At 43.2% G+C, this 106152-nt stretch overlaps 2 protein-coding genes and 1 non-coding gene across 6 annotated transcripts; 1 reads left to right on the top strand and 2 right to left on the bottom strand.

Moving 5' to 3' along the window:
• The first annotated feature begins 32347 nt into the window (after window positions 1-32347).
• MIXL1 (Mix paired-like homeobox) lies at window positions 32348-34470 on the top strand. The gene is made up of 2 exons (XM_066252725.1): window positions 32348-32755; window positions 34168-34470. Exons 1-2 carry the CDS (start codon window positions 32348-32350, stop codon window positions 34468-34470), a joined length of 711 nt encoding a protein of 236 aa, XP_066108822.1.
• Window positions 34471-41141: 6671 nt separating this feature from the next.
• LIN9 (lin-9 DREAM MuvB core complex component) lies at window positions 41142-97954 on the bottom strand. 4 transcript variants are annotated; one of them, XM_066237301.1, is made up of 16 exons: window positions 97555-97630; window positions 93251-93377; window positions 87240-87272; window positions 84219-84313; window positions 82625-82729; window positions 81624-81757; window positions 80287-80412; window positions 64676-64833; window positions 61073-61206; window positions 57963-58082; window positions 57580-57681; window positions 52019-52099; window positions 47509-47634; window positions 43335-43514; window positions 43084-43181; window positions 41142-42611 (listed from the first exon to the last, which is right to left on the bottom strand). In XM_066237301.1, exons 2-16 carry the CDS (start codon window positions 93282-93284, stop codon window positions 42506-42508), a joined length of 1632 nt encoding a protein of 543 aa, XP_066093398.1. In that variant the 5' UTR covers window positions 93285-93377; window positions 97555-97630; the 3' UTR covers window positions 41142-42505. The 4 variants fall into 4 exon arrangements, with proteins under 4 accessions (XP_066093398.1, XP_066093389.1, XP_066093409.1 ...); XM_066237292.1 differs by lacking the exon at window positions 93251-93377 and having other exon boundaries at window positions 97555-97954; XM_066237312.1 differs by lacking the exons at window positions 87240-87272; window positions 93251-93377; window positions 97555-97630 and adding an exon at window positions 83391-83442 and having other exon boundaries at window positions 84219-84302.
• On the bottom strand, window positions 84610-84716 carry LOC136321587 (U6 spliceosomal RNA). The gene has a single exon (XR_010728735.1). It is a non-coding gene; the product is annotated as a U6 spliceosomal RNA (small nuclear RNA).
• Window positions 97955-106152: the final 8198 nt, after the last annotated feature.

Below are 106152 nucleotides of genomic sequence, written 5' to 3'. Positions count from 1 at the left end.
TGTGCAGGGAGGGTGATTGTAAAGGCAAGCGCCATGCCCTTCCTATCTGTGGAGTTTGGTTAGCAGAACTCTTGCCCAACTCAGTTTCCACATAGTCTTTCCAGCAACTCAGGAAATGCAGGGCAAAGGCTTCATTTGAAAAAGAAGAAACTGATGCAGCAGAGAAATTCAGTGGCTTCTCTGAGATTGTAAACTGGCAGATCCTGAAGTTGCCGGACGCAAGCTCGTAGAATTGGAGCCCGCATGAAGGCAAATAATTACAACCAAAAAGTTAGGAAAGTGAATATTTAGAAAGAGAAAGAAATCACAAATGACTTTTTTTTTTTTTTTTTTTTTTTTTTTTTGAGGGAGAGAGAAAGAGAGAGAAGACAGGAACCTCTGCTCCTGTATGTGCCCTGACCAGGAATGGAACCCGCAACACCCCCACTCCGGAAGTTGCTCCAGAGCTATTGCCAAGAGCTTAACTTTTATTGATTTTTAAAGACACAGAAAGAGGAAAGGAGAGAGAAGGGAGGGGGAAGGGAAGCATTTGTTGTTTCACTCAGTCTTGCAATTTTTGGTTGCCTCTTGTGTGTGCCCTGACTGGGGGTGGAAGCTGCAAACTGGGCCTGTCAGGGGGCGGGGGGGGGGGGGGGGGGGGGGGGGGGGGGGGACCCTAAGCAAATGAGCAACCTGGCCAGGGCCACAATTGACATTTTGAAAACAGAACTCACAAATATCACACAACTAACCATAACATCTTTAACTGCCTGACACAAAAGTCCAGAACCATCATTATTTCATTTTGCCCTTTTAAAGACTAAAATGTCCATTAAATAAAAAGAAAGAAAGAAAGCCTGACCTGTGGTGGTGCAGTGGGTAGGGAGTAGACCTGGAACTCTGAGGTTGCCAGTTCAAAACACCAGGCTTACCTGGTCAAGGCACATGTGAGAGTTGATGCTTCCTGCTCCTCCCCCCTTCTCTCTCTCTTTCTATCCTCTCTCTAAAATAAATAAGTGAAATCTTTTTTTTTTTTTAAAGAAAGAAAAATAAAATGCCCTTGATGACAATCTGCATATTTACCTGTGTTTCTAGATTTTATGGACACCATTTATGATCATTTTCCCCACATTTTTGTTTGCATACTTTTGATCACCTAGACACCTATGACAATTATTTTGTAATATTTTCTATAAAGAAAATAGATTGCTCTTCTTTAAGCACAGTGCTTAAAAAGTAGTTGATTATTAATTGTAAGTTTCAGCTTCACAAGTCGTTACTGCTTCGATGGCAATTTTGTGTATGGTTTTTACTGGATCCTCAGTGTTTATTGGGACAAGATTTGTCTGTTACATTAAGAGGAGATCTGACCTGGTAGAATGAATAAAACATGACTTCACACACAGACAGACTCACTGTGGTTCAACTACAAATTTGTGTCTCATAAACACAGGAATTCCGATATATTCCATTCAGCATGATTTACATAAAAAAATAACTATGGGCCTGACCTATGGTGGCACGCTGGGTATAGCGTTGACCTGTAACGCTGAGGTCCCCGGTTCAAAACCCTGGGTTTGCCCAGTCAAGGCACATATGGGAGTTGATGCTTCCTGCTCCTCTCCCCCTTCTCTCTCTGTCTCTCCTCTCTAAAATGAATAAATAAATAAAAATAATTTTTAAAAATAACTATGGTGCATTTATAATGGTATATATGGCATTACTAGATGATGAGTGAGAACCTCCATTTTAGATTGGGCTTCTTAGATTAGGCATTGAGGAAACTGATCCTTCTGCTTAGAATTTTTTACTTCTGATGGTTGGTAAGATTTTCTATGGGCTAATTTCTCCCTTTCTTTTTTTTTTAATTTTTTAAAAAAGATTTTTATTTATTCATTTTAGAGAGGAAAGAGAGAGAGAGAGAGAAAGAAGGGGGAGGAGCAGGAAGCATCAACTCCCATTTGTGCCTTAACCAGGCAAGCCCAGGGTTTTGAACTGGCAACCTCAGCATTTCCAGGCCAATGCTTTATCCACTGCTCCACCAACAGTCAGACTCTCCCTTTCTTTCAATTATTGTTTCTCCTCTACAACCCACATGTTTCTTGTGCCAGGCATCACAGAGCTCCTTTGCCCTGTGTCTCTGTACCTTTATGACATGGTGCTGGCTGAATTGGTATAATAGACAGTAGGAGTATTCCAGAAAGCCATTCCTACACCTATAGCGAGCAGTAATTTAACAGTATGCAGAAATGACTGCAAACCACATAAATGCATGCCACTAACCCCAAATTAAAGGTATCCCTAATTCAATCCTTGTCCCCTTAGCCAAATCCCAAGAAAGCTCATGGCCGTTCCCATATCACCTAATGTGGGAGATGGGGGGTGGGCGCGACAGGGTAATGGAAGGAAGTCTTAAATATGTTATGGTAGAAACTTTTACAGAAATATTTGACCAAGTGAATATACTGCTAGGATTTCTCCAAGGGCCTTGGAAGGGATCTGTGTAAGAGGGACCTGAAGCTAAAGCTTTATTAATAAATGGTATCCCATTTTTAGTTGTAGGGGACTCAAAATTAATTTTACTACTCCAAGCCAAGTGAGCTTTTCCCACAGAACCTGGGCCTTTAGATTTAGCTTTAATTACTTTAAAAATATGCATAGGCCTGACCTGTGGTGGCGCAGTGGATAAAAGTGTCGACCTGGAAATGCTGAGGTCACCAGTTCGAAACCCTGGGCTTGCCTGGTCAAGGCACATATGGGAGTTGATGCTTCCAGCTCCTCCCCTCCTTCTCTCTCTCTGTCTCTCCTCTCTCTCTCTCTGTCTCTCCCTCTCCTCTCTAAAATGAATAAATAAATAAAAAACAACAACAAAAAATTAAAATATGCATATTACAAGGCCTGACCTCCAAGAAGTCATAAATATATTATCTTGCTGTGTCTAGTTTATTGTTCTACCTTTAGTATTCAATAACTTTTTTGTGTGTGTGTGACAGAGACAGAGAGAGTCAGAGAGAGGGACAGACAGGAAGAGAGAAACATGACAAACATCAGTTCTTCGTTGCAGCTCCTTAGTTGTTCATTGAATGATTTCTCACATGTGCCTTGACTGGGGGTCTACAGCAGACCTAGTGACCCCTTGCTCGAGCCAGCGACCTTGGGCTCAAGCTGGTGAGCCTTGCTCAAAACAGATGAGCCTGTACTCAAGCTGGCAAACTTGGGGTCTCAAATAGGGGTCCTCCACATCCCAGTCTGACGCTCCATTCACTGCGCCACCACCTGGTCAGGTTACAGACCACATTTTAAATAGCAAGGGTCTCAGAAACTTTTTTGACAGCTTTATTGAGATTTAATTGATATCTAACAAACAGCAAATACTCAGTTTACAATTTGATGGGTTTTGACAGACAAATATACCTATAAAACCATTATCACAATCAAGATAGCAAATATATTCATCACCCTTTCTGTAATCCCTTCCTTCTCCAAGACTTTTCTCTTTTTTGTTTCTTAAGTTTTTATTTATTGATTTTACAAAAAGAGGAGAGAGAGATGGGGGAGCAAGAAGTATCAACTTATAGTTGCTTTACTTTATTTATTTATTTATTTGTGGCAGAGACAGAAAGAGGGACAGATAGGAACAGACAGACAGAAAGAAAAGAGATGGGAAGCATCGATTCTTCATGGCAGCACCTTAGTTGTTCATTGATTGCTTTCTCATATGTGCCTTGACCGGGGTAGGGGCGCTACAGCTGACCGAGTAACCCCTTGCTCAAACCAGCGACTTGGGCTCAAGCTGGTAAGCCTTGCTCAAACCAGATGAGCTTGTGCTCAAGCTGGTGACCGCAGAGTTTCGAACCTGGGTCCTCTGCGTTTTAGTCTGGTGCGCTATCCTCCGTGCCACCACCTGCTCAGGCTATTTGATTTGCTTTGCTTTACTTTATTTAGTTGTTCATTGATTGCTTGTCATATGTGCCTTGACTGGGCCAACCCAGGGAACTGATGACCTCAGCATTCCTGGTAGACACTTTATCCACTGCACCACCACAGGCCAGGCTTTTAATAATTTTTTAATTTTTAATTTATTTGTTGTTGTTTTTAGAAAGGAGAGGGGGGGGGAAGGAGTGTGAAGCATCAACTCATAGTAGTTACTTCTCCTATGTTCCTTGAGTGGGCAAGCCTGGGTTTTTAAACCAGTGACCTCAGGCTTCTGGGTTGATGCCTTCCTTATCCACTGCGCCACCACAGGTCAGACCCCAAGACTCTTCAATAGACATTTGTTATAATGTGCTTGTCACAATAGAATCTGATTTCTATAAATAGTTCCGAGAAACTGCCTATATTTCCATACTCCTGTCTTTTCTCTGTGAGTAGGCACACAGAGTTAACAAAAAGGTTTATTTTCTGAAACCTTTCAAATATCTTCCGCAAGCTTCTTTCTATACAAAAGAGAGTACTTTTCAACCAACCATCTTTGTTGTTTGAATTCCAGTTAAGCTCCATTCCATTCACTCATTTGTCGGAAGAAGTATTACCATGTCTGAAATGCTTTCTGAAGTTTCTTCCCTAAAATCAAACTTTCCCTTTGTTCTTTCCATTTTCACCTCTGTGAATTATTGTTAGATCACTAGATGGAGACTGGGGTTTATTGTACATTTCCTGCTTTATCTGGTGAATTAATAACTGGTACTTGGGAAAATTTTGCCATTAGTCTCATTCAGTAATGCAGTACAATTCAATTTATTTTGTGCTCCTTGAGAGTGCATGTGCTTGGAGGACAAAGGCCATGTCCCTGGATTCCCAGCATTCCTAACATGGGACAGGAAACACAGTAGGCACTCCAAATGTTTTACTGAGTGAATGAATGAAGGTATAATTACATTTACAATGTGCAACATCAGTTCAGCTCAGTGTACATTTAAGGAGTGCCTTGTATACCAGACACTGTAGGAAATCCGAAGGTGGAAGCCTGAGGTGTCTACAACGAAGGAATCATGGTCCAGTAGGTGAGACCATGGGAGAAGCCCTATATTAGGGTCAGGCTGCCAGTACTGGAATGCATTTACCAAATCATTGACCTTAAGCAGGTTACTTCACTTCTATGTCCTCCCTTGTAAAATAGGGATAATAATAGTGTCCACCCCTTGGGCTGTTGAGAAGGATGGATGTGTGGACACATGTAAAGCACCTAGAAAAGAACCCGCCTGCCACATAGGGAGCTTTTAATAAACTTTGGCCACTGTTGTGTACAATGTTCGATTAAAGGGTAGTAGAGAGGTCACACACACTGGAGGCTCACAGGATAAAATCTGCCCAGTATTGCCTCTACTTGGCTTACAAGTGTTGGCCCCTAGGTTAAATGTTTTATTTAGAAGATTTAAGAATCACATGGGTTACATTTGCTCAATTACTATAGATGCTGTAGTATACATTTTCATAGAATATAGGCTTTTCTTTTCCTTTTTCTTTTAGAGAGAGAGGAAATAAGCAAGACAGAGACAGAAACATTGATGTGTTTCTGTATGTGCCCTGACCGGGGATCAAACCCACACCAACCTTTGCAGATCAAGATGATGTTCTAACCAGCCAAACTTTCCAGTCAGGGCAAATATAGGCTTTTAAAAGTAATTATTCTGGCTGTATAGCTTATAGGCTCCTCAAATATACTTGGCATGTTTGTTTTTTTCTGTGCCTGTAACAAGAACAAATGTAAATTGAAGAATATATAAAAATGTAAACTTTATAAGCTGCTATGGACTAATACTTGGCTTAACAAAGTTCTTGACATTTTTACTTTCCAAGTACATATAAACAGTGTCTGAAAATCTGTTATAAAGTCATTTGAAAAAAATTATTAAGTAATGTATTTCAGCCCTGGCCAGATAGCTCAGTAGGTTAGAGCATTGTCCTGAAGCGCAGAGGCACGTACAGGAGCAGATGGATTTACCTGTCCCTCTCTCTCCCCCCCCCCCCTCAAATCAATACAATAAACATTTCAACAAAAAGTAATTTATTTCATTAAAAACCTAATACTTTTTTTTGATATAAAATATTGTAAAGCATAGTCAAACTTCTAAGTATACTTTGAATTTCTTCTCTGAACTGTTAAAAGTTAAAGTTCTGTCACCTCCTGTCATTTTATCTTTTATTCATTTAAATGTGTTTTTTCTTATGTGCATTGTAAAAATATATTTTGTCATTTCTTACCTAAATAAATACTTGTAAATGGCAAAACAAACAAAAACAAGGAAGAAAAAAAAGGAAGAAAACAGTTGGCCCCTCCAATGCTTTAAATCTGAATTGGTTTCTGGCACTTTAAAAGCCGGGATTTTAGTGTAAAGCCATCCAGATTTCTGACTTACCCTTAAAAAACCAAGAAATGTGATGACAGCACAGCATTAGACACAGTGAGCTAGAGCTTTGCAGAGGCTGCCTCCTGCAGAAGGAACCTGCACTCTCAAGTTTGCACCAGTGACCCAGCCCCATTGCACAGTCCTTGCTGTTCATCATAGGCCTGTATCTGGTGCTATTGATCTGTTTACATGAGCTCTATTTATATTGTTAATCAGCTGGCCATTGTAGGTATCGATGTTTGTGATTCCCTAATATAGAGCAAGGAGAAGGGCATACTGCCCAGAAGCTTTGAGAATAGCTTTAGAGAGAAGATAATTCTGATTGACCACCGTGCACCTTCACATTTGAAGAATGTGGAAAGCCATTCTAGGCAGAAGGAATACCACTTGCTGTCGCCCTGAGCCTGGGAGGTTGGGTTAGCCTTAACCAAAGTAGGTTCTGCTAGGGGAGGAGTGAGAGGTGATGAGACTGAAGAGGTAGGTAGGGGTCAGGTGTGCAGGGACCAGAAAGTAGGTTAGAGATTGTCCCGAAGGTGGTGGAGGCCGTTAAAGGTGTGCACGGGAGGATCATGAACAACTCAGGCAGTGGAGGCAGGAGAACGTGGAGGGAAGCTGCCAGCAGTAGTGAGCTCACTATGGAGTGTTGTTAGCCCAGGTAAGGACATTGAGATCCTGAAGAGGGGCAGCACAGGAGATGACAAGAAAAAGGTGGATTCCAAAGAGATGTGCACAAAGCAGTCAGAGCAGGTCAGGGAAAGGGGCTGAATCTGTCTCTTCTTAGCTCCTGTGACCCCAGGCCCACTTTCTGGACCTCTGTCTTTTTATCTGTAGAAAGTAGAAATTGTTTCTGCCTGGGTCCCATCACAAGATGTTGATTGGCCTAAATTAACTTATATCTGTGAAAGTGCTTTAGAAACTATAAAATACCTGCCCTGGCTAGACAGCTTGGTTGGTTGGAGCATCATCCTGAAGCACAGAGGTTGCCGGTTTAATCCCTGGTCACGGAAAATACAGGAACAGATTGATGTTCCTGTATCTCTCTCCTCCTTCCTCTCTCAATAAAATCAATAAAAATAAAAATACAAAGAGAAAAGAAAAAGGAACTACAAAATACCTGAACAGATATGATTCGTATAGCTGTTATTATATTCCTCCTCTCTGGACTTCGCATTCAAAACACTCTTAAGATCCACTGTCTATTATAAAATTATGTGTACTTTTTTTCAGATTCAAAAGTAAAAATGAGTCTAATAAAAGAAATCTCAAGACATAGAAATGTGCATTAAAAATAAAACAACTAGTCTCTTGCCTGACCAGGCGGTGGTACAGTAGATAGAGCATCAGATTGGGACGTGGAGGATACAGGTTCAAAACCTCGAGGTTGCCAAAAAAAAAAAAACAACCCCCCAAAACAAAACAAAACAAAAAAACCTCAAGGTTGCCGGCTTGAGTGTGGGCTCATCTGGCTAGAGTGTGGGCTCACCAGCTTGAGCCCAAAGGTCGCTGGCTTGAGCAACAGGTTACTCGGTCTGCTGAAGGCCCACAGTCAAGGCACATATGAGAAAGCAATCAATGAGCAACTAAGGTGTCACAACGAAAAACTGATAATTGATGCTTCTCATCTCTCTCCGTTCCTGTCTGTCCCTGTCTATCCCTCTCTCTGACTCTCTCTGTCTCTGTAAAAAAACAAAAACAAAAACAAACAAACAAACAAACAAAAACAACCTGCCCTCCCCCTCACCATTATTCAATAAGCCTCAGGCCCTACAAATTCTGGTTGTGCCCTGACTTGGGTATACTTGAGGACTGCTCTTGAGAGAGCACCGGACTGCCTGACCTGTGGTGGCACACTGGCTGGGGCGTCGGCCTGGAGTGCTGACGTCACTGGTCCGAGGCCCCTGGCTTGCCAGGTCAAGGCACATATGGGAAGCAACTATGGATTGATGCTTCCCTCTCCTCTCCCCCCACCCCCAGCTTTGCACCCTCTCTCTCCTTTCTGAGATCAATAAATAAAATCTTACCAAAAAAAAAAAAAAAAAAAAGACTGAACTACCTGGCTGGGTTCTCATATGGTTAAAGTGTTGTCCCATTACACTAAGGCTTTTGGTGGGTTCCATCTCTCGTCAGGGCACGTATAAGAATCAACCAATGAATGCATAAGTAAGTGGAACAACAAATTGATGTTTCTCTCTCTCTCTCTCTCAAATCAATTTTAAATAACTTAAAGAGAAAGCACAGAACTAAAGCTGGAGACCCGACTTCTGGGATGGCTCTGTCACTTCCTTCCACATTCTCATATAGTGCAAATTTCCTAAACCTACACGTGCTTGAGCTCCCTGATGGCCAAGCTGAAAACCGACCAAAGTTTCCTGGATGACCTTAGCTGTGGCTTGGGAGTGCTGGCTTCCATTTCTTTACACAATGCCTGGGAGCTGTGAGTTGCTCTCCAGAAAAGTGAGAACACACCAGAAAATTGGCATGTGCAAACAAATATACTGCTCACAAGAATTAAGGGATATTTCAAAATGAAAATGAAGTGATAAAAAAAGAAGCATTTTTGATTTTTTTTCTTTTATTAAACAAGAACATCAGAAAAGCAAACGACAAGTCAAAGAAAGTTGTTCAATTATGCAAATGAAATGCAAAACCAACTTTTATTTCATTGGTGAAAATTAACTATACAAAAGGCTGAAAGTACTGGAGTATCTGCACAATCCCTGATCCCCTAATTTTTGTGAGCAGGAAGCATGGTAACCAGGTCCCCAAATGTTGACGAAATGACTAGAAAGGGGTGGTAAAATTGTTTGGTGCAGTTAGGAAACACTTCCTAACTGCACTAAACAATTGGTGTGGAGGAGGGATATTTTTGAGCCTTAATTAAAATCAAACAGCAACAAGAGCAAGAAGCGCAGCTAAATGGATAGGGAGAAGTAGGTGGACCCTGGGGAAGAGGTCTGTCAAGGAATCAGTGATGGATGGCTCTCCTTACATATCCCAAAGACTCTGATGTGGAGGAGGGGTACTTCTCCCCTACACAAGGACTCAGCTGAAATCTGTTGTGCCCATAGGCCTGCCCAGTGTCTGGCACACAGGAAATGCCCAATCCATGTTGGCAAAGAACTAAATGAGCATGCAGATTGCACAGCGATGCGAGGAGGTTATAGAATGAGAAAACTCTTAACAGGATGTAGTGGCATGTGTATAAAATACACCTTTTGGCCCTGGCCGGTTGGCTCAGCGGTAGAGCGTCGGCTTGGAGTGCGGGGGACCCGGGTTCGATTCCCGGCCAGGGCACATAGGAGAAGAGCCCATTTGCTTCTCCACCCCCCCCCTCCTTCCTCTCTGTCTCTCTCTTCCCCTCCTGCAGCCAAGGCTCCATTGGAGCAAAGATGGCCCGGGCGCTGGGGATGGCTCTGTGGCCTCTGCCTCAGGCGCTAGAGTGGCTCTGGTCGCAACATGGCGACACCCAGGATGGGCAGAGCATCGCCCCCTGGTGGGCAGAGCGTCGCCCATGGTGGGCGTGCCGGGTGGATCCCGGTCGGGCGCATGCGGGAGTCTGTCTGACTGTCTCTCCCTGTTTCCAGCTTCAGAAAAATGAAAAAAAAAAATTAAAAATAAATAAATAAATAAAATACACCTTTTAGGATATTCCCCCCTAGCCTGTCTGAAATGACAAGCCTCACTGAAAATCTATTTGGACAGAATCTCAATGTATCAGTCTATATATTTTGTAATCAGTATGCATGATTTCCTGTTTTTGTTTTAAATATTCTTTGGTTCGTCTGAGTTCCCAAAGTTATATTTTACTGTGCTAAGAGGTATAAAGCAATTTATCTTACCAGATGAGAACAGGTACTATGTCCATCTCAGGAACCTCCTCTGTGTCTGTTTAACATCTAATTATTTCCCCAAAGCTGGAGAAAGTATTTCAGCACAGTGGGGACTCTGTGACTTCTGTGCACTAATAGCTGAATTGATCTGTATTTTGTACCAATTCTTCTTAACTGTAAATACAACTTGGGGGCTGGGTGGTGACAAATGACTGGTGTCAACAGAAATGCAGTAAGAAGGTTGGAGCAAGATAGATAGTGCAGGGATCTGTATACATCTATACAAGTGAATGAAATATATACTACTTGGGTCAGCATTTTTTGCTCTGAAGACAATCTTGTTGTCATTGAAAAGAAAATTCCTGGGAGGGAAATTCTCTAGATTCATGGTTTTCAGCTGCTGGTCCATGGAGGGTGCCAGACTGCCAGAAATTTCATATGGTCTGGAAAAGAGTTAACCCCCTGATGTTGTATGAAGATTTCAGAGGGTTGAAAAATACTGCTCTGGCTGACCAGGGCCCACCACAGAGACAAACTAGAGACCCAGTGCAGTAGACCATATGATCCTTTTGTTTTACTTGTTACAAGTGAAGAGAACCTGGAGTTTTTACTTTCGTATTAGCATCTGTGTGTATGTTCAGTGGTAACACAGGCCTGTCCAGCTCCCAAATATACAGATTCTAGTGAAACAAAATCCTCACCTCCCTTTGAAAAAAAATATCTTAATTGATTGATTTTAGAGAGATAGAGGGAGGAAGGGGGGGGCAGGGGAGAAAGAGAGGACTCATTTGTTGTTCTGCTTAGATGTGCATTCATTGGTCACTTCCTGTATGTACCCTGACCGGGGATTGAACCCGCAACCTGAACCATTCCAGATGGCATTCTAACCAATTGAACTAACCAGCCAGGGCTCCGTTTCAAAATAACATAAAGAGAAATCTTTCTCTGTGAAATGAGAAAAAAAAAATCTCTGGAAATGTCTGCTGTTTTATTATTACTATTTTTATGGTTTTTATGGAAACCTTCCAGAGTCCTGAGTCAGCAAGGGGGTAAGAAAGATCCTTTAACCACGCGCCCAAACATAGTGACAAAGCCAAGCTCCTCTCCCACATCTGAGCTGCTATAGGTCGATACAGAACCTTGTGCAAGAAGGAAAGGATTTACCCCCTCCCTCACTCCAAATGTGCCATAATATTGTTTAAGATAAAATCTAACTTGCTTTTTAAAAAACCTGTAAAAATACATGTCTGTTGTAGCAAATTTTGTCAACACAGGCACTGGCCGGTTGGCTCAGCAGTAGAGTGTTGGTCCAGCATGTGGAAGTCCCAGGTTTGATTTCCGGCCAGGGCACACAGGAGAAGTACCCATCTGCTTCTCCACCCTTCTCCTTCTCCTAATTCTCTTATTTCTCTCTCTCTTCCCCTTCCGCAGCCAGGGCTCCATTGGAGCAAAGTTGGCCCAGGCGCTGAGGATGGCTCTATGGCCTCCACCTCAGGTGCTAGAATGGCTCCGGTTGTAACAGAGCAATGCCTCAGATGGGCAGAGCATTGCCCCCTGGTGGGCTTGCCGTGTGGCTGCTGGTCGGGTACATGCGGAAGTCTGTCTCTCTGCCTCCCTGCTTCTCACTTCAGAAAAATACAAAAAAAAAAATTCTATCAACACAAATTAACATGAAGCAAAAATAATCATGCTGAACTCTGCCACAAAGAGAGATAGTATTAACCCAGGTTCTACGAAGACTCTTAGCATCGTTTCCTAGCGGTGCATCTTTCTGGCCCAGTCCAGCAGAGGTTGCTCTTTGAGAGACAAAGTCAAAGTCATCTCTGCATGCCCCTGGCTTTGCCTGGGCTGGCTAGGCAAGGATGAGATTTGAGATCTGAATCCAGTCTCTTGCTGGGGCCACACAGAGTCCCTCAGAAGGGTACCAAGACATAGACACAGGAAAGTTTATTATTACAACAGTGCTTATCATAGAAAAAACATTAGTGGCAACCAAAGTGCCCAGCAATAAGAGACAAGCAACATACATTATGGTGCATCTATTCTGTGGTGTTCTAGCAGATGTTAATAAAGATATCCCAATATAGGAAGATCTTAAAAATATGTTGTTATGTTACAAAAGCAATATGAAGAGCCACATTTGTAGTATGGATCTTTTGGGGTTAAAATGTTTTATATAAATAAATCAATATACATGAGATAAATGAGGGAGGTTTTCTTTGTGTGTATGTGACAGAGACAAAAGAGTCAGAGAGGGGCAGATAGGGACAGACAAACAGGAACAGAGAGAGACGAGAAGTATCAATTCTTTGTTGCAGCACCTTCATTGTTCATTGATTGCTTTCTCATATGTGCCTTGACTGGGGGGCTACAACAGACTGAGTGACCCCTTGCTCAAGCCAGCGACCTTGTGTTCAAGCTGGTGAGCCTTCCTCAAACCAGAGGAGCCCGCACTCAAGCTGGTAACCTTAGGGTTTCAAACCTGGGTCCTCTGCGTCCCAGTCTGATGCTCTATCCATTGCGACACCACCTGGTCAGGCGGAGGAGGTTTTAACCTTCATATTCTACCTTTCTGTACTGTTTTGAATTTTCTAATCTTATATGGGCATAATTCTTTAAATGTCACCGAAGATTATCTGGAAAGAAAGATTATGACTAGTTTTCAATTTTTTTCTATTGTGTATTCTTGCATTAAAAATACATAAATCTTCTATTCTTTTTTTAAAAGATTTTATTTATTGATTTTAGAGAGAGGGGAGAGAGACAGAGAAAGGCAGTGGGGGAGGAGCCTTGACTGGGCAAGCCCAGGGTTTTGAACTGGGGATGCCAGCATTCCAGGTGGACACTTTATCCACTGTGCCACCATAGGTCAGGCTTGAATCTTCTATTCTTTATTTTATTTTATTTTATTTATTTATTTTTTCTGAAGTTAGAAGCCAGGAGGAGGCAGTCAGACAGACTCCCGAATGCACCCGACTAGGATCCACCCGGCATGCTCACCAGGGGCAGTGCTCTGCCCATCTGGGGTGCTGCTCCATCTCTGCTGGCTGGAGCCATTCTAGCGCCTGAGGCGGAGGCTGTGGAGCCATCCTCAGTGCCCTGGCCAACTTTGCTCCAGTGGAGCCCTGGCTGTGGGAGGGGAAGAGAGAGATACAGAGGAAGGAGAGGGGGAAGGGTGGAGAAGCAGATAGGCACTTCTTCTGTGTGCCCTGACTGGGAATTGAACCCAGGACTTTCACATGCCAGGCCAATGCTCTAATACTGAGCCAACTGGCCAGGGCCTTGAATCTTCTATTCTTATATTAAAAATAGCTTACTATTCTTGTTTTTAAACAATCATTCTTCCAAGCCTATTGTAGGAACTTTTGAGATGGCAGCTGCTATTGCTACTGTGACTGCTGCCCTTCCTAGTGTCTGGTACATGGTACATACTAAATCAACATTTATTCAGTGGATAAGTTTGGTGAATAGGTTGTAAGCATTTTGCTCTGATCTTTATTTTCCTTCAGAGAAATTTCCTGAACTAAAGTCATTGTACCAACAGAACTCAGCCCTTCAAACCTCCCACAATCTCTGAAGAGCAGGTCAAGTGACAACGTAATTGTAAATGTGACCTTTGCAGCCTTCCTCTTCTACCCAAAGCTCCATCATTTTCACACATGCATTTTTAAAAAAATTTTTATGTATTGATTTTAGAGAGGGGAGAGAGGCGGTAGGGAGGAGAAGGAGGCATCAACTCGTAGTAGTTGCTTCTTGTACGTGTGCCTTGACTGGGCAAGCACCTGTTTGAACAGGTGACCTCAGTGTTCCAGGCCAAGGCTTTATCCACTGTGCCACCACAGGTCAGGCCACATATGCATATTTGAAATGTTTCATTACTTACTATTTGCACAGGACAGAGCGAGGGTTAACTCCCCCCAACTCCCCCGGTGTTAAATTCCCCCAATGGTTTTCAAAGTTATTTATTCAACAATATTTGTTGTGTACCTATCATATATCCTGTGTGCAGGGACTAATGGGGTGTGCAAACAGACGTGGTTTCTGCTCTGATGGATCTGGAGGTCCAAGCACCATGAATCTCAGACTCGAAGCCTCTTCAAAAAATGAATCATTTCTAATATCCCTTTCACTGCCTGAAAGAAATCCATAGATAAAACAGCATATCTACACAATCATTTTTTAAATGTCTTCAATGTATGATAATATAAGGTAGAAATGTTGGGAAAGTGATTAATAACAAAACTGGATGTTTGACCATGACTTCTAGGACAATGAGGAAGCAGTTGGACACCTGCATCTTTGCATGGAGCCACCTTGAAAAGATCTGCTACAGGAAGGAGGCTTGCCTTGAGGTGGGGAGTACACAATACAGTATACAGATGAAGTATTATAGAATCGGACACCTGAAACCTAAATCATTTTATTACCCAATCTCACCCCAATAAACTCAATTTCAAAAATATCTACTACAAATGCAGATGGCTCATGGAATTGTTGTTGATAACATGAATTTTGAAATTGTGAACAATTTCAGTATACATGGAAATAGATGATTATAGACTGCCTTTTTGTCTCCATGACCACCCAGCAGGACGCGGGAAGTCAGTTGCTGACTGGGGCATTATAGGACATCCTGTGCCACTGGCTCCACCAGGCTCTTGTCCCCAAGGAAAACTGCCTCAAGGGGAGACACCGCCCATAAGGACAGCAGGTCCAGGGCAGCCAGGTGAGGCCTCAGAGGTGGTGACTCTGCTGAGGAAGAACCGGCCCTGGTCACACTGCATATCGTCACCCAGCGGGAAGTCCTGACATCCAGGAAAAGTGTGGTGTGCAGGCCCCAGAGCAGGGACTAAGGTGCTGGCTTTCCAGGTGTCAGACAGCAGGATTTGGCTGAGGCTGATAGAAAGGTGATAATCAAATAAAACCCTCATGCCAGCTATACCTCCCCATGGCACAGGGCTGTGCCAGGTTGTAGCTATTTCTTTTATTATTTATTTAATTTAAAAAGAACTAATAATTTTTAGTCCTATCATTTGGTTAAAGCGTTGTCCTAATACCCAGATGTTTTGGGTTTGATCCCTGGTCAGGGCACATACAGGAACAGACTGATGTTTTTGTCTGTCTCTCCCTTTCTCTCTCTAAGATCAATCAATAAAAGAGAAAGAAAAAGAAAATGGTATATTTTCCATGTTGTTTTGCTGTGTAGCTTGCTTCCCCCCTCAGCAATATATCATTTCCTCATTTCACAACACAATTTTTTTCTTTTGCTTTATTAGAGTGGAAGTGTAACTAGGAAAGCCTCCCCAGGTGACTCTAAGCGTGGCTGGGAGTCCAGCTGCTGGCCCAGAGGGTGAGCAGAGGGGCAGAAAGCAAAAGGGGAGGAACGGAAGTTGCAGCCGGAACGTGGAGGGCTGGGGGGAGAGGCATACTCAGAGGTTGGAAGTTGACTCTGGGACGTAGGGAATCACTGGGATTTTTTGAGCGCCTGGAATGCATATTTCAGAAAGCTGTGACGTGCAGAGGAATCAAAGATCAGAAGTGCTGGTGGCAGCACTTTGAAGAATTCTACAGTTGGAGAATAAATGTTATCTTCTGCCAGTCGAAGAGCAAATTGGTTCAACTTTTCTAGAAAGCAACTTACAATATGGAACCCGAGCTTTAAAAATTCATATTCTTTGACTAGATAATGTGTCGAGGTACCTTCAGCAAGAAATAAAATTACTGGCATTTTAATGTAAAGATGGTTACTATAAGAATAATAAAAAGGAGGACTTTGAAAAATTGAATGTATCTATTATGGAATACTATGGTGCCCAGAAACTGTTTTTGAAGACTATTTTACATGCACACAAAAACAATTATTCTCTAAAGTAAATAATATAATACAGAAAATTGTTTATAGCATGTAATGCTAATTTTATTTTTTAAAATAGAAGCCAAAGTAGAGACATCTAGCTGAATGTTAAAACTGGTGGTAATATTTTTCCAAAATTTTTAAGCATATTTATTGTTCTGCTCAGAAAAAAACACACATCATAAATCAATGAGGCTGTGCTGTTTATCTGGTAAAAGATAATGCTGTTTGTGAGTTTGAGGTAGTCTAGCTTAAGAGGCAGAACTTGAAACTTGGCAGATCCTGGGCCAGATTGAACAAGGAGAATAAACACACCGGGATGTTTGGGTTTAATGGCTAAGAGTCGAGATAGGAGCACAAAGAGGTGAAAGATGAAGCAGTTATGAAGACACAGTCCAGGAACTCTTGGTGTTGAAATGGCACCAGGTTTTAGACTGATGGAGGCCAACTGGACCTCAGTTCAGCAACCTGGGTTCTTTTTTTTTTTTTTTCTGAAGCTGGAAACGGGGAGAGACAGTCAGACAGACTCCCGCATGGGCCCAACCGGGATCCACCCGGCACGCCCACCAGGGGAGACGCTCTGCCCCTCCCGGGCGTCGCTCTGCAGCGACCAGAGCCACTCTAGCGCCTGGGGCAGAGACCAAGGAGCCATCCCCAGCGCCCAGGCCATCTTTGCTCCAATGGAGCCTTGGCTGCCGGAGGGGAAGAAAGAGACAGAGAGGAAGGAGGGGGGGCGGGTGGAGAAGCAGATGGGCGCTTCTCCTATGTGCCCTGGCCAGGAATCAAACCCGGGTTCCCCGCACGCCAGGCCGACACTCTACCGCTGAGTCAACCGGCCAGGGCCTGGGTTCTTGAGTTCTAAGAAAGAACTCAGAGCCGAAACTCAAACTATAAGAGAAAGTTTAGTTAGAAAGCCACAGAGGTAGAGGAAGTGAGCAATAGAAGAAGCAGGCCCAGGAAACAAGTTACAGAGGCAAAAGAAGGGCCCTAGGAGTTTAGGAGAAAGAGAGGGGCAAGGGAAATGCGCCTGGAGGACGGGGTGGGGAAAGGTATGGGTGTGCTCCATAGAGAGAGCCATGCTCAGAGCACAATTATTTTTAATGACTGCATAATATTCTATCTTATGAATGTACCATAACCTACCCAACCAATTCTCTACTTGTGCTGGCTTACCAGCTGTAGAGGGCTCAGGTTACCACCCTAGGGCCTTTGCATGAGCTTTTTTCTCTCCAGGTGCCCACAGCCATCACCTTCAAATCTTTGCTCCAACATCACCCTCTCACAGAGGCCTCCCTGATCATCCTACTGAAAGGTATAGTGTCATCTCCACCCCTGTCCCCATCTACCATCCCTGCTTTTCTTTCTAACAAGCTGTATAATTATACCACACTGATGTTCCTATATCTTCAATCCCTTATTTTATTTATTGTCTGTCTGTTCTCAATCAGAACGTGAGTCCCGTGGTGGCCAAGACTTTTTGCTGTTTGGGTCAGTACCATGTTCCCAGTGCCTAGGACAGGGTTGGACTCCTGGTAGCTACTCATGGTAGCTACGCCAGGAGTACTACTGAATGAGTCACTCAGGAAGCCTGCACTCTTCCATGAAATTCAGTAATGGAGGGCCCTAGGGCCAGAGAGGGTGTCAGAAGCTCACTGAGGGACATTGGGGACTCAGAAAGTCTACACATTTGGGGCAAGGACACTGAGAAAGGGCAGAAGGGTGGGCACACTTACTAGATGGCATACTACAGCAGAACCAGGGAACATCTGCTTTGTCCTCAAGTTGGTTGTCTGAAGACAGGGTTGTCATTTTAAGATTCTGTCCCCTTGGGGTTAATGTGGAGGGAATAGCTTGATTACTGGGTGCTCCTAAGTGGGTGAAAGGGGACAGGAGAGTGCTGAGGAAGGTGACCCTGGCTTTCCCATTGTCTCCAGTGGAGTGCCAGGAGCCTGCAGGGTGGTGGCAGGAAGTATGTGGGGTCTGAAGGTGTGGGCAGACCCATCGCCATCACACATGAGCTGCAGGATCTTGGGCTGGTCATCTACAGTCTCAGAGCCTCAGTTTCCCCACCTGTAAATGGGAGAAAAGGTACATGAAGAGTAGATTATTGGGAAACTAATCAAGATAATGTATACAGAGCATCTAGAAAAGTGTCTGGCCCAGCATGGACACTCCTTCCTTTTCCAATAGAGCTGAAGAGGGTTTAATTAATTGCATTGTACCAAATCTTCATTCATGTGTATGAGAGCTAAGCCTCATAAGAACGTTTGTAACATGGATATACATAAAGTTCTCTATTGGTCAAGTCCATGGAAAGACTTTGTAATGAAAGCCATATGTCTTGCATCCTAAGGGTTTTCATTGGCAGTCAGATGAAAACATGGCTGCATCTCCCTGCAGAGAAGTACAGATGAGTGTTGCTGGCTAGGCAGTTGAGGGACATCTCCTGTCTGTTTTGTTGTATGATGAGGCATACCATCAGGCCATAACTCAGGGCCTCTGACAGAGCCTCAGGTGTGAGAGTTGGGGGGTATTCTGGATCAGCAAGGGGGACAGACATGAAGGGCTTGTCAAAGAACTTGGTACAAATGAAACACCCACAGGGCATGTGGCAACCACTGCCTGTCCCCTCTGGCCCTACACAGCACTCTATCTTTTCCATTTCCTTTAGCCATCTGGGACAGATGGCCCTGATGCCGCTCTGAGTCAGGAGGCTCCCTGCTCAGTGCATGGGTAGTCGTCAGACCCCTGAGCTCCTCTCTTCTCTGAAGTGGCCTCTGTGTTAAAGAAACAATTATTCATACTTGTTAAAGATGACGAGGCAGATTTTATTCAGGACCACTTTGATAGATATAGGGACCACTACCATAGAATTGTACAGGGGAGGGAGACAGTCTTAAATCCACGTACAGCACAGGCAAGTGAGATTATATATAGCTAAGGAGCAGGGTGGGGGACATGTATGGAGAATTAATAAGAAATAATTAGTAAAATTGCATTAAAATGACTGAAATAACATGGGGATAATGGAGGGGGGGAGTTCTGGCCTATGTGCTCTAATAGGATTCTTGCTGAAGAATGATTAGATATCATTGGGGGTGCGGTGGGGGTGAAGGATGAGGAATCTGATCAGGTAGTGAGTGGGGGGTTCTTACTAGAACTGGATTTTACCAGGAAGTGCACAGATGGGCGTAGGGGAAGGTTCAGGAAACTGACTAAAGTTTGGTTAAGCAGAGAATCTTTGTGACCCTCAGGCACTAGTTTCCCTCTGCACACCCTGGGTCTAGAGCCCCATTACCAGATGTGGTGAGAATCTGAGACCAGTGCCTCTCTATGTCTATGATGGGCTGTACGAGTGTTGACTTGGAGTCTCGGAGTCTGAGGAGAGGAACCAGACAGGAGGCTTAAATCCCTCCTCAGACTGATGGTTGAGGCTCTGCGGCTCTTCCTGCCCCTCCTCACTCCTCATTTCTGCTGGCTGTTCATGGAGATTTCCACCAAAGAGGGTCCCAGTAAAAACAAAGACATTGAAAACTCCAATTAGCCTCATGAGGTTATCTACTGGGAGCTCTGTTTAAAAGAAAAATTTGGCAAAAATAAATAAATAAATAAAGTAACTGGTCAAGCAGGAAATGAAAACTGGACTAAAAAGAGTACTGGAAAGATTTTATATGGGTCTCAGTTCTGCCACATCTGCCTTCTAATGCACAGTTGAGCAGTGGCAGTAAAGATATCAACGGTGCTGCTCACAGAGCATGCTCCGTAAGACGCAGATAAGCAGGTTAAATTTGTGCCCCCCCACACACACACACTCATCCCCCAGGGACTCCTTATGTGGTGGGAAAGTGAGTTTTGGTTAGCAAACCAATCACAGAACTCTAGAGACCCTCTATTCCAGTCCTGAAGACTAAGGCTGCCTTTTGAAATCACCTGGGGAGTTTTAAAAACTTCTGATGCCAGGGTGCTGCCCCCTGATGCTCAGGTTCCTTTCAGCTGAGGTACAGCTTGGAGTCAGTATATTAAAGGTCTCCCTAATCTGATATGCAGCCAAGTTTGGGGACCCCTCTCCGCTACATACAGGAATCTGAGGCCTGGAGAAGGGGGGCTTGCCCAAGGCTTTGCCTTCTGACCTCCATCCCTTGGGCCCTGTTTCCTCACACATTACCCCATGTGCACCCCTGTACAACAAGCCAGGTAGGAGTCCTGGCAGCATGGATAAAGCGTCAACCCAGTGTAACAGAGGTCACAGGTTCGACCCCCAGTCAGAGCACCTATGAGAATCAATCATCAATCACACAATCAATGAATACACAACTAAATGGAACAGCTAAATGAAACTGAGTTAATAATGCCTCTCTCTCTCTCTCTCTCTCTCTCTCTCTCCCTCCCTTCCTCCCTCCCTCCTCAGGGAAATGACAGATTTTTGTCCCCATGAGGGCCCTAGCGCCCTAGGTGTGGCTCATTGGCATGCTAATTATCCAGCGGCATCACCTCGGGGGCAGCTTCACAAGTACCTGTCAGCTGACCACTTCCTCCAGCCGCTTCTCCAAGGCTTCAAAAACTTTGAGGTAACGTAATATGGCCCCAAGACCCTTTTATCCTGTCAGTGCCTTTCATCTAAGCCTTTTCAAATGCCGTGAAAAGTTTCAACTACTGAAGAACTCCAGGAAGAAGGTGGGAGGCAAGTACCACTTTTCCCATTTCCCTGCCAGCAAAACTGAGGCTTCTGGGAGAAGCTCTCAGGTGCCCCAGCTCAGCCCTGTAGTCCCTCTTGAGATAAGAGGGTTGACAGAAATCTGCACTGAGAGTCTTCTAGAAAGAGGTGCTGGACCAGACAGTTGCTCCTGTGTTGACGCCATTCTGTAATCTCCTGCATCTCCTCACCTTTGCAACCTCCAGAGCTCACACTTGGCTTTTTTTTTCCTGCCCATTGATTTGAGAGAAAGAGAGAGAGAGAGAGAGAGAGGGGCATTAACTCATAGTTTCATTTAGCTGTTCCGTTGATAATTGATTCTCATAGGAGCCCTGACTGGGGGTCAAACCCGCAACCTCTGTTACACTGGGTTGACACTTTATCCATGCTGCCAGGACTCACACCTGGCTTCTTTGTACAACCACCGCTTGTGCTGCCACCATTTGAGCTGGTTCCAGAGTTCAGCGCACACTTGGGGCCCTGCCCACGCGGAGCTCACAGGCCAGATGGGAGCCAAGATGAGCACACCTGGAGAAACACTGAAGTTGCAAAGCAGCGCGAGGGATGTGACAGACTGTAGCATGGGTGCCTGCCAGGGGCCAGGCCAGGTGGAGGCCATGGAGGGTGAAGGCGTATGGACAGAGCCAAAGAGAGCACTTAGGTCCCTCCACCTCCCTCAAGCTGCAGCACCACCAAGAATGTGGTGAAGATCAAGGAGATGCTCCCCGGGCAGTGTTCTGCAACATGTTCTTTACAACACATGCATGAACATTGTCCTGGGCTAGCCAGCTTTCAAAGCCTTCTCATAAGTGAGCTCCTCTGCTCCTCAAAGGCACATGCTACAGAGGAGAAAACCCAAGCTCAAAGAGTAATTTCCCTGAGGTTGAGATCCAATAACTGATAAGGAATCAAAGTGAAGACAGACTCAAGAATCTGCACCCTGCCTGTCTGTGTTGGAGACTTGACTCAGAAAGGGTGGGAAAACTGCCTGAGCCCACGCAGCATGCCAGAGCACTACGTGTTTATTTGGAATGAAACATTCACTGAGTGTCTGTGATAGGTACCCGATACCGGTGCTGGGGGAGCGGGGACCAAGTTGGAGCCAGCTGCTGACAGTCTCCCAGGGAAGGAGACAGTGACACAGATCCAGTCCGGTGCGACGGTGTAACAGGCAGGAGGGCAGGGCAGGCAGTGTCCCACGGAAGACTCTGACCTGGTCTTGGGGGGTCAGGGCTCCTTTTGGGTGTTCACACCTACCCTGCTATGTGGGACAGAACCACAAGACATCACACTAATGTCAGAAACTTTGGCAACTGGGTGGGAAGGAGGGAGTCACTCCAATGGGGCTCCAAGGAGGGAGTCACTCCAATGGGGCTGTGTCTGGCTCCAGGATGTGGACTGACACCCAGGCCCAGTTCAATAACAGCTGTAGGGTTAAAACAGGGAGAAGCCTCTTATAGCCTGAGACAGATGCTCCCCAAACAGCCTCAGCCAGCCCCTCTCCATCCCACCCTGGAAGACTCCACCCCTTCAGCCCTTAGACTCAAGGTGCCTCATGTACCCCCAAGTAAGACCACCAACCACGCTCTCCCCTCAACTTCATGTCTTTGGGACGTGCCAAGAAGCAGAGGCATATGCACTCAGATTTCTATTTTATTTTTATTTTATTTTTTATTTTTCCGAAGTTAGAAGTGGGGAGGCAGATGGACAGACTTGCACATGTGCCCGACCGGGATCCACCCGGCATGTCCATCAGGGAGCAATGCTCTGCCCATCTGGGGCGCTGCTCCATTGCAACTGAAGCCATTCTAGCGCCTGAGGCAGAGGCCACGGAGCCATCCTCAGCAACCGGGCCAACTTTGCTCCAATAGAGCCTTGGCTGTGGGAGGGGAAAAGAGAGACAGAGAGGAAGGAGAGGATGAAGGATGGAGAAGCAGATGGATGTTTCTCCTGTGGGCCCTGGCCGGGAATTGAACCCAGGACTTCCACACGCCGGGCTGATGCTCTACCACTGAGCCAGCTGGCCAGGGCTGCAGTCAGATTTCTGATCCTCTCCTGATCTAAAGGCTTTCAAAACAGCTTTGGGTCAAGACAAAGGCTGTTCCCAAGGCCCCAGCTGAGAACACATTCCACTCAGGCCTTTCCTGAAGTGAAATAAGTCACTTTCTTTTCCTACCCCCAAGCCATATTCAGATGCTTTCTAAGCAGGGCCGACTCCAGGAAAGTGGGGTCTTCCAGAACTGGAGCATCCTGGGCACATCCTGAGTCCTTCCAAACCTAGAACACATAGCAAATTTCAAGAGTTTAAGGATGATTGCTCTCCAGTAAATACAGATACAGTGTGAAGTTCCTCCCCCTTTCCCGACAGACACACACACAGACAGGATTGTCAGCTGTGAGAGTTCTACCAACGAATCCATCTAATACCTACTGAGAGCCTATTGCCAATTTTATAGTGTGCTTGGCTCTAGAGGGAGAAAATAATATTCATATTCATTCCCACAAAGAAATTATATTCGCCTGACCTGTGGTGGCGCAGTGGATAAAGCGTCGACCTGGAAATGCTGAGGTCACTGGTTTGAAACCCTGGGCTTGCCTGGTCAAGGCACATATGGGAGTTGATGCTTCCAGCTCCTCCCCCCTTCTCTCTCTCTCTCTCTCTCTGTCTGTCTCTCCCTCTCCTCTCTAAAATGAATTAAAAAAAATAAAATAAAATAAAATAAATTATATTCAGTTAGGGAAACAAGATCAGTTTCATATACATGAAATTTACATTTATATATATACATACATACCACATACACCCTCACATATACATGTATGTATGGATACATGGAAAGATAGCAGCTGCCCTCATATTTATTTATGGGTCTTTTCTTTTTTCCAGTGGTTTATGTTCGATTTCTACAGAAACAAGGATAGACGTGAAGTGACCGGGTGGGGGGACACAGACTGTGAGGGAGGGTAGCTGGGGGCAGGACCTGAGAGAGAAAGCTGTGGTTTACAGGGGAGGAGGACTTGAACCAGGTTGTGCAAGGTGGGTGGGACCAAGAATCAGGAGGAGGGACCAAGTGAGCCTTGAGTAGGAGCAGTAGTGGACTGGTAGGGTTTGAGAGGTGAGGGGATGGCCTAAAGGGGGAGCATAGCCCTGGGTTTGGTCAGAGGGTCATTTGATTCCAATGACCTCGAGCCTCCTGCATCCATTTCCTCTTCCAGTCACCCCTCACCCCATGGAAGGATGGGAGAAAAGGCCCCTTGGAAACACATGTGCAAAGGCCACATGGGCAGAGGGCCACACAGAGACCTCCAGGCTGAGCAGGGCCTGGTAACTCCTCCATTAGGCCTACAGGAGGCAACATGGAGGACTTGCAACAGGTGTTCAGGCTGCTGTGAACCAAAGGTAGTCTTCACTACTCTAGAAATTTTCGGGGGTGGGTTCCTCAGCTCTGTACCATTGGGAGAGGAACTCTGTAACCCCCACCCCCTTCTTCCCAGGGCCCAGGACCAAGAGTCCAGGAGCCAGGGATGGGTTCCCCCAGCCATGTGCACCCCAAAGCACACCCCATCCCCGATAGGGCTGCCCCAAGCACTGTGTCCCTGTGGTTGCAACTTGGAGCCTCTCCTCCCAGACTTACAAGAACTTGTACAGGACAGTGGAGGAGAAGACAGCGACCTCCTGGGTGAAGGATAGTTGGCTGGATTTGATTCTGGTTCTGTATTTTGGCAAGAATAATTCATGGGTGATTTGTATTTGTACAAGACAGTAATGATTCACTTCTTCATTTATCAGCAGAATACCTCTTTTTTTCTTTCCAACTCAGCGAGAGGAGGGGAGGCAGAGAGACAGACTTCTGCATGCGACTCAACCGGGATCCTCTGGGTAAGCTCACTAGGGGGTGATGCTCTGCCCATCTAGGGTGCTGCTGTTGCTCAGCAATCAAGCTCTTCCCAGTGCCTGAGGTTGAGGCCATGGAGCCATCCTCAGCACCTGGGGCCAACTTGCTCTAATTGAGCCATGGTTGCAGGAAGGGCAGAGAGAGTGAAAAGCAAGAGGAGGAGGGGTAGAGAAGCAGATGGGCGCTGCTTCTGTGTGCCCTGACCAGGAATCAAACTTGGTACATCCACACACCAGGCCAATGCTCTACCACTGAGCCAACCGGCCAGGGCCCAGCAGAATATCTCTATAAGGAGAAAGTTTACTTTATCAACAGTTTACCCGGAGTTACAGTCATACAGAAAAGGCAAGATGATTACTTGCTTCCTTCTCTTTGTTTATCACAATAAAGGGTTTGTTCCCTAGAAACCTCCCAGAGGGGATCAATTTTTGTTTTTTAATAATTATTATGACATAATGGGTTTTAACATATTTGATGTGTTTCAGTCTATTGCTTTTATTATTTTTATTGATCCTCAAGTTGCCTTGTTCGGCCAGTGGGAGCCTCTTCAGATTATTTCTTGAGAGTGCCTCCTAAGTAGCATGTAGTAATTCTGTCATTTTCAGATACGACTAGTCCAGACTTTCCAGTACTCACATATGACTAAATATTCCAGACCAGGTACAGTGCCTGGTGTGGAGCTGGCACTCGGTGTTACTTCCTCTTCCGACCACAGGGGTGCTGGACGTCCATGAAAGCTAAACGCACAACTGCCTGAGAGACTGAAGCCATTCAATTAAAACCACCCATTTTACCGTACACTAAAATGTCTTAGAATCCATTTGAAGTACCTTATTATATTCTATGTGCACCAAGAGTCTGTGTTTGCTTGGACCAATCTAGGATGGTATTTTACCTGCACAGATGTCTCTCAGCGAGGCTTAGAATACCCAGCAAAAGACAATATTTTGGAAATACATGCTGGCTGGGACACAGAGTCCAGAAATGATCTTAGGTTACTCTGGGTATCTGTTAACACTTTAATAATAAATCATTCAGACGCAGAAAAGACCGGTATCAGCAGAAGCTGTGTTCTCCTGGCACCTCACTCTTTACTCTTCCTTGTTCACTGAGATATGTGAAATACATATAATTCAATACAATGTCACATCTCACCGAGAAAGTAAAGAGAACTTTAGAAGTGAAGTTTCATTATATAGCCAGAGGAGAACAAGGTGACCAAAGGTGTCAAATTACAATGTTAAAGAAACTCGTAGTATCATAAACCTTCCACCAGCAAGTGCTCACACACTGTCATTTTTGAACAAAAACCACTTATGAATGCTACAGTAACATTTCACATACAACTCTATAAGCCTATCTGGTATGAAAACGAGGTAACCATCTTGATGAACCCGAGTTCTTTTTAAACAATAAAAACAAGAGTCTAGAATTCAAATCTAGTGTTTGATTTGACACCAACTAAATACTTCTTTGTATCTACATATTAAAAATTATCAAGAAAAGAGTTATTTGCCAGGTGATGACATAAAGCTTTGCTGTTGTATGCGGTAGTCGTTGGCCATGGGTGGCTGTTTAAAAGTAAATCAATTACACTGAAATATAACAAAAAAACTCAGCTCCTCAGTAGTACTAGTCCCATTTAAGGTGCTCAATAAACACGTTCCAGAAAGAAGTCAAACAAATGTTGGGTTTGACGACCAAATATTCTGCTATTTATCACCGTTGTTTATTTCAAGTGGGGAGACACAGACTGGGAAAATTTGTGGTTTCCTTTCTTTGAAGTTGGAAAGTTCCTTTAACTTTACTGGTTTGCTATGTGAAAAGGGGTTGCGAAAGGTTTTACACAGAGGGGTCTTTCCTACTCATAGGCTTGGGTGGAAATAATTGAAAGAAGAAAAGGAATTGTGAGAAACAACCTGTTGGGTTCAAAATCTATTTTGTGTTTGTTATTTAAATGTATATGGAGTTCACTAAACAACAACGCTTCTTAACATTTGTCACTTTCCTGGTGCATTAATACCTTTTCGTGGGATGTTGTCTCTCAATCTCTCGAAACCCCTGGTTCTGAAATAAACTTCGGGGATTGAAGAGGACTGGGTTAGAGAAGAGAGGAAATCAAAGCGAGGCCAGGATCAAAGCAGCAAACAGCTCGGGGACCTCAAGGTGAAACAGAAACAGAGCCATCTACTCCCCTGGGCTGCCTTTCCTGGTTCTCTCTTAAATAAACAGCCAGGGCTCCCGAGCCAGGTCTTAGAGCAGCACGGAGGGACTGACTTGAACAACAAAGATCTCTGGGGAAGAGAGTACTTAGCACTTAGAGAGGAAAGGGAGGCCTCCGTGAGATCTGGGGGAGTCAGGACTGTGGTGAGGATACAGAACAGAAGAGTGGCCCTGAGGGGTGAGGAGCTCTATTCTCCCCAGCCTGGGCTGCTCCAGGTAATACTTTATTTATTTATTTATTTATTTATTTATTTATTTATTTATTTATTTATTTATTGCAGAGACAGAGAGAGTCAGAGAGAGGGGCAGATAGGGACAGACAGATAGGAAGGGAGAGATGAGAAACATCGATTCTTTGTTGCGGTTCTTTAGTTGTTCATTGATTGGTTTCTCATATGTGTCTTGACCAGGGGGCTACAGCAGACCAAGTGACCCCTTGCTCGAGCCAAGGGGTCCAAGCTGGTGAGCCTTGCTCAAACTAGATGAGCCTGCTCTCAAGCTGGTGACCTCGGGGTCTCGAACCTGGGTCTCCACGTCCTAGTCCGATGCCACCACCTGGTCAGGCAATACTTTATTTTTTTAAGCTTATTGCTTTTCTCTTGCATCTTTACTTACATTTACTGGTCTTCTCTCATTATACAGAAAGCATCTCTGAGGATTGTCTTCTACTATTTGACCTTGCCCTCCCATCGTGTCTATTTCAATGGGTGTTACTGACAGATCAAATATAAATAAGGGTCAAAAGCGAAACAAGTGGAGAGCCAGATCTCAGAGACTGGGTCTTCAGCCAGCCCCTGAACTTCACTTGGCTATTCTGAAACTGGTACACTGACTTACTTCAGTAGAAGAAAGTACTTATGGAGTCTATTTGAAATGTACTTCAATTTCAAGTATTATCTTTTTGGGGAAAATAACTTGCAACACTTGTTTTTTTAGACATTGCTAAAGATTGGGCTCTATTTTCCAACTTGGAATATGGCTATAGAAGAATTAACAGCCCTGGCTGGATAGCTCAGTTGGTTAGAGCATCATCCCGAAATGCAAAGGTTGTGGGTTCGATCCCCGGTCAGGACACACACAGGCACAGATTGATGTTTCTGTGTGTCTCTCCCTTCCTTCCTCTCTAAAATCAATAAATAAATTTAAAAAATAAAACAAAGAAGAATTAACAAATTATTCAATGTACATTTGTGACAGCGTTCTTGAGTAAGGAATCTAGAAACTGCATTTAATGAAAACCACTTGTGACTTTATAGGTGTCTGTCAAACCAAAGACACGTGGAAAGTAACTTGAATTTGAGTGAGCATTCACATCAGAGCTTCCACAGAGACCCTGCAGAGGTTTACATCCTGCTAGCACTGGTCAATGAAAACCCCAAGAGCATGGGGAAATCCATTCCCTTAGGGAATTAATCTCTCTTTCCAGATTCAGGACATTGCATCCTCTCCTTCAGTTTTCTAAAATTAGTTTTTTAAAAAGAAAATTCAGATTTTACCCATTTTCCCACTTTTTTTTAATGTCCTTTTTTGCTTTCTAAGGACCCAACCCAAAATACTACATTGCTCTAAGTCTTCAAAAAAACTAGGTTTTAAAAGTGTACTTATAGCCCTGCCCGGTTGGCTCAGTGGTAGAGCATCAGCCTGGCTTGCAGGAGTCCTAGGTTTGATTCCCGGCCAGGGCACACAGGAGAGGTGCCCATCTGCTTCTCCATCCCTCCCCCTCTCCTTCCTCTCTGTCTCTCTCTTCCCTTCCCGCAGCCAAGGCTCCATTGGAGCAAAGTTGGCCCGGGCGCTGAGGATGGCTCCATGGCCTCTGCCTCAGGTGCTGGAATGGCCCTGGTTGCAACAGAGCAACACCCTAGATGGGCAGAGAATCGCCCCCTGGTGGGCATGCTGGGTGGATCCCGGTCGGGCACATGCGGGAGTCTGTCTGACTGCCTCCTCGTTTCCAACTTCAGAAAAATACAAAAACAAACAAACAAAAAAAAGTGTACTTATAGCCTGACTAGGCAGTGGTGCAGTGGATAGAGCATTGGAGTGGGAAGCAGAGGACCCAGGTTTGAAACCCTAAGCTTGCCAGCTTGAGCTTAGGCTCATCTGGCTTGAGCGTGAGTTCATAGACATGACCCCCTTGTGCTTAAAACACAAGGTCGCTGGCCTGAGCAAGGGGTCACTCTCACTCTGCTGTAGCGCCGTTCCCTCCCCCCACCCCGTCAAGGCACATATGAGAAAGCAATCATTGAACAACTAAAGTGCCGCAACAAAGAATTGATGCTTATCATCTCTCTCCCTTTCTGTCTGTCCCTATCTGTCCCTCTCTCTGTCTCTGTCACACACACACATACAAAAAGAAAAAAATGTACTTATAGCCTAACATGCAGTGGCACAGTGGATAGAGCATTGACCTGGAATGCTGAGGTTGCTGGTTTGAAATCTTGGGCTTGCCCGGTCAAGGCACATATGATAAGTAATCAGTGAACAACTAAAGGGAAGCAACTACGATCTCGCTTCCTCTCTTCCTCTCTCTCTGTCTTCCTCCCCATCTCTCGCTAAAATCAACAAATAAAATCTTTAAAATGTATACTTATAACCCTAATACAGGCACATGATTAAAAATAATAATAAAGCAGCAACAAAAGGAACAAAATAAAGAGTCCCTCTCCATCCCTTCTCTCCCAGTTCCAACCCTGAGTTTCCACTGAATCCTCACTAGGTTTATTTTTTAGGTACATACAAGCATATCCAATTAAAACTTCATTTTAAGCAAAAGGAGGACAGAATGGGGAAAGGCTGAACTCTTATTTGAAAGACAGAGGAAAGACTGTAGTGCATACATAGTGAGGTTGCTTTGTCAAACCATCCCCAGTGTCTGCCTATGACCAGGCACATCAGTTGTCTCTGCAGGTCCATTTTCCTGGCGTACTGCAAAATAGGCCCCCTTGGGCCCTCACCAGTGCACACATGCAGCCGAGGAAGGAGGCTTGGCCAGAGGACTTGGGAATTTTCACACAGGCTGGAGAATCCCCGTGATGCTCTCAGCCCTTGGCAGAGCTTCTGGGTTGCTGGGCCATCTCTGGTGGTTAAGCCTCAGCTGGCAGCCAGCAGCCTGCAAATCTCCGGTTTCCTCCTGGGGTGGGCTTCCTTGTCCCCCATCACTATAGCAGTAGGACCTGGGTCTGCCTAGGTCTTGCTCCATCATCACTGCCTACAACTGGGAACCTAATGAGCCCGATGTGCCTGAAAGACCCCCCCACCTACCCACCTGAGGACTGAAGAGGATAGGGGCTTCATCTTCTTCCTGAGGTGGCAGGGGGCTCAGCAGTGAGCACGGAGTCGTGTCAGGAGGCCAGCTCAGCACAGTGGCTTTGCAGTCATTGGGCCCATCTAGATGGTGGCTTATTTTCTCATCTATAACATTGGGACAGAAATACTTAATTCATAGGAACACACGTGAAGCACGGCCTAACACAGGGACACTTCAGAAATGGCTTTTGAGTTAATGAAAGAATGAATGAGGGCCCTGGCCGGTTGGCTCAGCGGTAGAGCGTCGGCCTGGCGTGCGGGGGACCCGGGTTCGATTCCCGGCCAGGGCACATAGGAGAAGCGCCCATTTGCTTCTCCACCCCCCCTCCTTCCTCTCTGTCTCTCTCTTCCCCTCCTGCAGCCAAGGCTCCATTGGAGCAAAGATGGCCCGGGCGCTGGGGATGGCTCCTTGGCCTCTGCCCCAGGCGCTAGAGTGGCTCTGGTCCTGGCAGAGCGACACCCCGAGGGGCAGAGCATCGCCTCCTGGTGGGCAGAGCGTTGCCCGGTCGGGCGCATGCGGGAGTCTGTCTGACTGTCTCTCCCGGTTTCCAGCTTCAGAAGAATACAAAAAAAAAAAAGAAAAAAAAAAAAAAAGAATGAATGAGCACAGAAAAATAGAGGGTCTGCCCTCCCATCCCATACACCTGCTGTAAATCCCTAACGATCAGGCATAGGCATAGGAATAAGGGAGGAAGGCAGGAGGGAGAAAGTAAGAGAAACAGGGTTGGAGGGCAGGGGTACCCAGATGGAGGCACAGGCGGGGAATACTGTCAGGCTGCCTCTTAGAGCCTCCACGACTATATGCAGGGGTCTTGGGACACAGTCCCTGGCGCCGCCACCCGACTGGGAGGAAATAAAGTGCAGAACTAACTCCTCCAGCAGCCCCAAGAACCCTTCCTGCTCTGACAGCTGGAATGTCCTCTCAGGGTGAAAACATCCAAGCTCTTCTGAGGTTATCTTATAGCAATCTAGAAAAGATGGCCCAAGGAGGGGGACCCTGAAAGACCCTCCAGACAGAGAGCCAGCCCCCTTTGAGTCATGGACAGTGAATGGTCCTGGTGAAATCAAGGTTCACGTTTCAGGAGTGAGAAGACCTGGTCTTCCAAGCTCCTGAGGACAGGCACTGGACCAAGTGTTTCTCCTTATAGCAAGTGAATTCAGTGATAGCCAATTCAACACCATTCCTGGAGGGTCTAGCATAGTGCCTGATGCATAGTAGTCACTCTATTGACTTTACTGAGAGAAATAGGTCCCTGCTCTCTAAAACTTTATAATCCAGGAGGGGATGTGGATATATAAGCCTAACTTTACTATCCATGAGGATAAAACAGAACACTTAAACGAGGCCCAAAGGACAGAGGCAAGAGGGAGTGGAAGCTTCAGGGAGCCCCCATTTCATCTCCTTCCTCTCAGCTGGAGGTGTCTTGAGCACCACTGGGAGCCTCCTGAAAGGCTAAATCACACGTTGGCTAAATGGGACCACATTTTTGACCCTGTGCGCCTAAGGAATCCTTATTCCTAGATCCACACAGAAGTTCTGGGCGGGCGAAAGGGTCATTCATTCCCCTTCCCCAGGGTGAGTTTACTACCTCTCTTTGAGATCCCTTTATCTGCATCCCCTCCTTCTGATTCAGGATGTGTTAGGGAGGCTTGCGGAGGTCAGGGGCTGGGCTGTTTGACCAACCTGGTACAGGGTCTAGCACATAGCCGGGTGGGGGGAGGGGAGGTAAATAAATACCTTTGATGATGACAGGCAGAACAGCGGGCAAGGCTCACCGACAAGCGACAAGGGGAACAAGAGATACGCCGACCCAGGGCCAGCCAGTGAATGGGTGACCTGACCCCTGGGGATGGGGGACGTTCTTCTGCCCACACTGGCCAAAGCAGTTGGGCCCCACTGGCAGCCCCTCCCAGAGCAAACCTTCCCTGGGGATGTTGATTGCAGTGGAGGGGCTGGCGGGGTGGATGAACGTGGGAGAAGCCAGGAGGGGCTCCCAGGCCCAAGTTCACGCCTCCCTCCTGCATCCCACAGTCAGCGGAAGTGATTATTCCCCACCGGTGTCTGGCGGGCCGGGGGCGGGCTCACACCCCGGAGAGCCACGGGCCTCCCAGCGTCCACCCCTTTGATCGCCCGCCACCCTGAGCTCCCTCCCTTGGCCCTGGGACCCGTATAACTGTAGTCCGTGCCCCACCCGGTGGCACTCAGGGGTTGGGCAGTGATGGCCACAGCAGGGTCCCACCAGTTCCAGTTCGGGGACAGCCCCGCGTTTCCCGCGTACGGGCCCACGCACGCTGGTGGGACCCTTCTGCCGCCTCCGAGCCCCGCCACCGCCCTGCTCCCCGCGAACCCCTCAGGCCTCGGCCCGGATCGCGGTGCCCCGGCCGCCTTCGCCGGCTTCCTGGGAAGGGATCCTGGACCCACGAAGCTGACCCCCGCCGGCTTGGGCCCACCTGCTCTCCCTAAAGGCGCGGCCGCCCCGTCGGCGTCACAGCGCCGCAAGCGCACCTCGTTCAGCCCGGAGCAGCTGCAGCTGCTGGAGCTGGTCTTCCGCCGGACCATGTACCCCGACATCCACCTGCGCGAGCGCCTGGCCACGCTCACTCTGCTCCCCGAGTCCAGGATTCAGGTGAGCGGCGCCATTGCCTGCGCGCCCTGGGTGGAGGACCTGGGGTTGTTAGCTGCCAGGATTCCCAGGGCAGCACCCCGGTGCCCACGTACCTGATTTTTCGGAAAGTGACTTCCCTTGAGCCTCAGTGTCCTACTGTACGATAGGATCAATATCAGTACCTACTGCACAGAGATTTTGTGAGACTTAAATGAAATAACTTGGGCGTGCACTCAATGACCTCTCTATTAAGTATAATGAGGGCCCTCCGAGGAGGCTGGCTGGTCCATTGAAATGGTCAGAAAGTAAATCCTCAGCTGGAAGGTGAAAGGGTATTTTCACACTTTTTTTCCCCCTGGAAAAAGAGACAGATGAGGCACAGCTGGGTTCTCCCTCTGGTAGGAGAATGGTAGCTGAGAGAGAGGGCAGGGCTGACTCACCAAGTTACCCCTGGGCCCAGAGGCCACTTTCTTAGCATATACTGAGTCTGCAAAGTATGTAGCATCTTGGGGTAAAGCTGAAAGCAAATGAGCTTGTCACAATTGGAAAAATCTAGTGTATGGTGCATTTACTGCTTGAGATCAGAATCCAAGGAGTCTGTAGTACCTTGGTGTGAGTCCAAGTGCAGTTTTAAGCAAGAGTGCTTTTTTTTTTCTTTTTTTTTTTTTTTGTATTTTTCTGAAGCTGGAAACGGGGAGAGACAGTCAGACAGACTTCCGCGTGTGCCCGACCGGGATCCACCCGGCACGCCCACCAGGGGGCGACGCTCTGCCCATCCGGGGCGTCGCTCTGCAGCAACCAGAGCCACTCTAGCGCCTGGGGCAGAGGCCAAAGAGCCATCCCCAGCGCCCGGGCCATCCTTGCTCCAATGGAGCCTTGCTGCGGGAGGGGAAGAGAGAGACAGAGAGGAAGGAGAGGGGGAGGGGTGGAGAAGCAGATGGGCGCTTCTCCTGTGTGCCCTGGCCGGAATCGAATCCGGGACTTCTGCACGCCAGGCCGACGCTCCACCACTGAGCCAACCGGCCAGGGCCAGCAGGAGTGCATATTTTAACGCTAGGAGAGAGTGGACTTGTTCTTCTGCATCCCTGGGGAATACATCTGTCAGTTTCAACAGTTGGTACAAAGATTTTCTAAGCCAGACACCTTCAGTGTTTGTTGGGAAATAGCAGAAAAGTGAAGTCCACTGAGCAATATACTTCCTTGGTTAATTTGACAAGGGAGTATATGTTCCTATTAAAAATGATTTTCTAAATTTTAACATCATCTTTAAACATAGTAGCATTTCCTCCCTCACATTCTAAGTGCTTCTATTTCTGGACCCCATTGTGGAGCAGGGAGCTGGTCATATTAAATCTGGAACTTCTTATAAACTGTAAAGGTAATAGTTGCATAAACACTCCAACCAAAAGCAGTTCTTCTGTCCCCTCTTCCAGGTGTGGTTCCAGAACAGGCGTGCCAAGTCCCGGCGTCAGAGTGGGAAGTCTTTTCAACCTTCAGCCAGGCCAGAGCTCTTCCTGCACCACCCTGCTCAAGGAACTGAAGTGAAATGTTTGAAGCCCCAGCTGCCCCTTGAGGTAGATGTGAACTACCTGCCTGATCCCAGCAGTCTTGGAGGGGGCAGCTCTGACCCTAGCTCCCAAGGTCAGAATTGTGAAACCTGTTCTCCCCCTGAAGACATTGGTTCACAACAGGACTCATGGGAGGAACACATCTTTTCTGCCTTTGGTAACTCCTGAGGATTCCATAATTCAGGATAAGCTCAGAGAAGCAGTGACTGACAGCCAGGGAGACACATCGGAATACTGTCCTTTCAGGCTTCCATGTTAAGGACACATCCATGTTCATTCTGATAATGGTTTTGACAGTCATCTGTCACCCGTGGAGGTTCTTCTCCTTTGCCCAGGCCCATTTATTTTTTTTTCTCTGTAGCACACTCCCCCCCCCCCCCTCAAGGAGTTCTGGCTTCATTTTCACTGATATATCTCCAAATCTGCACATTCAATTCAGTCTCCATCTCAGCATCTTCTTGCCAGTCCTGTTCTTTTTTTGGGGGGACTGGTTTTTCGGAGCTCATTATCTTCTTCATAAGAATGTCTCAGCTTGACTTAGTTTCCTCTTATGCTTGACAGCTACTGTCTTCTCATGCTCCCTCCAAGATTTATAACTTTAAACTCTAATCTATCTCCTTCAGTCCTCATCCTATCATCGAGATTCACTACCTTTTTATTTGGTCTATCATCTTTACACTCAGTGTGGCTCCAACAATTCTGGGTCCAGATTACTTCAAGAGCTCTGCGCTTCTAGATTCTCAACTTAAAAAATTTTTTTTACTCTTTACATCAGATGGGTAAATTGCAAAAGAGGAGTAATATTTGGACTACTGAATTAAAAATACAGTTTTTGCATGTGGTTCTTTAACTGTTAAAACAAGAAGTGTCAAATACTTTCGAATTTAACAAATGGATCACTGGTTTTATAAACTCGATGAATAGTTTTTTAAAAAGCTAAAAGTTGGCCTGACCTGTGGTGGTGCAGTGGATAAAGCGTCAACCTGGAAACACTGAGGTTGCCGGTTCAAAACCCTGGCTTGCCTGGTCAAGGCACATATGGGAGTTGATGCTTCCTGCTCCTCCCCCTTCTCTCTCTTTCTCTCTCTCTCTCTCCCCCCTCTCTCCTCTCTAAAATGAATAAATAAATAAATTTAAAAAAAAATTAAAAAGAAAAAAGCTAAAAGTTGGTTAGAAAAAAGCAAATTAATGCAAAAGGAATAATAAAGATTCAAATATTCTCAGGACCAAATCAAAATAACTGTTAAAAAATAAAAAGTTCCTTGACTTCTTTAAGTCACATATTCAAAAGATAAAACTACACATGTAAAAGTAAAAAAAAAAAGTACTCTCTTTAGAAATCTGTAGTAGTCTCCAATTGCTACCAAATTATAAAAACCTTCAGTGTCCCTCCCATGTAACTGATATCTTCACCCACAGAGCAGTTATGCAATTCTTTTTTTTTTTTAAGATTTTATTTATTGATTTTAGAGAGCGAGAAAGGGGGGAGAGGAGTTGGAAGCATTAACGTGTAGTAGTTGCTTCTTGTATGTGCCTTGACCCGGCAAGCCCAGGGTTTTGAACCGGCGACCTCAGCATTCTAGGTCAGCGCTTTCTTTATCCACTGCGCCACCACAGGTCAGGCCAGTTATGCAATTCTTAAGGTCACCCATCCACAAATTATGCCCATCTCAAAGTCACTCTGTTCAGCTTTTGCAACCAAACAAATACCTCTTTCAAAACACTGGAGACCCCCTTCTTTCAGAAGCCTGAAACTTTCTCTAATCCCAATTTTGTATCTATTATCTCAATCACTCTAACATTACCCTTTGCACTTGTCACTGTACTTCTGTGCAACTTTAGTGGATTATTAAATGCTTCCCACAAATGTTTCATCGTAATTCTATTTAAATAAATCCTGTCCTTTAGACGGTATTTTGCTCCATAGTTGTTCAGTATACATTATGTGGCCATGAGAAGCATTTCTAAAAGAAAAATGTCTCTGCAAATGTAGTTTATAGCCAGTTTATATCAGCAGGCCACTGTGCTGAGAAACTTACTTTGGTTAAAAGCCTGTCTTTGGCTTGTTCAGTTTAGTCACATCAATCTTTTGGTTTCAGGAGATTACTCTTTCCCAATTTATGCATTAATAAGGTATACAAAATTACTGTTTCTAAGTTAGCCTGAGATAAATTATTGTTTTGATACTTTGAGGGTTTTCAAACTCCTGAGAGCCAAAGGAAATTGTATATGAAGTAACCAGAGGTGAGGTTTCTTTGTAAACTTAGCTTTGGAGAAACCTAAAAAGAAGCCATAGCTAGGTCAAATGGCTTGCACTTTCCAGAGTAGCAAATCCACTATTAAAATCAACAAGGAAAAATTTGAAAAAGCAACAAGGACACAGTTCAGGCTTTAGTAGCTGACTTGACTTCTGAACCCTGAAAACTATCTGAAACCACAACGAGATGATAAATATTTTAACTGTTGGCTATGTGCCAAACATTGTGCTCAGGGCCAATTGTGGGTAGTAGTAGCCAGGTCTCACAGAGAGCTTCTTTTGCATTTAGACTTGTGACATGGCCAAATGAAATACACTCTCACATAATACTTTAAACTTACAGTCCACTAAGGATCACATTTAAAAGTAAATCTTTGTGTGTGTGTGTGTGTGTATTTTTCCGAAGCTGGAAATGGGGAGAGACAGTCAGACAGACTCCCGCATGCGCTCGACTGTGATCCACCCGGCACGCCCACCAGGGGGCTACACTCTGCCCACCAGGGGGCGATGCTCTGCCCCTCCAGGGCGTCGCTCTGTTGCGACCAGAGCCATTCTAGCGCCTGGGGCAGAGGCCAAGGAGCCATCCCCAGCGCCCGGGCCATCTTTGCTCCAATGGAGCCTTGCTGTGGGAGGGGAAGAGAGAGACAGAGAGGAAGGAGAGGAAGAGGGGTGGAGAAGCAGATGGGCGCTTCTCCTGTGTGCCCTGGCTGGGAATCAAACCCGGGACCCCTTGCACGCCAGGCTGACGCTCTACCACTGAGCCAACCGGCCAGGGCCTAAAAGTAAATCTTGTAATTAGCTTATTAATGGTGTTATTGCATTTATATTATTTTACTTTCCCTAGGGAACACTTTAAAATTTTTTGTTACATTTTTAATTTTTAAAAATTGTGGGATCTTCTAATAACAGTAGTCTGCATGTCTTTCAAACACTTAAGACATTAAAACTGCTAAATGTGTCACTGGCAATATATGTTTAGCCCACACAATTGCCAAATAGGGTAGGGACTATTATATTAAGTAGTGGTTCACAACCGCACAGTTAATGAATGACAGCCATGACTCAAACCTATAGACTAACTCGGCCCTGTTTATGCACCACCAAATAATGCCTCCTATACTGGCCTGGCCTTTTCAGTCCTAACGATAATATCATAGGGACTGCCTTTGAAGGCAGCCCCTAATCAACTGACTACTGTCTCATCTTTCAAAGCAATCATCATGAGAGACCATACTTTTATTCCAGTGGCACTAATGCTGCTTAGAACTTGTTTTAAACTCTTATTTGTTCATTCCACAAATATTTGGTGCCTATGAACAGACGCTTTACCCGGGTCTAAAATTAAAATGAGAAAACCAGAAACAGTCCTCCCCTTCACTAAGCAAAGAAGGCAGTACAGACACAAAAGAAATATAAAGTTGCAAATGGGACATGTGCTGGAAGGAAAGGTACATGAGGACCCGGAGATGATGTGTTGTAGTCAAGAGAAGCTTCCAAGAAAGTGATGCTGATGGTAAGATCTGTTGGATGGTGATGAGGTACCAAGGTGAAGAAGAGAGGTCATGCAGGGGACACTGCCTGTGCAAAGGCCCTGTGGAGTAAAGAGCAGGAGGGAGAAATTGGTAGGGAAGGGGAGGCCAGGCCATGCATGGCTTTGTAGGTCTTATATGGGTTCTGAATTTGTCCTGAGAGCCCTGAGACTTTAGATGGGAATAACATGAGCAGTTCTGCATTGCAAAAACATCACTTACTGATGGCTGCATTTGAGGAGAGCTGAGTGAATACTGGGAGATGACAAATTAGGAGACGGCCTCAGTGTACCAGGCTAGTGATGTTGGCAGCAGGGCTTAGTGTCGTAGTGGTACTGAGGGAACGTGCTTGAATTCAAGGGAAAGTCTGTAAGAGGCAAATCTTTAGGTAGATTTCTCAATGGTAGCAAGTGAATCTGATTTTTGAACTGAAAGTAATCTAGAACCAAATCTACCTAACACGTGATGTGCTTGCTTGTTTGCTCAGTCTGGCTCTGATTGCTTTCTTTAGAGCTGCAAAAAGGTGCTAAGTCAGGCATGGCCAACATCCAGCCCGCATAATGAGTTTATGCAGCCTGCGATTAAATTTTTAATATTCTCTGCTACTTTAAAATCTCAGCTACTCAGAAGCAGAAGCATCTTTGATTATTGGAAATCAAGATATTTAAAAAGATAGTGATACACAGAAAAGAATTCCGCATGTGACTAATCTAGGGTTAACTTCCAATAATTGGTCAAATGGATTCGTGATACTTCATTTTTTTAAAAAATTCCATTATAAAGATTTACAACTTTTGTACTCGTCTCTACTCGATATGAACTGTTTGACATTTATCAACGATGTGAAACCCACATTCTTTTAGGTAGAGTTTGCCAGTGCGAACCCAAGGTCAAACAATTTGTTATTTTTGTGGTCAAGTGTGCTGAATCAAGTGGCATTGTAGCATAGACAATAGTTGCAGCTGATAACTGAAAACGTGTCCAGGCTGTTTGTAAAATGAAATAATTGTTTTATTTGTGATATAACCCCTTCAAGCTCATTCTACTAATTAAATATTGTTTCGATTGATTGCAATAGTTTGGATATTTATACGGTATGTAATTATATTTTTATTAAAATATATTTTTATGCCTGACCAGGCGGTGGTGCAGTGGATAGAGCATCAGACTAGGATGTGGAGGACCCAGGTTCGAGACCCCAAGGTCGCCAGTTTGAGCACGGGCTCATCTGGTTTGAGCAAGGCTCACCATCTTGGACCCAAGGTCGCTGGCTTGAGCAAGGGGTTACTCAGTCTGCTGAAGGCCCACGGTCAAGGCACGTATGAGAGAGCAATCAATGAACAACTAAGGTGTCACAATGAAAAACTAATGATTGATGCTTCTCATCTCTTCCTTTCCTGTCTGTCCCTATCTATCCCTCTCTCTGACTCTCAATCTGTCTCTGTAAAAAAAACAAAAACAAAAAAACATTTTTTTAAATTAAAATAATATTGTATATTAAAATTTCTTTCACTCACATTTATTGATAAACAAATTACATAAAATTTTGTTTACTTAAACAAATCATTTTTGTATTTAACATTTTTAAATTTTATTTATTTTTTTATTTTTATTTTTTTATTCATTTTTAGAGAGGAGGCGGGGGAGGAGAGAGAGGAGAGAGAGAGACAGAGAGAAGGGGGGAGGAGCTGGAAGCATCAACTCCCATATGTACCTTGACTAGGCAAGCCCAGGGTTTCAAACCGGTGACCTCAGCATTTCCAGGTCGAGGCTTTATCCACTGCGCCACCACAGGTCAGGCCCACATTTTTTAATTTTAATATTTCGTCCGGCCTGTGAAAAAAGTTTTCTTTCTAATCTAGCCCAGGGGCAAAAACTGTTGGCCACGCCTGTGCTAAGTGGTAGCAGCATCATTTAAATTAATGTACAGCGCCATTAACTTGGATTACATTGAATCCAAAGTAATCAATGTAATACTTTGGATTACACTGAATCCAAAGTAATCAATATAATATTTTGGATTACATTGATTTCTTCTTCCCTAAACAGAAACAAAATTCAAATATATTCATAGGCACAGTTCCTGCGATCAACACATGTCAGCACTGAAGGACATCGACAGTACTTAAATATATGCAAAATGAGGTATAATTTAAGTGTGACCATCTTTTTTTTTTTTTTTTTTTTTTACAGAGACACAGAGAGAGAGAGAGAGAGAGAGAGGGATACTTAGGGACAGACAGGAACGGAGAGAGATGAGAAGCATCAATCATCAGTTTTTCGTTGCAACACCTTAGTTGTTCATTGATTGCTTTCTCATATGTGCCTTGACCGTGGGCCTTCAGCAGACCGAGTAACCCCTTGCTCAAACCAGTGACCTTGGGTCCAAGCTGGTGAGCTTTGCTCAAACCAGATGAGCCTGCGCTCAAGCTGGAGACCTCAGGGTCTCGAACCTGAGTTCTCCGCATCCCAGTCCAACGCTCTATCCACTGTGCAACTGTCTGGTCAGGTGAGACAAGTAGATCTTAAAAAATGTAAAAAATACTTCCCTAATGCTAGGTAGAATATATTAAAGTTGACCTTTCACTAGGACACAGTAGCCAAGTAACTTATTTGCTTGTTTTTCCACAGTGATTTACTCAAGGATGGAAAAAACTCCTCCTTAAAATAATATTAGATGGGCCTGACCTGTGGTGGTGCAGTGGATAAAGCGTTGACCTGGAATGCTGAGGTCACCGGTTCAAAACCCTGGGCTTGCCTGGTCAAGGCACATATGGGAGTTGATGCTTCCTGCTCCTCCCCCTGTTCTCTCTCTATCTCTCCCTCTCTCTCTCTCTCTCCCCTCTCTAATAAAAATGAATAAATAAAATCTAAAAAAGTAAATAAATAAAAAATTAAAAATAATATTGGATGGTATTGTAATTCAGAATGAGTTGGTAATTAATCTGTACTGTTTCCCCTACAAATAAAATTTAGTATAAATTAAAATTCTTAAAAATTTTTAAATAGAAGGAATACTTATCAACTTACAGTAAATGGAAATGTAGACAGTGTTAATTTTCATAGATCAATTTATTTAGAATTACAAATATTAAGAATAAAAGATTTATGCTTTTCTCAATTAACATAACAGTTGAGCTAAATATAAACTCTGCACTAAAGTTCTGCAGTGGCACAGAATCTGGAAGCATTTTTAAACTATACAAAAATTTCAAATGAAAAATAATCTTGTCTCAGTTTTATTATACATTAACATACAAAAAGTCTCATTTTATGAGACATCTAAAAGAATTAGAGCCACTTCTACAGCTATATCTTAAACTCCAAATCTGAAAAAAATTTATATTTTGACTTTATAATATTCTATATTAAAACAAAGAGAATTCCAAATACACACTTTGTACAAGATTAACATTTTAGGCAGGATTTTCCTTAAAAGAAAACACAAACAAAAAAACAGAACAAAACTAAAACCACAACCAAATACAACCTTTTTTCTGTTTTTCACAGCATTGGTTATTACATGTTTTCCTTATAAAATCTTTTTACTTTACAAATGGTATACTGTTGGATTTTAACCAGTAATCTGGTTCAAAAGTTGTGCAAATAAACAAAAAATATGAAAATAGTGTGTTATCAGTCTTTTCTTTTTCAATAAATCTCATAACAATAGCACTTTTTGCCCTGAATTGATGGGAAAAGACATGACAAATCCACTTGCTGAAATTTAGCATTTTACAACTGTGTTTTTCCTGCTACTTCATTTTCTTTCAACAGACTAACAACAAAGGTTTCTTTTATAAGTTATGATAAATTAAAATATTTATTATTATAAAATGATCTACGGAACCATGTCACATTGCAAGTATATATTATATATACTTGTACGGTCCATACTTCTCACTGATATTCCAGTGCCTTCCTTCACACTAGGACTTTCCACAGTTCATGACATTCTTTTGAGGACGGAGATGGTGATCAACTAAATGAACTGGATTTGTAATTTTCTAGATAGGATTTCCACATTGCCACGCACGTGCACAAAAAGACTGGGCTTCTTCCAACTTCTCCACTGCAGTTGTCTGAGTGTGCAGGATTGCCTTTATGCGCATAAAAAAATGGTCAATGTATTCCTTCACGAAATTATGTTCAGACACTTTCAGTTTAAAAACTACTTCTAATAAACATATGTAACACAAGCAATGCTACTGTAGCTGAATAATACAAGAAAAATAAATATAACAATGTCAGCGATGCTGGTTTAAGAAGCAGTACAGTATATTAAAATGCCTTATTTGGAGATTTACATTTCCGTTGTTTTCCAGCAGTTAGGTTATTTGGTGTTGGAAGCCTATATAAAGGAAAAGAACTTCTCAAAAACAATGTCCTATGCAGCTGGAATAACTAAATCTTCTAATCAGTCTCTGTTGGTGTTATTTGCTGCAAAGGCATGTAAGTTTCCCATCTGGCTCAGGCCACTCTGAATATGTGCAACATGGATTTCTACATTATTCTGAAAGCAACTAAAGAAAAAAGAAACATGGTTAACTGCTTTATTTCACAAAATTAAAAACACTTTTTTTTAAAAAAGGAAGAGCTGAATGTTAGGAAATAGGTAAGATAAGGACCCCAGGGAATAAATAAATCTCCCTTTCATATTAGCCCTAATTCTCCATCAGAAGTAATCTAAGAGTATGCTTAAAGAAGCAAGGAATGCTGGAAAGAGGATGAGCCTATTGGACTGAGGAATTTCACTTCTAAGCTGAACCTCCACACCAAACCAAAACCTAAATGCTCTATGTCTTCTGAGTCCTTTATATAAGAACTCTATGTGAAGCTCCTATTCTATTGTATCAATACATTGGATATAACCAAAAAGCTCTTTTACAATTTATTTAAAGAATATAAATACTTCACAAATATGCATAAGTAAGGCTTGGATTGGAAATCACTATGAATTTAATATACTCGATTAGGTTACATCTAAAGAATTACCTGATATTAGAAGCATCTATTGTACTCTTTATATCATTCAATGAATCTGTAAGTGATTTAAATTCAAAGGAATTCAGGTCTCCTCCTTCCGCTAGACACTAAAGAAAAATATTTTCAAAATTTAAGTGAATTATAGTTCAAATATAGACAAGAAAATATCTGATAAAATCTATACACTATACTTTTTAGCAACATATTAGCATAGTCCGTTTAGGTGTCAAAATTTAGAAAAGATTTTCTCTGAAATTTACCTTAATTTGTAATAAAATAGCTGTTAGCCTGGAGATCAAGTCTGTCAGATTTTTATTTTCCACACAGGGCTGTCCTGTTGAGGAGTTTGCATGCCGAACGATTTCCTGGGCTTCTTCCTCACACCTTCGTCTCATATCTGTCGGCTGGTCTGCAGGCTGGAGTCCCTGGTCTGGAGCAAGCTGAGCATGACAGTTGAAGCATAAGAGTATTTATGTCTTCTTTTCATATTTGGATTTGTGCAAAACCAGTATTTATAACAGAAATGATGTGCATTCTTACCTTAGAAGTTTTTTTTCTCCTATAACAGTATTTTAAAGAAGGCAGAACAAAAAGTTAAGACTTTTTACCCAGATTCACTAACTGTTTATGGCTTACTCCATCTGACTTAACATTTGCTCTGTTTGTATATATAGACTTTTCTCTTATACTTTATTTTTGCTCTCTAGTGCCCACTGCCAGACAATGGTGGTAGGGCCCTCATATACTTTATCCCTGAACACTTGTTTGTATTGCCTAAGGACAAGGATATTCTCTTACATAAGAATAGTGAAATTATCACACTCAGGAAATTAACACTGATATAATACCACTTTCTAACAATTTATATTCAAATTTCCTTAGCAGACTCAATGATGTCCTACATGTAGTTCTTTTTCTCTCTGAATACATTTGGTTGTCACGTCTCTTTAGACTCCTTTACTCTGGAACAGTTCTGTAATCTTTCACGACCTTGATATTTTTGAAGAGTAGCAGCCAATTATTTTGTATAATATCCCTCAGTGCAGGCTTGTCTGTTTCCTCATAATTCTACTGAGGTTACGTAGTTTGGGCAGGGATACCACAACAGGGATGCTGAACTCTCCTCAGTGCACCACAATCAGGAGCACCTGATGTTGCTTTGTCCCATTACTGTGATGTTGTCTTTGATCACTTGATTGAGGTACTTAAATGTCTGCCAGATTCCCCACAGTAAATGTCTCCCCCCTTAGTAATTCATAAGTATTTGTGAAGAGGCATTTTGAGGCTATGTAAAGATTCTGCTCCTCATCAAACTTTTACCCACTAGTTTTTGCATCTATTAATGATTTTTGCCTTTCCCAGTTATTTCTGTGAAGTTTGACAAATCGTGCTTTTCTTATTCTTTCTAAGAACTTTTCCTTATAAGTTAGTTAATTAATTATATTAGTGGACTCATGGATCTTATTTTATTCAATGCATTATAATCTCTTACTATTGATATAATTATTTATGGTGATGCTCAAATTGTCCCAGATTTGACCATGGGAGCCCTGTCAAGCTGGTTCTTTTGGCTATGTCCCCATAATTTTGGGGCACAATAAGATGGTCAGGCTCATCTTCTACTTTCTCTGCCCTAGGTCTGGAATCGGTGTGTTTTTCAAGGAGCCCTGCTTCCTTTTATTGGAGAACAGTGTTTAGAAACTGAGACGTGGGTGCTAGATGTGTTCAGTGTTATCAGGATGACATATGCTCAATCCTAGAATCCACAGAGTTTCAGAATTGCTCATCTTTCACCACTGTGAGAAAAACCCTACTAACTAGAGTTCAATATTTGTTTAAAGTTCAATTTATCTTTACATTAGGGCTATATAGTCAAAATACTATGTTAAGGTCATTTGGATTTGTTTTAACCCCTTTCATTGTGTTTATGCTAGTCCTTTGAAACACAGTTAGGCTCATTTGTTTGTATTGCATTTTAGAGTTTACCTGTATTTGTTGGGGGAAACAAATACTTAGAGAAAAGGCACTCCTCCTCACTTCCCCATCCCTACCCCATTCCCAGATTAGTTTCTGGTTTATCCTTCCTGTGTTTTTGAAAAACCAAGCAGATGCATGTGTATTTTATTTCTGCTTACCCTAAAGGTAACATTCTGTATATACTTTGATGTACTTCACTTTTTTCACTTAATATATTGAGGAACACTCCATATCAGTAAATAGAGAGCTTCCTGGTTCATTCTCATAGCAGCACAGTACTCCATTGTGTGGATGCACCACATGTTATTTAGCCAACCCATGTTTATGGGCCTTTAGATTTTATCTAATATTTTGCAGTTACTAGTAATGCTGCAATGAGTACCTTTGTCCCTAATACTTTCTAAAAAAATTTTAATGACGTATATATCAATACATAAAAGTTCACAAATCATAAAGTGTATGGGTTAATGAATGTTCACAAATCAAACATGCCTGAGAAGTCAGCATCTAGATTAAGAAACAGAACATTACTACACCTCAGAGGCCCTCCTAATGCCACCCTCCAGGGTAATACTCTAAGGGTAACCACCATCCTGTCTGCTAGCATCACAGATTAGTGTTTCCTGGTTTCTGAGGTTTACATAAATGGAACCATGCATTAATTATATTCTGTTGTGCCTGACTTTATCTGTTCAACATTATATTTGTGAGTTCATCCATGGTGTTGGATGTAGTTGAGTTCATTTATTCTCATTGTTGAGGAATATTTCATTGTAAAGTTTTACAACACTTTGATTTATTCTAATATTGAGGGGTATCTGGGTGATTTCTAATTTTGGCTATCATGAACAGTGATGCTATGAATATCCTAGCGTATATCTTTTGGTAAATATCTGTACACATATATGTTAGGTATATATAAGGAGTAGAATTTCTTAGTTGTAATATTCTCTCTGATGTATTCTTCTTCTTATTATTTTTTGTATTTTTCTGAAGTTGGAAACGGGGAGATAGCCAGACACTCCCGCATGTGCCCAACCAGGATCCACCTGGCATGCCCACCAGGGGGCAATGCTCTGCCCATCCGGGGCGTTGCTCTGTTGCAACCAGGGCCATTCTAGCGCCTGAGGCAGAGGCCATGGAGCCATCCTCAGTACCGGGGCCAACTTTGCTCCAATGGAACCTTGGCTGCAGGAGGGGAAGAGAGAGAGAGAGAGAGAGAGAGAGAGAGAGGAAGGAGAGGGGGAGGGGTGGAGAAGCAGATGGGTGCTTCTCCCGTGTGCCCTGGCTGGGAATCAAACCCAGGACTCCTGCATGCCAGGCTGACGTTCTACCACTGAGCCATCCGGCCAGGGCCGATGTATTCTTATTTTAAAAATCAATATTTTACCTCCACAAGAGTTTTGTGAAAATTAAATAATTTTACTTCATTAGGAAATGAGCCTATAGTAAATGGTCTTGTGTACATAATAAAATTATACAAAAGGATTGATGAGCAACCCACTTCTGCATGTATTGTCAGCTCTGTCATGTGTCCTCCTGATGTGCTTGGCTTGCACCTCTCATGGGAGCTGCTAGTCCAGAGGGAGAAATCTATTTGCTAAGACAACACATATCACTATGTAGGTAAAGGATAACTACCAGGAAAATAAAAATAAATGATAATTGATGGCTAGAAGAATGACTAAAATATACTCAGAGTTCAGTTGTAGGTAACCACACTTCATTTCTTTCAGTTCAATTCTAGTGGATTGATAACATCACTTATGACAGATATCTGGGACTTTTCTATGAGGCTAGTATCCTAAAGAGCTAACTGTTTAAGAATCCCATATCACAAATAAAGGTGGCTTATTGGAAACATAAAACCTCTAAGAATGCAAATGCAGAAGCATTCTCAACTCATCTCAACCATTTAATTAAAATTTTAGATGAAACTGTTTAGGTGTTGAATCGCCATTATGTGCATGATAATAATTCACAAATATCCCTATGATCTGTGTTTGAAGTTTAACAATCCACAGTATTAATGTTAAATTTAAAGGAGGAAAAAAAATTTTATACACAGCATAATCATAACCTAGTGAAGAAAAGTATGTGTGTGTGTGTGTGTGTGTGTGTGTGTGTGTGTGTAAAACTAAGAGGAAATAAACCAAAATATAGTCTTTGGGGTAGTGGAATTAAGAGTAATTATTTTTCTAAAATATTTTGGAGAGCTATATCAGCTGTAATTCAAACAAACAGAATCAACAGAACTGATAGTTCACTGGATATAAAGAACTCTTTGACACTGATGCTGTAAGGAATGAAAATGTTTAAAATATGGCTCTGATAAAGGATTTTATGAAGATACTGGCTTAGTTTGGATTTTCTAAAATGTGAAGGTAACAGTATTAAGCTTCAAATAAAAGTGTAGAGAGCAGAGCCCTGCAAAGAAAATTCATGCAAATTACCTACCTCATAGCAGTACTGTTGAACTTTATGTAAAACTTTGTTCAGGTCCTTGTTCAGCTGTTCAAGCTCCAGAACAATTGTTGCGTATCTCCGCTTAAATTCAATGCCAATGGGCATAGAATATGATTTCTGAGAAGAAAACAATCAGATTTTGATAAGGGTTTTCTTTTCTTTTTTAGACAGACAGGAACAGAGAGATGAGAAGCATCAATCATTAGTTTTTCATTGTGTATTGCGACACCTTAGTTGTTCATTGATTGCTTTTTTTTTTTTCCCCTTTCCTTTTTGTTTTTTTGTAATTTTCTGAAGCTGGAAACAGGGAGAGACAGTCAGACAGACTCCCGCATGCGCCGGACTGGGATCCACCCGGCACGCCCACGAGGGGCGACGCTCTGCCCACCAGGGGGCGTCACTCTGTCGCGACCAGAGCCACTCTAGCGCCTGGGGCAGAGGCCAAGGAGCCATCCCCAGTGCCCGGACCAGCTTTGCTCCAATGGAGCCTCAGCTGCGGGAGGGGAAGAGAGAGAGAGAGAGAGAGGAAGGAGAAGGGGAGGGGTGGAGAAGCAGATGGGCGCTTCTCCTGTGTGCCCTGGCCAGGAATCGAACCCGGGACTTCCGCACGCCAGGCCGATGCTCTACCACTGAGCCAACCGGCCAGGGCCTTGATTGCTTTCTTTTATTTTTTTAAATACTTTATTTATTGATTTTACAGAGACAGGAGAGAAAGGGGAGCATGGAATGGGAAGAATCAACTTATTAGTTAGTTGTTCATTGCTTGCTTGTTGTATGTGCCTTGACCAGGGCAGCCCAGGGTTTCAAACCAGCAACCTTGGCATTCCAGGCTGAAGGTTTATCCACTGCGCCACTACAGGCCAGGCTGATTGCTTTCTCATATGTGCCTTGACTGCGGGCCTTCAGCAGACCAAGTAACCCCTTGCTCGAGCCAGCGACCTTGGCTCCAAGCTGGTGAGTTTTTGCTCAAACCAGATGAGCCCGCACTCAAGCTGCAACCTTGGGGTCTCGAACCTGGGTCCTCGGGATCCCAGTCCAATGCTCTATCCACTGCGCCACCGCCTGGTCAGGTGGGTTTTCTTAAGCAGTGCAATTTCAATTATCTAGTAAGAGATCTGGATCTGGATCTGAATTATCCAACACAAACTAAAGGTTACTAAAATTGTCGTGTGAACAGGTGATGGTGAAGTGAGTAGAGCGTCAGCCTGGGACACAGAGGACCCAGGTTTGAAACCCTGAGGTCGCCAGCTTCAGTGCAGGTTCATCGGCTTGAGCACAAGCTCACCAGCTTAAGTGCAGGGTCGCTGGCTTGAGCATGGGGTCACTGGCTTGGCTAGAACCCCTTGTCCCCCCATCAAGACACTTATGAGAAGCAATCAATGAAAAATTAAAGTGCTGCAAATACGAGTTGATGATGCTTCTGTTCTCCCTCTTTCCAAAAAAAAAAAAAGAAAGAAAAAAAAAGGGGGGGAGAGGGGTAAGATAGAACTCTCAGGGATAAATTCCATTTCCTAATCTTAAATTATTAATGTCCATTATGAAAAGACACATTTTCAAAGTGGAAAAGCGATTATTAAAGACTGAGACTATTAGTTCAATATCTACTTTCATATATTACTGAGGCAATTCAAATTTATTTTAATAAGCTCTACATGCAGAGTTAATTTCTATGTGAATGATTTATATGGGTATTTTTAAAATATTTGAATAATGCAAAATAGAAAAGGCATATTGAAATTAAAAATTTTTGACTTTCATTGATTTTAATATGCTACATAATTTGACCAAGAAATGGTAGCTCAAACTTTAACTCTGAATGAACTTGATAAAAAACTTCTCAAGTGGCCTACCAGGCAATGGTGCAATGGATAGAGCGTTGGACTGGGACACAGAGAACCCAGGTTCGAAACCCCAAGGTTGCCACTTGAGCATGGGATCATAGAGATGACCCCATGGTTACTGGCTTGAGCCCAAGGTTGCTGGCTTGAACAAGGGGTCACTTGTTCTTGCTGCAGCCCCCTGGTCAAGGCACATATGAGAAAGCAATCAATGAACACATGAGACTAAGGAGCCGCAACGAAGAATTGATGCTTCTCATCTCTCTCCCTTCCTGTCTGTCTATCCCTATCTGTACCTCTCTCTGTCTCTCTGCCTCTGTCACACACACAAAAAAATCTCAGGTGTATAATTGAGAAATTTTTCCTTGTACCATAAAAGGGACTAAAGTATTTTAATATAATTTTCCCCTTCATTTTACAAACAGAAAGTCTGAACATCTAATTTCATATTTTGACTATGTGCTTTGGCTTTAGTTTGCTTTTGTTGGATGAAGTATGAGATAAACAATTAAACTTTCCAAAATTCAAGGAGACTTGACCAGACCAAAATATATTCTATTTTCTTTGTAAATGCCATATGAACCAACCTTTGACTTTATTGGTCATTTCTACTTAAGATTTGTTTTTTATTTTATTATTTTTCTCTTTGGATTAATTTGTTCTTACTCTAACTTCTTGAAATGGATGCTTAACTTACTGATTTTTCAGTCTTTCTTCAATTCAAACATGTTCTTTTATTCTAAAACAGGCATGGCTACATCCCAATTTTTTTTTATTTTTTTTGTATTTTTCTGAAGCTGGAAACGGGGAGAGACAGACAGACTCTTGCATGCGCCCGAACGGGATCCACCTGGCACGCCCACCAGGGGGCGATGGCTCTGCCCACCAGGGGGCGATGCTCTGCCCCTCCGGGGTGTCCCTCTGTTGCGACCAGAGCCACTCCAGCGCCTGGGGCGGAGGCCAAGGAGCCATCCCCAGCGCCCGGGCCATCTTTGCTCCAATGGAGCCTTGCTGCGGGAGGGGAAGAGAGAGACAGAGAGGAAGGAGAGGGGGACGGGTGGAGAAGCAGATGGGCGCTTCTCCTGTGTGCCCTGGCCGGAATCGAACCCGGACTTCTGCACACCAGGCCGACGCTCTACCACTGAGCCAAGCGGCCAGGGCCTACATCCCAATGTTTTGATGAATATAATTTTCAATATCATTCCATTTAAAATATTTTCTTAGTCTCACTCATAACTTATTCTTTCATTAACAGTTAATTTAGCACTGCATTTAAAAAAATTTCAAGCAAGAGGAGTTTTTTTCCTTTTTTTTTTGCGAGAGAGACAGACAGACAGAGAGACAGGGACAGACAGCCAGGAAGGGAGAGAGATGAGAAGCATCAATTCTTTGTTATGGCACCTTAGTTGTTCATTGATTGCTTTCTCATATGTGCCTTGACTAGGAAGCTCCAGCTCAAGCCAGCGACCTTGGGCTTCAAGCCAGTGACCTTTGGGCTCAAGCCAGCAACCACAGGGTCATGTCCATGATCCCATGCTCTATGCTCAAGCCAGCGACATAAGGGTTTTGAACCTGTGTCCTCTGTGTCCCAGTCCGATGCTCTATCCACTGTGTATAAATGCCTGGTTAGGCTCTGTCTCTAAAATCAATAAATAAAATTTTTTAAAAAATCCATTATCTAGAATCTGTCCATTGTCAATACTTTCTTTTGTTTTTTGTTAGGGTTACCTTGTCTCCTATTATGTCTGGGATTTAAAATTGAGTGTTAGACACTGTATATTAAATATTGTGGAAATAATTTGAGGTCTAATATGATGTTATATTGCTCTAAGAGGACTTACATTTACTTCTGGTAGGTTACTTAAAGCCCTAGAGTTTCAAAATCATCTTAATTCAATTTCAGAATTAGACAATTTGAAGCTGGGTTAGAACCTTTTGGGATTCTAACCCAGAACATCAAAGGTTCACCAGATTCCCCAACCCTTCAATATAGTTCAAAAACTTTATTAATGAATATTTTCTACATTTAAAAAAACTTGATAATTCTCTCTTATGAATAAAATTGACTAATATTTTTGAACTCAGGACAATAAGAAAGATATAAATTCTGTAAAGATAACATGAAGATGCCAACTTAAAGACATTTTTTTTTCTTATTTTGGTTTATTTTATTGATTTGAGAGAGAGAAAGGGAGAGAGCAGGAGAGAGACAGGAACACCTGTTCCTGTATATGTTCCGATCAGGGATCAACCTCCATGTTTTGGGATGCTCTAACCAACTGAGCTATCTGGCCAGGGCGATATATTTCTTGATTTATTTATTCTGAATCACTTTTAATAACCTCTGTTAATATGACTTTCTTAGTTAAAGGCACCAACGCTAGGGATTCTATACTCACACCAACTGTCAAAGAACCTAAAATATCCATTAATCTGATTTAACTGTACAGTCAATGGCAGAATGAAGTCTGGGGTAATGAACTGTATTGTATTGCTAATTCACTAACCATGTGTTTAATGTAACAAGAGGTGGCGATAGCAGATTATTTAAAAAGAACATTTATCTCAAGGTTTTCTTCCATAAAATATTTTAAAATCCTTAGATATAAAAGTCGCCAACATTTTAAAATCAGACGAGCAAAGAAAAAGAAAAACATCCTTACCAATTTTTCTGCATCTGTGTTCATTTCCCTTAATTTCTTGATATGTTCCTTTTTAATCATGAGAATTTTTGATAATCTGGTCTATGGAGAAAGAAGAGATGTTTTGAAGTAAATAGAGGGCATTATTCTATGTCAGTTAGACATCAAATTTCCAATTTTTCTTTTTTTTTTTTGTTTTTTTTTTAAATTTTTTTTATTTATTTATTCATTTTAGAGAGGAGAGGTAGAGACAGAGAGAGAGAGAGAGAGAGAGAGAGAGAGAGAGAGAGAAGGGGGGAGGAGCTAGAAGCATCAACTCCCATATGTGCCTTGACCAGGCAAGCCCAGGGTTTCGAACCGGCGACCTCAGTATTTCCAGGTCGATGCTTTATCCACTGCGCCACCACAGGTCAAGCTAAATTTCCAATTTTTCACTAAGATATTTTAGCAGTAGATTTTAGTGTATAAATGTAGAACAAGATCTTTATTTTAGAAATCAGACTGTGGGAGAGTCTGGACGAATAATCTAGTTTCTTCGAAAAATAGGTTGTATGGGGAAACAGCATCCAATATTTAAGAGACAATTGAAAAATGTAAATGCCAACTAGATACCTGATACTGTTAAGATATTTTTGTTAACTTTGTAGAAGTAACAATGGAATTAGTTATGTTTCTTAAAAAAAAAAGAGCCCGCCTTGGCTGGATAGCTCAGTTGGTTAGAGCATCATCCCAATGTGCAGAGGTTGCCAGTTTGATCCCTGGTCAGGCACTTACAGAAATAGATCAATGTTTCTGTCTCTCTTTCTCCCTTCCTTTCTCTAAAATCAATACATTTTTTTTTAAAGAGCCGTATCTCTTAGAGATACATCTTAAAATAGTTAGATAGATGACATCATGTCTGGTATTTGCTTCCAAATAACACAAAAGGGAGAAAGTAGGTAGGACTAAAGATGAAAAAGAACTGGCTGGGAATGTTTTGTTGTTTTTATATTATTTTTATTGACTTTAACCAGGAGCTGTTGATAACTGTTATAGCCAAATGATGGGTACACAGAGGCACATTAGACAATTCTGTATGCTTTTACATACTTTAAAGTTTTGATGTAAAAAATTCTAAAAAACTGGCCTAAGTTGGTTGGTAAAATATGTTACACGCCTGTTCACACAGACTTTTATTTACTGTTCAGCAGATCCAGAGCTCTGGACTGGTCTCTTCTAAGTTGCTGAGTTTTTATGGAAATTGGTGTGATTATTTTTTGTTGGAAGCAGTAAAAGATGGGATAAAAGCAACAATCTCTCTCCCCTTTTTTGTTTAATTTTGTGTTGCTTATTTGTTTTTGATAAAAAAAGCTTTTGTTTCCTTATAATTCTTTTCAAACCTGAGTTCTCTATAATAAAGTGGATCAATCTTTTCAGATTCCTCTAAATCCCTAACCCCAGGTATAAAAAAGTTCCCTCAAAAAGAAAATTAATTTTAAACTATGAATTATGACACTTGCAAAAAATTTAATGTTTATTTCATCATAAAAGGTATCAGAAATGAAAAAAAAATCCATATACTTCAAAGCTTAATATTAAGAGAACAAACCTGAGTTTCATAAAACCTTACATATAAAAAGACAAACACATAAAAGAACTTTTATTTTTGCCTCTTAGATAGCTTAAAATAATAAATGGCAGTAGTGTTTTAACTAGGCTTTACACACAAATTTTTTTTTTTTTTTTTTTTTTGTATTTTTCTGAAGTTGGAAACGGGTCAGACAGACTCCCGTATGTGCCCGACTGGGATCTACCCAGCACGCCCACCAGGGGGCGTCGCTCTGTTGCAACCAGAACCATTCTAGCGCCTGAGGCAGAGGCCACGGAGCCATCCTCAGCGCCCGGGGCCAACTTTGCTCCAATGGAGCCTTGGCTGTGGGAGGGGAAGAGAGAGACAGAGAGGAAGGAGAGGGGGAGGGGTGGAGAAGCAGATGGGCGCTTCTCCTGTGTGCCCTGGCCGGGAATAGAACCCGGGACTCCTGCACACCAGGCCGATGCTCTACCACTGAGCAAACTGGCCAGGGCCTACACACAAATTTTGAAGTTAAAAAATTAAGCACCCAAATCAAACATCCTAAACATCAATCAAGTATCAACACTTCAGAAGCAGTGCGGTAGTGCTTTGCTCCCTCTGCTGGTGGATCTCTCTCCAAATATGACGCATAGCTTTGTTTTCAGTTTTACTATTTAAAGACAGCATGCCTTTAATAAACAAGTGAGCAAGCGTCCTATTTGGTTTTTTTTTAATTGGGTTTATTGGGGTGACATCGGTTAATAAAATGATATAGGTTTCAGGTGTATAATTTTGTAATATATCATCTGTACATTGATTGCATTGTGTGTTCAATACCCCTAGTCAAGTCGTCTTCTCTCAACAAGTGTCTTATTTGTGAAAAGCATTAAGCTTTGGTTCTCTTCATAATTTAAACCTTCCATATAAAAATATTTATCTGGTCTAACCAGGTGGTGGCGCAGTGGATAGAGTATCGAATTGGGACGTAGAGGACCCAGGTTGGAAAACCCAAGGTCACCAGCTTGAGTGTGGGCTCCTCCAGCTTGAGCATGGGCTCATCCAGCTCGAGCGCAGGCTCACCAGCTCGAGTGCAGGGTTGCTTGCTCTGCTGGAATCCCCAAGTATGAGAAAGAAATCAATGAACGACTAACGTGCCACAACGAAGAATTGAAGCTTCTTATCTCTCTCCTTTCCTATCTGTTCCCTTTCTCAGACTCTGTCTCTATAAAAATAAATAAATAAATAAAACTACATTTGGAAGCCAAAAGGCATAATAAAATTCTATACTGCAAGGAAATTTAACAACATATGATGGAGGAATACAAAATGCTATACACTTGGCTTGACCTGTGGTGGCGCAGTGGATAAAGCGTCAACCCAGGAACACTGAGGTCGGCAGTTCAAAACCCTGGGCTTGCCTGGTCTGAGCACATATGGGAGTTGATGCTTCCTGCTCCTCACTCCCTTCTCTCTCTCTCTCTCTCTCTCTCTCTCTTTCTCTTCTTTAAAATAAATACAAATGCTATTGTACACAAATGACAAGACTTTTCCTTGAAATTACATCAATTGTAAAAGGTAACACTGAATATTTTAATGATTATACTATATAACATAATATACAGTGTGTCCGTAAAGCCATGGTGCACTTTTGACCGGTCAAAGGAAAGCAACAAAAGACGACAGAAATGTGAAATCTGTACCAAATAAAAGGTAAACCCTCCCAGTTTCTGTAGGATTATGTGGCAGCATGTGCGCATGCGCAGATGATGACGTAACACTGTGTATACAGTGGAGCAGCCCACGGCCATGCCAGTCGAGATGTAGACGGTACAGAGAAAAGTTCAGTGTGCTCTGTGGCTCGCTAAATTAGAATCCGTGACCAAAGTGCAACATGAATATCAGCGCGTTTATAATGAAGCGCCACCACATAGGAATAACATTAGTCGGTGGAATAAGCAGTTGAAGAAAACTGGTGGAGAAACCCTGTTCTGGTAGGCCATCAGTCAGTGACGAGTCTGTAGAGGCTATAAGGGATAGCTACCTAAGGAGCCCTAAAATATCTGTGTGTGAGCCCACATCGAACTGCACTGAATAGGTATGAAACTGGGAGAGTTTTCCTTTTATTTGGTGCAGATTTCACACATCTATCGTCTTTTGTTGCTTTCCTGTGACCAAAAGTGCACCATGACTTTACAGACACACTGTACATATGTACAAATTTTATTTATAAAGACTATGCCAAGCCAACGTAGTTTTTCTTTTCAGAAAGAAACATATCAAACATCATTAAACTATGATTCAAACTAAATTATTTAACCTATGAAAACAAATTAACTCATTACATTATTAGGCTATTTAGGAAAACTGTTCTATATAATAATTCTACATTTGTTTCAATTTAGGCTTAGATCTCTTAATGAATAGCTATTTCTAGTCTCAGCAAGAAAGTTCCCCCTACTAGCCAATACATCATAATTGTTGAGTTGACTGATAATGGCAAGATGAATTGAGATTACTAATAAAAGCATTGAACTGTACAACTTATTAAAATCTAACCATTCAGAGTTTCAGAGCATAGACTAGAACAGTGGTAGTCAACCTGGTCCCTACCGCACACAAGTGGGCATTCCAGCTTTCATGGTGGGCGGTAGCAGAGCAACCAAAGTATAAATAAAAGGATTTAACTATAGTAAGTTGTTTTATAAAGATTTATTTTGTGCCCTGGCCGGTTGGCTCAGTGGTAGAGCGTTGGCTTGCCGTGCGGGAGTCCCGGGTTCGATTCCTGGCCAGGGCACACAGGAGAAGTGCCCATCTGCTTATCCACCCCTCCCCCTCTCCTTCCTCTCTCTCTCTCTCTTCCCCTCCCGCAGCCGAGGCTCCATTGGAGCAAAGTTGGCCCGGGTGCTGAGGATGGCTCCATGGCCTCTGCCTCAGGCGCTAGAATGGCTCTGGTTGCAGCAGAGCAACGCCCCAGATGGGCAGAGCATCGCCCCCTGGTGGGCATGCCGGGTGGATCCTGGTCGGGCGCATGCGGGAGTCTGTCTGACTGCCTCCCTGTTTCCAACTTCAGAAAAATACAAAAAAAAAAGATTTATTTTGCCAAACTTAGCAAAAATCCAACATAAAGTACTTCGTAAGTAATTATTATTATATGCTTTAACTTGCTATAAGTCTCCTTTATAAATTTTATAAAGTAAAGTTACTTCCCTACTTTATAAATTACCATTACAGTGGAACCAGTGAACGGTTAGAAAATGTTACTACTAACAGAGATACAAAAGTGGGCGGTAGGTATAAAAAGGTTGACTACCCCTGAACTAGAATGTGAGAGTCCTAACAGCAAAATAATAAGAACCAAACCCAAGAAAAGTTCAACAAAAAAGACCTTGGCCCTGGCCAGTTGGCTTAGCAGTAATTCAGGCGCAAGCAGGAGTCTGTCTGACTGCCTTCCCTCTTCTAACTTCATAAAAATACAAAAATAAAAAGACCTCTAAGCCTTTTTTGGCTGTTATAACTTTTTTAAGCTTTAAAAAATTTTTTTATTTTAGGGAGTGGAGGGGAGGCAGAGAGATAGATTCCCACATGCACCCTGACTGGGATCCACCCTGCACGCCCACTAGGGGGTGATGCTCTGCCCATCTGGGGCCATGCTCCATTGCTCAGCAAGGAACCATTTTTTAGTGCCTGAGGCAGAGGCCACCCAGCCATCCTCAGCACCCCAGGCCAGCTTGCTTGAACCAACTGAGTCATAGCTGCAGGAGGGGGAGAGAGAGAGAGAAAGAGGGAGGGGAGGGGTAGAGAAGAAGATGGTTGCTTCTCCTGTGTGCTGTGACAGAATTGAACCCGGGCATCCACAGGCCGGTCTGACACTCTACCACTGAGCCAACCAACCAGGGCATGTAATTAAGTTCTTAAACCAATACAATGATAAAAAATTTTTTTAATAGTTGGTCCTAGAACTACTTTTAACTTCAATAACACAAAAGACATTGAGTTTTTAAACAGTCAAGATATTTAGGAAAACTCTTACCACTTGAATAAGGAATTCTACTGGAAAACCACCTAATGTTTCAGTGTCAGAGCCTGAAATCTTACTTCTCCAAGGTGATGGTCCTAATAAAGGATCACTATCCTATGGGAATAAAAAGAAGTCATTTAACTACTGACTGTTCAAAAGGAAGTATCTTATATTCAGATAAAGAGTAAATTCCATTATAATTAATACTATACTAAAAATCCTACAAAAAATATTTCCAGAGTTGAAGCAATTATTTACTTATTTTATTTAAAATCTGACAATTCAAAATAATGTGGGCATATCTTGATGTTGCAGTAATACTGTGTATTTCATAAAAACATAGTTCACATTGATAATAATCATTTAAATTACAGATGACATTTTTAAAATGTTACCGTAATCGGTGATGGGAGAAGAGGAGGGTAATGTGACCGTGGAGGAGTCATAAGAAATCGAGAAGGCCGCTGTTTTTGTCCAAAGGCAGCAATTGGCATTGTCTCATGAGGCTCATTACTCTTTGGGAAAAGAGAAAAGTCCATAAGACTTGTAGAACTTTGCCAATCACTTTAGCCTTATAAACATATTTCTGCATGATATACACTAGCTAATATGCTATGATTTATCAGAGAATAAATATATTGCCCTGGCCGGTTTGCTCAGTGGTAGAGCGTCGGCCTGGCGTGCAGAAGTCCCGGATTCGATTCCCGGCCAGGGCACACAGGAGAAGCGCCCATCTGCTTCTCCACCCCTCCCCCTCTTCTTCCTCTGTGTCTCTCTCTTCCCCTCGCGCAGCCGAGGCTCCATTGGAGCAAAGCTGGCCCGGGCGCTGGGGATGGCTCCTTGGCCTCCGCCCCAGGCGCTGGAGTGGCTCTGGTCGCAACAGAGGGACACCCCGGAGGGGCAGAGCATCGCCCCCTGGTGGGCGTGCCGGGTGGATCCCGTTCGGGCGCATGCAGGAGTCTGTCTGACTGTCTCTCCCGTTTCCAGCTTCAGAAAAATACAAAAAAAAAAAAAATATATATATATATATATATAATATATATTATCCTACAAAGATCAAAGAGCTAGAACTTAAGTCAGAGCATAAAAATACTACTTTGCTACCAAAAGGTTGAACCCACAAAACAGAAAAATTAAGAAAAATACCAAAAGATCAAAAGAGAAGATTAAAGATTAATATTTGAGTGTTATATGGCCACCCTTGGTTGTCTCTGTGTTAAAGATTATCTGATAATACTTACTGTAAAGTCAACTTTCTGTCCAGAGAGAAATATTTAGGCAATCTCATAAAGGAAATTACACTGATGAAAGAAATAGTAAGTTTCCTTTTTTGAAAAGGGAGGTTGAAAAATTTTATTCTTTAATGAAAACTAAGATGTACTATGTTCTATATTTAGTCTAATTTCTTTCTCTTATTTGTCCTCTCCAAAAATTGTTTGATAAGGAAACCCTCACAAAAAAGAGTCATAATTTTTAAAAACAATGTATCAGAAAAGGAAGATTCTTCTATTTCTGCACTAAGGAGATAAAGAAATTTTGATTTTCACTATAAGTTTATAAAACTTAAAAATCACATTTATGAGCCCTGGCCAGCTTGCTCAGTGGATAGAGCATCAGCCCAGCATGCAGAAGTCCTGGGTTTGATCCTTGGTCAGGGCACACATGAGAAGCAACCATCTGCTTCTCTTTCCCCTCTCACAGCCAATGGCTCAACTGGTTTGAGTGTGTGCCCTTGGTGCTGAGGATAGCTCAGTTGATTTGAGCATCGGCCCCAGATGGAGGTTGAAAGGTGGATCCTCCCTTCCTCTCACTTAGAAAGTAAAACCACTTTATGCCTGGGCTGTGGTGGCATAGTGGATGAAGCGTCAACCTGGAATGCTGAGGTCACTGGTTTGAAACCTTGGGCTTGACCGGTCAAGGCACTTACAACAAGCAATCAATGAACAACTAAAGTGAAGTGATACTTCTTGCTCTACCCACTCCCCATAACATCAATAAATAAAATCTTTTTAAAAAAGCCAAAAAACATGTTTATAACAAAGAAATGATAAAAGGGAGGCTAAAGGTGAACAATTTTCATAATGCTTAGAGGGAAATGATTGTTATAAAAAGTTTGTTATTCACTTTTTTAAAACTCTTAGATTGCAGAGATTTAGCAGTTCTTAAAATTAATTTATTAGAAAGGTGCATAGCCTGACCAGGCAGTGGCGCAGTGGGAGAGGATTGGCCTGGGACGCAGGAGACCCAGGTTCAAAACCCTGAGGTCTCTGGCTTGAGCGTGGGATCATAGACATGACCCCATGGTTGCTGGCTTGAGCAAGGGGTCACTGGCTTGGCTGCAGCCCCCTGGTCAAGGCACATATGAGAAAGTAATCAATGAAGAACTAAGGTGCTGCAATGAAGAACTGATGCTTCTCATTTCCTCCCTTCTTGTCTGTCTGTCCCTATTTGTCCCTCTCTCGCTAAAAAACCAAAAAACAAGGGCGTATAATTTTTATGACATTGCTACATCAAGCACAATTATGAAATAATAATGGCTCAGTAGTTTAACGGACTGTATCAAAAATTCAAAGGATCTAAATTCTAGTCTCAGCCCATCAGGAAACCAGTTCTAGAGCCTTGACTGAATTACTAATGTCTCAGTTTAATCATGCAAAAAATGGGGATAATTAACCCCTGCCCTAAATAATTGAGGATAAAACAGGAGAACAAATCTGAAAGTGCACAATGTTAGTTCATTTACTTCATACTTTGGAAATCATTTTGCAGGCCCTGGCCGGTTGGCTCAGCGGTAGAGCGACGGCCTGGCGTGCGGGGGACCAGGGTTCGATTCCCGGCCAGGGCACAGAGGAGAAGCGCCCATTTGCTTCTCCACCCCCCCTTCCTCTCTGTCTCTCTCTTCCCTTCCCGCAGCCAAGGCTCCATTGGAGCAAAGATGGCCCCGGCGCTGGGGATGGCTCCTTGGCCTCTGCCCCAGGCGCTAGAGTGGCTCTGGTCACGGCAGAGCCATGCACCGGAGGGGCAGAGCATCGCCCGACCTGGTGGGCAGAGCGTCGCCCCTGGTGGGCGTGCCGGGTGGATCCCGGTCGGGCGCATGCGGGAGTCTGTCTGACTGTCTCTCCCCGTTTCCAGCTTCAGAAAAAACAACAACAAACAAACAAAAAAAAAGAAATCATTTTGCAGGAAGACTGTACTTTAACAAAACAGCTGAAATGAAAGTGTTGTGTAGATAAAGATTATCTAATCAGGAGTGATTATTTATGTCACACTAAAGTGCTAAGTGCTATGTGGTTATGGTACAACAGAGAAATGGTAAATCCTCAAAAATGTGGAAGACTTAAGTACAGTTCTGCCCCAGGAGTCCAGCAGGCAGGACTTGGAACCTCTTAGGATCTTCTCCTCTGTGACCTGAAACCTTGATTCTATCACACAGCACAATCTCTAAGAAAATCCTACATAACATATTTAATAGGCATAATATACAAATATATTTTGAAATACTTACAAGAACTTCATAGTCAGGGATAGTATGGGTTCCAAGCCCCGCCCTGTCAAAAGTTACTCTGTAAGTAGCATTAAGAGTATCCACAGCATCTATTTGTCCAGTGAACAGACCATCATGAACACCACGTAATCGTGCTGAGAAAAAAACCAAAAAAGGCATTATGATGTTTGAAAGATACAAAAACATCAAATATAAAACTACTCCAAGCATGTAATTAAAAATGGAAAGTACAGTATTGTCTATTATAGTTTCAAAAAAAATTACATGCTTTATTTTCAGTTTGGAGAAACAAAAAAAAATTGAAACAATAAAACTATAAACGACAATCCCTATTTTGATATATAAATGAAATATATATCTACCAAACTAAAAAGAAAATATTTTTAAACCATTGCTTTAAACTCTGAACTGAAAAAATAAATTAACAAAAGAACTTTGGTTATTATGTGAATGAGTGAAACAGGTGCAGTTCAACTTAATAAAGAAGACAAGCATTCTGTGAAGAAAAGAATGTATATACTAGGCCTGAGACCACTATTCTTAGAAGGCCTGCCTGCAAGGTTGGCATTTGGGAACTTGAATTTCAAGTGTTCCTGTACTAATAAAGGTGGTTTCCTGTGCCTATGCTGTTTGTGAAAACAATGTGATTTATGCTGTACACCTGCTTATCCTTGGGAGTCTGGAATTTCAGTATGTGCTACACAAGGGTGCCCACATGACCAGCCCCCAGGAAGACTTGGGTACTATATCTCTAACAAGTTATTTTGGTAGACAACACCTCATGTTATTACAACTTGCTGCTGGAAGTATGTCCCGTGTGCACTATAGAACGGGGACTGTTGGAAGCTTGCATAGTTTTCTCTAGACTTCCGCCCTGCGCATCTTTCCTTTCTGCTAGTATAGCTTTGTATCCTTCTCTTTAATAAGCCAAACCATGAGTGCTGAGCATGCTCAATCTTTCCAGTGCATCACAAAACTCAGGGGTAGGCCCTGGCCGGTTGGCTCAGTGGTAGAGCGTCGGCCTGGCGTGCAGGAGTCCCAGGTTCGATTCCTGGCCAGGGCACACAGGAGAAGCGCCCATTTGATTCTCCATCCCTGCCCCTCTCCTTCCTCTCTGTCTCTCTCTTCCCCTCCCGCAGCCAAGGCTCCACTGGAGCAAAGATGGCCCGGGCGCTGGGGATGGCTCTGTGGCCTCTGCCTCAGGCGCTAGGATGGCTCTGGATGCAACAGAGCGACACCCCAGAGGGGCGGAGCATTGCCCCCTGGTGGGCATGCCGGGTGGATCCCCGTCAGGCACATGCGGGAGTCTGTCTGACTGCCTCCCTGTTTCCAGCTTCGGAAAAATGTAAAAACAAAACAAAAACAAAAACAAAACCTCAGGGGTAGCCTTAAGAACCCCTCACAAAGATGTATTTTTGTGTCACTATTAGTTAAATCCAATCTGAAATAACATCAGGAAAATCCAGGCAAGTACCCAGCACAAGTGAAAAATATAACAATAGCACTTAAGACATCAAACTAGGCAAAGTGACACATTTTATATGGACAAAAAAGTACAATACACAATTTTATTTTATTTTATTTTTTCTTCTTTTTCCAAGTGAGAAGAGGGGAGATAGAAAGACAAACTCCCATATGTGCCCCAACTGGGATCTACCTGGCAACCCCCATCTGGGGCCAATGCTAAGCCCATCTGGGGCCATGCTTATAATCGAGCTATTTCTAGTGCCTGAGGTGGAGGCTCCATGGAGCCATCCTTAGCGCCTAGGGCAGATGCACTGGAACCAATTGAGCCATGGCTGCAGGAGAGGAGAGAGAGAGAGAAGGGGGAGGAGGAGAGATGGAGAAGCAGATGGTTACCTCTCTCCTGTGTGCTCTGACCAGGAATCAAACCAAGGACTTCCACACACCAGGCTGATGTTCCACTGCTGAGCCAATTGGCCAGGGCCACAATTTCATTTTAATAGAACACAAATATTCAATATAAAACTGTTTAAAAGAATTAATTGATTTAAAAAAACACAGTTGGCCCTGGCCAAATAGCTGGGTTGGTTAGAGCATTGTCTCCATATGCCAGGGTTGTGAGTTTGATCCCTAGTCAGGCTACACGCAGGAGCAGGTTGATGTTTGTCTCTCTCTCTCTCTCCCTCTCTCTAAAATCAATAAATAAATTTTTTTTTAAATTGTATTACTTTTTTTTTTTATTCATTTTTTTAGAGGGGGGAGAGAGAGAGAGAGAGAGAATGGGAGGAGGAGCAGGAAGCTTCAACTCCAATATGTGCCTTGACCAGGCAAGCCCAGGGTTTTGAACCAGCAACCTAATAAATAAATTAAAAAAAATAAAAATTAAAGAACACAATTGTAGGAGCCTAAAATATTCTCAGTCTTTTAAAGATCAATTAAGGGAAAAGTTAACAGGTTTAGAGACTACATAAGTAATAAAGTTGAATAAACAGACATAAATATAGAAAAGGACTTCCAGTTATGGCAACATAAAGAGGTTCGTGATTCTTTTCTGAAAGAGACAAGTATAAACCTGTGTGAGATTGTCAAAGACATCCATCTTGGGGTACTGGAAATAAATCAAATGCAGAAAACAAGAAATGTTCAGTGTTGAAAAACTGCAAGAGCTTTAGGTAAGTCAGTAGTCTTTTTGCATGAGGCTATTCACAACTCCACCATCACCACCAACTTGGTTAGCGAAAATAGTTTTACTAGTCTAATGGCTGGTCATGAAAACCAGCAGTGTTGTTCCATGGTGACCAGTAGGTTAAAAACCTGTGACTGCCAATTAAAAGTGGTATACTCAATCAAGAAAGAATAAGAAATACTAACAGCTTTTGTAAGTTCACAGAGTAATCCTGGCTGAGGTGAGTGGCAAAATAGCCAGAAATTTAACAGGGAGATCATGGCAAGCAGAGAGCCATAAAAGGGCTGAAGTAAGCTCTCCATAAATCCCTGGATAACTGGAAAACTATGTGGATGGGTGGGGAATACCTATGAGAGTCTGGTAAAAAGTAAAAGTTAAGGCTCCCTTTCCTCCAGAAAATATCCCCTGACTAATCTAACCATTTTTCAAACCCTTTCAGTATAATCACTAACCCATCCACTCTCTTAACACCTTGCTATTTCTTGTACTACTTAAGTTGTGATTAGTATGCCAAATTCTTGAAGATTAACTTACACTTGGTTTTGGTGGTAATTTCCCTCCACGTTATAACTAAAGTGAATATACAGAACCACATCTATAAATTGATAAAATTTATACCCTTATGAAATTTTGAGCAAACTACCTAGTGAAAAATATAGTTTTATTGAGTCATTAGAAATGGACTATTTCTATACCCAGGGATCTTGAGAACAATGGTGTTTGTAGATTACCCACAAAAGATTGCTCAGAAAAGGAAAGTAATTAATGTGGAAGCAAAATTAGAATGTAAAAATTTTGAAATTTAATTCACAGATGAAGAAACAGTAAGCTCTACAGTATACTCCTGTAGAATTACAGTTTAAGTCTTCTAAACTTAAAGGCCATTTCTCTAATAGAGGTTATTTTGGAGAATTATTACAAGTCAAAATATTAATAAGCTAATCTTCACTAACCTGTAACTTTGGTTCCAATAACAAGGGGCAAAGGAATCTCATCTGGGAGATCTTTGAATTGTGAAAGATCCGCAACTTTCCTTTGTTGTAAGAGCCGAATTTTTTGCCGTTTCTGTTTTAATGCTGATCTCTCTTCCTCAAAAAAGGCAGAAGAACATCTGGAATAAATTACAAAAATCATATAAAACTTTAACTATCCTATACAAAATCTTCAAATCAGATGATCCATTTCATTGTTCCCTTTCTTCCTCTCTTTCAAGTATTGCATTTCAAAATGGGTTCTTGCCCTGGCCGGTTGGCTCAGTGGTAGAGCATCGGTCTGGCGTGCAGGAGTTCCGGGTTCGATTCCCAGCCAGGACACACAGGAGAAGCGCCCATCTGCTTATCCACCCCTCCCCCTCACCTTCCTCTCTGTCTCTTTCCCTCCCGCAGCCAAGGCTCCATTGGAGCAAAGTTGGCCTGGGCCCTGAGGATGGCTCCATGGCCTCTGCCTCAGGCACTAGAATGGCTCTGGTCGTAACACAGCAAGATGGGCAGAGCATCGCCCCCTGGTGGGCATGCCTGGTGGATCCCGGTCGGGCGCATGCGGGAGTCTGTCTTACTGCCTCCCTGTATCCAACTTCAGAAAAATACAAAAAAAAAAAATGGGTTTTTGCCTGACCAGGTGGTGGCACAGTGGATAGAGTGTCAGACTGGGATGTCGAGGACCCAGCTTTGAGACCCCGAGGTCCCCAGTTTGAGCGCGGGCTCATCTGGCTTGAGCAAAGCTCGCCAGCTTGGACCCAAGGTTGCTGGCTCAAGCAAGGGGTTACTCGGTCTGCTGTAGCCCCACGGTCAAGGCACATATGAGAAAGCAATCAATGAACAACTAAGGTGTCGCAATGAAAAACTAATAATTGATGCTTCTTATCTCTCACCGTTCCTGTCAGTCTGTCTCCCTATCTATCCCTCTCTCTGACTCTCTGTTTCTGTAATACATACATACATACATACATACATAATGGTTCTTAGAAATAATTGATTCTGCCCTGGTTGGAGCATTGTCCAGAAACACCAACTTTGCAGGTTCGATCCTCAGTTGGGCACATACAGGAAGCACCCAATGAATGAACAACTAAGTGGAACAATAAATGACTGCTTCTCTCTCTCTTTCCCCCTTCCTCTCTGTCTCTCTAAAAGCTATTAATAAGTGAACATAGTTTAAAAAGATAGGTTTAGGTCATGAATCCAGCAACGTTCACTGGATGTTTTGATTAAATGGACTGGTACATTCCTTTGTTGTTTCAGCTAGCTTAAATAAGAGTATATATGACTTATAACACTGTATTGCATTGACTTTTATTTTTGTCCTATCAAAAACAACTATTGTGAGACAAGATGGCAATGGAGTAGGTGGATGTACCAACTTCCACCTCCCAGAACCAAAGTGGATTACAAACTAAGTTTAAGAACCATCATCTGGAAAAACCAACTTTGGACTATACTAAGAGGACTCTTCAACCAAGGAACACTGAAGAAGCCACACTGAGACTGGTAGGAAAAGCAGAAACGTGGAAAGGGCTGCCCAGCTCCCCGGAGCGAATGGCAGCCGGGAGAGACTCACGTGGCAGGAAGTGAGTTTAGCAGAGAGGGGAGGGTCCTGAGTCCCAAAAACAAGGCCCCAGCCTGCAGCCCCAGAGCTTAGAACAGGCATATGGACAGTATTTAGCTGGAAACAAGTCAGGATACTGTTTGTGAGAAAGAGACTGATTTCTCAGACCCAGGATTCTTCTTAAAGGGACTGCGCAGAAAACGTCTCTCACAACCACTCACCAGAGGCTACAGGGGACAGGGAGAGAGGAGAGGACCAGAGCAGCAGGAAGAGAGTGTAATCTAGGAGGCACAGGGAGAAACACTTTGAGGGACAGCGACCCTAACCCCTGGGAAGAGTCACTCCCAAAATCTGAAGTGAATATTTCCCCTGGAAACAGCAATACCAACAAAGGGAAGCAGGACACCAGTGAAACAAGTTCTCCTGTGGTGTAGGAGCACAGCCTTGCCCTGCCCGTGGAACTGAGGCTTGTGGCCTGACACGGAAACCAGCTCCTCCTGCTGGGGTGGAGCCAAAAGCCCAGAATAGGCAAAGTCTGCTACTGAGTGTGGGCATGCAGTACCGCCCAGCCTGTGGAGCCAAGGCTTGCAGCTGTCCCATGAGCGCGCACCTCCTGCAAGGGCAGAGCGAAAGCCCGGAATCAGGCGGAGACCCGCAGCTGAGCAGGGGTGCTCACCCCTGCCTTCAGGACCAAGCATAATGCCACCTGTGGGGGCGGGGCGAAGGCCAAGTCCACCTAGGCTTGTATACCCAAGCACGTGATCACAACCACTCCCGTGAAGGAAAGGCAGAAACCACAGCAACAGCTCCAGTGGGCAGGCACCAGAAACGCCCATAACTGAACACCCTAGGCAGCAACAGCAGAGGGGGTGGCAGGCCTGCAGACAGACCACATCTAGAGAACACAGAGGCCACACCCAGTGGACTCCAGTGGCCAAAACCTTCTTTTACACAGACAAAATAAGAAGGCAGAGAAATGTAACACAAATGAATCAAGAGAAATCCCCAGAAAAGGACCTGAATGAGTCAGATATAACCAAATTACCAGATGCAGAGTTTAAAATAACAATTGTTAGGATGCTCAAAGATATTAGAACAACAATAGATGGTCATTATGAATACCTAAAGAGATAGCAAATATAAAAAAGGACATTGAAATAATAAAAAAGAATCAGTCAGAAATGACAAATACAATATCAGAACTGAAGAACACAATGGCAGGAATTAAAAGCAGGATGGGTGAAGCTGAGAATCAAATCAGCGAGTTAGAGGACAAGATAAATGAAGGCACGGAAGCAGAGCAGAAAAAAGAAAAGAGACTCAAAAAGTCTGAAGAAACTCTAAGAGAGCTCTGTGACAACATGAAGAGAGATAACATCTGCATCATAGGGGTACCTGAAGAAGAAGAGAAAGAACAAGGATGGAGACTTTGTTCAAATATATCATGGCTGAAAACTTCCCTCAATTAAGGCAGGAAAACATCTCACAAGTTCAAGAAGGACAGAGAACTCCATTAAAGAGAAACCCAAAGAAATCAACACCAAGACACATCATAATTAAAATATCAAAGCTAAGTGATAAAGAGAAAATATTAAAAGCTGCTAGAGAAAAAGAGACTATCACCTCCAAAGGAGCCCCCAGAAGGATGCCTTCTGACTTCTCAACAGAAACTCTTGAGGCCAAAAAGGAATGGCAAGAAATATTCAAAGTAATGCAGAGTAAGAGCCTACAACCAAGACTACTTTATCCAGCAAAGCTATCATTTAAAATTGAAGGAGAAATAAAAAGCTTTCCGGACCAAAAAAAACCTCAAGAAATTCACTATAACCAAACCAGTGTTGCAAGAAATGCTAAGGGGCCTGTTGTAAACAGATCAAAGGAGAAAAAGAATATAGCAAAAGAGGAATACAGCTTTAAAGAATAAAAATGGCAATAAACAACTACATATCAATAATAACCTTAAATGTAAATGGATTAAATGATCCAATCAAAAGACACAGGGTAGCTACGTGGATAAGAAAACAGGACCCATACATATGCTGTCTACAAGAGAGACACCTTAAAACAAAAGATGCACATAGACTGAAGATAAAAGGATGGAAAAAGGCCCTAGCCGGTTGGCTCAGTGGTAGAGCGTCAACCTGGCGTGCAGGACTCCCAGTTTCGATTCTTGACCTGGGCACACAGGAGAGGCGCCCATCTGCTTCTCCACCCCTCCCCCTCTCCTTCCTCTCTCTATCTCTCTTCCCCTCCCACAGCTAAGGCTCCATTGGAGCAAAGTTGGCCCGGGTGCTGAGAATGGCTCTGTGGTCTCTGCCTCAGGCGCTAGAATGGCTCTGGTCACAACAGAGCGATGCCCCAGATGGGCAGAGCATTGCCCCTTGGTGGGCATGCCGGGTGGATCCTGGTCGGACGCATGTGAGAGGGAGTCTGTCTGACTGCCTCCCCGTTTCCAACTTCAGAAAAATACAAAAAAAAAAAAAAAAAAGGGGGATGGAAAAAAATATTTCACACAAATGGAAATGAAAAAAAAGCTGGGGTAGCAATACTTATATCAGACAAAATGGAGTGTAAAACAAAGGCTATAGTAAGAGATAAAGAAGGTCACTACATAATGATAAAGGGAGCAACCCAACCGGAAGATATAACCATTATAAATATCAACACATCTAATATAGGAGCACCTAAATATATAAAGTAGACTTTGATGTATTTAAAGGGCGAGATCAACAGCAATACTATAATAGTAGGGGATTTCAATACCCCACTAACATCACTAGATAGATCCTCAAGAAAGAAAATTAACAAAGAAACAGCAGACTTAAAGGACATACTAGATCAACTCAATTTAATAGATATCTTCAGAATATCTAAAGCAGCAGAATATACATTCTTTTCAAGTGCTCATGGTACATTCTCTAGAACAGACCACGTTAGGGCACAAAAGTGACCACAAATTTAAGAAGATTGAAATCATATCAAGCACTTTCTCTGATCACAATGGCATGAAACTAGAAATCAACCACAACAGAAAAACTGAAAAATACTCAAACACTTGGAAACTAAATAGCATGTTATTAAATAATGAATGGGTTAACAATGAGATCAAAGAAGAAATTTAAAAATTCCTAGAAATGAATGATAACAAGCATACAACTCAAAATTTATGGGACAGAGCAAAAGCAGTCCTGAGAGGGAAGTTCATAGCATTACAGGCATATCTTAAGAAGCTAGAGAAAGCTCAAATAAACAACTTGACTCTGCATCTAAAAGAACTAGAAAAAGAACAGCAAGTAAAGCCCAGAGGTAGTAGAAGGAAGGAAATAATAAAGATCAGAGCAGAAATAAATGACATAGAGGCTAAAGAAACAATACAGAGGATCAATGAAACCAGGAGCTGATTCTTTAAAAAGGTAAACAAGATCGATGAACTTTTAACCAGACTCACCAAGAAAAAAAGAGAGAGGACTCAAATAAATAAAATTAGAAATGAGAGTGGAGAAATAACAAGTGACACAACAGAAATACAAAATATTGTAAGAAAATACTATGAAGAACTGCATGCCAATAAATTAGACAACCTAGATGAAATGGACAAATTCCTTGAAACATATAATCTTCCAAAAATTAATCTGGAAGAATAAGAAAACCTAAACAGACCAATTACAACAAATGAGATTGAAACAATTAAAAGAAAATCCTGGGCTTGATGGCTTCACAAGTGAATTCTACCAAATATTCAAAGAAATAACTCCTATCCTTCTCAAGCTATTTCAAAAAATTCAAGAGGAAGGAAGACTTCCAAGCTCCTTTTATGAGGCGAGTATAATTCTGATTCCAAAACCAGGCAAAGACAACACAAAGAAAGAAAATTATAGGCCAATATCCCTGATGAATTTAGATGCTAAAATTCTCAACAAAATATTAGTGAACCGGATCCAGCAATATATGAAAAAAATCATACACCACGATCAAGTGGGAACTATTCTGGAGAGGCAAGGCTGGTACAATATTTGCAAATCAATCAATGTGATTCATCACATAAACAAAAGGAAGGAGAAAAACCACATGATAATTTCAACAGATGCAGAAAAAGCATTTGATAAAATCCAGCATCCATTCATGATCAAAACTCTCAGCAAAGTGGGAATACAGGGAACATACTTGAACATGATAAAGGCCATCTACGACAAACCCACAGCCAACATCATACTCAATGGGCAAAAATTAAAAGCAATCCCCTTAAGATCAGGAACAAGGCAGGGGTGCCCCCTTTCACCACTCTCATTCAATGTAGCTGGAAGTCCTAGCCACAGCAATCAGACAAGAAAAAGAAATAAAAGGCATCCAAATTGGAAAAGAAGTAAAACTATCATTATTTGCAGATGATATAATATTGTATATAGAAAACCCTAAAATCTCAGTCAAAAAACTACTGGACCTGATAAATGAATTCAGCAAGGTGGCAGGATATAAAATTAATACTCAGAAATCAGAGGCATTTTCATACACTAACAATGAACTGTCAGAAAGAGAAATTAAGGAAGCAATCCCCTTCACCATTGCAACAAAAAAATAAAGTACCTAGGAATAAATTTAACCAGGGAGATTAAAGACTTGTACTTGGAAAATTATAAAACATTGCTAAAAGAAATCAGGAAAGATATAAACAAGTGGAAGCATATATCGTGCTCATGGTTAGGAAGAATAAACATCATTAAAATGTCTATATTACCCAAAGTAATTTATAAATTCAATGCAATATCAATTAAAATACCAATGACTTACTTGAAAGATATAGAACACATATTCCAAAAATTTATATGGAACCAAAAGAGAACACGAATAGCCTCAGCAATCTTGAAAAGGAAGAATAGGCCCTGGCCGGTTGGCTCAGCGGTAGAGCGTCGGCCTGGCGTGCGGGGGGACCCGGGTTCGATTCCTGGCCAGGGCACATAGGAGAAGCGCCCATTTGCTTCTCCACCCCCCCTCCTTCCTCTCTGTCTCTTTCTTCCCCTCCCGCAGCCGAGGCTCCATTGGAGCAGAGATGGCCCCGGGCGCTGGGGATGGCTCCTTGGCCTCTGCTCCAGGAGCTGGAGTGGCTCTGGTTGTGGCAGAGCGATGCCCTGGAGGGGCAGAGCGTCGTTCCCTGGTGGGCAGAGCGTCGCCCCTGGTGGGCATGCCGGGTGGATCCCGGTCGGGCGCATGCGGGAGTCTGTCTGACTGTCTCTCCCTGTTTCCAGCTTCAGAAAAATGAAAATAAAAAAAAAAAAAAAAAAAAAGAAAGAAAAGGAAGAATAAAGTGGGAGGTATCACACTTCTGGATATCAAATTATACTACAAGGCCATTGTAACTCAAAACAGCTTGGTACTGGCATAAGAACAGGCATATAGCCCTGGCCGGTTGGCTCAGCGGTAGAGCGTCGGCTTAGCGTGCGGAGGACCCGGGTTCGATTCCCGGCCAGGGCACACAGGAGAAGCGCCCATTTGCTTCTCCACCCCTCCGCCGCGCTTTCCTCTCTGTCTCTCTCTTCCCCTCCCGCAGCCAAGGCTCCATTGGAGCAAAGATGGCCCGGGCGCTGGGGATGGCTCTGTGGCCTCTGCCTCAGGCGCTAGAGTGGCTCTGGTCGCAACATGGCGACGCCCAGGATGGGCAGAGCATCGCCCCCTGGTGGGCAGAGCGTCGCCCCTGGTGGGCGTGCCGGGTGGATCCCGGTCGGGCGCATGCGGGAGTCTGTCTGACTGTCTCCCTGTTTCCAGCTTCAGAAAAATGAAAAAAAAAAATAAAAAAAATGCTAAAAAAAAAAAAAAAAAAAAAAGAACAGGCATATAGATCAATGGAACAGAACTGAGAACCCAGAAATAAACCCACACTTTTATGGACAACTGATATTTGACAAAGGAGGTAAAAGCATACATTGGAGTAAAGACAGCCTCTTCAACAAATGGTGTTGGGAAAATTGGACAGCTACCTGCAAAAAAATGAAACTAGACCACTAACTTACACCATTCACAAAAATAAACTCAAAATAGATAAAAGACTTAAATGTAAGCCGTAAAACCTAAGCATCTTAGAAGAAAACATAGGCAGTAAGCTCTCTGACATCTCTCGCAGCAATATATTGGCCGATTTATCTCCACGGGCAGTGAAATAAAAGACAGGATAAACAAATAGGACTATATCAAACTAAAAAGCTTTTGCACAGCTAAAGACAATAAGAACAGAATAAAAAGACAAACTATACAGTGGGAGAATATATGTGACAATACGTCTGATAAAGGGTTAATAACCAAAATTTATAAAGAACTTGTAAAACTCAATACCAGGAAGACAAACAATTCAATCAAAAAATGGGCAAAAGAAATGAATAGATACTTCTCCAAAAAGGACATACAGATGGTCAATAGGCATATGAAAAAATGCTCAACATCACTAATCATTAGATAAATGTAAATTAAAACCATAATGAGATATCATCTCACACCAGTCAGAATGGCGCTCATCAACAAAACAACACAGAATAAGTGCTGGCGAAGATATGGAGAAGAAGGGAACCCTCCTGTACTGCTGGTGGGAATGCACACTGATGTAGCCACTGTGGAAAACAGTATGGAGAATCCTCAAAAAAATTAAAAATGGAACTGCCTTTTGACCCAGCTATACCACTTTTAGGAATATACCTCAAGAACACTATAGTACCATTTGAAAAGAAGAAATGCACCCCCATGTTTATGGCAGCATTGTTCACGGTAGCGAAGATCTGGAAACAGCCCAAGTGTCCGTCAGTGGTCGAGTGGATTAAAAAGCTTTGGTACAGCCTGACCTGGCGGTGGCACAGTGGATTGAGCGTCGGACTGGGATGCAGAGGAGCCAGGTTCAAGATCCCAAGGTCGCCAGCTTGAGCATGGTTTGAGCAAAAGCCCACCAACTTGAACCCAAGGTTGCTGGCTCCAGCAAGGGGTTATTCGGTCTGCTGAAGGCCCGCGGTCAAGGCACATATGAGAAAGCAATCAATGAACTAAGGTGTTGCAACACGCAATGAAAAACTAATGATTGATGCTTCTCATCTCTCTCTGTTCCTGTCTGCCTGTCCCCGTCTATCCCTCTCTCTGACTCACTCTCTGTCTGTGTAATAAATAAATAAATAAATAAATAAAATTAAAAAAGCTTTGGTACATATATATACTATGGAATACTACTCAGCCATAAGAAATGATGACATTGGATCATTTACAATAACACGGATGGATCTTGATAACATTATATTGAGCGAAATAAGTAAATCAGAAAAAACTAAGAACTATATGATTCCATATATAGGTGGGACATAAAAATGAGACTCAGAGACATGGACAGGAGTGTGGGGGTTACGAGGTGGGGGGGAGGAGTAGGAGGGGACTAGAGGAGGGGAGGGACACAAAGAAAACCAGTTAGAAGGTGACGGAAGACAATTGGACCTTGGGTGATGGGAATGCAGCATAATCAAATGTCAAAATAACCTAGAGATGTTTTCTCTGAACATATGTGCCCTGATTTATCGATGTCCCCCCATTAAAATTAATTTTTTTAAAAAATAATAAATTTTAAAAAGATATAATCATTTCTTTTCAAAGTAAATTATCTTTACATCTTAATAATAGGGTCTCAAAGATACATAAAGAAGTCTAGATTATCCCTTTCTACAAAGCAGAGGGATCTGTTCACATCCTTCGACAAAACTAGCTGAATCCTAGGACTTCTCTTAAAGATAAGTTCAATTTTAATATCCTCTTTGGAAAAACATGACATTTTCCCTGTCACCCAGTTAACATAGAAATATAGAAATTAAAGAGACATGCCACAGTGTAAACTTTTCATTATTCTTTTTGCCTTAAAGTATGAATACTAAATTTACTCTTACCTTTAGAGCCTGTCTTTATTTTCAAATTCTCTGATGAACCAAAGGTACTTAAACATAGGTTTCATGCCACAAAACATATATCCATACAACTACCACAGTGGTTGATAATGATATACGAAGACATTAATTAGCCCTAAAGGTTTCCTTGTGTCACTTTATTATTCCTACTGTGCATTTCTCCCACTTCTATACTCCCACTTCCCACGCAATCACTGAGCTGCTGTCTTCATCATGTCTATACTCTAAAATTATATATAAATGAAACCCTCTAGTATGTACTGTTTTGTCAGGCTTCTTTCATTCAGCATATTCTAAGATTCATCATGTTGTCATGTATCAGTTGTTCATTCTTTTTTACTGGAAAACAGTATTCTATGGATGTATCAATTTGTTTATCTATTCACCTGTTGGTGCATGTTTTTTTTTTTTTTTTGGTTTTGTTTTTTAGCGAGACACAGACAGAAAGGGAGAGAAATAAGAAGCATCAACTTGTAGTTGTAACACTTTAGTTGTTCATTGATTGCTTCTCATATGTGCCTTGACTGGGGGGCTCAAGCTGAGCCAGTGACCCCTTGCTCAAGTCAGTGACCTTAGGCTCATGTCAATGATCTCATGCTCAAGCTGGTGACCTCGCACTCAAGCCTCAGGGTTTAGAACCTGGGATTTCAGCATCCCAGGTCAATGCTCTATCCACTGTGCTACCACCAGCCAGGCCAGCAAGATCATCTCTTTTATCCCCTATCTTAAGGGTCTTTTTTTTTTTTTTTGTATTTTTCTGAAGTGAGAAGCAGGAGGCAGAAAGATAGACTCCTGCATGCGTACAACCGGGATCCACCCGGCAAGCCCACTAAGGGGCGATGCTCTGCCCACCTGGGCCATTGCTCCATTGCAACCTGATACTTTCTAGCACCTGAAGTAGAGGCCATGGAGCCATCCTCAGCACCTGGGCCAACTTTGTTCCAATGGAGCCTTGGCTGTGAGAGGAGAAGAGAGAGAGAAAAAGGAGAGGGGGAAGGGTGGAGAAGCAGAAGGGCACTTCTCCTGTGTGCCTTGGCCAGGAACTAAACCCAGGACTTCCACACGCCAGGCGGATGCTCTAGCACTGAGCCAGCTGGCCAGGGCCAAGGGTCTTTTAAGATTGTTTGTGGCCCTACCAGGCAGTGGCGCAGTGGATAGAGCATCGAACTGGGATGCAGAGGACCCAGGTTCGAGACCCCGAGGTCGCCAGCGTGAGCATGGGCTCATCTGGTTTGAGCAAAAGCCCACCAGCTTGAACCCAAGGTCGCTGGCTCCAGCAGGGGTTACTCGGTCTGCTGAAGGCCCACAGTCAAGGCACATATGAGAAAGCAATCAATGAACAACTAAGGTGTTGCAATGTGCAATGAAAAACTAATGAGCCTGACCAGGCGGTGGCACAGTGGATAGAGCGTTGGACTGGGATGCTGAGGACCCAGGTTCGAGACCCCGAGGTCGCCAGCTTGAGCATGGGCTCATCTGGTTTGAGCAAAAAGCTCACCGGCTTGGACCCAAGGTCTCTGGCTCAAGCTAGGAGTTACTCGGTCTGCTGAAGGCCCATGGTCAAGGCACATATGAGAAAGCTATCAATGAACAACTAAGATGTTGCAATGCGCAACGAAAAACTAATGATTGATGCTTCTCATCTCTCCGTTCCTGTCTGTCTGTCCCTGTCTATCCCTCTCTCTGACTCTCTCTGTCTCTGTAAAAAAAACAAAAAAAAACAAAAAACTAATGATTGATGCTTCTCATCTCTCTCCGTTCCTGTCTGTCTGTCCCTGTCTATCCCTCTCTCTGACTCATTCTCTGTCTCTGTAAAAAATAAGTAAAATTAAAAAAAATTGTTTTTGTTTTTATTTTTCAAGCAAGATCATTTTAATATAAAGGGTAAAAGAAAATACAGTATTTTTTGCTCTATAAGACGCACCTGACCATAGGGTTTTAAGGAGGAAAATAAGAAAAAAAATATTCTGAACCAAATGGTGTGTTAAAATATTTAATAAAATACTGTATTTTTCACTCCATAAAATGCATGGGCATATTTCCCTCCACTTTTTTTGGGGGGAGGGGGAGTACGTTTTATGGATAGGGTATTACTAATTCAAATAAAATTTATCCTTGTATTCCATCACTCTCTCCAGAATTCATTAAAACTAATTTCCATTTCTCCTTGTACAAATAACTATTATTTCCAGGACCTCCTTAAATTATCCCACCATTTAAAATTTAAAAAATCTTGCACGTACTCTGACTAGGCAGGTAGACCAATATGAGAACTAATTCTGAAAATATTTCAAGATTCCAGCCTGGCCTGACCAGGCAGTGGCACAGTGGATAGAGCGTCGGACAGGGATGCAGAAGTACCCAGGTTCGAGACCCTGAGGTCGCGCGCGGGCTCATCTGGCTTGAGCAAAGAGCTCGCCAGCTTGGACCCAAGGTCGCTGGCTCCAGCAGGGGGTTACTCGGTCTGCTGAAGGCCCGCGGTCAAGGCACGTGTGAGAAAGCAATCAATGAACAACTAAGAAGTCGCAACGCGCAACGAGAAACTGATGATTGATGCTTCTCATCTCTCTCTGTTCCTGTCTGTCTGTCCCTGTCTATCTCTGCCTCTGTAAAAAAAAAAAAAAAAAAAAAAAGATTCCAGCCTGACCAGGCAGTGGCGCAGTGGATAAAGCGTCGGACTGGGATGCAGAGGACCCAGGTTCGAGACCCCGAGGTCGCCTCCTTGAGCGTGGGCTCATCTGGTTTGAGCAAAAAGCCCACCAGCTTGAACCCAAGGTCGCTGGGTCCAACAAGGGGTTACTCGGTCTGCTGAGGGCCCACGGCCAAGGCACATATGAGAAAGCAATCAATGAACAACTAAGGTGTTGCAAGCGCAATGAAAAACTAATGATTGATGCTTCTCATCTCTCTCCGTTCCTGTCAGTCTGTCCCTGTCTATCCCTCGCTCTGACTCACTCTCTGTCTCTGTAATAAATAAATAAATAAATAAATAAATAATAAAGACTTAAAAAAAAAAAAGAAAATATTTCAAGATTCCAATCAAAAGTAATAGAAGGCTTTGGAATGTGTTAGAAAGCAGAATAACACTGGGAAAGGAAAAGTCATTTCACATGAAAATTCTCAAAAAGAAACATATTAGATATATTCACTTGGTTGTTTTTTTTCTTTCTTTTTTTTTAAAATTTTAATTTATTATGCTTACATAGATTCTAGTGTCCTCCTCAAATGCATCGCCCCTCCCCTGTGTTCCCCACAACATCCCCTTTTCCCCCCTCCCCACAAGACCCTCCCCCTTTCCCTCCAGGATATGCTTTTCTGCTCTCTATAACGTTGTTATATGTGTATAATTTCACCAATCTCTTTCCCTTTTCTGATCCCTTTCTATCATCCCCTCTCTCTCTGACCGCTATCCCTCTGGACCCTTTGATCCCGCCTCTGTCTCTATTCCATTTCTCAGTTCATATTGTTTATTGGATTCCTCAAATGAGTGAGGTCATATGATATTTTTCTTTCTCTGCCTGGTTTATTTCACTTAACATAATAGTTTCCAGGTCCATCCATGTTGTGGCAAAAGGTAAGATTTCCTTCTTTTTCATGGCCCCATAGTATTCTATTGTGTATATGTACCACTGCTTTTTTTTTTTTTTTTTTTTTTGTATTTTTCTGAAGCTGGAAACGGGGAGAGACAGTCAGACAGACTCCCGCATGCGCCCGACCGGGATCCACCTGGCACGCCCCCCAGGGGGCGATGCTCTGCCCCTCCGGGGTGTCGCTCTGTTGCGACCAGAGCCACTCCAGCGCCTGGGGCAGAGGCCAAGGAGCCATCCCCAGCGCCCGGGCCAACTTTGCTCCAATGGAGCCTTGGCTGCGGGAGGGGAAGAGAGAGACAGAGAGGAAGGAGAGGGGGAGGGGTGGAGAAGCAGATGGGCGCTTCTCCTGTGTGCCCTGGCCAGGAATCGAACCCCAGACTTCTGCACGCCAGGCCGACGCTCTACCACTGAGGCAACCGGCCAGGGCCTGTACCACTGCTTTTTAATCCATTTGTCCACTGAAGGACAGTTGGGCTGTTTCCAGATCTTGGCTATTGTAAACAACGCTGCCATAAACATGGGAGTACAGTTCTTCTTTTGAATCATTGATGTGGTGTTCTGGGAAAATATTCTTTTTTTTTTTTTTTTTTTCTTTTTGTATTTTTCTGAAGCTGGAAACGGGGAGAGACAGTCAGACAGACTCCCGCATGCGCCCGACCGGGATTCACCCGGCACGCCCACCAGGGGCGACACTCTGCCCACCAGGGGGCATGCTCTGCCGGGACCAGAGCCACCCCAGCGCCCGGGGTAGAGGCCAAGGAGTCATCCCCAGCGCCCGGGCCATCCTCGCTCCAATGGAGCCTTGGCTGCGGGAGGGGAAGAGAGAGACAGAGAGGAAGGAGGGGGGGGGGTGGAGAAGCAAATGGGCGCTTCTCCTATGTGCCCTGGCAGGGATCGAACCCGGGTCCCCCGCACGCCAGGCCGACGCTCCACCGCTGAGCCAACCGGCCAGGGCTGGAAAATATTCTTAAAAGTAGGATAGCTGGGTCAAAAGGCAGTTCCATTTTTTATTTTTTTATTTTTTTTTCTCTGAAGCTGGAAACGGGGAGAGACAGACAGACTCCTGCATGCGCCCGACCGGGATCCACCCGGCACACCCACCAGGGGCAACGCTCTGCCCCTCCGGGCGTCGCTCTGTCGCGACCAGAGCCACTCTAGCACCTGGGGCAGAGGCCAAGGAGCCATCCCCAGCGCCTGGGCCATCCTTGCTCCAATGGAGCCCCGGCTGCGGGAGGGGAAGAGAGAGACAGAGAGGAAGGAGGGGGGGGGTGGAGAAGCAAATGGGCGCTTCTCCTATGTGCCCTGGCCGGGAATCGAACCCGGGTCCCCCGCACACCAGGCCGATGCTCTACCGCTGAGCCAACCGGCCAGGGCCCCATTTTTAATTTTTTGAGGAATCTCCATACTGTTTTCCACAGTGGCTGCCCCAGTCTGCATTCCCACCAGCAGTGCAGGAGGGTTCCCTTTTCTCCACATCCTCGCCAGCACTTGTTCTGTGTTGTTTTGTTGATGAGCGCCATTCTGACTGGAGTGAGGTGGTATCTCATTGTGGTTTTAATTTGCATTTCTCTAATGACTAGTGATGTGTCCCTAGAGAACTAAATGAGCCAATCATATAAATTCTGTTTTTGAGCACCCACTAACAGCCAGGCTCTCTACTAAACAGTCCTTCCTATATGGGGCCTGGTTCACTATAATACTATTTTCCAGGCAGAACCCTTTTAAAGAGGTTGAGGAAGGGCAATGGCCACTTACTGACCGCCTACTGTGTGCCTGAAAACTCTCCTATCAGCCACCTCCTGAATCACCTCATTAGGTTGGTGCTGGGATGACCCAATTACACAGATAGGGAAACCAAGGGTCGGAGACCTTCCACCACCCCTAAGATGGAAAATGCTATCCCCTTGCCCCAGGGAAGGCTGAGGCCAAGGGTCAGAACCCAGCCGTTGGGCCAGGGGCCAGCCTGCGGACCGACGTCCTATGGCCCCACCCAGCCATCCGCGCCCACCTGATATGTGGTGGGGCCGGGAGGCTGTGCAGTCCCCTCCGCTCACCCCAGCCCTAGTCCCGGCCGGTTCATCAACGATGCTCGCTCTCTTGATTTGTTTTTATATAAAGTAAAATATGTACTAAACACTTTGAGGAAGGCTCTTGAAGTGATAAAGAAAAGTATCACAAAAGATAATAACAATGTACATAACCTTATAGCCTCATTAAATACTTTTTAGTACATTCTTAAATATTTTTTGGAACACAGTAGGATATATTTAATTACATATAACAAAATTATATTCAAAGCCTGTGATGTGAACAAAACTGAAATTGCACATTTAATTATAAGATATGTAAGTATAAAAAGCCCTTATTTTAAAGTTGGTTAATAGAACATATTTAACATATAATTAATTATTCTGAAAACATGTTTTAGTACTAGTCCTCTGGAAGATTAAAGAAAAAGTTAATGTAGTAATGACACTACCAACTTATTGATTTTAAACAAAACATTGTTACCTCCGTGGTTTTCCCATAAGCCGCCTGATTTTTCCCCATTCTACTCTTGTTAATTTTCTTGTTTTCAAATTAGGAAAAGATTCCTTTAGACACACACAGAAATCATTATCGCCTTCAAAGAGTGGTCTATAAAACATAAATGGTATTTTCATGGTTAATATACACTGTTTTACTTAGGAGACATAAAATTAAAAACATGCATTTCCATTTCCAACATCAAACTAATCACAACATGTCAAACTTTCACTTCTACCCAAGCATATACACATCAGGTACACATACAAAGTGCTAAAACTAAATTAAATCCTTGGCATTTGTGAAATACATAATATATACAGGTCACTCAAGAAATACTGTCTGTGCTTGAGGTGTCCAGGAGACACTGACTTTTGTTAACCCTGTACAGGAGTACATCCTCTGAGGGGCTATCCTGGCACTAGCATTGTATCTGCTGAGGATAAATACTGTTAGCTATAAGGTCTCTGTACCAAAGTTAGTATCATCAAGGAGTCCTCTTAGAGATTAAATCAGTTTTAGAAAACTGGAGCAATCCAGAGTTAGATCAGGAATTCCGGAACCCAGTTCACATTAGGACACGCTCAGAGCTTGCTTATATCTATGGAAAATCTGTGGATAAAAATGAAGCAATTCTATTCATGAGTTTGGGAAACGAGGAGCCAATGACGATACACAAAGGTCTTGGGCTTAAATATGAACGTTCATGAGACTCACAAGCTTTGGAGTAGGCAATTGCTTTGGATAGCAGAGAAAGGAAGTAAAGGTAAGTAGCTAGCAAAGCAAGCACCAATAACTGGCATGGATTAGATTAGATTAGATCAGATTAAGATAGATGAGAATTCAGTATTTTTCCTGAGTAAATTCTGTTGAACAGATTTCACCCCTATTGCTTAATGTTTTATTTAAAGTTATGTGTAACTAAAGTACTACCAAATGAGAAAGACTACCGAACTATAAATCTTATTGAATCAACTATTTATCTATTATACTAGCACTTAAAATCTCAAGATTTATAAAACAAGTCCCATTCATTGCAAATAATGGTGCTTTGTTTCAAATAATGGTACTTTGTAAATTATAACATAGAAATTACACTTTGATTTTATTTTTTACTAAAATGTATAATAACTTCTTCTGCAAAAGAAGAGAAAGAAAACTTCGAGAAATAGAAACAGATCAAAGCAGAATGAGGAATAGAAAAAGGAATCAGGACAAAACAGGATCACAACAGATGTACAAAAAAGGTTGTAGATTATAACATTTGAAAAACTTATATTCTTGGTTCAAGTAATATTCATAATATAAGCCATGATACATACTTATCTATATTTGAGTAGAACCACTCATATATGCACCATTTATGTGCTTTGGGAAGCTTGAGTAGGTTACGTAACCGAAAACCAATCTTCTGTGAAGCTTTCTTATCTGGTGTTGACATTGTTGCTGTAAATTTCTATACAGTAAAAAAACAAAAAAACCAGAGACTAATTATAGTTCCATTAAGTAAAAATGAGTAAAAATCTGTAACATTGTAAAAAAGTACTATAGATTGCAGTTAACTGCTCAAAAAGATTCATCAGCCCTGGCGGGGTAGTGGATAGAGTCATCTTGGTGCAGTGAGGTCACGGGTTCCATCCCAGTCAGGCCACGTGGGGGAAGCAACCAATGAGTGTACAACTATGTGGAACAAAGCCGACACCCCCCTCTTTAAATCAATGGGGGAAAAAATCACCTCTACTATGGCCCATCCCACTAGACTATCTTGTAACTGTTTTTTTTTTTTAAATGACAGGGAAGTAGAGAATAACTATACCAAAAATTACAAATTTGATAGGAGAAAAATTACATTATTCTTAAAGTTAATATTTCCTTATCCAATTTTCACTCATTCCTTTGATTCTTACATGTCCACTAAGATTTTTTTTTTTAAAGATGCCAAAAATGAAAAAAAAAGGTATGATTTCATGCCATGCATCTTCCTCTTTTGGATCAAGGAAGACTTCAACATACTTCCCTCGGTGATAAAAGTAAAATCCCCTCATCTCCACGCCCAACTCCAAACTGTTCCATACTGCCAAATCCATTTGCTTAATGTCCACTAGAAAGTGTGTGTTTGTAAGTCTGAGGACTGGCTTTCTGCTCGGGTTTCAAGTCTATCAATAAAATAATGGCCTTTGGTAGGTAATTAAAACAGGAGCTGAGATGGAGCACTGATTTAAAGAACTTGTTACTCAAAATATAACAGATAAATAGAAACTTTATCACATTGAGCAACTGTTCACTTCCTATCATGTGAAACAAAATTTTAGCACATGCGTACCTGTGGAACCATTGCAACCCTCTGATTTCTTTTAGGTGATCTTGTATTTATTTGTCTGTCATCTTCATCAGAAAAGAGTCGACTTCGTTTTGAATTTCTAAAAGGCTATGACAGAAATTTTTTAATTTCATGAAAAGACTGAACATGTCCCATTTTTGTTCCAAAATATAGTTCTATACTTGGAAAATGCAGCTAACTCTGAACTGTCAGCAGAAAGGATGAAATATGGGTAATATAAGGTACACAAAGTCAAAATCAAATAATCTTAGATTTAGAAAGTCATAAGACATATTTCTGTAAACTGTTTACAAATAAAATACCTAGCTAATGAATAAAACTAGAACCCAAATCTCCTTAGTACACCAGCAGCCTGGAATGAAGATAGAAAAATAAATTCTGAAAATTCCAGTTCTTATTATGTTGGTGTTTGTATTAACACCAGTTGGGTATGTCACATGATTTGTCTGTTGCACAGGGCTGGGCTGGGGCAAAGTTACTAGATCGCTCTAGAGGGTAAAGCTAAATATATATAATATTATACTAGATTTGGGTCAAAACTGTTAACTGAATTTATATATCTAAGTAAAAATACAAGACACCTATAACAGATACCTGACTGTTCTAAATGCCTATAGAACTAAAAAAAATTTAAGTACCCGAAGTACATCATACACTTAAGGGTCTATAATATGAAAAATTTTACAGTCCATTCTAAGTTCAGAGGCCTCATTAATAAAGAAGAACAGAAATAATATCCCAATAGTACCTGCATGCTTTTTTCAAACCCTTCTTCCACTATTCAAGACAGAGCTTCATGCCTAAGGAGGGGAGGCAGATACAAAGGGCTAGCAACATATGGAGCATCCGATTGGGTCACGGCTAGAGGTATGGATTCTTCAAATTAAACCTTAAAAGAGTCTCAACACTCCACAGCCCTGACAGGAAGTCCCTTCTCCTCTGCTCCCCCCCACTCCTGAGAGGAGGAAGAGAATGACTGTGATAGAACCGACAGTGTAGAAAGTCTGCACATTCACTGTGGCCAGCTGCCCAGCTACTGTGACCACTGCTATCTATCCCAGTTCCAGGCTTGTTGCATGTTTGATCCCTAAGGTTTCCTGGCTACCTAACTGGGCAGGAGAGAAGCAGAAGTCCTCCATATCATTAGTCTTGTCAACTATATGCTCACCCCTACTTTCCACCCATAAATGCACTTACCCTTGACCTACACAAGATTTTAATATCTTACCACTTACGTATATATCTTTTTTAAGGACCAGACCCATGTAAAATTTTTACTATCTAATAAAAGTATAATTTTGTGTGGCTGGAGGTTTTTTTTGCTTTTGCCTATTTAAAAAAAGAAAAACACTACCATTGCTTAACAAATTACTTAATGATGACCAGGAGATTATCAGACTACAGATTATTTATCTATATATGATCATATCCTGCTCAATGACACTTAAAGACTCAAATGCTTGAAACTGGGGAAAAACCTTGGAAAATTTTTACTGTGCTATCAGAGCTTGCGATGACAATAACACAGGCAACTTAGCTCCCATATTCTAAAGTGTGAGAAAAACTAATTCCTTACCATTTCCACAGCAGAACCTGTATTCCTGCCTTTCCAAACAGGAGTTTTTTGTAAAGAACTGAACTTTTCATTCCATGTGTTAGATAAGCTTCCCTCTGTAATAAATATTATTAATAATAAGCTTTAAGTTTAGTTCAAAGGATTTCATACTATGAATACTGCCTTTTTAATAACAGTAATATATCTGAAATATTTACCAATATAAAAAAATACACTGACAGTAATAATTTTACAAATTTTTAAAATTTGTAATTAAAAAAAAACCTCTCTTCTGTATTTTTTTTCCAAAGTCTAAATAATTTGGCAGACAATGCATTCTGAAAACATTAAAATCTCTTACTAAAATATGTGTGACTTCTTTCTTTCTGGGTTTTTTTTAAAAAATTTTTTTTTAAATATGGAACGCTTCACGAATTTGTGTGTCATCCTTGCGCAGGGGCCATACTAATCTTCTCTGTATTGTTCCAATTTTAGTATATGTGCTGCCGAAGCGAGCACTCTTTTTGGTTTTTAATACTTCCTGTAATTTTCTGATAACTATTTCATAAGTACAATCTAATTGAAAGCAGGACAAAGAGCCTGACCTGTGGTGGCGCAGTGGATAAAGCGTCGACCTGGAAATGCTGAGGTTGCCGGTTCAAAACCCTGGGCTTGCCTGGTCAAGGCACATATGGGAGTTGATGCTTCTAGCTCCTCCTTACCTTCTCTCTCTGTCTCTCTCTCCTCTTTCTCTCCCTCTCTGTCTCTCTTTCTCCCTTTCTCTGTCCTCTCTAAAATAAATAAATAAAATAAAAAAAAATTAAAAAAAAAAAAGCAGGACAAAGAAAAAAAGGTTCTTTTAACCTTGAATTTTGAGTATGTTTCTAAATGTTTTCTACTTCAATATATGAAACTCTTATTATTCAAAAATGAAATTGTGTGGCGTTTCTGTTTTCCTTAATTCAAAGAAATGTCTTGAGTTGTATGCAACCAGAAAAGATTCAATCAAGTGACTGATCAGACATATTATGAAAAGAGGGACAAGTTTAATTTTTATAAAAAGGATATGTTTATACAGAGAGAGACATAGAAAACTGAGGTGAATATACTATAGTTTCATTCCTTCCAGTTGTTCATCAGTATTTTCTAATATTTTCTATAAGAAATTTGTTATATATTTTTAAAAGAAAAATAATTTTAAAAATAATTTAAAATAACTCTAGTTAATAATTTAAAAATAATTTAATTTTTTTTATTTATTGACTTTAGTAAGAGAGAAAGAGAGAGAGAGACAGGAACATCGATCTGCTTCTGTATGTGCCCTGCCCGGGGATCGACCTGGCAACCTCTGTGCTTTGGGACAACACTTTAACCAACCAAGCCATTTGGCTAGGGAGAAAAATAATTTTAATATTCAGAAAAATAATGAAATATTTTTCCAATGTAGATTTTAATTAGTACAAAAGAAAAGAAGTGAGCCCTGGCTGGCTAGCTTATAGGTTGGAGCATTGTCCTGATCTGCGGCATCCGCAGTCAGGGCACATACAAGAATCAACCAGTGAATGCATAAATAAGTGGAACAACAAGTCGATACCAATGTTTCTTTCTCTCGCTCTCCCCCTTTCTTTCTATCTAAGATCAATCAGTAAATTAAAATTTAAAACATTAGGCCCTGGCTGGATGGCTCAGTAGATAGAGTACCATACTGGCACGCCAAGGTCTCAGGTTCAATCCCTGTACTTACGAGAAGTAACCAGTTAAGTGGAACAACTAAATTTTTATAAAAAGGATAAAACTAAACGGAACTAAATGGCACAACTAAATGGAACAACTAAGTGGAGCAACAAGTTGATGCTTCTCTCTCTCTCTCTCCTCTTCTCTTCTCTCTCTCTTTTTCCCTTCCTCTTTCATTCTCTCCCCCTCTCAAATCGATGGGAACAAAAATTTAATTTAAACATTACAAAAAAGGGGAAAAAAAAGAGGTGAGATGGGGTGGATCTTGGTAGGCAAACAAAAGGGTAACTGGACAATCAGTGTTGTTGTTTTTTTTTTTCATTTTTCTGAAGCTGGAAACAGGGAGAGACAGTCAGACAGACTCCCGCATGCGCCCGACCGGGATCCACCCGGCACGCCCACCAGGGGCGATGCTCTGCCCACCAGGGGGCGATGCTCTGCCCATCCTGGGCGTCGCCATGTTGCGACCAGAGCCACTCTAGCGCCTGGGCCAGAGGCCACAGAGCCATCCCCAGCACCCGGGCCATCTTTGCTCCAATGGAGCCTTGGCTGCGGGAGGGGAAGAGAGAGACAGAGAGGGAAAGCGCGGCGGAGGGGTGGAGAAGCAAATGGGCGCTTCTCCTGTGTGCCCTGGCCGGGAATCGAACCAGGGTCCTCCGCACGCTAGGCCGACGCTCTACCGCTGAGCCAACCGGCCAGGGCACAATCAGTGTTTTAAAGACAGAAGGATTTAATTTGGTAAATCACGCTTTACCCACTGCGCCACCACAGGTCAGGCAGAAGATTCTTAAAAACTAAACTATTATGCAAAAATACAGCTCAGCACAATTGTTTAATAAATGTTTTAACTAGTAATAAATTTCTTTAATCAATAACTGTAAGGGTAAAATTTCTTAGTAATTTCTAGCAACCAAGAATCAATTCTCATGTAACAAACAGTACATACATTTAAAGTTAGCATCAGTGAAAAACAATACTTAGAAGCTATAATGGCCTGACCTGTGGTACCAGTGGTAGCACAGTGAATAAAGAGTCCACCTGGAATGCTGAGGTTGCTGGTTCAAGACCCTGGGCTTGCCTAGTCAAGGCACATACAAGAAGCAAGTTGATGCTTCCCATTACTCTCCCCCATCCTCTCTCTCTCTTTCTTCTCTTAAAAAAATCAATAAATAAAATCTTTAAAAAAATTTTTTTTAAAGCTATAATGAATAACTTTAGAAAGAAAAGAGAAATACTATGCACAAATTAATTTAATACATTAAATTTCTAGCTTATGCCATACCTAAGGAATCATGCTATGATTCTTACCTTTTAAACTGACAAGGGCTTTTGCTGAAGAACCTGCAATTAAAAAAAATCAGTATTATTTCATAATCAAGTGAGAGAAAAAGAACTTGGTTTAGGGGTAAAAGTGATTCATTTAGTTTTAGCAATTTTGAGTTTGAAGTAATGTTGGGATGTACAATTAGAAATAACTAGTAGACAATTCAAGCTACAGACTAGAACTCAGATAAGGTAAGGAAGAACTGGAGAGAGACATCTGGGAGTCTTATTGAAGTTGTGAGAAGTGGAGACCTTTCCTAGGGAGATGAATATAGAAAAAGAGGAAAGGGGAAGACTAAGAATGAACCAATTTTAGATCCTCATTCAGAAGTGAGCTGGCGTTGGAGAAGGAAAAGAGAAAGGGAACCGACATTTACCGAGGCAAAGATCAGAAGTGCTGATAGGGTGGAGAAAGCAGAAATGTCCCAGGTACTGTCATAACAGGCAGTAAGTCCCTTGTATGTTTAGAATGCAGGCATGTGCAACCCTTAAAGATTCAAACTATAGTCCTGACTGGGTGGTTCTGTGGATAAAGCCTTGCTCCGGGGCACCGAGGGCAAGAGTTTGATCCTCAGTCAGGGCACGGACAAGAAGCAATCAATGAGTGCACAACTAAATGGAACAACTAAGTGGAAGCTCCTCAAACATAGGGTCTGTACAGTTAATAAAGGTCCTCAGGTATTCTGTTGCAGGTAACCCTCACTCTGAGAAACACTGGACTCTGGGGGTAAATAAAGAATAGGTTCTATGGGACCTGGCTGGATAGCTCAGTTGGTTAGAGCATCATCCTGAAGCACAGAGGTTGCTGATTCAATCCCCTGTCAGGGCACATACAGGAGCAGCTCAATGTTCCTGTCTCTCCCCCACACACTTCCTCTCTCACTAAAATCAATAAGTAAAGATTTTTCAAAATTTTTTTAAAAGAGAGTAGGGTCTATAGGTAAGGGGAAGTAGGAGAATCTAGTTTTTATGAAAAAGGGAGAGGACTAAATTGAAAAATTTCCAAATTGGACATTGCAAAGAAGTCCAAGTCATTTGAAAAATAATAAAGGATCATTTCTGTCATTTACATTTGGCATCTAAAAAAACTAAAGGCCCTGGCCTCGTAGCTCAGTTGGTTAGTGTCATCCTGATACACCAAGGTTGCGGGTTCAATCTTCAGTCATGGCACATATAAGAAATCAACCAGAGTTGTGAGCATGGCCCCAGATGGGGGTTGCCGGATGGGTCCCAGTCGGGGCACATGTGGGAGTCTGTCTCTGTATCTCCCCTATTCTTACCCCCCCCCCAAAAAAAGAATCAACCAATGAATGCAAAAAAAAAGTGAAACAGCCTGACCAGGCGGTGGTGCAGTGGATAGAGCATTGGACTGGGATGTGGAGGACCCAGGTTCGAGACCTCGAGGTTGCCGGCTTGAGCGCGGGCTCAGTTGGCTTGAGCAAAGCTCACCAGCTTGGACCCAAGGTCACTGGCTTAAGGGGTTACTCGGTCTGCTGAAGGCCCACGGTCAAGGCACATATGAGAAAGCAATCAATGAACAGCTAAGGTGCTGCAACAAAAAAACCTGATGATTGATGCTTCTCATCTTTCTCCGTTCCTATCTGTCTGTCCCCATCTGTCCCTCTCTCTGACTCTCTCTCTCTGTAAAAAACAACAACAACAGCCTGACCAGGCGGTGGCGCAGTGGATAGAGTGTCGGACTGGGATGCAGAAAGACCCAGGTTCGAGACCCTGAGGTCGCCAGTTTGAGTGCAGGCTCATCTGGTTTGAGCAAAAAGCTCACCAGCTTGGACCCAAGGTCGCTGGCTCAAGCAAGGGGTTACTCAGTCTGCTGAAGGCCCGCGGTCAAGGTGCATATGAGAAAGCAATCAATGAACAACTAAGGTGTTGCAACGTGCAATGAAAAACTAATGATTGATGCTTCTCATCTCTCCGTTCCTGTCTGTCTGTCCCTGTCTATCCCTCTCTCTGACTCTCTGTCTCTGTAAAAAAACCAACAAACAAAAACAACAAAAAACAAACAAAAAAGTGAAACAACAAATCAATGTTTCGTGTCCTTTTTCTCTCTCAAATCAATCAATCAATAAATTTTTTTAAAAACCACATATAACTTAAAAGAGTGGTTTTTTAAAAACAAACAAACAAACAAACAAACTCAGATAGATGCAAAGAACAGACTGGTGGCTGCCAGGGTGGAAGAAATAGGTGAAAAGGTACAAACTTGCAGTTATAAGACAAATACCTCCTGGGGATGTAATGTACAGCATGGTGACTATAGTTAGCAATACTATACTATATATATGAAAGTTGCTAAAACAGATCTTAAAGTATCTCATCACAAGAAAAATATTGTAATGATGTGTGGTAATGGGTATCAGCTAGAATTGATTTTGTGGCAATACATACATCAAATCACTATGTTGTATACCTAAAACTAATACAATGTTATACATCAATTAAATCTCAATAAAAAATTAACAAAAAAACTTTTAATGCTCCAAAATAGAAATTATTCATAGAATTATAGATGAGTAAATCATCTTTTAACTTTAAAAAACTGTTTAGACCACCTTCTTTTTTCTTTTACTATAGTCAAACTATTTGTTATTTCTTGTTTTCAAATCATCTTATTTTATAACCAGCTACTTGTCATCTTAGTTACTGTGACATCCATTTACGTTTGAGAGATTATAATCTAAGATCAATCAGTAGTGAAATTATTTAAAATGTGGTCAGTTACTTGCATTGAGGAAAGACAAATTTTTAAATGACATGTTCAAAATGTGTATAAACATCTTTAAGGAGCTAGTCCATTATGAGACTAGAAACATAAAAATCAGTAAATAAAGGATGACCTCGGGGGATAAAGAAAAATGAGCATGAACTTAGTACAAAAATCAGTGAAGAAAGATTAATTCTACTTGGTATTTAACAAAAGCAGTAATGAGTTTTGACTCATAAAAAAGGACAACAGACCTTAAATGAGAGAAGCAACAGATGAAGTATGGCAGTTCTGACTATGAAACATTTTATTCATCTAAGATCCTTAAACCTCAATTGACTTTTCCTCGACAGGGCAGTATTAGAGGTGTCTAGAACAGACAATTCATCAACATCAAAGCCACTGTTGCTTTCACTCTATCTTCCTGCCCTGATGTAGAGAATGGTTAACAGGACAACTTAAGAGCTTCTGTGTGGCAAAGGCAAGGAATGACCAAAGGCAGTCAAGTAGTGTGGGGAGAAGTCAGGAAGAAATGCTGTAAAGACTTGCTAAATAAAAACCAAAAAACCCTTAAGCAATACAATACAACTGGGAAGCAGCAGTAGTAAACAGGACACATATGCGTGTAACTACCATGAGAAATATGGGTCAATTGAGAAAAAAGTAGAAGTCATGCACTCATTTAGTGAGTGTGTACAGACTGCTGACTGTATTCCAGTCCCTGCTATAAGCACCTGGGATAGGACATTATATAAAATAGCCAAAGTCCCAGCCAGCACTCATGGAATTTACATTTTAGTGAGGGGAGACAAATACTACCTGAAAAAAGAAATAATGCAGAGTAAGAAAAGGGTGGGGTGGGGTTGGGGAACGGAAGACTATCTTTCTATGAAGTGCTCACGATTAGCTTCTCTAAAAGGTAATATTAGAACAGAGATCTGAAGGAAGAGTGTGAGCAGCAAAGATATCCACTCCTGCTCCATGAAGGCAGGAACTATATTTTGGGGATTCTGACTTGTTCTTTTTTGAGAGACAGTATTGCACAGTGGTTGAGAGCACAGATTGAGACTAGCTACATTTAAATTTTGGCTCTGCCACGTTCTTGCTGTGTTACTTTGAACAAGTTAGTTAATCTCTCTGTGGTGCTAATTTGTCATATGTAAAATGAGGATTAAATGAGTCAATACATGTAAAAGTGCTTCATGAACAATGTACATAGTACACGGCTAATTTTTATATCATACTATTAGTATAACTTTGATCAATCCCCCACACCCCCAAAAAACTATTAGGTTAAGAACATGAATTTTACAGGCATGTGAATTTAAGTCAGACTCTTGCTCTAACTGGGTAATGTTCATTCCTTCATTCAAGTATTCACTGCCCTGTCTAGGTAGCTCAGTAGGTTAGAGTGTTGTCCCCATATGCCAAGGTTGTGGGTTCTATCCCTGGTCAGGACACATACAAGAATCAACCAATGGCCCTGGCCGGATGGCTCAGCAGTAGAGCGTCAGCCTGGCGTGCGGGGGACCCGGGTTCGATTCCCGGCCAGGGCACATAGGAGAAGCGCCCATTTGCTTCTCCACCCCTCCCCCTCTCCTTCCTCTCTGTCTCTCTCTTCCCCTCCCACAGCCAAGGCTCCATTGGAGCAAAGATGGCCCAGGCGCTGGGGATGGCTCCTTGGCCTCTGCCCCAGGCGCTAGAGTGGCTCTGGTCGCGGCAGAGCGACGCCCCGGAGGGGCAAAGCATCGCCCCCTGGTGGGCAGAGCTTCGCCCCTGGTGGGTGTGCCGGGTGGATCCCCGTCGGGCGCATGCGGGAGTCTGTCTGACTGTCTCTCCCCGTTTCCAGCTTCAGAAAAATACAAAAAAAAAAAAAAAAAAAAAGATAAAGCCTCTTCTCTCAGGGAGGTTACACTCTAGCAGGAGGAGACACACAACAGACAGGCACATAAAACGACTACACTCATAGCAGTCGTAGTAAAGGAAACAAATAAGGTGGTCCTAGTGTGGGGAGTTACGTTACACAGGGTAGTTAGGAAGGCCTCTCTGAGGAGGGACCATCTGAAAGGGACCAGCCATGCAAGAGCAGGAGGTCAAATCAGTGAGTCCGGGCAGAGCAGTAGGTATAAAAGCCCTGAGGGCCCTGACAGGAGATTAGAGCACGGTCTGGAAGCGCAGTGGTTGCCGGTTCGATCCCCGGTCAGGGCACATACAGGAACAGATTGATATTCCTGTCTCTCCCTCTCTCCATTCCTCTCTCTCTAAAATCACTAAAAAAACAAAAACAAAAACGGAAAAGTTCAGAGAAGCCAAGTGCTATGTTATGCATGGGACTGGAATGGAAACATGAAGAAAAACAGCAATGGTATTTTCTCTAGTGCAGCTTCTAACCAAATTTAACCAATCACATTAACAAATGTGAAGCTGCAACTGTGACAGCTGCCACTACAAAGTTACACAGTGTTTGAAAGGATTTAATGCCTGACCTGTGGTGGCGCAGTGGATAAAGCGTCCACCTGGAAATGCTGAGGTTGCCGGTTCGAAACCCTGGGCTTGCCTGGTCAAGGCACATATGGGAGTTGATGCTTCCAGCTCCTCCCCTCATCTCTGTCTCTCCTCTCTCTCCCTCTCTTTCTCTCTCTCTCTCTGTCTCTCCCTCTCCTCTCTAAAATAAATAAATAAAAAATTAAAAAAAAAAAAAGGTTTAAAAAAAAAAAAAAAAGAAAGGATTTAATAAGATGTAATCTTTGTCTGGGAGGATACAAAATAGCTCTCTGAAAATACTTAATATGGGCTCTAAAGGAGAAGCAGAAGTTAACAGGAAGTGAGGGGAAGGAAGAACATTCCAAGTAGAGAGAAGAGCAGGTGCAAAGGTCCTGCAAAAAAAGGAAAGCCTGGTCAGTATAGGGAATGAAAAAGATCCAATTTAGCTTAAATGGGTAGAATGAGAGGAAAAATGGCATAAAATGAAACTGGAGAGGTGGGCTGTGGCCCGACCATGAAGGGTCTTATAACTACTAAAGTGTTTTAAGCAGCAAGATACACATATACTTTTAAAAGGATCACTCTGTGGATAGGTTGGAGTGGGATGGTAGGGGTGGGTGGGTGGAGTAATGAGATGCTGAAGTGATTGGTGCAAGGAAGAGATGCTGACAGCTTGGGCTAGGGGGATGGTGAGAAGTAGGCAGAACTTTTTTTTTTTAAGGTAAAAGTTACAAGACTTAGTAAAGGCTTAAATATGAAAAGTAAAAAAGGAGGAAGTTCCAAATATAACCTCTAGGTTTCAGCAGAATGCATAGTGAAGCCATTCATTAAAACAGGAACCACTGGAAGTATCTCTGTCCTGGGATGGGGTTATGAGGTAGATCTTGAACCCGTGAAGTTTGAGGGGCCTCAGGCATCTAAGAGGAGATGTGAAATAGGCAAGAGATATCAAGAACAGGAGCGCAGAGGAAAGATCTGGGCTGAAGATAGCCTCAGTTTCCTCATATATAAAATCAAACCACTAGGAGTACTTACCTCAGTCGAAATGAGCAAATGCACATAATGTGTTTTGTACAGCAGCTGATTTTTACTAAGTACTCAATAAATGGTAGCTTTTTTTTTTTTTTTTTTCATTTTTTCATTTTTCTGAAGCTGGAAACGGGGAGAGACAGTCAGACAGACTCCCGCATGCGCCCGACCGGGATCCACCCGGCACGCCCACCAGGGGCGACGCTCTGCCCACCAGGGGGCGATGCTCTGCCCATCCTGGGCGTCGCCATATTGCGACCAGAGCCACTCTAGCGCCTGAGGCAGAGGCCACAGAGCCATCCCCAGCGCCCGGGCCATCTCTGCTCCAATGGAGCCTTGGCTGCGGGAGGGGAAGAGAGAGACAGAGAGGAAAGCGCGGCGGAGGGGTGGAGAAGCAAATGGGCGCTTCTCCTGTGTGCCCTGGCCGGGAATCGAACCCGGGTCCTCCGCACGCTAGGTAAATGGTAGCTTTTAACATTGACAATGTTATACCATCTATTGGTTAACTTAACTAGTCCCCTTGACTAAAACTGGCAAAGAAACATATTACTATTTCCTGTATCCCCTTTTAAGACTAAGCTCCAGTTTCATTAATAATATCTCTTGCCTGACCAGGCAGTGGTGCAGTGGATAGAGTGTCAGCCTAGGATGCAGAGAACCCAGGTTCAAAACCTTGAGGTTGCCAGCTTGAGTGCGGGCTCAACAGCTTGAGTGCGGGGTCGCTGGCTTGAGCATGGAATCATAGACATGACCCCAAGGTCTCTGGCTTGAGCCCAAAGGTGGCTGGCTTGAAGCCTAAGGTCGCTGGCTTGAGCCCAAGGTTGCTGGCTTGAGCAAGGGGTCACTGCCTCGTATGTGCCCAGTCAAGGCACATACGAGAAAGCAATCAATGAACAACTGAAGTGCCGCAATGAAGAACTGATGCTTCTCATCTCTCTCCCTTCCTGTCTGTCTGTCTGTCCCTATTTGTCCCTTTCTCTGTCCCTCTCGCTTAAAAAAAAAATTAATGCTCTTATCCTACATTCAATTCCATACAAATCAAGTACTTTTGCATATCTGATTTGTGCCACTGTGTGACAAACCAGGTATTGCAATCCCTTCTTTCAACAAACTGTGGTCTAGCTAAAGAAGATATACATCACACATCAGTGGTCCCCAACCTTTTTTGGGCCACAGACCGGTTTAATGTCAGAAAATATTTTCACGGACCGGCCTTTAGGGTGGGACGGATAAATGTATCACGTGACCGAGACAAGCATCAAGAGTGAGTCTTAGATGGATGTAACAGAGGGAATCTGGTCATTTTTTAAAAATAAAACATAGTTCAGACTTAAATATAAATAAAACGGAAATATGTAAGTTATTTATTCTTTCTCTAAGGACCAGTACCAAATGGCCCACGGACCGGTACCAGTCCATGGCCCGGGGGTTGGGGACCACTGCCACACATGCATGCCACTACCCAATATACCAGAGATATCACAAAGTAACATAAATGATGGTATATAGTTTGAGAGTATAGCTGGTATTTGAAACCTAGTAGGAATCCTAAAAAGTCTCTACAAAGATCCATAGTTAGTCCTTATGTTTAATGATGAGCCAAATCTGCAAATGACAGTTGTAAGAAAACCGCTTAAAACACCTCTCATTTTAACAGAATGACTACAGTAACCAAAAGAACAGCTCTAGTGGTTGTGACTTCTAAGAGGTGATAAAACATCTTTATGGTAAAGATAGCAAGGATTTTCAGATGACGAGCACATTGTGCTCAGTAGGCCCACCCTTACTTGGGAGCATCCTAAATCACAATCAACTGTATTCACCAAACAAGAAACAAATTCCTGGATACTCTACAGCTATGCCCTGTCCAATACGGTAGCAACTAGTCAAGCATGACTATTTAAATTCAAACAAAGGAGAACTAAATAGAACTGAAAATTCAGTTCCTCAGTCACTCTAGCTATCTCTGAAGAGTTCCATCGCCACATGTGGCTAGTGGCTACCCCATCGACGTGGTGGTAAAAGAGAATTATTTTCTTTTTTTTTTTTTCTTTTTCATTTTTCTGAAGCTGGAAACAGGGAGAGACAGTCAGACAGACTCCCGCATGCGCCGGACCGGGATCCACCCGCCACGCCCACCAGGGGGACGCTCTGCCCACCAGGGGGTGATGCTCTGCCCATCCTGGGGGTCGCCATGTTGCGACCAGAGCCACTCTAGCGCCTGAGGCAGAGGCCACAGAGCCATCCCCAGCGCCCACGCCATCTTTGCTCCAATGGAGCCTTGGCTGCGGGAGGGGAAGAGAGAGACAGAGAGGAAAGCGCGGCAGAGGGGTGGAGAAGCAAATGGGCGCTTCTCCTGTGTGCCCTGGCCGGGAATCGAACCCGGGTCCTCCGCACGCTAGGCCGATGCTCTACCGCTGAGCCAACCGGCCAGGGCGAGAATTATTTTCATCACTGCGAAAGTTCCCATTGGGCAAATTTAAACCGCTAACTCTTTTACTACAACTTTTCACCAGTCAGGTGATTAAACTTTTATTTTTCTTTATTTTAATTTTTCCTTTTTATTGAATTTATTGGGGTGACACTGGTTAACAAAAGTATACAGGTTTCAGGTACACAATTCCACAACACCTCATCTTTACACTGTATTGTGTGTTTGCACCCCAAGTCTCCCTCTATCACTATTTTTTTTTATTTTTTATTTTTATTTTTTATTTTTATTTATTCATTTTAGAGAGGAGAGAGAGAAGGGGGGAGGAGCGGAAAGCATCAACTCCCATATGTGCCTTGACCAGGCAAGCCCAGGGTTTCGGGCCGGCAACCTCACCATTTCCAGGTCAACGCTTTATCCACTGTGCCACCACAGGTCAGGCTCCCTCTATCACTATTTATCACCCTTATATCCTCGACCCTCTCACCCACCACCTGAACTTTCATTTTAACTTCATGACACATTCAGAGTACATCACAAAGAAAACAGAATTGGCTTTCATTTTGAAAGTGTCTATTTGCCTCCTGGCACAGATAAGACTTTATCAGTGATTGAACCTTTTGTTTCTGCCATACTGAAGCCCACGGAAACGATATACATACGTAAACTGAAGAATGAGCGTGGATCAGGACCTCCTCGTAATTAACTAAAATATTGGCCTTTTCACATACTTTATACAACGCTGTAAATTACAATATTAAGTTCCATGGAGCTGAAACGAGGGAATGAATGCTTTTCCTTGCTAAACACAGGTGAGCACGCAGGTCTGGGACGGCAAGATGAGGAAAGGCGGCGAATGAGGCAACGCGCAGGTGGGTGTCAGCACCGGCGCCGGGAGTGCATGCTGCGCGGGTCACGTCCACGGGGAAAGTGGCCCCCGCGATCATAAGGCACGTTCGCGCAGAAGCAAGTCGGTGGGGTCGGGGCCACCTGGACACTTGTGTACCTAGTCGGGATTATCTTGGGAAAGGTCCACAGCCACCTGTGGTCCCAGGGGAAGGGGCCAGCCCTCTGACACGGAAACACTTCCAGGGGTGGACACACCGGGGTGGGGTGGGGGTGCTGTGAAGATCACAAGTGCCTGGAGAGGCAGGAACTGTGACAGGACAAGATCAGAGGCTGGGGCAGAAGGGGCTGTGACCACCCCGCCCCAGCCGAGCCCTTCCGGGCCCCGGGACAAGCCAGTTACATAAGCCGCCAAGCGTCTCTCCGCACGGATCGAGCGGTGCGGGCGGTGAGGACAGTCCCCGCGGCCGGGGGCCCCTCTTCCCCCACCTTGGCCTGGGGCCCGAGACGGGCTGGGGGAGCAGCCCCCACGCCCGCCAGGCACAGGCTGGGCCCCCGGGCTTTCGGTTTCCGGCCCTGGCGCTCCCACAACCCCAGAAACCAACACACGACACCATAACAAAGGCGGCGACGCGGCGGCAACACCGGGGTGGGAGGACTAGGGGACCGCGGCAGGGCTGGCAGTCAGCCCTCTAGCCGGGCAGAGGGCAGGGCCATCCGTTTCGACTGGTGCCGCCCGGGGGCAGGCGGCCGGCGGGAAGAGGGGGGTGCTTTGAGGTGCTACTCACTCTCGTCAGGCAACTGGTCGAGCTCCGCCATCTTGAACGAGCCGCGCCGCTTTTTCAAAGGCTGTCTGCCGCGGTGCATTGTGGGGCGGAGACTGTCTTTGCGAGGGAGGTTCGAATGCGGAGCTCGCTGCCCGCGGCGCCGCGGCGGGCCTAGAGGACTGAGTTCCTCCCGCGCCGGCCGGAGGAGGAGGCACCGGGAGGGGAGCAGCGCCTCCCCCTCCGCTCCCGGCCCCGCGGGAGGGAGGCGGGAGGGAGGCGGCAGGGAGGCCGCGCCGAGAGGCCTGGCCTGGAGCGCGTGGGGCGCTGCGCGAGCTCCCGCGTCCCGCCGACCCGCGCCGCCCGCCCCCTCCGGGGCTCGCTCCCGGCGCGCGGTTCGTGTCTCGCGCTGCAGCTGCGGGAACTGCAGGTTGTTTGTTCCGAGTTGGAAAGGGAGGGAAGGTGGGAAGTAGGCCCCGGCGGGCCGAGGCGGGGCCGGGGGGCGGCACCAGCGGGCCGGGCGCGGGGTAAGGAGCCCCTGGTACCCGGTCGCGTTACCCGCGGGGGCGCTACTCGAAGACCATTTTCACGGTTCCCCAAATCCACGTTTCTCCGGTTTCGCCGTCCCTTCCCTTCTCTGGAAAGCCGGGGGAGGCAGCAGGAGGAGGGCTCAGGCCGCAGCCCCGCAGCCGGTCCGTCCGGACTCGGGGTTCCGATCCGGGAAGCCCTTATCCCTCTCCAGTGTCGGTACCCGAGCCTGGCAATGAGATGAGAGGTTGTGAAGTTTAGTTATTTAGATCGCCAGCTCAAGAACTGTTTTTGCTCAGCTCTTTCCATCTGTTGGGGCACTAGACTGTGTAGTGAGCTGGGGAGGCTTTACAAAACCAGGACCGGCGGTTTGGGGAGGATGCAGACAAAAGTCAGCAGGGACGCTGCACGATGATCAAGTACCCTGGTCAAATGTGATGAGAACACCGGGTGAGAATTCAGTTTGGAAAGAGGCCCCGGGAAAAGATTTCACCATTCCTGTCTGTAGCACTATCCAGTAATATAACAAACATTACTGGGTTCCAGTTCTTTCTCCCCAGGAATTTATGGAGGTTTCGGGCATGGGATAGTTAAGCAATAAAAATAAAACATGGGTGAATGTCAAGAACTAAAAAATGGAAAGGTGGCAGTCTGAGATGAAGACAGCAGTCCACAGTCCTGCACGAGCAAGGAGCTGAACTTGCTAAGAGCCCTGAAGCAATGAAGAGGTCGGGTTTTAAATAATGGTGATGGCACGTTTCCATTTGTGTCGTAGAACAAAATGTGGGTAATGGATTGGAGTGAGACAAAAATGAGAGTCCTGGAAACCAGTCAGGCCAAAGAGAAGGGGGAGATGTGTACACTAACCAACCCTAGAGATTCAGAAAGTGGGCACTGGAGTCCCAAGTCTTGGCTGGGATTCTGGCTGCTAGTTGTATAACCTCAGGCAAGTTCGTTTCTTCCCTGTGCCTCAGTTCCTCACGTGTAAAAGGCAGATAATTGTTTTGAGGATTAAATGGGTTGATGGGTGTAAAAACTTGGTATAATAGTTTTTAGCACTCATTCTGGCTCAAATGTTAACTATTACTACCACTTAAGAATAGGGAATATTATTGTTGATGCCAACTTTGTGCCTTGGGTTACTGGGTGCCGCCACTTGGGGGGGGTAGGGGCAGAATATGAGCAGAGAATTAAAAATTCAGTTTTAACAAAGTAATCCTTCATAGTTAATTTACTACCGCCTGTGCCTTCTAAACACATTCTGATCTACTTTCTAAGAAGATGAAAAACAATTGATCCCTGTTGTCAGCCCCCAGGGAGGGGGCGGGTGTAATAGGACACTATCAATTTGGAGATGAATACAAGAAAAATGTCAATACTCTGAAAATGAAAGAAAGAACAGAAATGCAAAGTAGGTTAGAGGAGTGGAAGTAAAAGTTTGATTGTAGCCTATGGTCAAGGTATCATTAGACCAAGGCAAATTGTGTTTTATCCTAAGGCGGTTTTCACACACAATAGCAGGTCTGCTGTTTAAATAAATATTTTTAGTTGTCTCCTCTGGTCTATCTGCATTTTATTTTATTTTTTAATTATTTTAACAGGAGCCCTGGCTGGATAGCTCAGTTGGTTAAGCATCATTCCAAAGCACAGAGGTAGCCAGTTTGATCCTCAGTTAGGGCACATATAGGAACAGATAGATGTTCTCTCTCTCTCTCTCTCTCTCTCTCTCTCTCAAAAACAAAGCAAACACACATTGATTGTTCATAAAAGAACAGATTGATGTTTCTGTCTCTCCCTTTCTAAAATCAATAAATTTTAAAATAAATAAATTATTTTAACAGGAAATGAGACACATTATTTTTGTAATTAAACATAAAAATTACAATTTTCTAGTGGTGATCTGCATTTTAAACAAAACCCCTAAATGAGCTCTCTACTCTGATGCCTGAAGCTGTATCACAACAGTAGCTCTACCACTTACTCACTTTGTCACTGAAAACAAGGCCCTTAACTATTATTCTCGAGGTTCTCTATTGGATATTTGTGAGAGGAGTTTTAAAATCATTGCCTTACTTCTCCCCCAAACCTGGTAATTTGTGCAAGGACAACATCCACCAGGTGATAGAATGAGGAACCTGGACCACTTTCTTTGCTTTGTTTTTTCCCTCTGTGATGTGATAACATCCATCACAGGGCTGTTAAATTTAACATTTTGTATTCCAGTTTACAACAACATGATTGCATAAGAGTCATTGCTTAAAAATACTGGGCAAGGACACTAAGTCATGAAAAATCTGGATAAAAATACACCATAAGAAAAATAAACAGCCACATTTTAGGCATATTAGGTTGATCATTTGCAGTCCCGTGTAGTTCAAAGGACACCATCAAGAATGCAGCCCTAGCCTGACCAGGCGGTGGCGCAGTGGATAGAGCGTCGGGCTGGGATGCAGAAGTACCCAGGTTCGAGACTCCGAGGTCGCGCGCGGGTTCATCTGGCTTGAGCAAAGAGCTCGCCAGCTTGGACCCAAGGTCGCTGGCTCCAGCAAGGGGTTACTCAGTCTGCTGAAGGCCCACGGTCAAGGCACATGTGAGAAAGCAATCAATGAACTAAGAAGTTGCAACGCGCAACGAGAAACTGATGATTGATGCTTCTCATCTCTCTCTGTTCCTGTCTGTCTGTCCCTGTCTATCTCTGCCTCTGTAAAAAAAAAAAAAAAAAAAAAAAGAATGCAGCCCTACCTGACCTGTGGTGGCGCGGTGAATAAGGAGTCGACCCGGAATGCTGAAGTCATGGGTTTGAAACCCTGGGCTTGCCAGGTCAGGGCACATGTGGGAGTTGATGCTTCCTGCTCTGCTCCTCCCCCTTATCTCTCTATCGCTGTCTTCTCTGAAATGAATAAATAAAATCTTTAAAAAAAAAAAAAGAAAAGAATGCAGCCCTGACCAGACTGCTCTGTTGGTTTGAGCGTTGTCCCAATATGCAAAGGTTATGAGTTCGATTGTGTGTCAGGACACATACAGGAACAGATGAATGTGTGTTTGCTTTGTGTGTGTGTGTGTGTGTGTGAGAGAGAGAGAGAGAGGAACATCGATCTGTTCCTGTATGTGCCCTGACTGGGGATTAAATGGGCAACCTCTGCTTCCTGACAACACTCAACCAACCAAGCTACCCAGCCAGGGGCAGTTTCCTTATGGGGTGAAGAAAATGCTCTAAGATTGACTTATTGAACCTGACCTGTAGAGGCACAGTGGATAAAGCATTGAACTGGAATGCTGAGGTTGCCAGTTTGAAACCCTGGTCTTGCCTGGTCAAGGCACATATGGGAGCTGATTCTTCCTATTCCTCCCCCTCTTCTCTTTCTCTCTTCTAAGATAAATAAAATAAAGTCTTGAAAAAACAATTTTTTGACAGAGACAGAGAGAGGGACAGACAGGAACAGACAGACAGGAAGGGACAGAGATGAGAAGCATCAATTCCTTGTTACGGCTCCTTATTTGTTCACTGATTGCTTTCTCATATGTGCCTTCACCAGGGCACTATAGCAGAGCGAGTGACCCCTTGCTCAAGCCAGCAACCTTGAGCTCTAACCAACGACCTTTGGCTTCAAGCCAGCGACCATGGGGCCATGACTGTAATTCCATGCTCAAGCCAGCGACCATGGGGTTTCAAACCTGGGTCCTCTGCATCACAGTCCGATGCTCTATCCACTGCACCACTGCCTGGTCAGGCGTCTTGAAAAAATGTTTTAAATATTGACTGTGATGATGGCTGCACAACTGCATATACTAAAAACTGTTGAATAGTACATTTTGTTTATTTTAAAAATTGATTTTAGAGAGATATACCAATTTGTTGTTCCACTCAGTTGTGCATTTATTGGTTGCTTCTTGTATGTACTCTGACCTAGAACCAAACCCACAACTTTGGCTATTGGGCAGATGATGCTCTAACCAGCTGAGCTACCCAGCCAGGGCCAAACTGTACATTTTACTTTTTATTTTTTTTAAGATATTTGACTTTTTATTATATATATATATATATATATATATATATATATATATATATATGGAGAGAGAGAGAGAGAGAGGTATAGACAGGGACAGACAGACAGGAACGAAAAGAGATGAGAAGCATCAATCATCAGTTTTTTGTTTTGACACCTTAGTTGTTCATTGACTGCTTTCTCATATGTGCCTTGACCATGGCCTTCAGCAGACCGAGAAACCCCTTGCTTGAGACAGAGACCTTGGGTCCAAGCTGGTGAGCTTTTTGCTCAAACCAGATGAACCCGCACTCAAGCTGGCGACCTCAGGGTCTTGAACCTGGGTCCTCCGTGTCCCAGTCTGATGCTTTATCCACTGCGCCACTGCCTGGTCAGGCCAAACTGTACATTTTAAATAGGTGAATTGTGTGGTGTGTGAATTATAGCTCCATAAAGCTGTTACAAGAAAAATCTTGCCTGACCTGTGGTGGCGCAGTGGATAAAGTGTCGACCTGGAAATGCTGAGGTCGCGGGTTCGAAAACCTAGGCTTGCCTGGTCAAGGCACATATGGGTGTTAATGCTTCCAGCTCCTCCCTCCTTCTCTCTCTCTGTTTCTCTCTCTCCCCCTCTCTCTCTCCTCTCTAAAAATGAATAAATAAAAAAATTAAAAAAAAAAATCTTATGTTCAGACATTTGGGTTTTGTTTCAATCTAAAATATTTAGTAATCACTTTTTACAGTATTCTTTTCTAAGCCACATAATGAAGATGGAGTCAAAGGCCTTCTGCTGGGCCATTTTAAACAATAGCTACAGACCAAAAGCCCAACATCAAACTGCTTTCCTTTTCACTCTATCTTTTCTGCCAAACGTTCTACTTACTATTCTGGAAACTATGCTAGAAAGAGAAGCTGCTCTTCCTGTGGACCTAAGTGGCTACAGAAAGATGCAAATTAAATTCTTCACAGATCCTGTTCTTTTGGAATAATCCAATCCATAGGAGGGTCATCAAATACCTGTTTCTCCTGAGACTCAGGTAAAGTATCATATGATTAAAAAAGAAAAAAAAAAAAAAACCAGAGGAGAGGATTGTTAAACCTATTTCCTAAGGTGGTAGTGAGAATTAAATGTAAAATACCTGGCCTACGCCCCTGTACATAAACGCCAGCTTCCTGTACTCTTTTCTGTATCCTATTTCCCTAAATGATACCCAGAAGGAACTAAGTGTTGTTAGTTGTATTTCTAAGATGCTTTAAAGATACCATGCTTGGCATAACTTACTGGTGTATCCCAGGTTATTTATGGAGGTCTCTTTGTTTTTCAGTCTGCAAAATGGAGCCAAAGTGTCCTGGCCAGGTAGCTCAGTTAGTTGGAGCATCATCTGGATACTTTGGGTTTGGGGGTTCTATCCCGAGCCAGGGCATGTGCAGGAGTCAACCAATGAATGCATGAATAAGTGGGATAACAGGTCCATGTTTCTCTCCCTCTCTCTCTCCCTTTTCCTCCTTTTCTAAAATCAATAAATAAATTAAAAAAAAATAGAGCCAAAGTTAAGGAAAACTTCCTTTAAGGCATAATAGCAACTTCTTTTTACCAGATTTCTTGTGTAACAAAATATGAAAAAGTTATGATAGATTATGCTATGGGAGGGAAAGTAGACATATTACTCTCATATGTGAACACATGCAATCATTGTCAAAATTTTTTTTTAAATATTTCCATTGATAGAGAGAGAGAGGAAGAGGAGGGGGAAGGGGGAGAAAGAGAGACACATTAATTTGTTCCACTTAGTTGATCCATCTAGTTGTGTATTCATTGATTGCTTCTCGTATGTGCCCTGACCAGGGTTCCAGTCCTGGCAGGATGCTTTATCCACTGAACCACCCATCAGAGCTGTCTAGAATTTTCTAAATGATTTGGGGGACATCAACTAGGAAGCACATGTGACCAGACTCCCCAAGGAGGAGAGCCTTGTCATCAGAGTTTCCCACACCAAAAAGATCTGATGATGGCTCAAAACAGTGGATTTGTGGATTCTAACCCAGAAAGTTATTTCTTCAGGACCTGTATGTGTCCATGGGATTTAGGGAAACATTAAGAGCTAGACCATTGATCATGTTTTCTCTTCTTTTTTTTTTTTCTTTTTTTTTTTTTGCATTTTTTTCTGAAGCTGGAAACAGGGAGAGATAGTCAGACAGACTCCCGCATGCGCCCGACCGGGATCCACCCGGCACGCCCACCATGGGGCGACGCTCTGCCCACCAGGGGGCGATGCTCTGCCCATCCTGGGTGTCGCCATGTTGCGACCAGAGCCACTCTAGCGCCTGGGGCAGAGGCCAAGGAGCCATCCTCAGCGCCCTGGCCATCTTTGCTCCAATGGAGCCTTGGCTGCGGGAGGGGAAGAGAGAGACAGAGAGGGAAAGCGCGGCGGAGAGGTGGAGAAGCAAATGGGCGCTTCTCCTGTGTGCCCTGGCCGGGAATCGAAACCGGGTCCTCCGCACGCTAGGCCGACGCTCTACCGCTGAGATGTTTTCTCTTCTTAACTGCCAGTACTGTATTCTAAGCAATTTAATAGGGTATAATTATCCAGTAGTCGGTCAGCAAATATTTACCTACTCTATGGCAGGCCCTAGGCAAAATTCAGTATTATATAGTGCCTATCTTTATAGATTTTATGGCCTAATGGAAGATACAAGTTCTATAGGCAATTACAGTTAGTGTGATGAGTGCTACCATAGGGTTGAGGACAGAATGCTATAAGAGTATAAAGTGGGGGCGGGGAACAAGAAAGGGTCTCAGAGACATGGTCTCTGATCTGAGACCTGAAAATGAGAAGTTAGAGAAAGGAAGTGGGCCTGACCTGTGGTGGCGCAGTGGATATAGAGCATCGGCCTGGAAATGCTGAGGTCGCCGGTTTGAAACCCTGGGCTTGTCTGGTCGGGGCACATGGGGGAGTTGATGCTTCCAGCTCCTACCCCCGTCTTTCCTGTCTCTCTCTACCTCTGTCTCTCCCTCTCCTCTCTAAAAAAAAAATGAATAAATAAATAGAGAAAGGAAGTGGAAGAAGATATTATTCTTGGCAGAAGGTCACATGCAAAGGCCCAGAGGTGAGAAAGAACATGACTTTTATTCCAGGAACTTTAAGTAGCTCAGGATGGCTGGAGAGTTTAAGACATGGTGAGAGAGGTAAGCCTAGAGATATAAACAGGGGCCACACAAAAATCGAGGGGAAGCTTTTAAAGACTTCTCCTGAAGTGGGCTTTGCCACTATGAGGAGCACAGCTGGCTGGCAGCCGCCAACTCCTGCACCCTAAGATTCGACACAGCATCCATGACGATGCCATGCTTGCTCTCCAGGCAGCTCCTAGCAATCACTGAGCATGGCAGAGCTGCTCGAGCCGGGTCATTTCCACGCAACATGGGCCTCCTGAAATGGGCAATCTTTGCTCTGGGGCTCCCGCATATCATGTTCTGGACAGGCTGCATGCTTACCAACAGTGCTGTCTGGATCATGATCGTGACCCCAGCCACTGCTATATTAAATGAGATTCTGTGTCCATTTTGTCTGTTGAGTGTTTGAAGAGCAGGATATACCAGCTTGTCAGCATTGTTTCGTAACTCTTGGAGCCTTGAGATTTTAACGATTAAGGCTGGTTGTGGAGCTGGAATATGCCTACGCGATCAGCTCACTCTAAGTGATCCCCACTACCATAGGTGCATTTTGGACTTCGGGGTACACATGCCAGCAGTCGTTTGAGACCTGAGACAAAGTGCGTCCTGTGCGACCCAGCAGTGGGAAAAGAAGCCTGTGACTGGGATCTCCAGCCCTTGTTGCATAACTTCTCCTGCTGTTTGTGCCCTCGGCCTGTAAAAAACAGCTCTGCTGAGAGTGGACCCTACTGTAAACTATGGACCTTGGGTGATGGGTCACTGTAGGTTTGTCGATTTTAACAAATGTTCCACTCTGGTCTTTATTGCTTAAAGAGCTGGCCAGGTCCCTAGGAGGAAGAACCCTGTAACACAGTGGCAAGTGTACACTGTAATGATCTTTGTCATTCCTCAAAGGGACCTATTTATTCAGGTGATGGAACACTGAGCAAAGGGAAACGC

Source organism: Saccopteryx bilineata, chromosome 1, assembly GCF_036850765.1.
Source record: "Saccopteryx bilineata isolate mSacBil1 chromosome 1, mSacBil1_pri_phased_curated, whole genome shotgun sequence".
Classification (NCBI taxonomy): domain Eukaryota; kingdom Metazoa; phylum Chordata; class Mammalia; order Chiroptera; family Emballonuridae; genus Saccopteryx; species Saccopteryx bilineata.
This window is presented reverse-complemented; position numbering and strand designations above follow the sequence as displayed.

Coding starts and splice junctions, on each gene's coding strand:
- MIXL1 (XM_066252725.1), top strand. CDS start 32,348: ATGGCCACAGCAGGGTCCCACCAGTTCCAGTTCGGGGACAGCCCCGCG. Junction 32,756..34,167: donor TCCCCGAGTCCAGGATTCAG/GTGAGCGGCGCC, acceptor CCCCTCTTCCAG/GTGTGGTTCCAGAACAGGCG.
- LIN9 (XM_066237292.1), bottom strand. CDS start 97,633: ATGCACCGCGGCAGACAGCCTTTGAAAAAGCGGCGCGGCTCGTTCAAG. Junction 81,758..82,624: donor GGGTTGCAATGGTTCCACAG/GTACGCATGTGC, acceptor TTTACTGTATAG/AAATTTACAGCAACAATGTC. Junction 43,182..43,334: donor CTATTTTATTACAAATTAAG/GTAAATTTCAGA, acceptor ATTTTTCTTTAG/TGTCTAGCGGAAGGAGGAGA.